A 144179-nucleotide genomic window follows, 5' to 3' on the forward strand; every position below is an offset into this window, starting at 1 on the left:
TTGCCAACAAATGCCAGCATCCTTCTGGTTGAAGGAGGTTGGAATGGGTTACTCTCTTCAAGACTCTGAAAGCTGAGAGACTTTTAAAGAGGAGTGTGTCCATGTGAATAAAAGTGGCCTGTTCTTGTACTTTTCTCACAGGCTGTCAGGATCAAATCCATACAAATGAGGATGATTATGGAGACAAAGGGGCCAGAAAGTCAAACTCTGCAAGAGCCTCAAGACTGGATTTAAGGACCCCACAGAACTGGTAAAAACATTGTGGTCACAGAATATAGTTTTTCCAATACCAAATTCTGGTTCAAAACCTACAAATGAGGCTCAGCATAAATGGAAACATGAGGAAGAGAGATGGATAGAATAATACATATGTTGCAAAATAGATATAATCTTTGAAAGAGTAGTAGTTGTTGAAAAGCAGTATAACAATATATGAGTGTGGATTGTTTTGTATTAGCAGGCAATGAAAACCAGTCAGTCCTGCATGGGTTGGTACTGGGAATTATACTGATTTTTATTCCATCAACTGAGATCTAGAATATATTCTCTAGTAATAGTGCCAGATTCTAGTTTTATTTGTTAAGGGTTTTCATGAATATGGACAGAACAGTCCTGCAGGTCCATCCCAACTAACTTTAGAGAAGCAGTACTGAGACAACTCGGTTTTAGTGATCTTGGGCAATTTAATGTTCAAAACACTTTGCCATGGAGCTTGCAGATCATGTCACTAGTGCTGATGTCTCCACAGAACTCGGATGGTTGGTAAGTCGCAGAGGCAAGTTAGGAGCCTTGGAAGGCCAAAATGGTTTTTGCCAGTCACACACCTCTAGGAGGCTCAGAACAGGCAAAGAGGGAAGGTAGGTTGGCAGATACTATGAAAGGAGTCATTCTTATCTCCTGGGTGCTGGAGGCTTGGCAGTGCCCTCTGAGACAGAGAAATAATGATTCAATTCACAGTTATTTTTATTTCAATGGATTGTAGTGGAATGATAAGTCATGCCCTTGAGACTGGGGCTGTAAAATGTCTGGGAGTGGTGTTTGTTTTCTGTTCATGGCCAGTAAGGAGAGCACTGGTGGAGGAAAAGTGTGCAGGCTGCCTTTTCAATCTTCTCACCATTCTGGACTCAGGCCGAGCTGGTCGCTTGTCCAAGGCCACGTGTTTCCTGTTGCAAACGTGCAGTGCTCAGGGGAAAGCCCTGCTCCTCTCCCAGTTGTTGGGAGCACAGCTTTCCTATTGGCTTCAGCAGGATAATAATAATGCAATCAGTGAAGCAGCTTCTGTATTATTTATTTTGCTATTAAATTCTCATTACTATGCCCTCTCTCTGTCAGTTTTCAATATGCTGTAGGCAAAGAACTTACTGTCAGCTTCCAAGATTAAATAATCATTAAGATGAATGAAGTAGTTTATGGCTCTCAAAGTTGCTACTCACAAGGAGGACTTGAGTAACCCATGTTGCATTACTACACTGGTTCGTGTGTACTTTTCCAGATTTCTCTTTGAAAGGAGGAGAGCTAAATCCAGCTTTTAAATAAATATATTTTTAAAGGCTATTGCTTTGAGCTAAGACAAAAATATTAGTTCAGAAAGAAGGTATACATTGAGCCTGACTAATATGTTGTCACACAGTGGGAGCTTCACAACAGGAAAACTCCCTGCCAAACCACTTCTGACTGCTTAATGCAACTGATTTTGGTCGCTAACACTGACTTAATTTGGAAGAGACTTGATTCATCTAAACACATAGCTACTTTTTGGCATGAGTATATGCCTTTCCTTTACAGGTAGTTTTCCAAGGGTATGAGTTAGGAGTATTTTGTGTGTTTGTTGCAAATGGTATTAACTGAGTCACCTGCAACTAGGTAGTGTGTCTCACCCTTCATTGTACGGATATCTTTACTGTGCAGCAACCTGCAAATGAGCAATTGAGTTTTTACTCCACAGACCTTTGACCTCAGCATGAACAAACAGCGAGTGAGGACTTCAGGACAAAATCAGCTCGGAATACTTTAGAAGGTGAATGGGCAGTATGGGGACATACTCAGGTTTCATTTGTAGACTTGTGCAGCCTCTGGCTCCATGGATTTACTTTCTTGACCTATACTTTTTATATACTGTTGCATAATTGTATATAAAACACAGAGAAAGCTGCTTCTAAGCAGACCTAAATCATCTGATGCGTCCTTGTGTTCCTCGTGTGATGTTAAACTGGTAGTTTGTCTGGGGCAAGGGGAAGGGGAGGAAGGAAAGACACACAGAAGAGTTCACCTAAGCGTATCTTGCAAGCTTGACACTGTACATATTCTTCCTTTCAAAAGCATCTTGTTCTATACAAGAAAGAAAGAAAGAAAGTAGAAAACAAAAACTTAATTTATACAAAGAGGTTTAAGTTTCATCTTAATGGAGCAGTCTTGCTTTTGTTCAGCTAACAGGAAAGTTCCTGTTCTTAGTAAGTGGAAAGCTTTTTCTTTGCATAGAAGAAGGAATTGAAAACATGATGAGGTGGAGAGGACCCGAGGTTACAAATTACAAAACGCAAGAACAGTTCTACACATTGAGAGGTATGTTAATCTCTTCATTAGCAGAAGGATAGCTTGCAGATTGAGAGGCCTTTTAGCAGTCTTTCTACAGGGGCCAGGTTTTGCATTTTCACTGGGAGAAAAGCAAATGGTATAGTGGATTTACAGTGTAAAGCCGAGAGCAAAATGCTGTGGTTGCTGATCTCTGTGTATTCAGGGTCTGTGTTCTGCCAGAAGTGTATGTGGTGGTTATATCAAAAAATCAGAAAATAAAACTCATAAAGTAAAATAATGAAATGTGTCTAGATGCAACATTTGTATGCACTATGTGAGGAGTCCTCTCCATTAAAAATGATCAGACTACAGCAAAGTCAGTGCTGCCACAAGACTGTGTCATGGCTTAGGAAGTTTAGCAAATTCATTGAGATATACATGAATTATCTTGTGCATGTAGAATATTTTATGGACACAATGCTTTATGCTTTGTTTTTATCACTGGAATCCAAGGCCTTGCCCATGGGGCAGCATGGACATTTCAGCCTGTAAAACACCACCCTCCACTAAGGTCTGTGTACCATTAAACCATGAGGAGATGGACTGACCTCCAGGACTCCTCTGGATATTCACTTTACTGCTGCAAAACATTTTTGCAATTTACCCATTGCAATTAGAAAAAAATCTACCCATTTATAGTAGACTGTGGGACTGTGCCCTCCTTCTCAGAGCCAGCCTGGGTTCTGGTGAATTTCATGTTAGCAGCTTCCCTCCTTGCTTAATGTAAGCATCCCTCTCCAGGTGTGAAAATGTCCAGGAGGGAAGGAGTCAGTAAAATAACATTTCTACTTTTCAAGTAGTTCTGAGCAAGTACCTGAGAGGATATCATGACCGAATGCTTCCTTAATACTTTAAGACAAACATGAGGCAAGACTCAGGCAGAAAAAAAGAGAAATCTTCTGACAGAAGAAACAGTTTAACTTGCACTAGCACAGGCCACTGCCTGCACCTAACGGGTGAGTTGGAACCATATAGTGTCATTATGTAATTACGCTGGTAGCAAAAATCCCCGGGGGGGAGAGACCATAAATATTCTTAGACCTTAAGAGCATTGAAAAAGAAATTACAGGCAATAAATTCTGGAAGAGAAAACTAAACTGCATCAGGCTTCAGGACTTTTGTCTTTTCAGCAGACGAGAACTATAGGTCTTGTCTGGATGGGGGTGATAGCAGGGCCCTTCCCAGCACTGGAAGAGAATGTCTATAGGATAATTGGATGCTAAGAGGCAGCCTCATTCACTGCAACAGCAGCAGTTGGGTGTAACTCTAATGAGAGTCATATAGGGGATGAATGTGCACTTTTCATCACTTTAATTGCTGTAACCTATCCAATCATGTCACCTATTATGATGTAATTATGAGATCAAGTTGAAGACTAATCATTTGCCCCACTGCCACATATTTTGCAGTTTCTCACAGCTGCTTGGTAGTCTTAGGTCATAATTTTTCATACTTTCAAGGAAAAAGAAATTAAGTTGCTAATCATGTGGATTTTGAAGACAATTCACCAAATATGCTATGCTGCTGTCAAGAAATATGGGGCAGAATGTTCCTTTTCATTTAAACATATTGTTTTATGGTTGCCTTGAAAAATATGATGATCTAGAGATTCATGACATTCTTTGTCAAAACAGAGCCTACTATTTTATAACTTACTAGTTGGCAGCATCCTTGGTTGTTGTCAGTGACAAAGCTCTGATTGTTTTTTACAGGTGTTTTAAAGAGTTTTTGTGTTTTTGTGTTTCTGCAAGGTATTAGTCCTCATACTTCTAAAAATGTCAAATTTTGCTCATTAATACATAGGTAGTATGAAATTTTTAATGGTAGCATGTTTGGGATTTTCAAAAGGAAGTTCACAGCTGAATTTGCACAGTCTGCTTTTTTTTTTTTTTTTTTTTTTTTTTTTTTTTTTTTTTTTTTTTTTTTTTTTTTTTTTCCTGTGGGAAACAAGTAGTCTTAATCATTTACTCATGTTTATGAGGTTGCATCCAAGTAGGAGCTAAGAAATTATTTGTGCAAAATATGAAGCAATCCAGTGGTCACTTCCAGGAATAACCAATTACGTTTGAATCACATGTCTTTTAAGTAAAGTTAGCAATTGATCTACTTATAATCTTTCCCAAAAGGTGTGGAGTAATGGGAGATGAATGCAAGTAAGCAGGGCTTGCTAATTTCTAATATAGAGAGCATGCCACTTATGTACATTGGAGAGGGCAGTTTATGTGCTGGTTTATGGATCATGATATCCCTGGCTGTATAACTTAGAGAGCTGAAAGCAAATATAAGTATGAGCTGAGTGACTGCTTGATTTAAAAGAAGTCATCCAGTTTACTCCAGATATAGCTCATCTTCCTAAATTCAAGTGTTCATGCCACGTTGCAGTTTTCTTTCAGGGTATGATATGAACTCAGGCTGAAAGTCTCAGGAGTTGAAAAGTAAGACCTTTCTCTTCAGTTCATTTGTTTCAAGAGAGAGAGATGGGAATCATGCTTATTAATTTAGCAATTATGATGTGTGGGACTGTGGTCCCTCCCCCCTCCCTGTGCTCTGTACAGGCCCTGTGGAAGTCTGCACAGAAGTAAGCCAGTTATACATAGAGGAAGCATAGCTCATAAATCTGCAATAATCATTATGTATGGAGAAAAAGCTTCTTGTGCAACTTTTCTGCATAGCATTGGGTCACTACGCCAATGAACCACAAGGTCAAATTCTTGTAATTCATACTGTCACAGCTGTGGATCACAACTGTATGTATAGTTTAAGGATTCACTGTGAATTCCTTTTCAAGCCAGGCTAGTTGTTAAATGTAAAAGCCTGATCAAATGTAATCTGTCTCTGTAAAAAACTTTTTTGCCTTTTTGCAAATAATTAGAAAAATGTGATTTTGAGTGAATATTTTCTCAACTTTTAGTTGCTTTAATTACATTAATTTTAATGTAATTTTATTGTGCTTATTTATGAAATACAAAAAATTAGACCCTGCTTTAGGTTCCTTGTCAAAGATAACTGCACAATAGAAAGTAAATGTAGCACGTTGGTGAACACACAAATCAGTTTTGAACATTCCTTCTTTGTAAGATAATAAAAGGCAATAATTGAAATTTTTTGCCACCTAAAGTTAGGTTTGTGTAGACAGTATAATTTCTCAGCTATTCTTTCCCAAAGCAAGAGCTTTTCTTCTGTCTTCTTCTTTTCATTAAAGATACTATCTTCTTAGTTATGTCAGGCATGCTGGTAGTTGTTTTTGGTCCTGGGGTTCGTAAATGGTTCCTAAAGGCCTTTTTCCAAATGTGATATATGTAGTTAAGCTCGAGTTAGATCTGCCTCCAAAACTTAAATTCAGCCTGTATTTTAATATTTTGCTCTACATCCAATATGGCATTTGTCCACCAAAATCAGTTGTTCTTACCCTCCTTCCCTTGAGCATGTCAAAGGTTTTGGTGCAGGGTGGTGGGGTTGGGCTGACTGTCCATATGGATTCAGTGCAGGCATTCACCTCCTGTGAGCTGCTGGCCTGCACAGGTGACAGATGTTAGAGCCAGGGCCAGGCATTCACTCTGTGTGCAGCTCTGCTCCCTAACCTTAGTTTCTAGCTCCTGCCTGGGGATGTGGAGTGCTCGCACTAAGCATTATCTATTTCATATGCATTCGTTCTCAATTGCTTAAAAACTTTGAGTGAACCTTTCATGGCTTCATTCTCCAGCGAATGAACAGCGCTGAGCATCTGGGAACAAGAAAACCTTCATCTGGCATGACCAGTGATGGCAGAGAACAGCCGTTTGTGGCCAAAGTCCCTATAAGACCCCCACACCATCCAGCCACAGCTCCTCACATGCAGAGAATCAGGCAGCTTCACAATGGAGATGCCTGGGGACAGTTGGGATCCTGCTCCTGAGGGATTTACAAGGACTCAGCACCTTTTCAGGAATTACCATAATCTTTTAGACTCAGACTTCTGCTATCTACATTTGAATACTGTACCATCTAGGCATTTAGAGGTGTTTGACTTACTGTTTCAATAAAGATGAGCATGGTATATTAATCAATCATTGGGATTCATGCTTGCATGTGGAACTGTTTCCTAGCTGACTTTGTAGCTTATACTTAGAAAAGAGAGCGATCAAATGGATTTCGATTCATTCTATGGCATTATCTGATTCCTCTCCCACACTACCACCAATATGCTCCTATTACTAGAGATCTAGAGAGGCAAATCCTATCCTTTAAATGAGCAGGAAGCCTGGCTGCTCTTCAGTCTCCTCTCAGTTACAAACCACTCATGTGTAGTAACTTCACATTGGCTTCAGCTGGTTGCAGCCTGGATTTGGTCGTCCATGAACCTTCACTTACTTCCTTGCATCTTATGTCCATTACTTTTTCTTGATGTTCTTTGTTCTATGTTACTGTCCCAGGAATTATTTTTGTTGTTGTTGTTGTTGTTTTGATCTGTAGAATTATATTAATGCAGTAAAATGGCAAACACTGAAGCAAGGGAAACAAAAACAGCATGACAGAGATACCATAGTCAAAAAATAATGATAACATTTGAAGACAGCCATTCTACCAAGTGAAGGCTAGCTTGTTGCTACTTAAAGGAAATATTTATAGCTGTTTGGTTTTACTAGTCTTATAAAGACACACTTGAAGACAATTTCTCATATGTATTATATGTATCTGAAAAACTTGTGTGAAAATGCAATAAACTATTTTTTGCTGGCATACAGACATTGAAGTACTTCTACCTGGGCACTCTGGAATCTCCACTAAATGAAACATTACTGCTTAGTAGTCTTGTTTGGGCAGAGTCTCTTTCTTCAGATTAGTTCTTGGACCTAATCTAAAGTACCTTGAAATTACTGGGAGACCCTCTGCTGTCAGCAGTGCCAAGTGCTCCTTTGGGTCCATGCTTTCTAGATTCTGATGCTGTGATATTTCAAGATGCTGCTGTATCCATAGCTCTTCACTGTGCTCAACTTCTGCAGCTTGCAGAGCAATGGAAGACAGCATGTGTCTGCAGCTCATTTAAATTGCTGTTAGGCTGAGTATCTGCCAGTACACTGGACTGAAAACACAAGTGCCCAGGGAGGTTAAAGAATATGATCTTTACTTAATCTGTGGATTACTGCAAAAGGGCACATCATTAACCTTTTTTCAGAGAATAGTCTTTCTCTGGTTTGTAATTTAGAAATCTAAAACATGGCTGGAAAATAAATTAAAATGAACAAACAACCAAACAAAAGCCCCCAACCAAGCCAGAAGAAACTTCTCAGAAGTATTTTTTTTAGTTATTGTTTTAAAATAATTCATTTTCTTACATCCATTTTGGTATAGAGATTTCCTCTTTTTAGTGCATCCCTTTCTTCTTTGAGCACCACTGAGTCCTTTCAGCCTTAGAAATGGCTTATCATTGTGTTTGTGCATGTAAGTAATACTGGAAAAACAATGTACTTTTCATAAACCAATTTAGATCTTTAATCTTGGGAGCATATAAACATATGAACCTGTATGACGTCCCTTGTTTAATATTTCTCCTGTCTTAGACTGCTTTACGTTGAGGTAGTGTTTGTCATTACAGCTTAAGTATGTCATTGTTCTGCAAATCTTTTAGGAGTCCAGATGCACTCAGAATTAAAGGTCACTTCTTACTATTTGTGTTATCATAATGCAGAGAGAGGTCACTGCTCTGTTGTGCAAGATCACATTCAAACATGTCATGAGCAGCAGACCCTGCTACCCAGGCTTCCCTCTATTAAGAGACAATGATGTATCAGACCTAAATTTAGTTAACAATAGCAGCTGTTAGAGTGAAGGCTCAAACCAGCTGGGTCAAAGGGTTCCTTTCTTTGCCTTACTTCCCCTCTTCCTGGAGCTCACCTGATGTTGTGTTGGGCTAATTCAATTTGCTGAGCTAGCAGAACGTTCTCTTGACAACAAGGTGAATGGCTTTCCGCTGTGCTGGGACCTGAATTAGCTCAGTGGCAAATCGAAACAGCACCAGAACTGGGGCAAAGGAGAAAGAGGGACCACACTGCTAGGGCAGGGCAGGAAAAAAACAGGTCTGGGACCATGACAGGGAATGTCAGGGCTGATGTCCTTCACAGGTGATAAACCCTCTCGGTATCGGGGTGCACCCGCCCTGGCAGTGTGCAGGTGTAACTGTGTGCCTGTCCCCTCCTTGCTCTGGCATCTGCCTGACTTCTCAGTAGAGAAAACTTCTCGAGGAAGGAAACTGCCCTCAGCTGGAAGGAAATTTCCTCAGCAAAAGAAAATAAAAAAGCTGGTTTAACACCCAAACCACCATCTTGCAGTGACTCTGACAGCGTGTCTGCATCAGCTCGAGGGTCAGCACATATGGCTGTGAGCAGATAATACTTAGGCTGTTTAAAAGCATTGCAATTAATTTAAAATCAATAAGTCTAAATTCAAGTGACTGCTGCTGCAGTCAGTGGAGTTGACAGACTGAGTTCAGTGGCCTTTTGAGATTCTTGGATGATCCCTCCTGCTCTCAGCTACTGGTCCAGGAGGGCAGGGCTTCCCTTGCTCTGGGGTGACCCTGCCAGCCAGGTCCTGGGGGCACACCTGGGATGGGCTGGCCCTGCCCAGTGCACTGGGCTCCCCCATCCACCCAGGGACCAGGGCCCCATGCCAGCCCCTGAAGCCACCAGCCTCTGCCCCAGTGGTGCAGCATCAGGGCCACTCTCCAGCCCTGGGCCCACATCCCAACCATGGGTTCTCCATGTCCAGGAAGGTGCCTGGCTGCCCTGCTCTTGCCTGGAGGTGGGATGGGTGCTGCCCTGGGAACCCTCTCCATGGTGTCTGAACACTGCTAGACCTAGGTGCACATCTGGGGCTCCCTGCAACAGGGAGGGTGCCCCTAGGGGCCTGCCTGTGTTTAGGGAATGGGACCCATGTTCCCCATAACAGGGGAGTGGGTGCACACTTGAGGAGCTCAGCAAGGGCTGGCCCTCATCATTCAGGCTGGTCTGAATTTGGGAGCTGTGTAGCTGTGTTCAGGCCTTCCCCTGCACCCAGAAGGGTAAGGAGAAGACTTGTCTTAAATCATGGCGGCAGTTGGTGTTCCAGGGGGATTTGAAACCCTTGGAGGTAACATCTGAAGTTGACTGGGTTGCCTGTGGTGTTGGTGCATATTAACGAGTTGATATAAAATCTTGTCTTCCCCACAGCATTTACCTTTTTTAGCTGTTACTGCAAGTGGAAGGGATGTGCTGGATTACCATCACCATGATTTCTCCTGATGGCAGATCCCAGCTAATTACTCTTCCTCAGAAAAGAAGCGATCAGATGCATCTCCAAGTCTTTGCAACAAGCATGTGTTTTAGACAGCATCCTGAATTTTTTTCCTCCTACCATGAGATTTGCTCTTGCTTGTGTGGAGAAAGGGATCTGCTTGTTCCTGTGGCAAAGTGTCGTGCCTGTACCCAGGGGTACTGCTCAGTCAAGGAGAGGAGGATGGGAATTTATGGGGAGAGAAGATACTTAATGGGGTTTATTGGGACTCTAGACACCCACCAAAAGGTTCGTGAGCAGTACATCCACACAACAGTCCAGCAACGCTTTCTCGGGCTGGTGATTGAAATGGTCAAATCCAGTCCCAGTTAATTCCTGTCTCCATAGTGGGTACTGTTGCTTCTCAATCTGTAAGGAACTCAAGGCAGATGGGTTCTCTCCTGGATTGCTGGATAAGCAATTTCTTTTTATGGAACTACTGGGAGATGAAATGTTCAGGTATTTGGGAGTGCCATGGAAACCAGGAGGTATTAGAGGTAGAGACTTTTGTGGGAGATGTTTATGCAAACTGAACATCTGACTGTTCTGAAGATCTTTACTAAGATTGTGTAATCTGCACTACTGCTTCTGCACCTTTTGTCTTTTTCTCCTAATCTTGATTTTATATCTTCTTACACACTGATCTACATGCACAGAGTGGTAAGTCACTCCCTCTGTGGTATGCAATCTTCTTTCCTACTGTTTTTCTCTAAAACTCTTTGCACATTTTTTCATGCAATCCTCTGCAGACATTCTGCATCAGGCCATTTTACACTTACACTGGTAAGTGTAAGTGCACTGCCTGCTACTTGTGTATGTTGAAATTTACTTTTCTTCAAATTTCAGATAGCACATTTGATTAGTAATTATCAGGAGATATCTAATAGATAACATAGTTGAACAAATCACTAAATAGCTTTGCAAATACCTTGTCAAATCATCCTCTTTAAAGCAATGCAAAAAGAAGTGCAAGCTTTGCCTACTTAACAGCAAAGTTTTTATTGTCACTTTGTGCTCACTGTCTCTCCTAATGTTGTGTGTGATGATTACACAAACATAGCTTAATAAGCCCCAATATATTACTTTTCTTTTAGATTTGAATTTTTTAGCAATATGTTTATAGATCCATGTTACCCTTTAGCATTCCTTATATTTTCTATCCTGGCCTAGCTTTTACATCTCTTCCTGTTAATCTGCGCAGCTCTAATTTGCCTAGTCTGAAATCCATCATTGTGCATCGTTTAATGAGACATTTCTCCAGTCATCATTACTGCAGATCAATAGAAGCAAATCCCTGTCTCCTGACTGGTTTAGCTAAGGATCTCATGCATGACTGTCTTTTCAATTTGATCCAGTTTAACAGTCTGTTTCTCCCCCCCTCCCCAACCCCACTTCTCTAATCTGCAGAGATAGATATAAATCTTGAGCCAGACTCCAGGGGGTTTCTCTTGTATGGCCTTCCCTCTGTTTGTGCACAGCACTCCCTGACCGACTGGCTGCTATTGCCAGACAAACAGCTGTCTTAGCAGTTGCACTAACAAATAAAAGGGGAAGGAGGGAGACCAGGGCAGTGGAGGGAAGCTTTTTGCCCTAAGGGTCCTTGTTCACTTACTTTACTAAGAAATTCAAAATCTAATGGGGGCCCATTGCTGGAGGGAAAATGAGAAAAATCTATGACCTTTGGAAAAGAGTGAAAATCCATCATCACTTAGTGAATCCTTCACATCAGCATATCTTTTCAAGATGACCTCCCCAAGACAAAGGAGGTAGAAACTGATAAGTAAAAGCTGAGATTTTCCTTTTCATTGCTCTGCCCTGTAGGCTGGTTGAGGGATTGATAGGCTCTCCTTTCTCACCTCTCCCAACTTTCCTTCCCATCAGGACTTGAACGGTGGTCTATCTTCAAGGAATTTTTAGTGCTGTGTGACTGGACACAAACAGCCCAGATTAGACACAAACATCTGTGGCTTTGGGTGTACCCCTGCCTGTGTCCTCAGCCATCTCATGTTCAGTTTTTTGTTGTCCTGCTGTGTGCTGCTGTTTTGTGAGACTGTGCACAGATTGTTTAAGTGGCAGCACATGGACAATTGTTTCATTTGATGAGATTTTCGGTGCCTGACTTGAATGTGGGAGGAGATTAAAATTAGGTTGCTGGAGTGGGTATTAGGTTGAGTTGTTTGGCCTACCTTTGTGATGGAGGTTGCTGTCACAAGGGCAGGAATGATGGCACAGCTCCAGGTCTGGATCAGCGGGGAGCTGACCATTTGAGAGCTTTTGTCGTGTACTATTAAAATAATCTGAAGTTGCCATCAGTTTATGTTAATTTGTTGGGCTGTAACATTTTGGCAGCCCAGAAGGTGTTTCCCAGCTGATCTTTCTGGCTGTATGTGCAACAGCCTGTGACTGTGCACTGGGGTGAATGGTACAGGGGGCTGCCAACCCACCTTGAGCCAATAATTTTAATCTTCTGCTGTAAGAGCAGCAAAGCACTAAAGCTCCGTGTCTTCAATCCTTAGTCTGCTTATATTAAACCATTCGTGTATACATATGCGCAGTTGTGTGCATGTTCATGTACAGGAAAGTTTTGTCTTTATGGTTCATGATAATTTCAGGTATAAAGAAGCTGTTAGTTACTTGCTTTACTGGCAGTAATAATGTACATGTTTGTCCTCAAGGTATGATAGCCCTTGTTCATTGCTGTCAGGGCTGACCATTTGTCTGTGCAAAGTTCTATTTCTCTTAAAAGAGACTCAAAAGAACTTGAAAAATGAATCCATAGTTTGTAAAGAGTTCTGATACGTAGTTCTGTCCAGATAGGGAATTGTGATCAAGTTTCCTTTTCTGTATTTTTCCCTTCATTCTCAGTCTTCTCCCTTGCAGATGTGCTGGTCTGCAAGTGCCTCTTCCTTTCACTGGTCTTTGGGATAAAGGAAATTATATTCTGTAAGGAGATCTATAATATAAAGGACAAGGTTTATTAAGGATATCTCACAAAATTGGGATCCCTAGTTCCATGTCAGGGTACAGTGTTATGGAAGGGATGTATTTAGAAATGACACTTAATTCTCTGTCATTTACAGATGTTGCAAACACTCTTTTTAAAGTTCAGCTTCTAAAACCCATAAGTACTCTCTTCTTGTAGAATTCCTGAAATTCAGGTTAAAAATCCAAAGGCTTAAGTGACTGTTACTCTTTATTTTCCCAATATGTTAAAAGGAAAGTAAACAAGAAAGGAGATATTTCAGTGCTTTTTTTCTTTGAAAGTCGTGGTTTATGGGATGTTAGAGTGACACCTGGTGGAAAACGGTGTTGGAAGATTAGGAAAAATTTCTTCACCGTTTGAGTAGTTTGTTTGAATAGTGTCTTTAATATTATATTTTATTAACTAACTGTAATGGTTAGAGCCCGTTTCTGTGAGGCATGTGTGGACTACCCCTATGTGAGTGTGAAAAGGCTCACTGACAAGAATTATCCACATCACTAATAGCCAAGCTTTCCAGTTACAAAGGGTTCGTTATGTGTATTTGATAATAACCAAATTTCCTTGTCTGAAAAGCCAATTACTGTTTTGTTATTGTTATGGTGCTGTGGACTTTTTCTTCAGAGTGTAAGATGCACCTTGACTACATTCCTCACCAGGTTCGTAACCTGGTGGAGTCACTGTCCCTGGAAGCATTTAAGAAACCCCTGGACATGGCATTTAGTGCTATGGTTTAGTTGGCATGGTGGTGTGCAGTCAAAGGTTGGACTCAGTGATCTTGGAAGTCTTCTCCAACTATAATGATTCTATGATTCTATATTTCTGATTTCCCAGTGCTTCTCCCTATACATCCTGAAAAAACGCCATAGACATCCTAACAACCAAGCTGCAAAACAAATTAAAAAAAAAATTACTATTTAAATACCATTAAAAGATTTTTTTAAAAAAAAGTTTGAATTTAGGCGTATTTTTTACCAGCACTACATCTAAGTTAGTAATTTAAATCCATGCCAGCCAGCATTCTTAATCCTGAGTGACCACATAGATTAATTGTTGAACTCTGTATGATTTTGGTCCACATCAGCACTAGCCCAAGTGCTAGTTCCAATATCCAGGAACAGTTTGGATTATAGTAAATCTAAGAGCCATTGCCCATAGGTATTTCAGCTGTGCCTTATCCTCTCTTAGATTATGAGAGATTTTTAAAGTGTGGATGTGGGTTATCCCATGCCACTTATTAGGGTGTTGATGTGGACACATTGAATTTACTAGCACAGACCTAAAAGTCCTAGAGACCAAATCTTGAAAGTCATAAATGTCCTAACTATCCAAAGCCAAAGTCCTTTGCCTCAGGAAGAAATTACAGCCTCCGTCTGCCTGTCACCTCCTCCTCTTCACTGTTGTTGGTCATGTGAGCTCTGATGAAACTTCCTCAGACAAGATGAGCTGGATTAGCAGAGACCTACTATTTAAGCAGTCAGACTAAACTGGCTTATTTTGGCTGGATCTAAGGAGCTCCTTCTTGAGCAGCTTTGTTCATGGGCTGGAGTGGGGGCAGCATCCTTCTGGAGTGGAGAAGGGACAAGCAAATTGGGCAGTAATTCCCCCACACCTGCAAAGCTGGAAGCACTGAGCTGAAAGCAAATCTCACCCTAGATGAGCCTTACTGTCACCTGAAAGCTCCCTTGAGTAGTGATGAAGAGACTGAGACAATGCATGAGGAAACCCCCCAGTGCTTCCCAGGGCAACTGGAAAAAAAAAAGAAGAAACCTGGCCCTAAAAGCCTTGCCTTCCTTGGACCACTTTGAGCCACATGCTTCCCAATATTCATTGTCTCCAGCCTGGCTTTCCCTTTCCTCCTGCCTTAGTGCATTTACTTCTTTTGCTGCATGGACAGAACAACATAGGGGATTGTACTAGAGCCTGAGCCAGAAAAAACCAGCATCAGGTTAATGCCAACCAATTCACCTCTGCAGTTGTTGGGTTAGTGTTAACCTGGCTCTCAGCCTGTCCTGTTATATGGCTGTAGAAATGTTTCATTGGCAAATAAATGGAGCTTGGAAAGGTATAATAGAAAAGCAGGTACTCTTTCTAAGCAGCAATAACAGGATGTGCCAGCCTCAACTGATCATCAAAATGCAATATTGTTTACAAAATAGCACATTTGATTTATAATGAGTAATGCATATGCACAAAATGACATAGCATTTGTATACATATACATATGTGTGTGTGTAAACTGGATTGATTTTCTACTGCAGAATTACTCTGTGGATATCTCTGCTGGTACAGCTCAGATGGGCCACAGACCAGGATCTGGATGTGTCTTAACCTTGACTTTCCATGGACCTCTTTAACTTGAGTCTTCAACTTTATGTAAGACTCTTCATCACTCTTTAAATCAGACACACAATGTATCTATTAGCTTCATTTTTCTTCCATGATATGGATGATATGGATGCAAACTTAATTTGTGCCTCCTCATCTAGAGAACCCCTAGCAAATTGACTCTGTTTAGTTTGTGTCTAGATTGTATCTGAGGGCAGACACAGGTCTGTTCTGTGTGGTATTTTGGTGTGGAAATGGAACATTTGTAAATAGTCATTAAAAAAAAAAATAATTAATTTTTTTGCCATACCTGATATGATCAATGTTGTTCTAACAAAGTTATTCATTATCACCAAAATTTTTTCTTAGTTGCATCCATGTACAAATATTTAGAAATAGCTTAATCTAGTCAAAAGTGACTTCAGGCCAATTTTTTTCCACCATTTTCCTGTTTCTGTGTGGCTTGGAGCACCTGATTAAAAGCATTGCACTTAGTTTCCTTTTTACGTTAATGATATTTGAGTAAGGAGATACACTGACTTTCATTGGCCAACTCTTTTGTTTCAGTGGCTTAATAAGAAACTATGAAATAGAGGTTGCGTAAGTTCAAGACAAGTGCTCCAGGAAGCTGAGAAGTTATTGAAGGAGCAGAGTGCAAACAAAGATTCAAAAAATATTGTAATGATCTGACATGCAGAAATGTCACAGTTGCATCTCTGTCACCTAGACTAAAAGGAGTTTGTATGGCCAAGTCAAGGGAAGTGTCAGATTAACAGATGAAATTGTTTAAGTTATGAAGAACACTTGCCTGTGGGATTTCCTGCTAAGAAGTCCTGTTACTTTTTACTGTCTATGGATTTCTGCAGTATACTGTGCTTTCTCAAGGAATTGTCAAAACTTATGTACAAGTAATCTGGTAAGTTTTCAAAACCCATACCTGATCTTGTTGTTAGCACTGTAAGAACTTCATATTGCATATCAGTGCTTTCAGAATTACTCTAAAGAATGTGTTTTACTAAGAGCAGGGTTTGAGAATTAATATTTACCTTTTGAATTTATAGAATCTGGTAAGGAACAAATCCCGCTACTCTGACTGCATGCAATTACTATAAATGCTAAAGACTCTGGAGGGTGAGGGAGATAAACTTTTATTCTTTTAGTTTATTCACTTATTCATTTCAGTCTAGTCCAGGGCTTTTCTTATATAATCAAGGAAAACTGTAAAGTCTCAAGAAATTTTCTTTCTGTGACGCACACAGCTATCCTGAACTTAGTTGCAGCTTAATTTTTAAGTTAGCTGGTTTAAACTGTGGGTAATCCTGTAAGTATTAAAATTAGTGATCAGATCCTTAGTTTTATATTTTCTTAATATTCCTTGGAATAGTGCACAAGACATTCTACGACTGCAAGACAAAGATAAGCAAAAATTCTGAAATCTTAGCAATTATTCTGCTTTCAAGAGTTGCCTCCTTGCTTCTATTTGCCAGAAATGTTTATGTGTTTTAAAGCACTGTGTAGCTTTGCTTTGTAAAAAGGACATTTTGTGCCTTGGTGCTAATTGTGGAAACCTGCTGCAGAGAAGTATCACCTGCTCTATTTTATTTCATACGCTTGTCTGGCAGTTCCTTTAAAGCTATTTGGAGCTCTTGCACCAGTGAAAGAGTTAATTGCCTTCTCTGATGGAAGCCTATCATGCAATGATAACTTTAATGGGGACCTTTTGATTTGAGTTTAAATTAATTCAGAATAAGAAATAAATTGCTCTTCCTTTCAGCTTTGAAAGACAGGAAAATCACAAATATGTTCAGTGAATGTGTTGATTCAGGTGTGAAAAATGTAATCTTGGAGTCTGAGAGTTGTAAACCTTATTTTTCTCCTCTGGTCTACTTGTTGTGTTCGATTATTTTTTGTGACAACTTTGATCCTCACTATTGTCACGGTGTACCCATTGTGCTAAAAATTTCTTCCTGGGAATTGTTTTATTAAGGCTGCTCTTACCTGGTTTCAGGTCACAAATTTAAGAGCTGCTATTCAGCTTCTCTAAGGTTGTTGCATACATCCTCAAATCATACCAGTGGCAGTGGTAGGTTTTGCACACTTTGAATGATGTGAGAAAACAGGCAAGTTGGCTGGAGAGCACTTTTGGAAGGAGAAGAAGGGCAGTGGCCATCACCGTGTAAAACTCCCTCAAAAGGTGCCCAGACAAAAGGCATTTAGCTTGAAGGAAGGTCTCTCCGCTCCCAAGAGGTCAAAGCCACTTGGCTTTGTCATTTAAGCCCAACATATTTGTGAAGCATTTGTTATTGGCTCAGTGAACCAGAATGGGGAGGTAAGAGCCAAATTCCTACCTCAGATAATTTGATAACCACCAACTGATTTTGCCAGGGTCTTTGTTTGATGGTATCTCTGAAACTAGCCTCACGTGAGAAGCTACTGGTGGGTCAACAATAAATTTCTCCACATGAGGAAACATCAGCCCAAGAAAATTTAGTTTACAATAAGCCAATGATTTAATGTGTTTTAATCAAAGAATTTTGGGGAAATATTTTGATTCTTTAAAAAAATTATATGTTTTCCTATAGGAAGGAGAGCTTGGAATTACTAACCTTTGCAATGTTAGTGACATCACTGGAGCGGTGAGTAATGCTTTACTTTGTTAATTACTGACATTTTATGTTCCTGCTATTTGAATACAATGGGTACAATGATCATATTTTCAAAGACTTCATGAAAATGTGCACAATCACCTGTCTAGCATAAGTCACTAAGCTGAGTGGATAGATTTGGTTCAAATTATTAGAGACATTGTTATATTTTTATTTAAAGAAAGTGTGTAAAGGGTTATGTTCACATAGATTTACAAAGTTCATAACCTCTCATTTTTGAGACAATGAGTCAAAACTACTGTTGCCTCCAACATGCAGATCAGTTACCTCTGTACAGTTAGTGTATTATTATTATTAATTATTATTAATAATAACATTAATAACATTTCTTCTTCTTCTTCTTTCATTTTCTCAGTGATACAATGTGAGAAAACTTATAATTGTTGAACATTTAGAGTTCTCTAGAACTTCAAATGGTTGTGTCTCTCATGGAGGCTTAATGTGAGCTTTCCATAGGAACATTCTTGGAGGACTTCAGCTGATTTCCTAGTTCAGATTGCAGATGCAATTCAAGCTGGTGGTGATAAATAACACAGAGAATATAAATTTTCAGCTCCCCTGGGGTTGATGAATAGAGCTTAAAGGCTAACTGGCAAAAAAAAAGATAAAAGGATGTAAAGGTATGCATGCTGGGTGATAAGTATGGCTGGAACAAGTGGAGAAACAGATAAAGAGGGCTACAGTGGGGTTTTTGCAAGTTATGTGACAAGAAGCAACAGTGCATGCCCAAATAAAAAGTTGAAGGCAAGGTCACCTTTAATATTGAAGCATTCAGTGAATATGGGCACCAAAGACCCCTCTTGATAAACCCTCAGGACATAACAGGACTTCCAGTAGGAGGCAGATACATGGAAATTAGTTCAAGGAAAGTGACGTTTATGTATTAGATAAGAAACACATTGTAATGAATATATATGATCATAGTGGATAAATACTTTGTTGTAAAGTCTCACAATACACACAGAAATAAAGAGATGTCCTTCTGTGTGTCCTGCACAGATAAAGAATGCCTGCTTTCTAATGGCTCAGAGTGTGTTAGAAAGTTTCTTCCTGCCAATTTCACTATCAGTGATCATACATATCCTTTGAAGAATGGTGGAGAATTCCGTCTTCAATATTTAACGCACAGACTAGTGGAAAGCACCCCTCAACACCTGGTATCTAGTGAGGCTGGGCCATTTATGATTCTGAGACTATAAAATCTGCATTGTCATGACAATACACAGTAAAGTTGACTCACCTGTTTAAGTTACTGAGTATATTGGCTCAGTGTTATCAAGTCTTCATTATATTTTTCATGAGGCTTTGCAGCCCTCAGTATCAGTCTTCTGCTTCTAGAGTTGTTCCAGCTTCTCTTTAAAAAGAAAAACCTTCCCAACCACTAAGAAGTAGATGGGACAGCATAAACAAGAAAGGTCCAGCATCAAAACTGAACAACATATTATTTATTACTTCTCTGAAAACTCATGGTTTTAAAACCAAAGCCTATTGGTGAGCACATGTGGGAGGGCTTGTGCTGAACAGCTTTTCTCTGTGCCGTGCTGTCCTGCACACCACATAACTGATGCTTCTGCACAGAGAACAAGTGGTAAAATAAAGCTAGGAGGGTGGGAGTGCTGGCCACATCATAGCTGGCTGAGCAAACTCATTCCCAGAACAAGACTGAATTATTTTTCTTTGTATTTGGTTTTACACTGAGAAGGGCACAATACAGCATAACTTTCTTACAGTAGGATCTGGGTACTTGTAATACCCATATGTACCTTTAATATATTGCTGATGGTGGACTATCCCTAGCCTTTAGAACTCTGCTTTCAAAGTCATTTTTAAAGCCACCCTCTGTCTTTGCAGTGTACACAGGGATGTCAGTTTTGGAATGCAACTGTGCAGACTGACTGTCCACTGAAATGTGTGAGTATTACCTGAGCTTTGGCTCTATAGCACTTGTCTCCAGCCTGTCAAGTATTTTATCCAATGGCAGATGTTCAAAATCCAATCAGAGCAGTGTTTCTATGAAAAAATGTCATGTCTACTTTTTTTTTTTCTCAGTTTCTTATAAATTCTATTTTGGAAAATTTATAATTCTTGTTATGAAAGTTTCCTTTAATATCAAAAGTTTTCATTGAGTTTGTTAGAATAGATGTATTTTGTAGTTCATTAAGCTCAACACAGATTTTTAGACAGTGAGAATGCACTAGTGCTTTTCAGGATTTTACTCTACTGGGGCTGTTTCAGAGTTGCATGCAGATGTAAATGAAGCACATGGCTGTCAGTAGATTGATTTCTTGTTTTTACTAAACCAGGTGGATGAGAACTAGCATTGGTCTGGGACAACTGCCATGATAGCTTTTAAACTTCTCATTTTTCTGCATCTCTTGAACACCTGAATCTCATTCAACCTTAGCATCACTCTAATGTTGACTTTGTTTTTTCAAGCGTGGGTTTTCCTTCTTTCATTATTTGCCAGTAATAAGATTTTGCAATGTACTTTCACTGTAAGAAATTCTAATTAAATGGTATTATCTGTTTGAAATACTCTGTGATTGTATTTATGCTAACCCCATATTTTATTAATTTGTTTATTGGCAGAATGAGACATACACTAGAGTGTGTGAGGTAAGTTAAATGCCATCAGGGCAATGCAAAAAAAAAATCACTATTTCAGTAATTGCTATGTCCACACAGTGCTAAGAAATACAATGTAGATACACAAACTTATCAATTCAGGTCTAATTGCTTTGTACTCCCTAAAGCTGAAGAATGAGTTACATACCTTTTCAGCATGGTGACCAAGGACAGGTTTGCATTAAAAACTGCTGTGTGACAAAGAACATTGCTGTAAAGAAAACAGACTAATCTCAGTATTATGAAACAGGACAGATCAATGTAAACAGTGTTCTACGCTCTCACAAGAGTGTTGTTCATGCAGTTTTTCATTAATTCCATCAAAGACTATCCAGAGAGAATGCTTGTTAAGGCTGGTATGATACCAGTTTGGTGAGAAGTGGAAACAAAGAGTGGGAGCTAGAAGACAAAACTCTTGACTGCATAGAGAGTCTAAATGAAATAAAATGCAATTCAGTAATGGGTAACATGTAGCCCTTTAGAAAGAGATCTCAACTAGGGAGTGCTGTGGATGGACTGGTGTTCACAGTGATGAATATGGGTCAACAAAGCACTGGTAAAGAGATGAGCCCTTTCAGCATGAACATAGAACTTAGGGTAGGATAGGATGGGGATGAGATGATTGAAAGATTGTGTTTGGCACTGCTGAGACCTCAGGATGAAGGTTGCTCCCAGATAGAAGCAACACATTTGAAGGAGGTGCTGGAGGAGTTGGAGAGAGTCACAAGTAGAATACAAACCCACTGGCAATTTGATTGAAAGGATTTTGGGGTTTTTTAATGTTTTGTAGTCTATCAAATTGTGATGATGACAAAGGTTTACTAATGCACTAAATGGTGGTTTAGTAGTGTAGGAACAGTCCAAGAAATAACCAAATTACTTTTGTGAAAACATGAAATGAGTCTGAGGGTTTTGTTGTTTTTGTGTTGGGATTTTATTTTTGCTTGTCTGGTCACACAATATGCCACTTAAATATGCTGACTCTGCAAGGCTTTTTTGGGATTACCTTCCCACTAGATCAGTTGACTGACTTGACTGTCAGGCACACACTGTGTCATTGCATCCAGAAGATCAGGTCATTGCAACCTGCAGAACAAAAGAGTGGGAGTGAGAGTGGGGCTTTTTTCTTTGGCATTAGCTCAGTTCCGTTGCCTGAATACCAGAGAAATCTGGTAGTATTTCTCACTCCACCTAGGAAAAGGGGATTGCCACAGAATTTCATGGGAATAGTCACAAGAAAAGACATCATACTGTGGCTTATGTAAGAACATTGCTGATGGATGAAGAAAATATGAGGATTTATTGTTTTCAAGTAAAGCAGCTGTCAAATTTCCCTCAAAATTAGGAGCTTTAACAATCCTTTTACCTCAAGGAAAAAAATGGATTTATGGTTCAGGTTCAGACAAAAATCAAAAGAAAGAATACCACAACACAAAATGAATGTTCAGAAATACCTGTGTTGAATGAGGCAGAAGGCACTATGAATCGGCATATAATCTGGGGACACTACCCCTTAAAACAAATAAATATTAATCATAAATTAAAGCTCCAGTGTACACTGGATAACTTATATCTGCTAATACCTGAATTTTCACCTGCTAACAGTGGTGATAATTTACCTAGAACCATTTTATTTCTCTGAATATGAAAATATTGGGAAAAACAAGTGCTTGCACTTGGCACTGAATGTCTAGATGTCAGAATGTGTATAGGAATATACAGCTGAGAAAGTTTTTCTGTCTCTGTTGCAACTGTGTTGTCTGAAATAACATGACGTACCAGTTTCCATAGGGTGCCAGAAGTGTGTTTCCTCAAATCATAGGAAGAGCAATTAAAGAACTTTCCTCCCTTGCCATAATGAATTGCTTCTGAATGATCTAAAGGTTGATTATCACTTGAAAGGTTGCTGTATGGAGCAAACATCAAGATTTTAAAGGCTGAATGAGCATGCAGAATAAAATGAACTCGAATAAACCTTCTGCCTAGAAGAGCTCAAATCACCACTTCTCAAAAGTTTTGGATTTCCAGGAGACCCAGTCTTGCATGTAATTTTAAAGCTACCGAGACCCACCTAAAACATGTTTCTACTTCTTAAGTTCTCTACATAAAAAGCAGGATGACACTATATTTATCTTCCCTACCTGAACTGAAAACTCATTTTCTGTTCTTAGGACATCAGTGTGGAGCTCACTGCCCTGGGGTATTTGTTATGTTTGCAGCTTGTAGGCATAACTGTTACAGAAGATGTAGCTGCTGAAAAGGAAGTGTGAATTAGGCATCACTGCTCTCAAAAATTGCCAATTTCAGCTATTTTGAAAATTCACTGGAAATACATTGCAAGAATGTGCCTCATTCATAGGGAATACATGCAGCAGGATTAGGGTCAAATGCAACATATGGACTATATTACTAACTAGTCAAAACCTTGTCTTCCTAACTTCATGGTCATCACTGAAGTCTATTTCCAGCTGTAATGTAGCCCCATGTTCATGCTTTCCACAAAGGGACAGTGTGTAAGGAGGAAACCTTTAATTCAGGGCCCAGTGAATTGATAAAAAGGCTCTCAAAGAAATCTTTAGAATGAGTTCATGGTAGTGCTACTTTTTAGACTTAATATAATTATTTCCACAGGGTTTGTGTATGTGCAAAATGTTCACAGAATTTGTATGTATTTAAAATGTGTCTGCATGATTTTGGAAGGAAGTTTGCTTTTACACAAAGCTAACCAGTGAGTTCTGTGTCCCACACAGACAGTTTCCTGTAAATTTGGCTGTAGCTGTGCAGAGGATGCATATGGAGTTGAAGCACTAAGTAAGTCTGAATAGAGTCCTGTGTCCAGTTGACAGTCTGATAAATTCATAGTCTTGTTCTGTGATCTGGATTTATTTAAAAAATAGGAATGTCTTGAGTATTTTCATTAATCAGAAAACTACCACTCCTCCTTTTCCTTTTGACAGATACACTGAAGTTTATCTTGGAATAAAACATTTTTCCTTCCCTTTCATGGACACGAGACTTTTTGAATCCAGTCTCAATGGTTTAAGAAGATACCTTGGGCCAATACAGTGCTATTGAAATGGTTCCCTTGAAAATCTTTTCAGAAGTCTCTCATGCCTTCTCTATGTTTCTAATCAGAAAACTTTAACTAAGTAGCTGTAACTAAAAATGCACTTACATAAGTATGGGGTTGTAGTCACAACTACTCACAATAAACTTGGTCCATATCTGTCTGACTTATCAAACTGTCTTTAAAATGCCATGCAAGGTACTCAGCAACATTTTCAATATATTCTTTTATGTGTTTTTATGGGCTTTGCGGCTTTTAGGTGTGTGAGGTAAAAGGTTTTTACCTTTGAGATGCAGGTATTGCCATGAAAGATTTTTTTCTTACTGTTATATTGTTTTTTTCCCTTCAGACTACTTGAACAAACCTAGTGCACCATTTGCATCTGTCATTGGAAACAACAGTGTCACATTAGGGTGGAAGGCAGCTAACATCTCTGGGGTGAGATACATCATCCAGTGGAAGTACAACAAGCTCCCTGGTGACTGGAGGTACACAGAGGTAAGGGAAGACACCTCCTTTTATATTGCAAGGAAATTGGCTCTTCTCTGCTCTTAAGTCTTTTGTTGTTGGTGGTTTTTTAGAAAAAAAAAAAGATAATATGTTAGGTACATGAAAGAGACTTTCAAAATCATGAGTGGCGAGGGGAAGCTGAGAACCAATGGATTATTACCCATTTCCTCCAACATAGGAACTAGAGACCTTGATGGAAACTATCAGGTAGCAGGTTCAAAATTAGCAAAATGTATTTTCTCACTGAATGGGTAGTTGAAATGTTCAGCTGCTTCCTGGCATGTGTGGATGTTAAATTTCTAAATTTAAACTCCTGAATATTAAAATTGCTAAAATTACTAAATCGAATTTGAAAAGTGACTGGAAAAATTAGCAGAAGAAAAAAAATCGAGTTCTACTAAATGCAGATATTCCCATTGTTTCCTGTTGAGCCATGCTTGTGAAATACCAATGAGAATATTCAGGAGAAGTATGGCTGTAGGCTTTCTTTCCCCGCCCCCCCCCCTTTTTTTTTTTTAAATACCTTTCCCTAGGGAATTTTTTTTTGTTCTTGTCAAAGCACAATACTTGGCTAGAAAGATCTTCGTTCTGACTCAGTAGAGTTATTCTCATAATTTGTTCTTCTGCGTCAGCTGTACACTTGTTATCTTGCCATCATCTCTATTGGATCAATTTACAGGGCATGACAAGTTGGTGCCACAAATCAAAGGTAAAGGTAATTTACTAAGCAGGAAGTTATTCTGAATGAATCATTGATGAAATAATAGAGAGCAATTACTTCAGGCAATAAATATCTCAGTGTAACTAGGATCCTTTGTATCTGAAACCTGTGGCATATGTTTAAAACACATTGCTTGTAATATGCTACTATTTTAGCTTTTTAAAATTATTTTTTTTTAATTTACTATTATATTGCATCAATCCTTTGATCCACCTGCTCATTGTTGAGATTTGGTGCCATGTCCTGAGGAAAGAGAAGAGAAAGTATTCTGATGAGATGGAAAATCAAAGTCTGTGCTGAAAACAACTTTCAGAATTTCCTCTTAATTAAACTTAGGATGCTGTCCTTTTTTATCCTGAAATATGTATGTTGTTATATGAGACCTCTTTTGCCCTCATAACATCCTACATAGTAGCTGCAGCTGGAGGAAGGAGAAGCCCAGTTGTGTCTATGCATTAATCTAGGTTGTATCTGAAACTTCATATACCGTCAAAGACCTTCAGGCCTTCACAGAATATGTGTTTCAAGTAGTTTGGATCATTACATCTCAGCTGCAGCTCCATTCTCCACCCAGCCCCAGCTACCGGACTCATGCTTTTGGAGGTAATGAATTGCACTATTAATTCCATCTCTCAGGACCTTAACAGAAACATTTGGGTTTCATTGTTGTTTCTTTGGCAGAAAACATTGGTGCCTAATTTTCAGAACCACGTGTATGCTGTCTCTTGGGTAGCTGCAGATGAGCAAACTAAAAAACTATAGGTTCTTTTTGTTAGACTTAGAAGATTTAGGGCTTCTCTCTGCTTTTGGTTTTAAAAGAAAGTACAGAAAAATACATGGTCAGAAATATGAGGGCATATGGGGTACTTTTGTACATAATTATGCATGTATTTGATTGAAACACAGTCCTGTTTTCCTGGATGTTAAAAAACCCCTGAAATGTTGCTGAAATGTTAACTGTCCCTAATAATATTTATTGGTGTATAAATGAATTAACAGGTGTGAAACCCAAAAATGTATTTAAAAATGAAAAACAGCTAATGTCTTAATCAAATAATGGAGTCAGATATTTCTGTCTTGCAGTTCCTGCAACAGCTCCTGTCATTAAAGAGATTCAGAGTTCAAGTCCAAACACTGTTGAAGTTAGTTGGTCTCCACCACTTTTTCCAAACGGATTGATTATTGGATATAACTTGCTCCTGACCAGTGAGAATCATGAATTGTTGAGAGCCTCAAGAGGGCACAGCTTTCAGTTCTACTCCACCTTCCCAAACACCACTTACAGGTACAAAAAAGAAAAGATAGCCAACATGGCCAGGGATCAGGCCATACTTCTTGCCCTGATAGTATTGAGTATGCCTTAATACCACTTCTGCACAGTTATGCTATTTACTTACATTCTTGCCAAAAAGCAAGGGCATCTTCCTTGAGGTAACAGAGTTATCCCAGGTAACTTGGCTGCTTTTGCAGAAGTCAGATGATGAGGAGGGAAAAGCAACTTGATATAGGGCTGGGAGGCTGCATTTTCTTAGCTACAATTTTAAATTTTTTTAGGCTTTTGTGGCATGTTGTCAGTATAGCAGGAAAAAGATAGAGTGGTCATCTCTAGTCTTCTAAGCATCTGGAAAAATTCCTCCATGTTTATTAAATATGAAAGCCTGCATTCTGCTTACACTGATAAATATAGATCTTCCTTTGAAATTAAGTTGAGTTGTTCTTCTGAGTCTGAAAACTTATTTTGAATTGAAATTTAGAAGATTCTGTTGCTCTGCCTTTGGGCAATTTAAACCTTGGCTGGTTTTGTCTGTATTCTAAATTTTCCCAGAGCATTATATTTAAACGGGCACTTTCTGAAAATCAAGCAGTTTTGCAGCAGCTTCCCTACTTGAAAAATTTTTCTCAGGCAATCTTTCAAAAGAAACCTGCCAACCAAAACCTGTCTCTTTGGTGTCCCATAGGTTCAGTATTGTGGCAGTTAATGAGGTTGGTGCTGGACCCCCTGCCGAAGCCAACATCACCACCCCGGCATCCAAAGGTATAAGAGTAGCACAGTCCTTTTCACTGCCTGTTCCTGGGGACAAACTCATCTTCCTTGGCCTGCTCCATGCCTGGTGGAAGACACAAATATTTAGACTGTGAACGTGTCAAGGAATTGTACACTGAGGAGTCAATAAGAAAGGCTCCTGTCCTTCCGCTGTGGACATGATTAGGCAGCACAGCTTGGGAATGGCCTGTGAAGCTGGTAGACCCAAGCAGATTTGAATTGAAATGAAGCAAAAATGAAAAACAAATGAAAAACACCACAGTGGTCTGAGGTGGAGACTGAAAAAAACATGATTCCATTTTCTGGATAAGATTTTAACAGCCATCAAACAAATATTTTTCTTCTAATATGAAATACTTAACGTGAAACTCTTGTCAAAAATTCTCAATTATTTCAAATATGTGAAATCATACCAGGTTTTTTATGCTCATTCATGGTGGTATTTATTTTACTGTATCAACTAATTGATATTGAAGGTAATGATGCAGTATAGCTATTATTCAAAGACTTGCAGAATTATTAATTAATTGGCAGAGAAAGATACACGTTGAGATACAACACAAATAAGAGTGAAATCAGTGTTATCAAAATGATTTTTAAGGAAAGAAAAAAAATACTTCCCTTCTTATTAAAAGATTCAGTTGTCTAACACCTGGAAATGCTTCAGCTTTATGAAAACACTTCAAGACTGTCTCTGAATTGCCAGTTTTCTGCTATTGGTTAGAGAAACTGAACTTGCTTCTCTAATGCTTTTTAAAATATTACTTGTGTGTGTGTGTGTGTGTGTGTGTGTGTTAGCTCAGACACACTGATATTTCCTTTCTTGACAACTCCACGGGGGTTTGCTCTAGGGTTGGCTGACCCTGAGTCATAAGTATTTGTGTCATTTTTGAAAAGTCTGGCCTGTGTTCACTACGTCAATCCAATTGCCAAGCAACCAATTTAAGGTAGAAAACAAACAAAATTACAAACAAACAAGCCCTATCACCCCCCAAACCCCCAATTTACGGGGGTTACTTACTAGTCACCACATAAAATTTCAGTTGTTTCCCCTTGAATTGCACAGGCATGTGCTTTCTCTCTGGGCTAACGTGAACAGGAACAGCCCTTCCCTCATATATCACGTCCAGAAATGGTGTTACTGCATCAGGCACTGAGCTGTGTAGATCAGTGACCCTGAGAAAAGTCTCAGAAAGACTCTGATTGCTGCTGTAGATTGCAAGAAACGTTACTTGAAAAGAGATAAAGAGGTAATATTGGCCTCTTGTACTCTGCTCTGAAGGCATCATCATTGAAATTACTCCAAGTGTGTGCATTGGGAGAAATACATGCAGCTCAATCTATGCAGATTATCTGGGAATAAATTAAGACAGCGTTTGATCACAGTTTTGTGATATCCATATGAGGAAATGATATCTGATTGCAGACAGCTGCTTAAACTGGAGAGGAGAAAAAAAAGGAAGGATTGTTTGCCAATGGAAATTAGCCAAAATCATACTCAAAATAATACACCATCTTTAAAAATGAAGGTAACAATCAATTTATCAGGGCGTGTGCTAGATTTCCCAGGATCTGAGATTCAGAACCAAGGCAAACTATCTTTCCCAGGGCTATGTATAGCCCAGACAGAAGGTACGGATTTACTGCAGAGGTTTTGATGTAAATTACTTGGGCCTTTATAAGCATGAAGTCAGTTTATGTGACCAAAACTATCCTTGTTGACTTTAAATTCTGTGACTTTATTAGGAAAAAAAAAATTTAGTAAGTTTATCACCTTTGAAAGAGATTATATTATCCCATTATCATCTTTATCTGTGATAGGTACTTGTTTTTTGAATAAATCACTAATCATTACAACAAAACACATGAAAAAACATACTTGCCTTGCTTTTCTCCAGGTCTGTGGGATAATATTCTAGTTTAACTGGAGTTTTCAAAGAATTCCAGAGAGGTTATATATCCTATTTCTGCTGGATCCTGAAGTCACATGGGTTTCTTAGTGCCTTCATTTCCTTGAGTCAGTAAGGCTTCATTTGCTCCAGCTTACTTTCCCTCACTAGGGAACTGACCATCGTTGCAGGAATGATGGTGTGAAATTCACATGGTGTGTTCTCACCCTGTGTGAGGACTCAGAATCAACTGTAATGGTGAATAACTCCATATGCTTTCAACACTCAAAGAGTCTAGGTTTTGGTCTGTCACTGCTAATGTAACAATATGTTTGTAGATACATACATACATAAGTTTGGGTACACATGTATATGCATATCTATTAATGATGTGTCTGTCTTAGCAACATGCCGCGGTCATCTAAATTCTGAATTTCTCTGTTTGCTAGTTAAGGAAAAAGCAGCATGGCTCTTCCTATCCCGAAAAGAGTCTTTAAGGAAGAGGTACACAGAAGCTTTCCTCGAAGCTGCTCAGTGCCTGCCAAATGGTATTATACACCACAACATCACAGGTAAAATCAGATTGGGCTCTCTCCTTTTCTGTCAAGTGCGACTAAGACCTCTTTTCACCAAGGACAGGATGCACCTCACATAGCTTGAGACAGTATCTAGTCTTCCCTTATAGTCAATCAAGAGAAGTAAGACATGATTTGATGTATTTGAAGTGACAGGCATTAGGAAGAGATAAATTGTTCTCCCTAGTGCAACTGTTTCTTCACTGTATCTAGGCAGCTGGCTCATTTTTTACAGTGTAGGTATCTAAATTGAGGTAAGATGAATCTGTGTTTCTCTGCAATTAATATCTACTTTTTCTCAACATGAATAATGGGGAAATGAAGTGGTTCAAACTTCTGAATAAAATAATATCAAGTGTTAAAAGATAGCGCTAGTGTGTTAGTATACTAATGAAGCATTTAGCAGCCAAAGTCACCAGATAACTGTGTTATCTCAAATTACTCACCCTCCAGCGTTTCTTATCTACACTGGTCCTTGGTCACAGTGTGGAAATCTGAGTTTATCTACTAAATTTCAGTGCCACAAAAGCTCCAGAGAAAGAATATTGCCCCTGAATAAATAGCCTTTGACAGTGCAGAGGTGGCACAGATTATCTCAAGCTTGAATTCTAGAGAGAATGGTGCTTTGTGAGGAGATGCCAGTTGTATCTGTTTAACCTGTGGAGGGGCAATCAGTGTCGGTTTGCATATTACATGTCCTCTCTTTGTCTGATTACCTTTCTGAAGGGCAATTCTCTATAATAATGTCACTTACATAGCAAATGGAAATGTTTCCTTATTACCTGAAAGAAGACTAGAAATGAGGAGAAAAAACAGTTAACTTTTTGATGATGATGATGATGGGTTGCAGACTGAAAAATACATATTTTTAAGGCAAGTAGAAAAATTAACTGAAAAATGGAAACCTTTCTTATATTATCTGTGTGCATATATCTTTCTATTTTTAGGAATTTCTTTGAATATTTATCAGCAAGTTGTTTATTTTTCTGAAGGGAATTCTATCTGGATGAAAGGAGTGGCAAATATGTCTGACACATCTGATCTAATGCTCTTTTATGCTGGCTGGGGGAATATTGTGTCCATCTCAGTAGACTGGCTTTACCAGAGGATATACTTTGTCATGAATGAAAAGGTAATGCCCTACTGTTTAATTAATTTCTTGCTTAATTTGAACTATTACATAATTAATTTTAGATGAGAAAATATGATTTATGTAAAGATATGTATGTACAAAATATAATTACAAAAATATATTTTAATATAACATTAATAGTCACATATTTTGTAATTTAAAAAAGAAGAAAGGCTTGAGTATCCAGTCATATTCAAAGTAAACATCCTACATGGAACTCTGGCTCCTTGCCTTATTTTTCTCCTTAGGACATAACTGGTTTTGGTTTTAATTTGTTTTTGAGACTGACTTTGCACCCTCCTAACACCCAGTACAGGCACACTGTTTCTCTTGGTTGCCCATCTACTCTGCTTATTTCCTACTCTGCCTCAGGAAAGTGGTCAGATAAATAAATAGTGATCTTACTATCTGTCATAATTGACAAAATATGTTAAGTGCTTCATACAATGGCAACAGCTCAGAGTACAGCTACTTCAGTTTGAAATAAAAATGGAGATGGCAACCCTGCACTGGATTTCCTGCTTATAAAACATCAGTTACACTAATGGTCAGACTTTGCATGTACCCATGTAATCCTCTAATGTACAAAGGACTAGAAATTTGCCCATAATGTCTAGTGGGGGATTTTTTTTTTAATCCTCTTGCCATGTCTGATTTTTCACTTACTGCACAGGGATCAGGGAGCAGGAAAAGCAGTAGTGATGAAAAGATACAAATGAGCTGTAGATGAACAGACCAATGGCAGAGATTTCTGAATTCTGAGGTATTGCTCCCAGAATCAGAAAAGCACTTCCCTTCCCTGCCAGATCATTTTCAAAGTACAGTTTGCCTATACCCTCCAGATTGAGTACAGGCAGTTGGATATACAGTTTCCCCTCCAGCTTAGAGGTATGACTGGCAGCTTCAGGGTAAGCTGTCATGGCTTTGTGTACAAGGGTTATACTTGGCTGACTGAACACTCAGGAGCCCAGAAGGACCCAGGACTGTGAGAGAGGTGTTTCATTCTCTTGATTCTCTGAAGGAATCTCGGGTCAGCTTGTCTGCTCATTAGCAAACACCCTATGAATGCATCACCTGCTTTTCTTCTCATTCCCCAGATACATGTCTGCCATTTAGAGAACTGCACAGTAGCTGAAGACATCACTCCTCTTTACATGACATCCCCTAGGAAGATTATAGCTGATCCCTATAATGGGTAAGTGAACTCCTTTGAGGACTTGGTGCCAAAGGTGCTATAAAGCTCCTCTCTAATTTTGTCCACTTCATTAATCATCTAGGTTCCTGTTTCAAGCACTTAAGTTAGCAAAACAAAAGTGCAATTGGCAACAAATAACAAACTACAAGACAATTGAAACAAGAGAGGTGCCACACAGTATTGTCTCCTCCATTTTCTTCTTTAGGGTGTTATCAGAAGAGATAAAGGTTTTTCAACACAGAAATTTGAATTTTCAAAATTACATGCTTTTATGAATATGAAGCTCTATGAATTTTAAATGTTCATGCTTAATATTTAAGGTATTATAGAAGATAATAATAATCTGCTATGCAATAATAATAATAATCTAAAATAATAATCCAATAATCTGCTATGCAAATTCCCAGAAGGTAAAAACTGATGTGTCTACTTCCCCAGCATACATATACTAATGGTGCCATAAACATCTTTCTATTGTGCATAAAGGCAGGCACATGTCTTAGCTGCTAAAATATTTGTGGCTCATCAACAGACTTCTTGCACTGTAGTTATTTGGGTTTATTTTGCTCTATGGCCAGTTATATTTTCTGTCTCCTGGAGGATGGCATATACAGAGCAAACCTTCCACTCTTTCCTGGCACCGCCTCTGCAGCTTTACCTGTGGTGAGATCCAGTGCTCTGAGAGCCTTCACGATCAACTTCCAATCTAAGAGACTGATTTTCTTCAACAAAACAGAACAGACCTTTGTGTCAGGTTTTCTTGATGGTTCAGAGTTTCACACGCTGCGATCACATGTGCCATTTAATGACATGGAGAGCTTTGTTTATGAAGATAACACATTTACGGTCACAGATGGCTCGGCAGTTTTCCACGAGGAGGTCTCTCCAGTGGGAAGTTCTAGCTTCAATGAGTACATTGTGGACTGCAACTTGGTGTACCCAGAGTACTTTGGCATTGGCAACTTGGTTTTCTATGGGCCATCAACTCAGCCTTTTCCTTTGCCAACTGCTCCTTGTCTTGTCACGGCTCTATTCGGATTGGACCAAGCCGTGATCAGCTGGAGACCACCTGAACACACCATTGGGACCAGTAAGTTCAGCTGATTCTCCCCAAAGGGAGAATCCATTTCTTTTCTTTCTAGAGAAGTAACTTTCTGGCTTCCCTTTTCTTGATTTGGGCTTTACTGACTTCAATAGCAGATCTTGATCAAAGTTATGGAATTACCTCTGTTTGAAAAATTTAGCCCATAATTTGCCAGTAAAATGGCTAAATTGTCTGTCTAAATTAAGAAGTTTGTGTTGGCCACTCGTATTCCTCCTGCAAAGATTTTAACAAAATTCATCTTAAGTATGTTCTGGAGTAGCAGTGATGTTGGATACTGATATCATACAGAAAATGCATGTAATGACTTTTGATCAGTGATGATGTTATGGTTTCTACCCTCTGTGCATGTGTCTTTGAATAGCAGAAAATTACCTGGCCAAGGGAAATTTTTTGTTCTAATTTCATTCTTCATGGGGGATTGAAGCATGGGGCCAAAGGAGAAGAGAATAAATTTTTCACAGAATCACAGAATCACTAGGTTGGAAGAGACCTTCAAGATCATAAAGTCCAACCCATGCCCTGACCTCTCAATTAAACCATGGCACCGAGTGCTACATCCAGTCCTTTTTTAAACACATCCAGGGATGGTGACTCCACTGTAGGAATGAACTCCCACATCTGAGCAGGTGTTTCTATTTAAGGAAAAAAGTTTCAGTTTACCTTAGAACATATGAGGAAATTAAACTAGAATTTTCCATCGTCTTCTTATTGTAATTGGCCCAGAGCCAGTACAGGAGCACTAGCTGGGCTCTGAAAATGTACCTCAAAGCCTGTAGCTACTTCTACTGGCAGCAAGCCAAATTATTCCTCCGTAATTGTTGTATACTTAAGAAGGTGCACAAAGGGGTTCAATGGCTTTTTTGGACTGCCATAGCCAGTGTAAGAGTGTTCTCTGCACTGCGTTCAACTTATATTTCTTTGTTCTATGACGTCTATTATTTTTGTCATTATTAAAACCTTTTGTTTTGCAAAGCATGTCCAGAGAAGTTGTCTCACTATTATTAAGCCATTCAGGGAAGTTGCAGGCCAACCCTCAGGCTTGAGAAATCTTCACATAGCTCTTTCCATTCTGGCCACGTGCAAGATTTTATCACTCTACCACCTCCCCGGGCAGACCATTCCACTACTTTATCACTCTCTCCATAAAAAACTTTTTTCCTTTTTTTTAATGTATCCCTTTCCTAATTCCACCCCTAATGACATTTTTGAACGGAGTCTCCAAGATATGTCCTTCTCAAAGGATGTGTATCACCAGTTACAACCATTTACTCTGTAATAACATGATTTTTTGCTTCACACAGGTTTATCTGCTTGGCAGAACTGGACCTATGATGTGAAAATGTCACCTCAGCACCCACTTGAGGAGGAATGGGTTGTCTCAAATATTAGTAACACAAGGCTTACAGTGAAGGGGCTGGCCAGCTTCACAGCTTATGAGGTGTCAGTCAGAGCTGTGTCTCCTGCTGGTGCAGGGCCATGGTCAGAGTCATTTAGAGGTACAACTTTAGAAGAAGGTGAGAATTGCTTTGTCACACAAGAAAAATGAAGAACGAAGTGTGTATAAATCTTTCCACCTAGTGAGGCACACACTTTGGGCAAAGACTGCAAAACAAGAGGCACAAAAATGTTTTTCTTAGAAATATTAAAAGGATACAGGATGAGTAAATTGGCTTTTAGTCAAAGTAGTAAGTTTCTCAAACTAGAATAATGATATTAAATATTATTTGTGCATTAATATTGGCATTTATCTACATTTTTCTAATGCAAATACTCTATCAAAACCATTATTTGATGTAGTAAAAGACGTGTTATCCCTTTCCATTCCTATGTATGATTAAATGGTTTGTGCAGTTCCCTGAGGGTTAATGACAATTCATGGAAAAGTGCAGCTCACCAAATGCTGAAAATCCTTGGTTTGAGCATAGATAATCAGGGGAGAGGGATGTATGCAAAACATCTGAGGTTTCCATGTCTTTGGAATGTTTTTGAAACTTAGTTCATGCAAATTAACCTATGTCTGAGGAGAAAATAGCTTCCAGTTTACCGTGCTAGACTGGCTTAGGGGTGACTTTTACCTGATTTTGGCAAGGACAGGTCCACACCCACACTGTTTTTTCATCATTTAATAGGATTCCAAATGTCCTTATTGTTCTAGACGTGAACCTGGGCTGAATCTCAAGGTTTCTCAAATTATGATATTTTCATGCATTTCTTCTTTGTCCTTTATTCCTTAGGACAGGAGCAGTTTTAAATGTGCTTTTGTAACTTTCCAGAAACAGGAACCTCTGTTAATGAAATACAAATATTATAGATAAATTGCTTGTTGGTGTTCACAACTGCAGTTTTCTTCCTTTGTAGCTGAAGAGGAGCCGTATATGTTGGCTGTGGGGCCTGAAGGTCTCTGGAAGCAGCAGTTGGATAGCTACAGGCCAGGAGAACTCCTCTATCCTCATATAAGAAATGTTTCAGGTACATACTAAACAAATTGCATGCTGCTGCTAAAGGCTTTTTGGCATTTATTAGCTCTCCATAAATTTCACCAGCAGCACTGAAAGACAAGAGTTCTCTAGACTTGGAAGTCGTGCACTGCAGTACAGCAGCTTCACTGAGCCAACTCTTTGGGTTCATCCCCTTTCCTCTATTTTATGAGTCAAATTAATCCTTAGTGAAACCCTTCTGACTTCACCACAGTTACAGCAGAGCTAAAATCAACCCTCTGAATTAAATAGTTCCGTCTCCAGCATCCCAATATATGTCATACATTTATAGTAATCAGGGCTATATATGTACCATACATGTATATTATTTCCTATAAAGAAGCATCTACCTTCACATTAGCTGAGCCTAACTGTGCATTTGTATTGATTTTTAAAAAGCTGAAGTGCCTGACTGCTTTTTATTCTTTAAAACTCTGGTTTTGTGTTTTTTATTTACATGTTTGTGAAATGCTTAACATCTTCCTTTTTTCTTCAAGACCTCGACTGGTATAATAACACTCTTTATTGGATTAATTCCATGGGGGAAGTTCAGGCCTGGACATTGAACAAAATAAAGGGTACCACTGAGAACACTTATGTATCTGACGTCAGAAATGCAAGAATGTTGGCCTTTGATTGGTTGGGGCAATGCTTGTATTGGGCTGGCAAAGCAAATACGGTAGGTATAGCTGCATTTCTTAAAAGAAAAGAACCCCTTAAGTCAACAATAAACACTGTAAGGCAGTATTTGGGAAAATAATCCCTACTTCTTGCAACCTGAGATACATTTGGCCTTTGCTATTATAGTGTAGAACAAGGAGGCCTTTCTTTCCTTAAGTGATTTTCCACAGTTATACAAATGTTTGGGGTAAAATATTCACTAACATTCACTAATGCAGGATATTGAATTCACCAGGTGCAAAACAGGCAAATCAAACATACTATCAACAGTTTTGTTGGATTCAACATTGTAAAAATAAATGAAGATAGTGAAAATGGAGGCTGCCCTGTTGATCTCAGCCAAGAAGTAGATGGACTTTATTTTAATCAGATTTGGCACTATTTGTTTACACAGAGATTTTCAAGATTGACCTGTGCTCTGTGATATTTTGCAGATCACTGCAGTTAAAAAATAATTACAATTGCACTTTGTACACTCTCATATCAGGAACACTGACATGTGAATTATTTAAAAGGTATCTGACTTCAAAATTGTAGTGCTAATTTATGCAGTGCTGTCAAATTATGCCTTTCATTTCTTGTAAGTGCAAAGTCAGAAGCTGTTTTAAAAACTGGAGCTAGGAGGCCAGATTTCACACTGCCTTGCACCCTCATTTACACTTGTGAGTAGTGAATATGAAGTGGGTGAGAAATTCTGTCAGACAGAAGGCTGCCAAAACTGGGAAAGCGAAGGGAAAAGCTATTTCAGCTTTTTTCTTTTGTTACTTTCTGGCAAAAATGAACTAATAATTTTGCATTATTCTTCATCATTTTACTTTGAATGCAAAAGGTTTAGGCTTTGAAAGCTGAAGGCTTGCACAGTCTTTTGATAAGCAGCTGGGGAAAAGTCACTAATGTACACTCAGCTGATCATAGCTGATGTTTTAAATGTGATGCTAAAGTCAATTCTTTTGATCCTAGATCTACAGAAAATCACTGTGGGGAGGCCGTATAGATGTTGTAGCTCATGTTGTGTTCCCAGTAAAGGATCTAGTTGTGGATTCAGTAAATGGCTACTTGTATTGGGCCACAATGTATTCGGTGGAGAGCGCAAGATTGAATGGAGAGGAGTATCTCATGTTACAAGAGCAGCTACAGTTTTCTGGTAAACAGGTGACTGATTTTTACTTTTCTTTCTTTTTGTGAGAGATGGGGTGGAGGGGTGGTGTGTGTTTTAATATTTAGATCTCTCGAATATAGTCAGTGTTCATAGTCACTGTCAAAACTGTGGTTGTAATGCTGCTCCCTCCCACATGTGAAAGGTCTTTTTTTTCCAAACTATTTAAGTCTAATGGTCACTTCTGACTTTCATTTCACATTCAAAATATGGAACCCAAGATTCATAGCAATCTGCCTCTTTTGTGATGTTCCCCAACTTGCAGGACTGAACAAGGCCAGTTTTGCCAGGGATACCAGGGTTGCATTTCAGGTTGCAGAGGTGCTGTTACAGAAACAGGCTTTACCTGTGGTGATGAGAGAGGGGGGATGGCACCTGTCCCTGCTGCAGCCTGGCACAGACTGTTGCTGCTGCTGCTGCCACAGTGCCAGTGAGGGTGCCACATCTGCCACTGACAGTCTCCATCTTGCCTGTTCCTGTCCCTCATGTGGTGGCAGGAACAGCAAGTTCATCCTCCTGAGGGTTGTCAAGGCTCTCCTTGCCCAACCCACCCCTTCCCTTCCCCATCCTCTCTTTATCCCTTGCCCAAGTCATACACAGGCCAGGTCCCAGCCTGGCCCCTCTTGCTTTGCCCCAGGCTCACAGAAGGCTGTGAAGAGGCTGGTGCTGAGCAGAGCAGCTCCTCAGAGAGAAGGGGGCTTCATGCAAGAGTAAAAATATTGGGAAGATTAGGGGCAGGGGGAAGGGAAGGGGGATTGTTGTTATAGCCATATAAGGGCAGAGAATGGGTCCCATGCAGAAGTAGAAAGGAGGGGGAAAATAGAGATGCTATTTCCACCAATAGCTCACCAAAGATCCTGCAATATGTGGAAGATCATTAGCTCCCTTTTCCTACCTAAAGACATTTTGTTATGCTCTGAGGCCTTCACAGATAACCTCCATACCTCTGCTGACCTCTCCCCTGCCTTTCTTCTACGTTCACCCCTCTCTGATGTCCTATCAAGTCTCTCAAAAACTTGTTTCACTGCTGGCTCCTCATAGATCATTGTGGTCTTCTCCAAATCCCATCCTGCCTCTGCCACCATTTGAGATTCGACCTCATTCTTGGTAGGTGGAATTTGATGTTGCCTACACAATGGGAAAACTCTGAGACTGAGTATTCTCCTCATGAAATATCAGTCAGGGTCTTAGCATATGCCTGTATATGCCTTCCTTCCTGCCTTCCTCCCTCCCTCCCTCCCTCTGAACTTTTTCCAGGCTGTATGCTGAGCAGGTCAGGCTGAGGGACCATGCCATCCACTGGACTGCTTTTAGTCTATGGTGTCTCTCTCTAAGAAGAGCTGAATGCTCCACAGCTCAAGGCACAGCTCGTGTGGGGTTGTACTGTCTGCCCCATGTGCTGGAGTGAGGAGACATAGTTTGACTGTGACAGGACAGGTCAGCAAAGGTAAATTACTGCCTACTTTAACAGCTTACTTTAAAACACAGCCCTTGCTAAAGAAGCCTTTGCTTTTATTCCCTCTGTCATACAAATTGTACTCCCATTTTACCTGAAGCCAGGCTGTTTATTAAAGATCCTTTCCAGTTTTAGAGATCTATCTCTTTGCTAGATGAGCTCAATGAGTTTTGTCTCATTCCCCAGAATATTTCATTTTCCTTTCCTGAAAGAAAATAATTTGCTGACTCTCTGATTATATATAAAAACCAAAACAACAGGCCTAGTTTAGTCCATGAAAGGGAATTAATATTCCAAAAGTCCAGCTAATCTCACAGGTCTTTTACTTTCATTAGGGCTTGGGAAGAAGGAAGGCAGGTTCTGGTGTGCACCCTTCTATACTTGTAATCCTGCATACAGAAGAACTGTAAAACTTTTGTACATGAGAGAAAAGGCTGTGCTGAAAAAGACTGCTCTATTTTCCAGTACTAGCCTCCCTACCTCTCTGTGGAAGCTGGCTGGTGTGCACTGTCTCCATGGAAGGTTTATGTTGTCCAAGCTCAGTGGCACACTTGGACTTAGCACAAATCTGGATGATCTGTAGCAAAGGACTGACAAGTTCCAGTTTATTCTAAGTGGCAAACCTCAACTTCCTTGGCCCTTCTCTTTTGATTCACAACTTGCTTCTCTTGATCGCCTCATGCTTAACCTCAAATTTCTTGTTCTTGCTTTCAAGAACTTTGGCAGCAGTAAGACTGCTTGTCTGGTCCTGTCATTTTTTTTTTTTCTGCACCTTTCTCTATGTCAGTGTTACCAGCCTTCAACCATTCACTTATTCACACCTCCTACAAACATCTCCTCTCCTGCTTCTCTGCTGCCCTAATCTATGCACTGACTTCCTGAACTCAGCCTCCTGCTGTGATGCACACAGGCAAAAAGCCAAGTACAAATGTCTAGATTGAGAAGTGACCAGTTATATCTGACAGGTGTTTCTTTATTAAAATAAAACTCAGACTAAAACTCTCAGAAAAAAAGGACAGTGCAACATTCTTTAATGGTAGAATTGTTGAGCTGGTTGTTATTGTCTCAATACCAAGAGGTAAATATATGTTTGCACAATACTAATATGTATTTTCCTTGTACAATGAAGTCCTTTACCTGAAAAGAGCATGTCTTACCTCAGTATTAAACCACAGATGTAATAGTTAATTGCTGTTATCCAACATTTAAAGTATGTTCTTCATGTAAGTGCTTCTTACTGGTATTCACCATCTGTTTTTCTAATAAAGAATTGCTGTTCAGCTGGATCTTCAGCAGTTTGTAGCTGTACCTCCTTTTAGCTTGAAATCTGAATGCTAGGAATGGGAACAGAAGAGCCTACTGTGAAAATGGCAGATTTCTTAAACAAATACAAAGGCAGAGCTTTGAAAGTCTAATTTCTTTGGCAGGAACTAGATCCTTTTATGGCAATTATTTTATTTTCTGATTAGTTGTTTAGCTCAGTTGGTGCATATTGGCAGAGCTTGATTGATTTTAGCAGAGCTACTCTGATTTATTCCAACTTAGAATCTGGCATAGAATTTCCAAAGCACTTACTAAGTTGTTTACACTGTACAATATGACTAGAGCAAAAGTAATTTGTAGGGGAGCAGCACTGTATGAAGAGGGCCAGGATCCTTTAGGTGTGGTTGCAATAATTCAAGTCAAAGAGTATTTCAAATAGCTAAGTTTATCTTGCATCTCATGGTGTTCAGTTACATTGCACCATCACAAATACATGTCATGCCCAGAGATTGATAACTCTCATGAACTGGGAGATGTTTGCCTGTTTTTGAAGAATAATGGAAGGGAGGTGTTAAACTACTGCCTAACTCCTGGAAGTGAATAGTACAAATATTTATTTGCCTTTTAATAATGGGTATATGGGGATCAGGATAAAAAAGATGGGCACATCCTTAGGAAAATGTAATATCTGCAGAAAAAAAATGGGGCCAGCAAAAAAGATCCAAATGTTCAAAAAAGCAACATAAATTCAGGAAGATGTCTTTTGGTGTTGAGCATGGGAGGGAGAATAGGTAAATGGGATAAAATATAGCACAGCTAACTAAATATACACATGGGCACATACACGCTGTGAGATATTTTTAACAGGACAACCTACAGGAGCAATCATTCAAACCTTGATTTTCTGACATACAATGTCAACAGAAATATGTCAAGAATGTGATTACATAAGGAGCAACAGACAACTAAGTGATATAGCATTTGCTTTCCTGTCATCATCTTCTCCAGTTTATTAATGAAGAGTTAGGAAAAAAAAGGCTGTTCCACTTACATACATAATGGAAATTTAAGCTTATAAAAGAATAGTTACAACTAGTGTTTGCATGAGAAGTTTGAGAGCTGCTGGAAAACATGTTCAGAGGGGCTCCAAACAACTTGTAAGCTGTGCTAATGATATAAAATAGATTAAACTTGATAACATTTAGCAGACTAACTTATGGAAGCAAGTTATTTTTTATTCACGGAACAGATTATTAAATGTCTGATTTTTATTACTGTTGCATATGGTATTGAATCTGTTGTTTACTACAGAAGCAAGAAAACTCTACTTTAAATATTAGATCCTATTAGAAAGAAGCAACAAATCTTTCACCTCCCTTAAAGGAAGATGAAACATTGAAGTAATGAACAAGAAGATTGTTCAGGATTTCCTTCCCCCCTTTATTTAATTAAAAAAAAAATTGCAAAAATTTAAATATTTAAATTTCCCGCTTAATCAAATAAATTAATTAAAATTTTGCATCTATTTTCTGTAATAATGCTACACTTTAAACTGTTCATGTATAAAATCAAAGCTGGAAAACAAAGACAAAAGACCTGAAATACTTTTTTTCAAAAGGTGAGTCTGACTTTCAGACTGGATACCATCCACCTGTTTCAGAATGTCAAGAATGTTAAAATACCAGAAGTATTCTGGAGATTTTGATAGGTAATTCCACTAATCACTTGATATGCTATTGCCATCATATCTGAGGAACTTAGATACTCCAGGGATAGAGTACAATGTGACAGGTGTTAAAAAACTGCTATCTAGAAAATTGCCAACTGCTATAAATAGGTGTCCACCAAGGACCTGATTATTTTCTAGTGCTATCTCTTTTTGTGTTAGACTAAACCTTCATGGTAGTAATGTTATTTTTGCCAATAGAGCTACTTATGGTGTTGTCTGGACAACTGTTATGCCTAAGGGCTCTTACCTCAGAAGTGAAGATGTGTTCAAATTGGTATTTGGACTGTTTTTTTCTTAGGTGGTTGGTGTAACTTTGGATCTCACCTATGGTTTTCTTTACTGGCTTGTGCAAGATAGTCTATGTCTAAACCTATACAGAGCTTCTCTCCGCAAAGAAGGGTAAGTAAATGTATAGCAGAGGTAAGAAAGTCTGTATTTTCTAGTTTTTGTCATACTCTTCAAGAAAAATAATGTCATCCAGTGTGCTGGGCACACTATTTACTAATTTAACATTAAACAAAAAGAAGAGCTAATGATCATGGCTAGCTGATGGCAAACTACATGTTGTGATGGTTGCTAACAGTTTTACAGTGAGAGAAACATGGTATGGAACCTCAACTGAACTGAGGTCATGCTCATCAATTTTTAGACTTAGCTTTAGGAAATAATTGCTGCTTATTGTCTATTTTATCTTGGCATTTACAGCACTTGACAGTTTCCAAGTGCCTGGAGCTCTGTAACTTGCTCATCTTTCATGAATCTCAGGACTTGAACTGACACCACTTTCTCACCTGAGCAAACAGTACCCAGCAGGCTTCCCTCTTGATCATCCCAAAGCTGATATGGCTGGATCGCTCCAGAAAGGCAAAGTTTGATAAGACAAAACATAACAAACAGTGTTTATGGGTTAGCTTGATTATATACTAAAACCTTGAGAAAAATGGTGGTTTATTCTCTAAGTGTGAAGTGTATAATGCATAGTAGTTTGTGAAACTATGTTTTTGCTCTCTTCTCCCTTTGTGGAGAATGTGATTATTTTAAATTTTTTTCAAGCATCGGATTAAACTGCCCAAACTTATTTGAGCAGCATCTGTATTTACATGTACCCATAATATTGCTGTCTGGCTTTGTGTGGAATCAGATGAATTTTCTGACTGATTTTAGACTTGCTGTGATTAATAGTAAACACTGAAAGAATCAAAATATGTTTAGTTTTAGCTGGAACATGCAGCTCCATTATGAACCAATTGGCAGCCATAAATCATTGTCCCTGGCATGCCAGAATACAGAGATTAGAAGTGATCCATCCTAATGGACCTGATGGTGTGTCAGAGCTTTTCCATATTTGTTTTGGATGGCATGGGTCTAAGTTGAAAGACATTTCTGAGATGGCAAAATGATGCCTCTTACAACATATTTAATCTCTTACCAAGATAAATTGGGACCTAAAAAGGCTTGAGTAAGTTGTAAGGCCTTGTAAGTTTTGACATACAATATACGAGGCAGATTAAATCACCAGTGGTCCCAGTGAAGAAAAATGTTAATAGATCTTAATAAATGGAAGGAAACTAACAGGGTCAAATAAATTTGGGTTCCTGATGTAGTGAAGTAGAATGGATCTCATGCTCTGAAGTAGACTTCACTGTTTCAGTAAAATTGCTGAGAGAAGGTGGGCCGATATCTCAAAATATTAATTTTTCTGCATCTATGCAGAAGAATCTTAAACCATTTTATAATTGTTTTTCAATGAAATAAAGAGAATGAAGGCCTTTTTCTTCTTTCTGCAATGTTTCATATTCTGAAAAGTGTTCTGCTTTAAAGAGCTTAAAGAAAATTTTTTATTTGATTTCTTGCCTCCTACATTTTAGAATTTGAATTATAAGTATTAAGAACTTGAATTATAAGAAACTTAACAATATGTCAAACATTGCATAAATCTGTTCCCTCTACATGTGTGCTATCACTTTGCTAATTTCATACATGTTCCCACAGTTGTAGTAATGCCATCATCACAGAATTTGCAGGATGGAGTACTTCTGAAATATCTCAGGGTACACTGGAATACTACAGTGGTCGTCTGTTCTGGATTAACAGGCTTCAGTTCATTACAGTCCAGGAAATCAATCAGAGCCTTAGCATTCCCTTCTCACAACCAGCAGAGTTTACAGCCTTTACCATTGTTCAGGCATCGCTTAAACCTTTGCCAGGTACATTATTTTCTTTATCTAAACTCCTCAATAAAGGTATTCACTGTCAGTCTGCAATTCTTCATTCTTGAAATTCTTTACTCACTCGACAAAAAATAAGACAAAAAGCAACTTATTAATAAATATATCAGGATACACCTGAGATATGTATATACTACCATATATATCAGGATAATGTGCAATTATAAAAGCTGATGGTATATGTTTGGATAAAAAAGAATATGTGCTGTTGTTATTTATTGTTCCTATTTAATGTTGGCTTATAGGATTTGCTTTCATGTTTTAAGTCATGTTTGAATAGTCTATGTACTCCTCACATTCTTTAGATTATTATTATTTCTTCTGTTTATGGACAGGAATTTTTTCTTCTACGCCAAAAGTGATTCCAGATTCAGTGCCAGAGTCTTCTTTCAGAATTGAAGGAAACTCCTCAAGTTTCCACATCACTTGGAGTCCCTCCACAAAGGTGGAATGGGGAACTGTCTTTTACTGCGTGGGATCAAAAGCTCTACAGGTGAGGATATTGATGTAATCCCTCCCTATTATCTACATTTATTGCTGCACCTACTTGCTGATACATCTATTTTTAAAAAGAAATAGAATTTGCTCCTTCTCCAGCACTTACAAATTGGTCAAGAATTAAACTAAATTGCAAACAGAGTGCAAGTTGTCCAGTTTCTCCACCACTGCAGGCAGCAGTGGCTCTGGGCTAGTGACTGGGATGTGAAGAGCCAGACAAGGAGATCACAGTAATCAAAACGTTGAGAGAAAGCCTCTCACAGTAACTCAGAGAAGTGTTCTCTGAGATGACAGTGGGACAGCCTTTTCCTGAATGTGAAATCTAGCCTTCATCCCCCCTTTTTGGGGTGGCATTTGGCAAGCTTTACTTTAAATTCAAAGGGCAGATTGCTGGCACATCGTTACGCATCACCACAGTGCCACAGGAGCTGCTGAAACAATGACTGCTCACAGGAAGAGAATCTCTGTTTCCATTTAGTTGACCAGTTTGGTGAGGGAGTTTTGGAAAACTGAAGGCCTGTTGAGTAGGAAAGAAGTCTTGCTTTATTTTGTTCTGTTTCATTTTATTTGCAGTCTCTGGAGAGTGAAGGATGCCTTCATCCCCATAATCTGACAGTGCCATCCTACCGAGTGGATTGGCTGGAACCATTTGCCCTCTTTGATTTTACTGTCACTCCATACACATACTGGGGCAAGGCACCTACGACATCTGTATCCCTTCAAGCCCCTGAAGGAGGTACTAAATTTTTACATCCTGTTTCCCGTGTAATGGGTACTGGGAGCAGCTCAATGTCAGCAAGTGAAACCCTGGTGAAGGGTGAGCAGCTTTCAGAGCCAGTCAGCTGCAGGCAGAGCTGCAAGGACATGTTTCTGTGTATCTTTGGCAATCATCTATTGCAGACATAGATGCAGACAATTGAAGTAATTGAATTCAGAACAGAAAATGCAGGACAATATATCCAGCATGTGCCTGTGACTACAAGTAAAGAAAGAGAAACTGAATTCATTACAATGAATACCAAAGGCTGCTTGCAATATCTTAATCACTTTGTTGATTTTTAATAAATGTTATGCACACTTTAGTCTCACTTCGGTGTTTAGTTTTGCTCTTATGCACATCAAAATTAAGTTACCTAAAATATAGTGATGAGTGACTGAAGCACTGAGAAAGCTCATGAGATGCAGTAGATTTTGAAGTGAATAGGAGAGGGGATAGAATATGCTCTGTGTTGTGAAAATTTTTACAGCCCCATAGTTACCTACAGGACCTAGCTAAATAGATATGTCCCAATCTCAGTGCAGGAGTGCATTTTTTCCTGTTTTTACAGCTCTTTCTTTTGATCAGGCAAGGTAAAATCAGATAGGCTCACATCAATTAAAACAGAAAAGAATTACCATTAAATTTTAGATAATCTTCTGTAGAGTTAATTATGAAGTAGGGTTTGTGTTTTAACAGAAGTATTTTGTTCTATTTTATCTTTATTTTTTATACAGTTCCTTCAGCCCCTAGGAATCCTAGAATATATGTGATTCAAAACAACCTGCATGAAAGTGATGGGAAAGTCCTTGTGGAGTTCAGGTGGGACAGACCTGAAAGAGACAATGGAATATTAATACAGTTCAGGGTTTACTATCAGCTACTGAATCAGAGCAGCACTGCTGGCACTTTCATGGAGTGGATTGAAAGCAATGTTAAACCCACACAGGTGCAGTTTTCTCTCAAGGATGTTCTTCCCAGCCTCACAGTAAGGTTTCAGGTATGAAAAATAACTCAGCTTGTCTCGTGACAAATGGTAGATGTTATCTGTGCAGTCTCATGTGTTTGCCTGGGAGATGTTTTTTTTTCTGCATGGGAGATGGGGCTTGGGCCAAGAACTTGTGGTTTCTGCATGTAGAGCTGCTGATTTGCTGACTCACCCATGGATACCTGGCTTAACCTCTCTATGTATCATGTTGTTCACTAAATGGTGAAGCCCAAAATATTTTTTTCTAGAGGTTTCCCCAAGCCACTGCTAAAAAATGCAAGTTGAACACAGATTCAACTGATCTGGTGGAGAGTGACAGAGCTAGAGTATGAGAAATGCAAGGACTCATGCGGCTTCTATGGAGAAAGACTTCCAGTTCAAAACTTGTCAATAAGTCATATTTTTATTGTGATAAAGGTTTTGGAACAGACAGAACGTGTTCTTGAAAGACAAGTTAAAAGTGTGAGAGCACATAATAGACCAGATACTAATAGGGGAGAACACCATGCTGGTTGCAAAGTCAATGCATAGTAGGAATTGTTCCAGACTGGGAAAGGAAACAAAAAGACTGTCTGGAGTCCTCTGAGCTTCAGCTGTTAGATGCAACATGGATTGTCAATCTCTGGGCCACTGCTAAAAATTATCTTCATAGCCACAGTCCCAAGCTGAATGTAACATTTGAACTGACCAGCACAGGCTTATGTCAAACACACTCATGTTCCCAGATGAGCAGACAGGGGTTTTGTCTCTGTTGACTCTACAGACTCTCAAATGCAGTCATTTATGCTGTTACTTAACATAAGTATCAATCTCCTGTCTCACAGGTGCAGGCCTTCACCTCTGTAGGTCCAGGGCCTTTGTCTGATATGGCAGAGAGGAATTCATCAGGTATGGATGATTTAGTTGCCATCTCATGGTTTGTGTGCAGTTGCTGGTGAAAACGACAGTACGAGAATTTGGCAATCTGATAAATAGCCTCCAACATTTTATGCAACATACAGCAGACACAACAAAGGAAATTATTAAATCCTCTGATATGAAATATTAATGCATTCTTTATTATTAGACTTAATTTTGGGAATTTCAGGCCTTTCCACAAAACTATGCTAAATTAGCTTTTTTGTGCAACTCCAGGCTAGCATGGAACAGTAGGTTTTCACCTGTAATCTCTATCCTGCTAGAGATCATAATATATTTCTAGTTAGGCTGTCAAAGTTAACTACGAGAGTTAGAGACCCACTAGAGTTCATAAGCTATTTTTAACTTGGCTGTTAAAGATAATTAAATCAGCAAACCTGTTTTACTATGCTTAAATTTGTTAGGTAAGCATTCACAATGCCACTGAAAATATCTTAGTAGTTCGATTGTGATGACAAGAGGGCATCTCATTACTCTATTTATTTACTGTGGCATACAACCAAATAAAGTAAGTTCAGACCCATCATTTATTTGTATCTCATACTTGCTTTCCTAATGAACAATGTGATTATCTAGGATGGGTTTTTTTTATAAATTCTGCTGTGCTCTTTTCCTTCCAGATCTTTTCCCTGTCCCAACTCTAATAACTCTTTCTGCCAACAAGTTGGTTCTTACCGACATAGACAATGGTCATACCATATGGGAAATTACAGCAAAGACTAATGTAAAGGACATCTGTTACACTGCTAATGATGACATAGCATACCATGTCACTGAAGATTCTCTTTTTATTCTGAATATGCAGAATGCTTCAATGGTTCAGGTATTCCTTTATTCATTCCTTTACTTGAGAGAATCTAGGAAAGTATGTGGCCAATATTGTCATCATTTTATGGCCAATTATGCTTTTGAAAGACCAGAGTATGCCATTGTTAAAGTTGTCCTATTAATTATAAATGGTTTTACTGATCTTTGTTGATATTTTATCAGATGTTTGATTTAAAATTCAGACTAGTAAATAAAAGAAATTTATATTTTGTATCACATTTTATTTAATTTATTTCATTCTAATGTCAAGGATATGGAAGCAACAACTGATATTTATGAAACAGTAGTTCTGATTTTTCTAAAAATAATGTAAATCTATGACATGTTGTGGTATTTTTACTTCTACTTCCTGAGTAGACACTTTTCTTTCAGAAAAAATTTGAATTTCATAATATCCTAACATCAAGTTGGAAAATTCCATCCTTCTTTATTTTTTTCTTAAGCTTTTGCAAGATGCATATCTTTACAATGTCACAGCTATCACAGCTGACTGGATTGCAAGACATCTCTTTGTTGCCCTGAAAACACCACAGAACGAAACTCAAATATTTGTTATTGATCTTGAGCTCAAGAAAAAATCCCTGAAAGCCTTGAACATGCAGCTGGGCAAAAGTAATTCAACTGTATCATGTCTGTTATCATATCCTTTCTTAAGGTAAGGCACATACTACTACTAACTTTTTTAAAGCAAATTTTAGACATGATTTTCATTAAAACTTGAACTGTATGTTCATGATTGCATATCGTGCTACTTTAGTACTGCTAGTTGAGCTTGGACATATTTAATTTCAAAAAGATGTGTCTGTGTTTAAGTAAAGACTTCAATTTATGCTTAAATACTGTTAGGTTCTTCTATATAAATAATGCAAATGAAAGTCAGCACCAGGCAATTTTTTTTTCCATTTTATCCAGAATACCCTGTTATTGTGGCCTTCTATACAAAAATAATAATTTTGCACCTGAAATAACTTTGCTGCTGTAATTAGCTGGTTTTAAATGCTTGGGAGATTTGTGACTAGTTGCTCAGTTACTCAGACTAGGATTGTATTTAGATTGGTAACGCTGAAGTTTTTCTACTGAAAGCAATGTATTTTCTTTGATAGTCGCTTGTACTGGATGGAAGAGCTTGATAATGGCAGCCACATGTTTTATTATGATGCTCTGAACAACACTGTGCGCCACATCTTGGGACACAGATTGGTAGAAAAAGAGATGAGGAGCTACTGCACCTGTAATGTCACAGAAGTGGAGCTAGGAAGACCTATGAGTATAGATTTGTCTGACTCCAAAAATCCCCAGCTGCTTTTTATCAGGGGAAGAGATGAAATCTGGGCCTCAGATGTGGATGGTTGCCACTGCTGGAGAATTATCAAAATACCAAGTATTCAAGGTCTGAGAGCTCTTTTATTTTTCTAGGCAGTTTGTGATTCTTGCTGTCTCTTACTTCAAACAACATTCACTTCCAAAAACAGCATTCATGAAGCACTTTGTTAATGAAACTAATTTATTTATAGTCAAAATGGACAAAATGTTTGTATTCTGTGTTTCCAGTTGTGTACCCTGTTGATATAAACTAGGAGAAAGGGCAGTGTGAGGATATTTACTAATTCAAGTACGTACTCCAGTAAGATGTAAATCAAAACAAATGCTACGGCCTCAAGTGCTACTGGTCAATAGATTTCACTTAGAATATTAACACATTATTTTGGTAGGGTTTTGTATTAGCTACACCTATTGCAATTTATCTCAATGAAAAGATACAATGAGCACTTGTGCCTGAAAATGGCATTGCAGACTTCAATGCATGGGGGAGGTACTTCAAGCAGGTAGGGTCTTGTATGACAAATTATCCATGTTTCACTTGTGATAATAGCACTTACTCTTGGTTGCTTGGTTTTCAGCTCAGTTCTGGAGGCATGCTGGTAAAGCTGCTCTGTTACCAGAGGTGCTGTCTTAATCGTTCCTGAGCGATGGCAGATGGTGGTGGTTTTCATCTTGGAGAATAGAGCAAAGTTTCTTTAGACAGCTCTGGCTTTTGTGTTTTATTTCTTGTGTTTGTTAGTTGAATAGCAGTTCTCATAATTATGGATAATAAGACACCTTCAAACCCACACTTCTAAACTGGAATAACAGTGTCTCAGCTTCATGAGACCCACTGAAAAATATGAGAACTCTCTTCTCAAGGGGAGATATTTGAGGATTCAGTATAGCCAAGATACATATATTAACTCATTGTGAATACAAGCACCCATCTGCACTTGTAAAATCAGCTGCTCAGAGTTGATTATAAAACTTAACTATGCAACGTTTTCCTGTAGGTAATAAAATTGGCAGCTTGACTGCAGATAAGAAATTTATATACTGGACTGCTGAAACAAAGGAATACACTGAAATTTGGCTAGCAAATAAAGAAAGCAGAAGACACTTTCTTCACAAGAGAGCAAACCACGCACTGAAAATCTTAGCTTACAACGCAGCAGCACAATCATATCCAGGTAGAGGGGATCTGGCTTGTTTTGTAAATGTAACCAGTTTATTACAGAGCATGTATTTAAGTTGTAGATTGTGCTATGTGTATTTATGTAAAGTATGCTTCATGGATTTGGCTACCTTCTACAGAGAAACAATTTGCACATTTTTAAAAGGGTGAATATAAGGACTTGTGTTGGATACAATGGAAGGTCTTGATGTTGAATATTGCCTCTGTTTGTTAAGACCCAACTATGCAAATTTTAAAAATTGTGTCAGACCTGGAGATTTATAAAAGGTAGTGCATGTTACAGCACAGAAAAACAGCAAATATGTTCCGCAGTGGTGTAGCAACAGTTTGATAGTGATCCCTGCTATGACACAGATTTCTGAGTTTGTTCACATGTATGTAAAACGAAAAAAAGTCTGTCCTTCCAAAGACAAACACGTAAGAACTCTGCTCATTAAAGTGATTTATAATAAAGTACCCAAGAGACAATTACAGGTTACATTATAGTAGACCCAGGCTTCACTTAGAACTCCTAATATTTTAAACAAACCATTGTAGAAGGATAATGAAAGAAATAAAACATTAGTTTTAATAGAAAATTAAGATTCATTGTACCTATAGGGATTATCTTTGTAAATGCAGAGGTTTAGAACAGCTCCTAGCATGATGAATATATTCAAAATAACTCTTGAACTTCAGTTTTGCATAAAAACCTGGTAAATATACAAATGAGTATTTTACAAGATACACTTTGGAGTAGAAACATTTCACATTCTTTTGGATAGCTGGTACAGCTGCCTGCCTGTGGCTGCTCTGACCAATGCTCAGGCTATTCTTGCCAACATTTGGGCATGTTTGTTCTCATGAGATCTGTGTGGGCTTGGCATTGGTGCAGGAGCCTGGTTTGGCCCTGGTACAGAATGTGCCAATCCCTATCCCCAGGGACAGGGTTTGCTGCAAGAGCCCCAGGTTTAGCTGGTGTGGAAAGAGAAGAACCAAATTCAATTCAAGTGGATTATTTCTACCCAGAGATCCCCATGGAAATTTTCTAATTTACATTGAGTGCTGCAAATACATTTGGAGGAATATGCATGAACCTGACTTCGGTAGGAAAGGCAGGGTTGCTCACTTTGAGAGAAAATATCTTGCCTATGAGGTCAGTTGTTGTGGCCTAAGGGCAAGCATTGGCTGTTGTACCTTCTTCCCTGTGCACATGCCTATATTTCTTCTTTCTTAGCAGGAAGTCCATCTAATATATTTTTATTTTGTTTTTGAAAGTACATCAAATAATGAGGAATTTTCATTTTTTTTTTTCAGTAACTGTCAGTGTAGTTTTCTATTGTTTTCTCCCTCTAGACTCCTTTTCTACCTCCCATTTTGTCTCTCATTATCTGTTGTTAAGTTACACATGGAAAGCTGTTTGGAAGAAAAAGCAGATAACATTTAATTGCTAGAGAAAAGCAATGTCTATTCAACATATCTGTTTTTCCAGTAATAGGCAAGTTTGGGCTCATCAATAGGTACTGCCCTGACAACACAGCAGCTACAGTCTGCATTTCCATCTTCTACTTCAAGAAGAACCTAAATTCTTTATTAAAGTTGTATCTCATCAAAGATAAATGAGAGTTTCTTTGAGGACCACTATTTTTGTGTCCATGAAAGTAATCAAATAAAGTACTTTCAGGTGTTTCTCTTTGTGAGAACAGAAAGAATACTTTGTAGTTATGCTTTCTCATATGAATGCTGGTAGAATCCCATGTAAATTTGGATTGATCCAGCCATAATTTTAATTTTTAATCTTTTGATGTCTTTCCTAGATAAAAGATGCCTGATTCTCTTGCCAGACACTGAGAAACCTACTATCCTTGCTACGACTAACACCAGTTTTACATTAAGCTTGCCATCTGTCACAGCACAGCAGCTATGCCCTGGCATATCCCAGCCTACACCAACGTACCTGGTGTTTTCCAGACAAATGACAAACATCTGCAGGAACTCAAGACACTGTTTGTCTGCTCCACAGCAAAAAACATTGGTATGGCTACTTCACACAGAAATGCGTGTGATATTATCTGTAAACAGGAAATGTGATCACTTCTAGTGATTTTATGCACCATTCTGTAGCTTTCTGTCAGTGAGTTTTTCCATTTCTGTATTTTCCAACCGTAACTGTCCTTTTTCTATGGTATTTGGAAGGTGGTAGATTCCCTAGTTCTCCTTTGTACAAGTACTCCTCTACTTTTTGGCTTGCTTTTTTGGTATGTGCTTTTTTTTTTCTGTAGGGACCTATTATCGAAACTGTGATTCTAACATTCTTTTTTTAAACACTGAAGTATATTACAATACACAAACACTACTGTATTACTTTTTTAACACACACGTTTCATTGACAGATGATTGGATTGACGTATGACTCTCTTTTCTAAGAATGCATGCTCATTATCTCATTTTGACTTACAGGAATACCAGGATCCTATTGCTGTCTTAGAGAACCTACAGCCATTTTCGAGTTATGCCATACAAGTTGCAGTGAAAAACTACTATTCAGATGAGGAAGCACTGTCTGTGGGAGAAGGCATAGCTGGTACAACTCTATATGGAGGTTTGTTTCTGATTTTGAACAGAGTTCTCATCTCAGTTAGAGAAAGGTGTATGCAAGTTTGGGTTGTAAATCAGAAAGCAGAAAATAGTCTGCTTAAAATATAACAAATGTCGATCTTTGCAAGGTCTTCGCAAGGAGATTTGATGAATTTGTAAGGTTCATTCAATATATTTGTATATATTCTTTAATGCTTTGGCTTATTGTCTTCCTGGGGAAAGAAAAATTATGGTTAAAAGTGACTAAATAGTTGTCATTTCTGCCTTGGACCACATCTTTAAATAAGTTATTTTTGAATGTGTGTGTGGTTATGTATGTTTAAATATCTGTGTTATGTATTCATTCAGCATTAAGAATTTTTCCATTGGCTTGATGTCATTCTCATAATTGCTGTTCCTAAGAGTAATGCAGATTTATTTTGCTGTGAACCAGGCTGGAAAGACAACACTTCATTTTTTACTTTTGGCCTGAATGAAAACGCTCATTTTCAGTTGATTTCAAGAATTTTGATGTGCCCTTTCAGTCCCTGTTCTTTGAGAATACTACAGTCTGAGCTAGATGCCTCCCGGGCTTCTAAATACCTCAGATAGGGCAGGAAGATGCTTATACTCATTTCCTGCTGCACTCCACCTGTTTGCTGTGGGGCAGCAACTGTGCCAGTTTCCTTGAAGCTCTTGATGTCTTCCAGAAAGAGAAGGATCATGCAAAGGTGCATGTTATATTTTTGCACCCAACACAATAGAACTACCTTGCTCAGCACTTTTTCTTGTTTTGCATGTGTAATTTTGTACATGCACATTTGTCTTTATGAGGAGCTGCCTTTGTGCTCCTCTTCAGATAACTTTCTCAGTGTTTCTGCTGAACTCCCTTGCTGAAAACATGGAAAGCCATTATGGGAGGTGGCTATTCCCCATAGTTTACATAGTGCTTGTCTTCTGTTGTGCCAGTTTTCCTCTGTTCTGCCTGGTGTCAGCTTGATCTACATAAATTTTTCACTTGCGAAGCCATCAGGCACCTCAGTTAATTTTTACATCAGAGAGTCAGAATTATAGCCAAGTCTACATGACAGCATATCTGTGTTTTGCTGAGACTGGGGAAGAGGTACCTAGGGACACTTGCTGTTGAACTCACTGAGGTGTGGGAATGCTGTGGCCCCCATCTTCATTAGTTTTCTTGCCTGAGTCTTGTCCTGCAGAGTTGGAACAGTTCTTTTTTGAGAGAGGGTAAGGGAGTCAAACTGAGAAAACAGCAGCCCAGCAGGCTCCCTCAGCCTGGCTGTGTCAGGGCTGGCTGTGGCTGACACAGAGCTCTACAGACTGCACAGTGAAGCAGCAGGACTTCTAAGGTTTTCCCTTACCTCTTTTTGCCTCTCCTTGGATTTTGGCTGCTTCAAAAGTTGATGAAATAACTGGAACTGAAGTACCAACAGTCACCACTGTGTTTTTCTTATTTTCCTCAATGTCTCTTTCCTCCAGTAATCAACTCTGTCCAAGAAAACATTTTATCTGGAATACCTGACAACAAGTACCAGGAGTCTTGATTTCCTTTCTTCTTTCCTTAGGGATGCACTCTATGGTTTCTTTAAAGATTCATTATAGAATAATCAGCCTCTCTTTTTGCCACCATTGTCCAGAGGAGAGCATCACCTCTGTGCCACCAGTGGCTTCTCATGCACAGATCATTTCCTGTTTTTTGTCCTGGGAGCAGGCATATTTTTCCCCTTAAAAACCCTCTATTTAAGGTGAACTTCTTTTCATCCTTTAAATGAAAGTGAAACAAGAGATGTAGGCATATTGCCACCCTTCTTATGGAATCCAAATATGCTATACTTTGAAAGTTTTCTAGTTCAACTGTGCTGGGTTTTTTTCTCTCGACAGTCAGATCCCTTAGCATCTGTACTATCAAGCAAATTGATCCTATGTGGATCTCTGAAAATTGTGAGCTAGTCTCTTCTACTGTGCCTGCAGTGAGAGGACTGGAGGCAATGGCCTTTATCTGAGATGGGAGATTCAGATTAGATATCAGAAAAAATGTTTACACTGTTTGGGTGTCAGGTACTGGAATAGGTTTCCCAGGGAGGTGGTGGAGCCACCATCCCTAGAGGTGTTTAAGAGGCACCTGGTGTTGGGTGATGTGGTTTAGGGGTTACAGTGGTAGTGCTGGGTGACAGCTGGACTTAATGATCTGAAAGGCGTCTTCCAACCTTGATGATTCTACCTTCCTATGGAGTCTATGGAGAAAAACAAATATACAAAACTCCCCAAAACAGCCAACAATTCTAGCCTTCTATCAATAGACTTCAATTCTTTGCATGGGATTCCACATCTGTAATATAAAACTTGTGTGACACATTGATTGAATAACATCAAATACTATTTGGATGTGGAAAGAATTGACACAGTTACTTTTTTGTTTGGTAAACTGTGCCATCCTGCAGCAGTGTACACCATTGTACAATGTACTATGAAACATAAAGGTAGCATAGGAAACGGGAGACTGGATTGCTCCACTCAAACGGAATTTTTTAGTCTCATGTTATAATGAAACATGAAACTCATAACAGGCTTCTCTAGTTGGGACAAAATGAAAAATCTGGATGAAAATCAAATCTTAGACAGAAAGCAAACCAAACCAACAAAAACCCCTCGCCCCACCCCAGCCTACAAAGCCTGAGTATTTTGAATAGGTATTTGTATCAGCACTCAAAGCTTTACACAATTTGTTGAAAAACTTCCAGCCAGCTGTAAATAGAAGCTATATGTGTCCTGACACTTATGCTCTCAATTTCATGAATGTAACTGCCAGTTTAAATGGTAATCAGATGCTGCTAGAGCCTCTTGAAGTGTGTACACTATTTAACACCTCTGAAGCTGTGTGAATTCCCTCTGCCTTTTTTTTTTCAATTCTCTAATGAAGTGAAAGAAGCCTGGAATAATTTGTGCTTTCCATCAAATAGTAAGATAGAGGGAATGCAAAAAAACCAGGAAGACAATTAATGCATTGCTCTTGCCACAGAGTGTCACTCTTACTCCACATATGTTTTAGCTAGACAAATGAGGAATTTGTCTTCTTTCGTAGTCTAGTTTCTGCATCTGTAATCTGTGGTCTTGCTACTAGGATATGAATTAAAACATATGGACTCATAATTTTGATATTTTGGGAACATAAATAGTGTAATAACTTGTTAACTTTTTACCTATCTAGACAGCTCAATAGGAAATAAAGGATTTTTTTATGCAGAGTAGGGACATGCCATATACCATTACAAAGTCTGTGATCTTAGAGCTCCAAAGGAAGGGTTGATTTTTCCAGAACAATTAGTGGGTAACCAGCTGGTATGGGCATCTGACAACCCAGTTTTTTTCCTTACACAGCTCATCCAGACTCTGTATTTCTGAGAAAAAAATGTAAATGATGGGAAATAATGCTTAGTTTTGGATTTTCTGCCCTCATAAATTTCTGTTCAAGAAAAGACTTTCCAATTGGAATAAAACACAGTTATTTTTTTCTCTGTGCATATTCAAATAAGCATAATATTAAACTCACATCTGAGACCCTGATTAGGAAACTGAGAGGGAGCAGGAATTCAGTGATATGACTATAATTGTAAAGGTATAGGACAGCAGCTGTTTTCCTATTGTTGCTTGGGTTTTTGGGGTTTGGAGTTTTTTTTTTTGTTGGTATTTTGTTGTTGTTGTTGTTGTTGTTGTTGTTGTGTTTTTTTGTTGTTGTGTTTTTTTTTTTTTTTGTCTGTTTGCATATTAGGATAGCCAAGAAGTTACTGAATGTCTCTCAAACTATTTTGAACTTGTCTGCAACTGACTGACTATACTAGAATAGGAGTTTTACATGTGTAGAATTTCAGTCCTGTGAATGAATCATATTAATACACTTATATCCTTCTTTTCTTTCCTTGGTGACATTTCTTGACTTCTCAAAAAGGGAGATTATTTTTTCTTTCTTTTTCAGTACCAGAGGCAGTTGACACTATTAAAACATCAGTTTTGTCTGACACTACCATCAATATATCTTGGAGTGAGCCTCTGAAGCCAAATGGACCTCTAGAATCCATCCGCTATCAAATCTCTGTCAATTTATTGCCTCCTGTCCCAGCCACACCTTTGCGAAAAATTGAATTTTCAAATGGGATGCTTGCCTGGTCTGTCAGGGGGCTCCAACCTGGAACAAATAATTCATTCAAGGTATAATTTGAAGTAGTTTTGCTGGTTTGTTCAACCTGCAAATGTTTAGATTGCTCTTCTGTAAAGTAGACAAATAAAAGTGTGCAACGTCGATTCGTAAGGACAAAACGTACAGATGAAGGCTTAAAAGCAATAGTATATGATATCTCTGGACAGCAGGTCTATGATCAGAATGACATTTTCAAAAGTAACCGAGCAAATATGTTGTATGCACAATGTGCACTGGGTATCACAAATAGAGTGATTTACACAGTTGAGATATCATCCAGATGATGGCAGGAGGGGATCCATAGGTCCTAATTTGATTCTGGGCTTTTGTTAATTATTTGGATAATATAATGGGGAATATATATGCACACACCCCTAAATACCTGTATGTGTGTATGCAAGTATGCATACCTAACAGGTCATATATGCCTGTGGCTTAGTGAAGAGCAGTGTGCTAAGGCACTTCTTTACTTTGTGTTTCTGTGGTTCTAAAACACTGCCTAATATGCGATGTGACATCTGCATGTCTATGTAAATGCATGTGGCACTTAAGAAAGATCTGGAAAGAGAAGGGATCTGGTAGAAATCTGAGATGAGAAACTAAGAAGGGTCTCTGAGGAAGGGTACTCCTGGACATGAAATTTCAGCCTGAAGGTATATGACCTTGCAGCTCTGAGGGGCAAAATCTTTCAACACTTATATCTCTATTGCCTGAATACCATCTTGTTTGAAAGGTTAGTCTTCCAAACTCTTGGTGTTGCTAAATCAAAGCTGCCTTTCCAAATGCTGTGGTATTGTGCTGTTCATCTATTGCCTTACTAGGTTCTTGCTTTTCATCCTGATGAGAACTGGTTTTCTGAAAGTGTCCCTGTCATTGCAAAAACTTTTGAGACTCCAACTGCACCTATCAACATAGTCCCCAGAAATACCAGTTTCCAGCTAGAATGGAGAGCTCCTCTGCACATCAATGAAACAAGCTTCTGGTTTGAATTGTGTAAGGTAAAACTGCCTCTAAGTTTTATGATGGGTTTTTTTCAGGTCAGAGAAAATTTAACCTACTCTGTCATGGTAAGTAGGACAGGGTGGGTGGCAGGATGTACATGAAGAGTCTCAGTGGATAATTTGGGCATGGTGATGTCAGTCTTAGCTGCTCAGCAGGGGCAGGATGGAGTCAGCATTTGCCAGGAACAAGGAGGAGTGCAGCTGTAGCATTCAGTACTCCATAGTGCCAAAGGACATCCTGGATGACCTCACCAGAATTCCTTCTGAGTCTCCTGTTTCAGCAGTCCTATCCCTGTTTCCTCACTGCCCTGCCCCAACTGGGTTTGCAGTTGCAAATCCTATGTCTGCCCTGCACCAGAAAAAGAGGAAAAGTGTTTTCAGCAATAAATATTAGCTACAATCTACTATCTGGATTTTATTTTCCTGTGATAGAGGTTAGGAGAAAATGACACAGAGGAGATCAGATCCAAGGAGTAAGTGCTGCAGTGAGAGCAGCATGCATGGAAACTCCTAACTTCAACACCTGAACCACTGGATGCAGAAAAACGGGATCATGCAGATTCTTTACTATAGAGAATCAGATTCAATAGACCTACACCAAGCATTTCCCTACCCTAAAATAAATGTCACATCACAATTCCACTAACCCACCTCCTTTCAGTTGTATCATGGCAAGCTGAACTCATGGGCATGTCACGATGATCCAGAAATATGAGGGGAAGGCTCCTTTTGGCTGTGTAAAGCAGGCACTTAATCTGTTGTTCTTTGTTACTGCCAAGACTTTTAGATCTCCTGAAAACAAAGAAGAAAATTAGGGTTTGTGTCCTTGGTCTCTGAGAGGACAAAGTCCCATGGTCAAAAGAGCACCTGCGTCATATTTCCACTATGATATTAAGAGGTGGCAAAGTAGTTAATCTACCCAGGAATAGAACTGTGACACACTTCCAGCAGAGCAAGAAAGTTGACCATAATGATATTTTATTTCTCTAGTGGCCTACAAAAAGTGACTGGTTTTCTCCTGCAAACACTACATGCACAGGAAGTCTTGTTTATGTGTGCAACCTCACAGGAACCCTTCCTTGGACCAACTACTTTGTAAGAGTAACAGTAGTTTATGTTACAGGAGTGAAAAGCACTTCCTCTTCAACAAGCTTTAAAACTACAGGTAAGTGCTTAACACAGGATAACAAGATTTTAAGATTCTTTGCAGGATATGAATATTAAACATAATATTTTCAAAAATTTAGCAGGCAATTTTCTTATACTAAGACTCAATAGTTCTGTGTGATTGAAAAATTAATAACACAATACCATAACTTCAGAAGTACTAGGGGGAAAGAAATGAGGTTCATTTCCAAGTGGAGCAGAGGAAATACTGAGGGGAACTGAAATGAAATGCCTATAATGCAAGTGAACTCATTAGTGATGAAAGGCTGCATGTGAGTAAAAATTTTGGAATTTATCCATCACGAAGAGAAGGCCAAGGATTCATTCTCTGTGAAGATTATTAGTGTAGATCTTCCTTCCTTTTGTATGTCTAAACACCCGTGTGTGCATCAGATTTTCTCTGTGCCTTTAGCCCTTTTGTCATGCTACAAACACATCTTAAGGGTTGTGTTTCTTCCCCTCTTTGCCTTAAGCTGGTGTTCCCAGTAAGCCAGGAGTTCCTAAAAGAGCAGAAGACTCCAAAAACTCTCTACAGTGGGAAAAGGCTGATGACAATGGAAGCAAGCTGACCTACTACCTCTTAGAAAGCAGGTAAGCAACACATGAGGCACTCTTCCCACAGGTAGCAGCCCAGAACAAATCTGGGCATCCAGGACTCTTCAGGTTGCCTCCAGTGGGAAGAATGAAATATATATGATGCAAAAGGCTCTTTTTCACTGGGATCTCTTTCTTAGATAAACCAAGTACCCATAATTTCCAGAAATTCTGGAAAAACAGAAGGAAAATAGAGAGTAATAACATTTTCAGAGCAATCTGGAGATACAATTATGTATTTGGATCTATGTCAGTAAATTAGAAGATTTAGAGATAATTTCAAATCACAAATCTCAACTTACATGCAGTATGTATTTTTGGCTAAAATATATGTGTAAATATATTAGTGTTTAGAGGTCTCAAAGAAGATGTTGTAATATTGTACAGAAATAAAGTATTCCCACTCACATGGGATGACTACGCAATTTTTAAAGTGCTCTGTCATCAAATACTGATTGCCTGGGCTACTGATGTCACACTACAGTGCCAGCTCACTCTTACTCCTGCGCTGGCATTGGAAGGGGAGATTAGAGTATATTACTGTGGGCAGTGACTTTGAACTTCTAATTTTTTGACCATGACTCTGGAGAGATTTCTTTAAAGCAGTCAGTTCAAAGTTTAATTAATACATTATTTTAAAATCTGGAGAGTCCATCTTATGAAATATTCCAGTGATTGCTTGAAGTCATTACTGATGGAGAGAAGCAGTTTTCTAAACTCAGCCAATATTTCTTTCTCTGTGTTTATGAAAGCTAAGGACCAACAACACTCTGGAGCTGGAAATGCTTTACCTATATAAGTTTTCACCCAGACATATTTTCCTGGTTCCTACAGTCCTACAGTTCTGTGAGCATGCAGGACCTGAGGGACCTGCATGCTTACATGACCTGCATGCTCTGAGGAAACAATAATTTTGATATGCCAGGAGACAATCTGTATCTGACTTGCTGCAGATGGGTAAGGAAAGGTCAATCCCTTGGTCTGCGCCAGGGCTGTGCATTAGCTGTGTTCTCCAGACTTCAGCTTCTTATTCATCTCTGGAATCATGCATCTTCGAGGTGGTCTTTTAATGAAATAAGCTTTTCTCTTGCAGTTTGAATGTACACATGCTGATGTTTTTGACTGAATTTCACATCAGGTAGAAAAATGTTAGATCAGTTGTGCAGCATTCTAGAAAATGTTTGCCTAACCCTTTTATGCAACCTCTGTTTTTCATAGAGCTCTGGTGGCAACATGTACACACCAAGGGCATGAACATATAGTTTTCTCATGTTTTTCTGGTTTAGAAGCATTTGGCCTTTTTTCTTTATTAAAGTACTTTGGGAGAATGAGTGACTTGCTCATGAAGGTCATTTCACATGATGTATTACGGTGTTGTGTGACATGAAATGATATTTCAGATATGGCCTTTCAAGTTTAAGTACATGGTCTTCTTTTGGTTGGTGAATAATCAGCTCTGAATTTATTGTGAGCAATCAATCTCAGTCCAATGGGGAAAGGAAGAAATACACCCACCAGTCAGCAGACACTATGGGAAAGTGGCTAGCTGGTATCTTCACTGCCAATGACTTGCTTCCTATTTAGCTTGTGAAACCTGATGCACAACAGATACTAAATTACTCTGTGTGGTCTGGAAGAGCAAAAAGCACTAGCACAGTAGAAAAAAACCCACCGTTTTTCCCCCCAGGAAACTAAATGAGAACTTTTTGAAATCTTGGATGTGCGATTTACACTGAAACAGGTGAAATCAGGCATATACTGAACAGTTTTTTGTGTCTTAAGTGTTTTAGTATTTCATTTGCTATGCCAAGATAAAGATGGTTGGTTCCTAGCACTGCTGAAATGGCATGGCACAATTTTCTTCTCTGTAGCCAAAGTCTCACAATCAGATTGAGCTTTTATGCAGGCAGAAAAATGCTGTGAAAACCATGAAATTGAAGCAAAGAATGGGGTGGGGGTGAAGCAGTAAACTGCCCTTGTGGCATTAATGACATTCCCATGTCATGCTGTGCATGTTGCAGGAAACAGTCTGGCAACAGCAGTGATATGAAGTCCACGTGGGAGGTGGTTTACAATGGCTCCTGTGGCAGTATTTGCACATGGAAGGCCAAGAACTTAGAAGGAACTTTCCAGTTCAGAGCAGCAGCTGCAAATGTGCTGGGACTTGGTGAATACAGTGATATTAGCATGGATATAATTTTGAGTGAAGGTATGTCTTGTACTTCTGTATTCTGCCAATCTTTTTTTGTTAAATAGTCATGCCAGTTTTGGAACAGAGATAGGCTATTTTAATAACAATATTCCTGCAAAGGTAAAGTAATATCCCTAACAGGTAATAAATGGTGATGTTTATATGGTGATCCCTGCTGTTAGTACTCATCCAGGCTCTTTTGCTCAGACCAGCAGGCCTGAAAAGTGCTTCTGCTCATGTACACCACTTTGTCTCTGTGGCTCTGCCACTCTGCTTTATGAGGCAATTCTCGAAAAAAGGCAAGCTCACACACTGAGTAAAGATATCAGAATTACTTCTTCCTTCAGCCAGAATGTTAGACTTACTCTTTGTGAGTGCTTTTGGAAATCCCATATTGAGTGGTCAAAAAGTTCAGCATTTTCTATTTCTGCATATAAATTAGGTCACAGGAATGGTCTGAGTCTAGGGGCCATTCCTGGAGAAGGGGGGAGAAGGATTAGTCTGACCAAATGCGCATCCACATGCAGCCCACAAGAGAGCTTTGTGCAGTGGAAGACTTTACATAGCAGGCAGCTGAAGGGTTCTTTCAGGCATGCTCTGCTCCATGGGATTGACATTGTATGCATGCACAGTAATTGAGCAAATTTCCCTTTCTCTTTAACAGATAATATGATCTCTGTGGGCACCATAATTGCCATTACTTCTGTGATTGGAGTTGTGCTGTGTTTGGCTGTGATCATGCTATTCAGTTTTGGTATGTGATTGAATTTTTTGTTTACTCTTGGTTTGCCAGGCCTCAGTGAAAGGCAGTTCAGAGGGTGGGACATGATTGGCCTCAGATTTAGGGAAGTGCCCCCTCTCTAGGAGGGAAGCTAGCAGGAATTTGTATGTTTTCATTCTTTGAGGCCCTAGAAATGGCTAATTATATTTTTGGTATCAAGGACAGGATAGAAATTATCTCCATCCTCAGGCATTTCTTCCTCTTGTTTACCTGCAGGGAGAGCACGGGAGTGCTTAAGGAACTCTAATACTTATAAAAACTTGCACCTTATATTTCTCAAGTTTATTTAACAAAGAGTCCCATTTTCTTTCTCTTAAGCTTTATCCCTGAAGAAAGGATGAAATTATTACCCTGGGATGCAAATGTTCACATGTGATGGTCCTGTCCTCTCAATCCTCATCCTTTCCCCTGGGGTCTTGTCACACACAGAAGTGGATACCTGACTGAGTTGTCAGCTCAATGAGCACTTGTCTGTGCTTTGTGGGAAAAAAATGACCAGATGGAAATGACTTGCTTACATGAGCTGTTGGGGGATGATGTTGAACAATATAACATAAAACCAGTAGCCTTTCAGCATGCTCACACACTGAGATGTTCTCAGAGTTAAACACCTAATGGTCTCCTTTTCTATTCCAGAGTGGAAGCAAAGATTGAAATCCAGAAAGCGGGCCTTGCCTGGACAGATAGTGTTCATCAAGGAAGATAAAGAACTAGATCAACTCAGGGGAATGGCTGAGACAGTGGGACTAGCCAATGCCTGTTATGCTGTACGGTATGTCCTCAGAACAAATGTATTTTCAGGACAAAAACATCTAAGAAGTCTTCCCTGGACCAGTTTTCATCAGGGCACTCATCCCTGAAACCTCAAGGTAGAATTAAGAGCTGCATGTTTGCTGCAGGGCAGGTCTGCTCCAAAGGATGCCCTGGCATGTTGCCCCTCTGGCACGCAGCCTACCCTGGATTGCCCCCAGCCCATCTTTCATGTCACCCTGGCAAGAAACACAAGTGCACAGGGAAAGAACACCTGGTGTTTTCCAGTAACTTCCAAAATATCCAGGCCTCACCTGAGCTCCCCTTAAATATACCTGATGAGACAAATAGTACCAGCTTCATTTGATTTTTTATAGAATTTCAGACATCCTTAGGTATGAACAAGTGACTAGTATTGCTGTTTTGTAGCACTCTTCCTTCTCAAGCAGAGATTGAATCACTGCCAGCTTTCCCTCGGGACAAACTCAACTTACACAAATTGTTAGGAAGTGGAGCATTTGGAGAAGTATATGAAGGGACTGCAGTAGATATCCTGGCAGATGGAAGTGGAGAATCCAAAGTAGCAGTCAAGGTAATCACAGCTGTGTATTTCTCTGGCAACAGAATGAGTAGAGAGATCTGTCTCAGAGATTTTACCTGAGAAATGGGTGTTGGGCTGATATGGGTATTTGGTTCCACAGTTTCTTGCAAATCTCTTAAAACTCAGCTTTGAAATGATTTCAGGAAAATAATGTGTATTTAAGGCCACATCTATGTCTGATTGCTTTACTTGAGTGCCATGTGATAACGGTGATGATGACCAAATGTTGCTACACTTCTGCTTTCTGTTGAGCAGACTTTGAAGAAGGGTGCGACAGACCACGAGAAGAGTGAATTCTTGAAGGAGGCACACTTAATGAGGTAGGGACAGCTTTGTCCCTGGGTGCCCTTCAAAGCTGGTATCCTCTCAGGGTGGTGGCTTTCCAGAAGAATGAAAGCAGTGGTTTCCTCTAAACACATTATGGTGGCATTTTTGGGGTGTTCTTGTGTTCCTGCCAAACAAGTAACTCACTACTGATGAATATCATGGAACTAAAGCTATAAATCTGATAAGCAAAATTTAAGAGTCAATATGCTGAATAATGGATAATGGATTTATTTGGGATTGTACTGGTGCATTTCAGTATCTTTGCTCCCCTAAACCAAGTTAATTACTAAAGGCAATTGGTCAGAATTTGACTAATCCCATTTTACTGAAAGAAACAAATCAGAACAAAACTGATGCCTTAAAGTTGTAAATTACACTGGAAAATATTTTTTAAAAATGTGCCACTAGGGGCTGCCACATAACCCTTCTATTGAAGTGAGTGTTAAATTATGCACCTGTCACCACTGCAAGAATTCCGCATAACCAGGTTTGTGTTTCGGCTTAAAATCTTGTTTTCTAGAGTGTCCCCAGAAACAAGAAGCTCAGCTGAAGTTTTCTACTGGTAGTGTAAGACTGACAGTGTAGTTTAGTTTTCAGATGCACTTTTGCACTTCTTTTACTTTTATTTCATGTGTGCAGTAGTAGAAGCAATTTTTTTAAAAATGAAGGATTTCTTTCTGCCCAAAAAATGTGGTGTTATTAAACTGGAAATTAGTTTTCACAACATTAATTTTTTAATTTTGCTTATATACTCAAAAAATATATCTCTATATATATCTAATATATTTTTTGCCTTTTATGACACTCTGTAACTGAATGAGATAAAAGGCTTGTTAGAACCAAAATTCAAGCATGTCATTAAAGTGCAAATTAATGATAAAGAGTAAGAGCTGTGAGTAAATTCCTTATAATCCATCTTTAGTCTACCTAGCAGTCATAAACACAGTGAAGGTCTTTTTTTCTGTGTAGTATGGAAATTATATGAACCCATAGTTGAAGTTTCTGAGGCTCTCCCAATTCTTTTTGCAGCTAATAAACCAAACCCAGAAATCCTGGAAAAGTATATAATTGAAAAACTTTTGCATTTAAACGTAAACATTGACATGGGCCCACATTTACATAAATACATTGAATCAGAAATTAAGAGAGAAGAAAGGTTTAAGTATTATATAATCCTCATAGCTGTTAAAAGCACCCCCAGTAACAGTAACCTGTAAGAACAATGACAACAATTATATTAATGTATATTTTATGTTATTTGAATTTTTTTTAATACAAAAATTATTTAATGCCATCATGGAGGGTTTAATGATTTTACTTGACTTTTATCTGTAAGATCTCATAAATGAAGCTAAGGGTAGAAAGGAAAAATAAGTGCATCTGAGTACTTATAAACAGATAAGGTATATAACATACAAGTTGCAAGATTTTTTTTTATTATTTTGCTTGCCTTTATAGATATTCATTAAATTTTGGCTGGTAATGTTATGCATGCTGGCTCAGTTAAGCCGGAATTATTTGCTCCTTTTTATTCCTATGCAGCAAAGGGAAAATTGAGTTGTCTCTATTTCAAAAAGTCAATTGGTGTTGGTTATTGGTGGGTCATTTGTGTGCAAATGCACATAAGAAATTTTCGTGTCTGTCCTATCCCTCGGGAAGTAAGGAATGATAGTTCAGTGGAGAAAGGTCTGCACTGTGTGCAAAGGAAAGTGTCAGGTGTTCCTTCCCCTCTTTTTGTTCCTGAAAGTGCCAAAGTTTGTCTGATTGAGAGGTATGTGCTAGGGGCCGGGGGGAACTGTCAAATTCTAAATTGCACTTTTTGCAAGAGTCTTTGCCCACACCTGAGATTAGGTGAATTGAAAGAGATTAGAAGGAAAATGTCCCTCTCTTATTTGTTTGTTTACACTGTCGCATTTGACAGATTTTTGGACACCATCAGTTCTCCCAATAGAGTCAAGTTTCTCTGGCTGCTTGTGCAAGTGCTTTCATGCAGCAGTGAGAGGAGAAAAGCATTTTCTAACACAAGTAAAGTGATTGAACAAACAGAGGCACTGACAGAGGCAATAAATATTCTTCATTCTTTGAAGAATACTTGCAGTACTGAGAGTACTGATTGCTCTGTGGTAATCCCTGTCTTCGACACCCAGAAATTGCTGGTATACTTAGAAGTATTCCTCATATGTATTTTGTTCCTCTTGCAAATGTACTGTGAAAAACTGTCCCCTTCTGAACTGTGAAAATAATATATTGTACTTTGTGATTTTACTTTTGTGTATTTTTCTGAATCAGCAGTTCTACTGTGAATATAGTAGTAAAAATGCTCTATTAAAATAATGTAGACACCTTTACATACAGATGATGAATTATCTTATTCCTAGAAGAAATTGCCATTTGGCTTTTTTGCTTTGCACTTTTCTTTGCTTCCTGTAAATATAACGAAGTGTGCTTTTTAATATGTGTGCATGCATTAGAGTGCCTGTCAAAGATAGTGCAAGCCTGTGTTTTGGAAGGATGTCCCTGAACTCTCCCCATGACTGAGCAAATTCGAGCACTGAGAGCTACTGAATCATGTTGTTCACAGAAGCAGGATTGTAAAAGCCAAACTGCTCATTCATTGTTTGCAACTATAAACACTCTGTTAGCTATCAACCAGCTGGATTTCTTGTATGTAATCTTACAGTTGTTTCCTTCTGCTTAGCAAATTTGATCATCCCCACATTCTGAAGTTACTTGGTGTGTGTCTGTTAAATGAACCTCAGTATCTTATACTGGAGCTGATGGAAGGAGGGGATCTACTTAGCTATTTACGAGGAGCCAGAAAGAAAAAGGTAAAGACCATGAGACTCTTATTTTTAACCTGTAACTGCCCACAGTTTCTCAGTTTTTCTGTTTCTAAAAGGCCATGCTGATGTTCAGCTGTTTCTGTCCTGGCAAGGTCTGACCTGGCTTTTTCTTAACACCCTGGGACCTCAGTGTTCAGTGCTGACCTTGCAATGAGTGATGCTGTGAAGAAGATTGAATGTCATTAGATCACTGACCAAAATTGTGCTTTCAGTCATGAGATGTCTGCTGGATTTCTCTCTGTGAAAATCATAAACTGTCCCTTTGAGGGTGGTAATAGATATTGGTGGTCATGTATGTGGTCTACTAGGGATTATAGAGGGGTTTTTTGTCTGTGAATAACAACAGTATCCTTAATGTGAGAGGCATTGTCCAAGCATATAAGAATATACTGTTCCTGTGCCTGTGTGCTCAAATTCTTTAGAAAGTAAGGAAAGAATAAAGAATAAACATTTTCCAGTAAGTTTTTCTCCAGTTAGTATGCAGATTAGGAATATGGATGGTATGACTGGATGTCAAAATGAAATTTTATAGCATTATAGTAATTGTATAGTTCATTTACATAATCAGATCAAATCCACAGTCAGTGTCAAATTCTACCGAAATGCATATACACGTGTTCTACTAGAAAAATATATTACACCGATTAATACTGCAACAAACAAACCTGATCTGATAGCTGGAGAAAATTTTCAGGGTCCTATTTCTTCTACAGCTCTGAATGTCCTAGGATATTCTGAGCTGTAAATGAAACAGAATGTGTTCACCTTCCTTACAGTGCAGTGATTTGACAATTTACTGTTGTTCAAATTAGCATTCACGTGATTGACATACAGAGATTTTGCACCTGTGCTTTGACTCTTTTGGAAAAATCCTATACATTTCCAATGGGGAAATACATTTCAGTGAGGAAATCTTGCATGGGGAGTTTGTCATTCTGAGTTGGTAAAGGGGGAAGAAGTAGCTAACTTCTGTCTTTGTTTCTTGTAGCTCCAGAGCCCTTTACTGAGAGTCACTGACCTCTTGGATATATGCTTGGATGTTTGCAAAGGCTGTGCCTATTTGGAGAAAATGCATTTTATACACAGGTAGAGGACTTCCTTAGTCTTCCCAGGTTTACCCGCAGTATTAGGACTCATTATCTTACCCAGGAAAAAATGTCTAGAAAGATGTCACAATGTAACAAGACAGGAGAGAGCACCAGAGTAAAATCTAAAGCTATGCTTTTCTGCTAAATATCACTCACAGTTCTCTCCCAAGATGGTGGGCTGCTCTAAGATCTGAACCAAGGACTTACTGCACTGTAGGCAAGAATCATATCTGGTGTAACAGAGTGAAGGACAAGTGGAAGATCCATGTACTTTGTCGGCCTAATGGGTGCCTTTAGAGGACACAGAGCCAGACTTTTCTCAGAGAGGTATAGGGAAAAGATGAGAAACAACAGGCACAACTTACAGCAAAGGAAATTAGATAATATTGTTCACAACATTCAGATCAATCACTGAAACAGGTTGTCCAGAAGGGCTGTGTCATCTCCAGTCTTGAAGATATGCCAAACTTAACTGAGTGAGACCCTAAATCACTTGATCCAACCTTGGGGCTGGCACTGCTCTGAAGAGAATGCTGAGCCAGATGGCTTACAGACCTGAGTGTTTCTGCAATGCTAACTCCATCCTCTTTCCTCTGCCTTACAAATCAGGGACTTGGCTGCTCGCAACTGCCTTGTGTCTGAGAAGGAATATGAGCGTTCCTCCCGGATAGTAAAGATCGGGGATTTTGGACTTGCCAGAGATGTCTATAAAAATGATTATTACAGGAAAAGTGGAGAAGGTCTACTCCCTGTCAGATGGATGGCTCCTGAAAGCCTTATTGATGGTGTCTTTACAAGTCGCTCTGATGTCTGGTGAGTTATAGCAGCCACACAGCTGTGGGGATAACCATACTAAATTCTGCAGCAAGAAAATATTGGTTTAGAGGAGGAATTACAGGATTATGTATTGTCATCTCTAATAATTTTTAGGCTAGGGCAGATTTCATCCTAAGTGAAATGTTAAGGACCTAATGAAATATTTGACACTATGACAGTATATTTCATGGATATATTTCTTTATGCTTTGAGCTCTTTGGATTTTGTCTGGAAGGAACTAGTGTCCCTCAAACAATTTTACAGTTGTACCAGGCCCATAATGTGATTTCTGCTTGATTGGGAAGTGAATTAACCACCTGCATGCTGTTCCATTTTGTTTTCCATTAGATTTATTGACATTTCCTTCCAATAGCCAAATATTTTGCCCTTACAGTTTCACCCTCTTCTAGTGACTTCTTAATTTTGAGGACCAGACTTTGCAGCATCATCCAGGAAAGGTCACAGTACTTTTTTGTGAAGGTTTGCTAAAAGTGTGTATTTGAGTTGCTTTGAGTTTACTGTGAAGAAGCAGAGATCCACCGTCAGGAGACATGGGGAAAAAAACCCCATACCAAACAAGATCCATGAAATTTGATATTCACACAAGTTTAGATTTCTGTGGCCATACATGCTCAGCCCACTGGTCTTGTCCAACTCCCCAGTGCCTGCGCCCATCTATTTGACTGCTACTCTTGCTCTTATCTAAGAAAAGTAGTTTAGTACTCAGTGCCAAACCAAATGAGGTGCTGATTGCTTCACAAGTGGTGCTTAGAAGAACTTGTCCTTCTCCATGTTAAAACACACCTCTAGAGATTTCAAAACACTTGTTTAGATGAGGACATGTTCAGCCTGAGTGTTGCCTGGGGAAGATGTGGACACTCAGTGTATTCTGAGTCACATCTCAGTGAGTCTGGGAAAGCACCTCAGTTCTACAATTTTTTTTAGCTATTCCAGAGGCTGGGTCAGGGACAAAACCAAATTAAGTCTTCTTACTCTTAATTTTTCTTATTCTTAGGTTAGACACAATCTAACTGTTAATAGGGAGATTTCATTATGACTATGGTTATTAAATTTTATCTTTTTTTTCATGGTGTTTCTCAGGGCTTTTGGAGTACTAATGTGGGAAACATTGACTTTGGGTCAACAACCATATCCAGGTTTCTCCAATACAGAAGTTTTACACCATGTACGATCAGGAGGAAGGCTGGAATCTCCCAGCAATTGTCCTGACAACCTGTAAGTTAATTTTGCTTAAATGTTGTTGATAATATATATAAGAAACGAGAGGCTTTTTGCCAGTTGGTCATCATTATGAAGATTAGTCATGCCCACAGAGAGTCCAACATCCTCCACTTTTGTTTCCAATGAAACTGGCCAACCTGCTGTTAATTCATCCAGTAGTCCAGCCTCTGAATAAGAATTTAAGGCATGGATCTGGTAGTACTGTGAGAACAGGCCACGAGTATTGGTTAGAAAGTATTGGTTAGGAGTTAAGATAGCTCTAAGAAAGATTTTACTGGGCTCTGTACATCAGATCCTGTGGATAAAACTCTCTTATTAGAACATACATGAAAAATAAACTCTGCCCTTTGTAGAGAGAACTCAAATAAGCCAGTAAGAAAAGCTGAAGCAATACAGGAAAAGGGAAGTCTGCACTTCTGGTTAATCCTTAGCTGGACTGGATAAGTAAATCCTTCAATTTCTGTTTGTGTTCTGATCACAAAAGTCAGGTTTAATTGCAAAATTCTTGCAATTAAGAGAATAAAATAAATACATCAAGTGGATCAAACTCATACTGACCAGAAGTGTATAAAGCAGGAAGCAGAACATAAACTTAACAATCACTCAGTATTGTCTAATTTCGTGTCTCAATTTCTTTATCGCCTACTCAGCAAAAGCAGTCACAGCAATGCACAACAGCTGGTCCTACAAATAGGAGAGGCTACTGAAAGTGAACAATTCTTACTCCCAGGGCTGAAGAAAAGATCTGAGAATAATTCTGTGATTGGCAAGCCAATATCTTTCTAATAGATCTTACACCAATTACCATGTTCAGAGTTTAAGAGAAGCTGATAATTTATCATTATGTAAATATAGCTGAAAAACCATGTTAGCAATAAAAACCACATTAAAAAAACCCAAACCAAGTTTTAGCAGTTGGAGAAACAGAAGAAATTAAGAGATTAGGATTTTATTTTAATAACAGAGGGAGAACTGGAAGTCACAGAACAAATGAAAGCCCAAAGAAGTTTTAATTGCAATATTTTCTGCTGAGAAAGGTTTCCTCAAAAAAATTCTGACAGCTGTCTTGTGAATAAAAAAGTACAGGAGGCAGCTATATCCATGTACTAGTGTGACATTCAAACTTGAGCAAAGGCTCATAACTTGCATTAAAACGAGCAACTAGATCTTCAGAAAAATCAAGAAAACTTTGCCTGAAATAATTTTTAAGATCCCAGGTCTTGAATTTAGCATAGCAGGTAGGTTTTAAGTACTGGACTGCCTGTTGTAACTTGTAGGATCAGTGCCTAATAGTAGTTTTTGAAAGCCAAAGAGCTGATGAGCTTAGACTCTTGTACCATCTTTTATCTCTTTTTGTGGACACTCAGCACCTGCACGCAGCTTCTGCCAGTAGCATAAACAGCTTTTTGCTGCTTTGCTAGGTCATTAATGGCATGCCGGAATTCTCGACATTCCTGCTTCCTTCCTTGTGGTTTTGAACCTGTATCAGGACATCAGCAGCCAGTAATTGTCTCCTCGGCACTTTGGCTTGCTCATTGTCATTTGACAAAACAAACCATCAGTGATAGGAAGAGAGTTCAAAGGCCAAAGTACTTCAGCTGAGAAGTGTTTAGGAATCTGTGGTAGGCTTATACTGCAAGTGCAAGTCGGGCTGGCACAGAAACCTTGGGGCTTAAACGTATGAAGGAAGTGGGTAGTTTGGTTGATTTTTTTATTTGGAAGGGGGAGAAATTCTTCTCCTTTCCTCCACAAGTTTTTTACTCCAGGGACTAATCACTTACTTTTCCCCAGAGAACTGTGGGTAGGTAAAGCTTGGTAATGAATTGAAAAAGGGGCTTGGGGATGCATAAATGAGACACATATATTGAAGCATGAATTAGATCTATGAATGTAACTGCATTTGCAGTCAGAGATCCACGTCTGGCACAGCCACCTGGGTATGAGGCTTGCGTGCAAGAGGATGCCAAGGTTTGGACTGAACTGAGCTAATTTAATAGAGATCCTCATAGGCTGTGGATCACAGTCTAGAGAATTTATACATGAGCCAGGACATTTGCTGACTTGAAGCTGCAGTTTCATTGAATGCTCAGTCCTGTGCAAACTTACACAACTGACTTTGACAAGAAATTTCAGTTTGGTAACTAAAGCTTTTTGTTATTTGTTTCTGGGAGTGATCCCCTAGAGGGGATTAAGAGAGTGAGGGAGAAGAAGGCCTTGCACAGAATGCATCAGTTGAAATCAGGGGCTCCTCATCATGACAATTTTTCTCCTTTTCTAAGAAAATCACACATCAGTTGTATTTCCCATTTCATGTGAGAAAAAGATTGGTAATGTCTGTAGCTTCTGTGCACTATAGTGCATTTCGGGAACATTCACAATCTGCCTCCCATATCAGATACTGAATATTGGTTCTTTGCTTTTCCAGGCTCTTGAATTCTAACTAGACCCACATAAGCAACTCTGTTGGACATTTGGTTGTCACGTCCAGATAAAACACAGGTGTGGAGTATAGGTGTGTAGGTGTACATCTAGTGTAAAGATTAGTTCTTAAACCTAACATAAACCTTTAGATAATGTTGTGTTTGGAACTGTCATGTTACATTTTTTCCTAACAGGCTTTTTCCATGAAGTAGGGGAGTCCTCTGGGTTTCTTTCTCATGCTGAAGTGATGCACTATTTGTTAGCTTATATTTGGCTCCCCCCAAATATAGGAATATGTTCAATCTGTCACTTATATGTATCTTGGCATGTCCTTCACCCTCTTTACTGGTCTCATGCATTTCTGAGTTAATGGAAGTTTGTGCCATATGACTTAAAACTTTGGATGTCACGGAGTGCCTCAAAAGCTAAATGTCATGCCACAAATAGCTGCACATGTAAAATTTGCAGATATATTCTGAGACAATATGAAAGTTTTTGTCATTAGAAACCTAAAGCCTATCCAAATTAAACACTTAGTGAAAAATACCAGCACTGATATTTTAAGCCAATCACCAAGTAATTTGATTTAGGAAATAAAAATATGGAATATAATTAAACGGAGAAAATTACAGTACTGAATTATGATTTTGGCAGAAGTTAATATTCTTACTCCATAGCAAAATGGAATGGCTTTATAAAACAGACTGTCCAATAAAAAAATAGTTATTTAGAAAGACAGATTGGTCATAGGAAACAAAACAGAAATATTCATAATCCACACTCGTGATGTTCTTTTATTATAAATAAAAAAGGGTAAATTCAGATTGTATATAAGAAAGCATTATTTTACAATATGAGTGGTGAAGCATTGAAAAAGATTGCCCAGGGGAACTGTGGATACTCCATCCCTGGAACTGTTCAAGGCCAGGTTGGATGTGGGGCTTTGAGTAACCTGATGCAGTGGAAGCTGTCCCTCCACATGGGTGGTGATCTTTGAAGGTCCCTTCCTTCCCAAAACATTCTAGGAGTCTGTGACTTATACCTCATTTCCTATTTCTTTCTTGGTCAGTGGCTGGCTCTTTCTTCCACAAGGCTCTGATCATGAGAGCCCAAGTGCCAACCTGATGAAGCACAGCACCTGAACTCACATTTTTTGCCTGTATATCTTACCAGCCAGCATGACCAGAAAGAAGATTGTTTGGCTTCTAGCATCCAAGGCTGGATCAACATGACAGACGCTTTGATGGCAGCAGAAGGAAAACCAGTTATTTAACCTTATTTTGAGTCCTATTCAGTCCTTTTCCTTCTATATTTCCAGTGTCATCAATACCCAGTACATCTGAAAGTAAGCAGATAAAGTGATTCAGAGTGTTAGGAAGCCACTACCACTTTTTAGATTCTTAAAATGGAATTTCAAAGTTTCGCTGAATCCTTTTGAATAAAACAGAATTACTCTGTCCAACTTGAACACTACAAGAATACAGGTTGATGAAAAGTGGTTTTGAAACCATTTTTCTACTCACATTCTCACTTGACACTAATGTTTTAATGAAAAATATAATTGAAGAATCAGAAGTCAAGCAATTCCTCCCAGCTGTCACTAAGGGCTTCTTAAGATGCCCAGTTGTGGTGAAGGGCAGCAGTCATTTTTTTAAGATGGATAAGCGAGGATCTGAGCAAGGCAATTCATTCCACATAACAGATTAACGCCTGGTATCACGTAGCTGCAGGTCTGTAAGATGTTTGTCAGGGGAGGTTTTGAACTTAAGGCTTAGAGGTAAATGCTCCACATTCCAGATGCAGCTTCCTGAACCAGCCTTTCACTGGCTGTTCTCTGGTTTTGAGACTCTTAAGACCTCTTTCCACTCTCAACACTTAGCCTGTCCAGGTGTTGGCTGTGTTTTGGTTTTCAGCCTGTCTCTCCCTGGCTTTTGTAGGATTTGGTTTTGTGTAGCATAAACTCACCTTGAGCAAAGAATAAAAACCAACCCTATCATTTAGACAAACAAGAGGCAAACTTTCCACTAAATGGTAGTGATAGTGTTGTACAAGGTGGGCTGGAATCCCTGCACTCAGAGGAAATTCATGCCATTTTTGCCTTTGGAAAACTTATTCCTATTTGTTTTGATCTGGAGGTAGAAGTTGAAATTAACTCATCCTGTGCTGGAGGATTTGCCTTGAACTTTTTCTGAATGTGAGGTCGCTTGAGTTGAAGGAGGATTAAATAAGTTGAAAACTTCAGGTTCGTTTCCGATGTTACTTTTTTTATTTTTTTATTTTTTTTCTGTGAGAGAATTTCCTTCTTGTCTGCTTTCTTAGAAAATATTCCTGATTCCTTCAGTGAGAGCAGATGTTCATGACCTATGTGTCTTTTTAAAAAATGTTATATCTGCTTCTAATCTCAAAAATACCCATCTTCGAAGAATTAAAATGTTTCACAGTAATTATTCCTGACTTTAATTTGATCTTTAATTTGTTTTTCATTCCCTCAGCAGCTGATGACAATCTTTGTACCACACGGAAAATTTTCAGGCCAAGCTTGCTTCTCAGATGTTTAATGGGAAGTGTTGAGATGAATGATTCTATTACCATTTTTGTTTGCATTTAAATTTTTTTTCCAGATGTGATTTAATGACAAGATGCTGGTCCCAAGAACCTCACAACAGACCTACTTTCTCTTATATTCATGACAAACTGCAAGAGATAAGACACTCTCCACTGTCCTTCATACACTGCCTTAAAGAAAAAGAGGCATCAACTGGAGTCATCAATGAAGCTTTTGAAGGTGAGTCTGGGCGAGCACTCACTACTCTTGTGGCCTCTGCCCTGTAAGCAAAGAGCTTTTCATTGCATTTGACACTGCCTCAAACTCTCTGGCTGTTAAATGGAGATGGCAAAGATTTACCTCTATCATGCTGAACTTGTAAAGATTCATTGTGTGCCTGCTAGGTACAAGAAATTAGGTAAAGGATGTGTAAGATTACCAAACAACAACAACAACAAAAGGCCCAAATGAGGTTGTAATTAAGCCTGACTCACAGAGACATCCAATTTGCATCTAAATTCTTGGTAGTTCACAACCCTGTCCCGTATCGATGCCTATGTTCTTTGCAGAGCCAGGAGAGCCTTAGTAGGCTTCTGTGTGGAAATCTGCCCCAATTTCAAAGACATCTGCCCCCTCTCCATCAGCTAAACATGGCCATTAGGCACTTCCTCTAGGAGTATTAAAAGTGAGTCATAATTTAGGCACCCTAGTGAGGTAGTATTTATCCAAGCCCAAATCATGATCGATTCTGGTCTTGCCTATGCTCTGCACACTGTGAATGAATAAACTAAGTGATGTTAGGGAAGACATACTTAAGATATAGGACACATCAAATCTCAATTATACAAGAACATAATTAATATTGCGAAGGCAGGAATTAAGAAAAAACGTAATGCTAAATTTGAAGTTGTCTGTGCAACTGGGATGTAAATCATCTAAATATGGAATTGAGCATCCTGTCTGGGCCAGAACAGCAATCTATTCACATTCTGCAGTAACTCCTGACCAACTAAATACTGAAAAAAAGTGAACAATATTCGTAAACAATGTCATCTGAATTCTACAAAAAGAACATTTTTATCAGTTGAAATATTTCATTTTTGTTTCACAGATTAATTTTTTCATTTAGTCTGTTTGCATGCTATGGTTTTATAATGAAAAATATTGAATGGTAAAAGAACTATTTTTGGTTCTAGAAAAACCAAACCTGATTGTTTCTAAAATATCTAAAGGCTTAGTTTTGGTGGTGATTTTTTTGTGGGTTTTTTCCCTCCCTTCACAGATTTTTACTGAACTAGAGACTCACCCTGATTTGCAAATAGTTTTGATACTTCAGTGCTTCATGTTTTCCTAAAAGCTTCCTGATCTATCCTAGGAATTACACAGTACTCAATCCCACAACTGCATAGACATTTTTCTTCAGGATACTGTCTATAGTCAATTCACTGGCATTGCCTAATTGTCACTTAATTCGATATTTTGCTAATCTTTATCAATTGGTGAAGCTTTACAAACGTCACATTATTTCCATTGTGGTTTCTCTTTATGTCAAATCTAGTCTGTCCATGGCATGTTTACATTACAAGACTAAAAACTTTATAAAGACATGAAGGGACCAGCACAGATAATATATCATTTCATGCTTTTTTAACAGTTGATTTTGCACCCTTATACTATAATAAAAAACAATTTGCATATAGTGTAATTCTTTAGTTTCTTTAAGGGTATTTTTGCTCTCAATAACTATATTCAGGAAAGAGATATTTAATCTGGCACAAATGTAAGCCTGGCATTTGCTCAGGGAAGGACTACAGCCAATTAATTAGCACTATGCCCAAGCTAATAGGCCTTTCATTTTGGATGGACTTTATCTCACCTAAATGCAGCTGTCTACAGGCTAGGAGTCTCATCTAGGATACTCTTCTAGGTAGCTCTGTACTCAGAAGAAAGTGACATCTGCTGGTTTTTGGGCACAGGTCGTAGCAGGAAAGGGGCCACCTTCTGCCTTCTCTTCACTGATGATGCCTGGCATCCAGGTGACTTGCCATATTTAATTTGGTTCACATAGAATCACAGGGTTGGTGAGATTGGAAAGGACCACTGGAAGTCACCCAGTCCAATATCCCTGCTCAAGCAGGGTCCCCACAAACACATTACTCAGGATAGTGTCCAAAATACATCATCTCAGCTATAGTATCTCAGACTAGATGTTTAATTTTCAGATGGCTACAGGAGCACAACATCCACTGGACATAGGGCTGTAGTGATTCAATTGCTTGCATCCACTCCTGAGCTAGTTTGGTTTCCTGGCTTACACATCTCTTCTCTGTGTTCCCTAACTCCACAAGCAACAGACACATGAAAACTAGTGGAGTTAAGAAGTTCTTGTGGCATTACATCAATATCAGTAAATCCAAAATTTCTAGAGAAGCCTATCTTTCTGCCGCTTGGAGCTGGGCAAAGGGGCTGGAATATTGGTTACTGTGTTGGTGGTGGAGCAGGCCTGGCACAGATGTAACCTGAAAGAGTTTTAGTTTCAGTGCAAGTCTCTGTCTTGCATGTGCCAGATAAGCCTGATCTTTCTCCAGCTGTTAACTTGCTCAATCTAAGCAAATAATTTCTTTCACTAGGATGACAAAAATTTGTTCTTAATGTAAGAAACATTGTTTTGCCAAAATTTCAGGTTTTGACACACACCAGAGGTCACAGGGAAAAAGCCATTGTTTCGTTTATTTGCCAGGAACAAAAGTTGTATTATTGGAAATTACCAAGTTGCAAATGAAAACATAGATTGAGGCTTCCATGAAAAATGTCAGCTTGAAGAACAAAAAATTGAAAAAAATCCATTTAGTGAATAAAATATGGTAGTATGATGGACTTTAAGGGTGGTCTTAATAATAGCAGTATTCCATAATGTATGTTTTAGACAGATAATTTGTTGACAGCAGTCATTTTAAAACCATTAAACCTGTTTATAATAACTTGGTTGGTAAAATCTGACCCACTGTGATAAGCAGGGCAATTCAGCTTAGGCAGAGTTTTGGCTCTCAGAACTTCTACTTGGCACACTCTCTTTCTGAGCCTCGGACCTTTCCTCACCAGCTTCTATGTTCCCTCTTCTGGCTTCCCCCTGTTCTTCCCTTTCCATAGGTTCTGCCCAGCTGATGTTACCCCAGACCCATTGCTGGATCTGCATTGGGAGAAGAAGTCAAAGCAACTGTTTTCATGCTTCCTTTCAATGTTTTCATGCTTCAGGTCTCAAAAGTCCTTCTTAACTTCTCCTCAGGTTCATCTGGTGATTCTCTTATAGGAAATACCCATCAGGAAAGAAGATAGCTTGAATTTTATTCATCTACATATCATCCTTCCATTTAAATGTATTTTAAAAGACTAAAGACTTGACTAGCTCTTTACATGTCTATACAATGCACATACATATTTTCCTGTGTAGTCATAGTTCACCTGTAGGTTATCTCCCTCTTTCCCCACGCACAATTTAGTAAACCCATTAAAATATTACACTGTTTATTTGACTGAAGCCCTAGAGTCCTCATGATGTCTTAATGTTGCTGGATTATCTGATCAGGGACACATGCATGTTAGTTTTCTGTAGCTCTTCTGCTTTGAATTAATTTGACTGTTTTCCTGCCTGCAATGTAAATCTCACGCAGTAGAATTCAGTGAGATGTGGGCTCCAGAAGTGAGATTGATTTAAGCAAGAAAAGGACATTCAGTTTCTAGTTGAGTTTTCAGACTGAAATGTATGCTCCACTATGACCTGTCAAAAACAGTTTGGGGCATGGAATGTGTCTCAGACTGTAAATTGCAACACATTGTATAATAAGTTAGTGATTTTTAAAATTTGTATTCATTTCTAGCTGGGACTAAGTCAAGTATTTCTTGTGTTCGTAGTAGTAGTAGTAGTAGAAAGATGACAGCCAAAACAAATAATCCAAAAGTCTGTTCCATGATGGATTGTCCTTGACAACATTTTCCAAAAATGCTACACCGTCATTGGCCTTTGTGTGTAATGAAACTCCAGTCATGAGCTTCCAGCCAAGAAATGCTTGCTCTCACCAGGTGACCTAGTTCCAAAAGAAAGAGACAAATGTCAAGCAAAGTGAAATTACATGCCTCAAAATAGCTAAGATAGTTAGCTTACAGGGAATCATACATCTTCCAAATTCTATTGAGTCTTACCTACCCACGGCTAGCGACACTTCTAGCAGGTCCATACATGCTGTTGGTGATTTCATAGGTGGGAGAGCTGAAGAACATTAGATTTTCTCAATAACCTCAATGCCAATGCAGTACAACACAGAGATGGCAAGTGTGGGTAAACCAATACAGACAATTTGTAGTAGAGAGAATGCTAACAGAATAGCATGGGGATGGCAAAAGGGGCACAGGCTGTGTTATTGCAAGAGTTACCCTTCTAAAGCAGGTATCAAGTGTCAATAAACATGCCTGAGCAATACCAGCAGCTCTGGGCACTACTGCACTGGAAGGGAGGGAAGAAAACTCAGGACCAGGGTCTACCAGTTTAGAGTTTTTCCATCTTGTTCTGACAGGCTTTCCCAAGACATTGATTGTGGGCTTAAAGTAGCAGTAACAATATTTATCTGAGTGAGGGCAGTACTATCCAGCTGGAGGACTGAGACATCGGTGGGTTTTGAATTCAATGGGAATTTACTGAGCATAGGCCCTGTCACCAGAGTTCCCATTCACTGCTGAAAGATAGTCTGTTCTTCCCCCAGTTCCAAGAAGCACAGCATGCTAGAAGGACAGCCCTGCATTGCTGCATCTATTTTCAGGCATCAGTTTTTACATTTGCACATATAAGACAGCACTATAGCTTTTCAGGTCCTGTGAGTGCCCCTTTGCAGATGGAAACACCTGTTTGATTTGGCAAACACTTTTCCTGACATCGGACAACTGGGCATTAAGCAGCTGGAGTGACTTCTTGCCTTTATGACCTAGAAGGACTATTCTTATCAGTGCTGCTCCTCACAGTGCCTTTTGGACCTATATGGAAAAGATGTCTAATTGCTCAGAAAAAGAGGCTCCTCTGGCAAGAGGAAATGCCAGGCAGTTGGAGAAAATCCAGGATAAAAGACTAAAGACTGAAAGGAATCATATTTGGCCTCAAACCCATGATTTTTAAATTCCTAAACTGGAGATATTGCTTGAAAAATATGGGAAGATACAAGAGTTAGAATTTAGGAAGGTTTCTTTTTTTTTTTATTTTTTCTTTCCAAAACCAGTGTATTTATTTGTTCAGAAGTTCAGGTACTTGCTAAAACTGTCATTTGTATTTTTTTAAATCTCTGTACAAGATGTTACACAGAGAGGACTTGACATTAAAGCTAGAATCAGTAATTTCATCATCAATTATATGTTTGTACTCTGTCCTGGCTGAGTTACCTGTTTCCTCTTCCCTATGGAAGAGTCATCTGTTTATTTTCCTAAACCCAACTGCCTTTTAAAAACTGCTCCACACACCTCTCTGAATGTAAAGTAATCACTTGGGCAAACGGAAGCTTCTCTAAAACAGATGTGTTGATAAGAGACATTTTTAGAACCTTGTATCTAGTCTCCTTTGTATTTTTCTGAAATTTAGTAATCCTCTTCCTCACTTAGCTTAGTGAGTGGCTGACCCAAAGCCTGCAGAGGTCAGAGAAAAGGCTGCTTCCAAAAAAGAGTGTGTGGTTACAACACTGCAAGAAAAGGGGAGCTGGTGGTGTAATCATTTCTTATTTGTACTCCAGACAAATGGTGTTTAATTCCAGAGAGTGCACACGAGCCATAGGATGCTGCAAGTGAAGTCACACCAATACTTTGCCATAGAATGAGGGAAAAAATTAGATGGTATAAGACTGTCAGAGCTGACATTTGTGTAGACAGATATGGATAGATAAGGCAACTAAAACATAAAAACTACATTTACACTGGATGTCTAGGCTTTTTGACAGTCACCAGAGACTTGTAGACATATTTGGGGGATGTTAATGTGTAAAGGCAAGGATGTGAATTAAACATCTCCACAAAGCAATTTTCTCCTCCTTTCTCTGTTAACTGTAAAGACAGTCTACGCAAGGAGCTTAAATTGGACATTTGAGACATGGGTGGTTAAAACTCGATAAAATGAATCCTTTTTTGTAACCTGGAGAAAGGGAGTGCTTTCCTATTTGTATAGCCTTACTGTGTTGCAGCAAATGTGGAACTGGGTGATTTTTTTTGTGCATTTATATTATAGATTTTAATAAACTAGGTAAGAAGCAGGTTTATATCTGTAATTGCTATGACAGTAACTCTTGCACACAGAGATTTCAGTACACAGTTTCTAAAAAATATATTAAAATAAAAAGAAACACACTACTTCAAGCAGATTAGTGCAAGGGAAATGTAGGGTGAACAAAATTCTCACTTTTAGCACTTTTAGTGTCTGACAGAATAGCAAAGCTCTGTGAGTCATCCTCAAACCATGCAAGATCATATGCTTCATTAGGCAGGAAACACTGATACATAATACAGAGTGGAGTATTAAAACGGATATATATTTGTTCTATTTATATTCTTACTGGCTATGTGCAGAAATTGAAACACAGCCCCTCCAGCTCCAGGTGGCCATCAGGTATCAGGAAAATACTCTCTACATAGGAGCCATCTCCTTGAGCTAACAATGTAGCTGAGGCAAAGAAGTGAAGTTTGATAGCCAACATTTTCACCTTTAACAAAGACATGTCATCAAGTGTTTCTCTTGACTGTGTTTGCTGTGGGGGTATATCTTTCATCCATGCCAGTAAGTCTTGTTTATTGCCACATACATTGTGCAGCTGTGACAAAGGAAGGAGTATGTATGAGAAAAAAAGGAGGATATCACTGAGAAACAGTAAATGTGGCTGGACTTCCAAATACCTTGCCATACTGAGGGTGCTAAGCATCATATGGGATTATGTCACCCGGAATTAGTAACGTCTCAGGCTGGCTACTTAGCTGGTGTAAATTGGTTGCACCCCATTGGTTTCAATGGAACTTCATTAATTTATGCTAGCTGAGGGTCTGGCCCTGAAATAGCTGTAATATAAGATCAGCATCTCTAGATCAGTTTATTCAGTCTCAACCAATCAGCTTTTCTACTGACATTCTTTCTCTTCTTAAATGTTGTCACCTTCTTGAATTAAAACACCAAAACCCCCTCATCTGCTTATCAAGACATCACAAAAATTTGCACCCTTCCAGGCAGGATTTCCAGACATGTTGTGAGCCCCCAGAGTTTACCAAGCAGGCAAGGAAAGGCACCCTATGATTGTCAGGCAGGATCCACAGCCTGGCTCGGCACTGTGGCTGCAGGAAGCAGCCGACTGAGATGCTGGGATCGGGAAGGGGAAAGCACAGATTTTATCAGGTCAGGGCTGGTCTTCTCAGAGGAGGCTAAGCAAGCAAATTCCTCATTAGTATGAGTCAGACCATTATTGCTCCTTGTGTCAATTAATGTGGGGCTCTCTAGAGTAAGCTTTTGCCTCTCCCTGGAGAGAGGTGTAATTAATTTAGCTGCAGCTTGGCTCAGATGTGCTTTGTGCACAAGTTCTAAGCACAAGCTTCAGAGCTTTAAGCACAGCTCTACTAGGAAAAGTGTCCAGCAAGGTCAAAGCCACATGCATTTAGGACCTGAGACATGTGTCTGTGCAAGTACAGTGCTGAGACTGAACTTGCCATTTTAGCTATCAGAAGCAGTCTGCCTGGGACAGCAGAGAGGTCAGTGGGACCCTGCTTCTCAGTGGGGTACTCCTCAGCCTGTACAGAGCTCTGGACTGACAGAGCAAGCCTGCCTCGTGCTCTGAGATAGGTTGTTTAAAGCAAACGTGGGTAACTCTACACTATGCAGCAGTTCACAGTGTAGACAACCCCTCAGAATTTAAGCCTGTAGCCATGCTGACTCTCCAGCATGACTTCAGATTTCATGAAGGTGCTCCTTGGACGTCTCCTCTTGGGGTGTTTTGTTGACTCAGCCCAGCTTTGCTTGTGAAATCTGAGGGGACTGCATCACATGGTTTATCCTGCATTTACTCACGTATAACCCAGCATGACTGTACATCAATCAACTAATTTTAGCGATGTTAAAACTGAAAAGAAAATAATGATATCTCATAAATATACCAACCTGCCTCTCCACTCCAGTTTCTCTCTGTCTTCCTTCAATTTCTTAACATTTTTGGGAGGGCCTTCTAAAGATTATTCAGAATTCTCTGGATTAACTTATGGCTTCCAAGGGTACTGGTGCTGCTTCTAGTCCTCACATTTCTGGGGGAATTTCACAACATATCATGATTTTTTTTTCTTCACTCGCTCATTTTTAGTATCGTCTGTCTCCATCCATTCTTCTCCTCCAATTAAATGAGCAAAAATAATTTGGTTGCTTTGCTGACTTACAGTCATCATTGTACTATATAACTCGAGATCTTTGTGTAGCTTCGCCTTGTACAGCGGAATGGTGCTAAACTCTCATCAGCACTGAACACTGCACTAAGAGGTGACTCAACAGTGAAGGAAAGGGCACTTACAGTCAAAAATGTCACTGTGAAAGTGGCAATGTATCTTACACATGTCATGTCACAGGAGAAAGGTCATCAATATTATATTCTTCCTCCATCATTGGATATGATAAGAATATTCTGCAAAAATAGTATTTCTTCCGTATTGCATTCCCACAGCTCAAAAAGTAAACCCAAGGCAAGGTGTTTGATTTTTTAGCTCTTTTTTTTCTGTAATGAGAAACACAGTGGTGCATAAGTTGAAAAAGGATTATAAAATTTTATATATTCTGTAGTTCTTCAGACCTGTTGGGGAAAGAATTAGTAATGTATCTATATATCTGGTAAAAATATCTCAGTGACCTCATACTCACATTTGTGTAAACATCACCTCATCAGTTCCAGATACTTATACAGGAAACAAATCTGAATGCTCCTCTAGTGTTCTATACTTAGGCAGGTCAGCCGGCATATGTCTGGTCTGTAAATACCCAGTTTTACTTGGGCCCTTATTTTAAGGTTTCCTTCTTAAGAGTTTGCTGCAAACATCCCCTCAGCATTCGCCTGTGTCCCTTTTCCAAAACAACTTGTTCCTGAAGGTTGCCATTAAATTCAACAAAAAAACAACGGCAAAGAAGAGCTGAATTGGTTGGTAAAGGCTCAGTTGGAGCTGAATTACTAAATATGGCTGCAATAGCCCTGAACTGACAAAGTGAGTATCAAATGATTTTGCATTGCTGACAGTCACTGTGGTGTGCAACCACAGTTTGCTCTGTGTCCCCAACCCCATCTTGCTAACAGGTTTCTAAAATCAAAATTCTCTTTCAGACTTTTTCTGATAATATTTCCTATGCTAATGGACTCTAGCATGTGGAACAAATTTCTGACTTTATAGCCTGGGGAGATGTGTGATTATAGTGACATAATAAATTGTGTGTTCCCTGCTGGAGTAGCACAATGCTTGTGATTCCTTTGAACAGATAAACCTGAACGTCACATGCTTTATTTTTCAGTTATGAAGCAAAATAAGGAGGGAGTGTTATAAAAGAAGGAACATGTTACAAAAATAAATGCAAAAAATAGTAGCAGTTATAAATTGGGCATTTAATAAAATAGTTTTTATATTTTCAAAAAATTATATCCCCTCCAATAGATTTCAAACAACTATGCATATATGAACTGCATCAAATTAGGGAAAAATGGAAAGTTTTTTAAAAAGTGTAAAACACATTGTATCGCCAAGTTTAATCTTCTAGAAGGGCAGAATACTCAAGAGACAGAAGTCTAGACTAGTCCTCCAGAGAGACAGTATATAATGATTTTGTAGATAGAAAACTGCCAATGTAACAGGACTCTTAGCAGTATTATTAGCAGGATTACTACAAAGGTTCAGATTAAAATCACTTTAGCTTTATGCTTCTTTACAAGGAAAAGAAGCAAGTCATGTATTCATGACAGTATTGCTGCCTCTGAAGGTACAAACACTGATAAACAACCTTTCCCGAGTGATTTGCTTAAAGTCATGGTCCACACAGAAAATAGCAGAAAATAAATTTGAATCATCATTCTTATGAGGTCCAACTTTCTCCAACAACTGTCTGATTTTGTTTGCTTTCTAATACTATATGTATACTACTGGACTGTTGTATTTCCCTTTTTTCTTTTATTTTTAAAAATATTTTTCCCTCTTGTTTTCTTTTCTCTTCTCTTTCTTTTTTTTTTTTTTTTCCTTTCCTTTTAATGCAGATAATGATATCCCATGTGCAGACTCAGACAGCGTTCCTTCAGCCACGCTAATGGAAACAAGGAATCAAGAGGGCTTAAATTATTTGGTACTAGTCAAAGAAGGAAACCCAGATGAAGAATGCATCAATTCTGCTGAAATTAGTTAAGTCTGGTTACCTCTGTTTAAGAGAGTGAAAGAAGATAAAAAACTCTTTGAAGAAGACATAAGCCAAGGAAAATCTTCTGCATGTCATCATACTTACAGAAGTGTCTGTAAAGAAAAAAAGCAACTCTTTAATAAAATTACCAGAAAACACAATAAGGTCCAGAATGGTGTGTATCAGGATAAGACAGCGATTAAATAGCCTTTGATTTTCTACGTTTTGTGGTTTAGGTGATTCACCCGATAGTTTAAAGCAAAAAAAACATGTATCAGACAGTAAGAGATTTTCTTGTTGTATTGATTAAGTTTATGAAATCACATATGCCTCAGGCACAAGGCAGCCCTTCCAAAAAGGTAGTACTGGTTTGCTGCTTCAAAGAACAGAACAGCTCATTCATGAATAAAACCAAACAGTTGAAGTCTAGATTCACTGTACACAAACAGGATTTTGCAAACTGAAAAAATGACATAAATACCAAACTCCAGATCAGAAAGCAGTTGAAGAAGGGTGATCAGGTTGTCCACTGCTACAGGTGGTCTGTTTCCCTACTTAATTTAAGCAAATGTTTGCAATCATCTTGCATATTGAGTTACACAGCTGTTGATCTGTGAGTCTGGACAGTCCTATTCTCTTACACTTCTTCTCCTTTCCTTTTTGAATGTTCATCATCCTCGTTTATTTTTTATCAGACTGGGTGAAGGGAGGTACTCTTCCTTGGTTTGGTTTGTTTGGAGACCAACTCAAAATATATAATAAAATTTATTTAAAGAATTATTAAATAAAAGATAGCAATAAGCTTTTTCTAACCTTTCATCATGAGCAGTGGTTTGCAAATTATACAGAGATATTCACTGACATATTTCAGGAAGCTACAAACATGCTACAATTTTATGCAAATATTTGATAATAGGGCACACTGGAGAGTACTAAATGTTCTTTCTGATGTCAGAATGTATACATTTGCAAGAAGCAACTCCACTGCAATCAAGCTTTAAATGTTTCTTAAATGGAGATTCAACACAAATGAAAAAAAGATTTGGAATCTGAACATTTTACTAAAATGAAGTAGAAATCGAGATATTTTGAATTAGGATTTTTCAGAGTCCCTGAAAAAGCCCTTTCAAGCATTATATAATATTTTTCTTCATCTACAAATAAGTGTAATAGGTAGATTTGCTAATAAATATAATTGGGCACTTCACTGTGCTCACCAGACTGTGAGCAATGGATAAACAAATAAATACCGTGTTATGTTTCCTTCCTCTTCGAGTGCTGCTTGATTGGTTGTACAGCAATTCCTTCCATTTCAGTAATTTAAAAATTACTAATGTTTGCTAACCTATGGCACGTGCTGGGCAGAAACCAGGAGGATCTCTATTCTGTAGCCACCACACTTGACTGTGTTCTGCATGCAGTTTCACTTAAGTCAAGAAGACTGCTCTGTCAGCAAGCCACAGACAAAGGTTTTGAACAGCAGGACTCCGTATCATAGTTTTTCCTTTAGCAGGAGAAACCTCCAATCCTACTAAAATTTTGTCAAGACAATACCTTTCACAGGTGTCACGAGCACCTGTGATGTGATATCCCAAGTCAATTCAGTTTTGTGTAGGTCTGCATTAGAAAAGAATCATGGAAGAGCTTCACCAACGTGTAAACTGGGTTAGTGGACAAGATGAGCATCAGTGATGGAGAGCAGTCAGGAGCAATGCCCTCTACATCTTGAAGCAGTCACAAATTTACAAAGCCACACAGAAAGAAAAAGGGGAAGGTAATTCTTGTTGTGTTCACATTTTGTAAGTGTTGCAAGACAAGCCTAATTTTAATGAAAAATTTAGCACAGCATGATGAGAAAGAAGTGTCAAGTTTAATAAATGAATAAATAATGACTGCCAATAAATGAAACCTTAGGATGTTGACTAGTGATGTATGCCTTTTATACCTGATAGTATGGAAAATGTATTGGACAGGATAAAAAATTAACTTATTGATCCAAATTTGAGGATCCTGATCTATAACTTGTTGAATTCAGTGGAAGACACAATACCTACCCTTCCCAGTAACTGCAGTCATCTGAGTCATGCTCAATGATACAGAGTGAGCTCTGAGCATGGCCCTACTCATATACTGGCCAAAACTGCATTGTTCCTCCCTCATTTTCCTGACTTAGAGAAGTAAGTATGCAAATGAACTATTCCACTGAGTTATGGTAAATCTGAATTTGATGCAGGCAAACTTAGCCTCACTTGCATTCACTCATGATTCTACTTGAAGAGAGTTTCTTAATCCCTCGTATTTCTGTATCACCCTTCTCCTTACACATCTTCATGATTTCACCTTCCCTGTCTTAGTGAAGTGTTGGTTCCTCTTTTCATTCAAACTCTTATTGATGATTCATGTTTTTCCCAGCAACACTTTTTCACTGTCAGGAGGTCACCACTTGCCTTCCAGCAGACAGGCCTGGTGACAGTTTTCATGCTACTTTTCGACAGAGTAGGGAAGACACACATATGAGAGGTGATGAGAATGAAAGACCTCTTAAGCACATTCTCTCTTGGGCAGGGAAATGAGTACTACCTGGCATGTGTTTGCCTCTGTTTTTACCTCCTCCTATCACAGATCAAGGGAAAGAGTCAAGAAAACCTTGAGTTCAAATGTCTCGACTTCCACAGCTACAGATTTTGAGTTAGTATAGATGGATTTAAAGGTAATAATGTCATTTAAAGGAAATAGATACTTATCAGAAAGATTATATGTGAGATAAGGGCAGTATAAGGCATTTGGACCCAACTTTCAGCTGCTGTTAATCAGGTTAGATATGTTAAGATAAGCTGCTATACAGCAATATAAAAACTGTCTTCAAACGTTTATCTTAAATTTGTCCTGATACAGGTAGACCTATGCCCAGCCAGTTCCTGAAAAAAAGAGGACTAATCTCTTTAAGTCTTTTCTTCTCTGTTTTGTTGCTGGGCATGGCATGACACGGCATGGAATATCTCTTTGGGCAATATGAGTCATCAGCCTGTTTGTGTCCCCTCCCAATGCCTTGTGCACCCTCAGTCTATTCACTGGGGAGGGGGCACAGACTGAGAAGCAGAGAAGGCTTTGATTCTGCGCTGGCATTTTCAGCAATATCTAAAATATTACTGTGTTATCAGTATTGTTTTGGTTGCAAATCTAAAATACAACACAAGATGAGCTGCTGTGAATAAATTCCAACCCAGTATAGTCTCTAGGCTGCTGGGGAGAAGGGATGTGTTCTTCCAGGCCCTGATCAGGAGATGCCCCAGATGAGTCTCTGTGCCACAGCCAGTTCCTGTCTCAGGCTCTTTGTGTTCCTTGCACAGCACAAACACTGAGCAACAGTGGTGAGCACGGTGCACACATGATGCCACACACACACTCCACGAGTGCTGGGCTCCCAAACAGCTGTGGCTGAACTCTGGGCTGTTCTTGGATAGACATGGATATATCATCTGTCTGTAGATGGTTTGTCTAGTCCTTCAAATACAGACTTGACATGCATATGAATGGGTGAAAAATATTCTACTTCTGCCTATGATGAGAATTTCCTACAACCCAACACAGATGCTGTGGTGATTAATTAATGTTTTAAAACCATTTTGTAAATGTGAAGGGCCATGGTGGATGTTACTGATTTACTAAGGCAACGTTTTCAGTGGCATCAGATTTAAGTCTTCCATCTTCAGGTCTACAGCAGGTGGTAGCACCCAGCCATCAGTGCATTTCTGTTTTTCTGGGTTGCTTGCAAGAGCTTTTGAGCTGGCACATACTGATGACTGGAGCTTTCCAAACCATGTGTACCTCATGCTTTCTATTTGGGATCTATGATCAGGATACTATGAAAGAAAAACCAATGTTTTATTACAAGAATATTGAGTTCTTGTTAGATCAAAGATAAAATTATGGAAATGTGCTTGTAGCTGAAAATATGCCAGGCTCTAGCAGGATCATTCTCTGATCCCCATGTGCCATAGAGGGAGTGTCCAGTGACATAAGCTGTGGAAATGTGGCTGTCAAAAGCTCTGAAAGAAAAATTTATACAGCTTGAAAGAATGATTTGTGGAGATATGAAAGGCAAAAGACATCTTTGGTTTTATCACATTGAACAGAAAACTTCCGGTGTCAACACAATTTCTTTGCCTCTTCTATATTTAACATTCAGGTTTCATCTTCTCTGGGAGACTTTACAGTCATTAATTCCACGGCATAATCACATAGTTTGGGAAACTTAAAAATGACCTTTCTTTTGCAGAAAAGCAAAAGGTTGTACGATTACACTGCTAACAATTTTTTTTTGTTAGTCTTTGTTACCTGCAGAAACTGATAAGTGGTGAGGACAAGAAAGGCAAACACTAAGTTCATCTCAGCCTAACTTACCTGAGAACCTCAAGCCAGGATCCAGCACTGAAACTAAAGTTGTTCCTCAGCTTTCCTAGTACCCTAGATAACAGAGCCTAGTAACACAATGATCACAATGTCCCTCAAAATTTGCTTCTCTCACCACTTGTGTAGAAGGCACAAAGATCATCACACCCTTGCTTTCCATGATGGTTTTCAGCAAAGAAGGTTGTACCACCTATTTGAATTGACTAATGTCTCCAGGTTATTTCCTCTTTTTAAAAAAATTTCTTTGACATCTGTGGCATGCTGTCTGTGATGATTTAAGTCCTCAGGTGTGGCTTTACTGAGCATAGCCAGGTGAAATTGATCCTCTGTAATTTGGGTTTAGGACTGCATTTTCATGGTAACTGTGAAGTCAAGCTTTATTCTAGATTCAAATTTACCTATTTCTATACAAAGCTGATATTAATTCAGCTAGACCTGTAAAAGGATGTTGTAGAAAATAATGTCTGTAAAGTAGCCTTGTCAGGTCTGTTAATGGTTAAAAAATTCTAACTCACTTTCATTTAATTAATTCTTGAAAATTTTTGTTACACACACACTTCTAGTTGCAGAAGCTTGCATACCAGCTGGATTTTTCAAACAATCATGCCTCTATTTATAATGACACTTAGCAACTCTGATATTATGTTTTAACTCTAAAAAATAGCCATAAACCCAAGGTACCAAAGCCAAGTGAAGATGCCAAAATATTTTTGTTATTGCTACTGACATAACTGATACTGCTGTATAAATAACCTTTTTTATGATGTGTTAACTTCTTTGTGTGACATCTTCCATTTGGAGGGTGTTCATTGCTGCCTTCTGTCTTTTACTGTAAGAACAGAGTTGTAAAATAACTACTCCCCGTTTAGATATTAATTCCTTTTGTAATTCTGTTGGTACAGCTGGATTTTCTTTCTGGATAGGATAGAATACAATCATTTAATTTGGAAAAGACTTCTAAGATGATTGAGTTCAGCCGTCAACCCAGCACTTCCAAGTGCACAAGTAAATCATGTCCCTAAGCATCACATCTACTTGTCTTTTAAACACTTCCAGGGTTGGCAACTCTTATCACTTCCCTGGGCAGCCTGTTCCAATGCTTGACAGCCTTTTTTGAGAAAAAATGTCCCATAAAACCCAACTTAAACCTCCCCTGGTGCAACTTGAAGCTGTTTCCTCTCAGTCTGTCACTTGCTACTTAGGAGAAGAAACAGACCTCCACTTTCTTACAACCTCCTTTCAGGTACTCATAGAGGGTGATAAGGTTACCCTTGAGCCTCCTTTTCTCCAGGCTAAACAACTCCAGTTCCCTCAGCTGCTCCACATAAGATTTGTGCTCAAGACCCTTCATCAGCTCTGATGCCCTTCGCAAATTAACAGAATCAAGGTTGGAAAAGATTTCCAAAATCATGGAGTTCAACTTTTGACCACTTTGTCAACTGAACCATACCACAGAGTACCATGTCTGGTCATTTCTCAGACACTTCCAGGGACAGTGACTCAGCCACCTCAGCAATCCATTCCAGTATTTGACAACTCTTTCCATGAAGAAATTCTTCCTAGTATCCAACCTGAACCTCCCCTAGCACAGCTTGAAGATATGTCCCCTTGTCCTGCCACTTGTTGCCTGACACCTCACTACAGCTTCCTTTCAGGCAGTTATAGAGAGTGATAAACTCTCCTCTGAGTCTCCTTTTCTCCAGTCTAAGCAACCCCAGCTCCCTCAGCTGCCCTCACAAGACTTGTGCTCCAGACCCTTCACCAGCTCTGTTGCCCATCCCTGGTCATGCTCCAGCACTTCAATGTCCTTCTTGTCATGAGGGGCCTAGACCTGGATGCAGGATTCCAGGCATGGCTTCACCAGTGCTGAGTACAGAGGGACAATCTCCTCCCTGATGCTGCTAGCCACAGAATTTCTGACACAAGCCAGGATGCCACTGGCCTTCTTGTCCACCTGGGCACAGCTGGATCATGTTCTGCTGGATGCCAACCAGCACCCCCAGGTCCTTTTCTTCTGGGCAGTATTCCAGCCACTCTTCCCCCAACCGGCAGTACTGCCTGGGGTTGTTGTGACCCAAGGGCAGGACCTGTCACTTGGCCTTGTTGAACCTCATCCCACTGGCCTTGGCCCATGGATCTGGCCTGTCCAGATCCCTCCACAGGGCCTTCCTGCCCTCTAGCACATCAACATTCCCACTCAGCTTGGTGTTCTCTGCAAAGTGACTGAGGCAACACTTAATTGCCTCACCCATATCACTGATACAGATATTAAACAGGCCTGGCCCCAGTACTGAGCCTTAGAGGACACCACTTGTGACTGCTGCCCACTGGATGTAACCCCAGTGACCACTGCTCTCTGGGTCCAGCCATCCAGCCAGCTTTTTACCCAGTGATCTGGGTAAAACCCCAGCCAAGCCATGAGCAGCCAGATTGTCCAGAGTAATGCTTTGGGAAATGGTGTCAAAGGCTTTACTAAAGTCTAAATAGACAACATCCACAGCCTTTTCCTCATCCACTGAGACATCTTTCCATAGAAGGAAATCAGGTTAGTCAAGCAAGACCGGCTTTTTGTAAGCCCATGCTGGCAAAGCCTCATCCCCTGATTGTCCTGCATGTGCTGTGTGATGCCCCTCAAGGTGATCTGATCCACTCAGTTCTTTTCTTCAGGGAATGCTTTCTGGAATGCCTACCTATCTCCAAACAGAAATAAATTTCCGGGGAAAAGTGTTACTAAAAATCTCTTTAGAATTCTTTGATTCAATTTTATATTATGAATAAAATACTTAACCTTGATGGAAGCAATATAAGAAAAACTATTGACAAAGTGAATATAGCTACAAATGCCCTATAGTTACCATGTTTGCACAGTTGTGTTTTGGCTCAGACCACAGAGCCCTGCAGGTCCTAAATGGAGTATGTTTCTGGGGCATGAGAAGCAATAAAAGATATAGGATGACTTTTAAAAAAACAAGCCTATGTGCAAGGTTAGACTACGAATAAAGTTTTATGACTGTTACTCTAAGGAAGATGCAAATATAAAAAATTGCAAATTCTTATCTGATCTACACTTCTTTTTAAAATGACAGAAGTGTCAAGTTAAGTGGCAAAGGAAAACAATAATATTCTCTTGGAAATACACTCCCAAAGAGTCTAAACAAAATCAGATAAAAGTGCTGTCTTAAATACAGGATTTGCATTTTCTTAGCAGAATATACTCTCTGCCTTGACTCTCTGTGCACTCACTGAAGTGGAGGTCATGGCTAGTGACAACTGGGAGCTGTTCCTGGAGGCTTTCTTGCCTTTTTAGGTTATGAGGGTCTCTGTGTGTTTAGGATAATATGATTGACGGCTCCACTCCGGCCCCAATTAGCACCCTATAATTTATTAGCTTCTGCTTTCAGATTATGCGCTAACTTCACAAATATTTCAACCACGGAAACAGCAGCTATCAAGTGTCTCTTTCCTGATCCAGCTCACTTGGACTGCAGTTAAATACAAGGAGGGAACTGTGTAGGTCTGTCAAGAGAGAATAATCATTTGTGTCTGTGTGCAACTGGGGCTGTCACAGTTCTTTAGGACCCAGGTTCTGGAAAAAAGTTTTTCCACTGGATCAGAATCAGGGGTTAGGGCTTGGTTTCTGCCAGAGAGGTTCAGTGCAGGGTTGAGACCAATGCACTGGTTCTTCCTGAAAAGGCCAGTGTTTATCTGTTTATCACGTAAATACAGACTCCATGCAAACAACATCGGCAGGAAAGCTTGTGTCCCTCCTAATACCGTTTCTTTGCTCCTTGCTGCTGTGGTGTGGGGCCAGAATACTAAGGGCAGGAGGGAAGAGCCTGGGTGAGGCAAGAGAACAGAGAGGGGATGAGATGCAGGGTCTGGGCTTAGGAGAGAAGTCAAGGAGAGGAGAAGTGGAGAAGTTGGAGGGAGGAAGGGCACCTTGCAGCTGTACCCGGGCCAGGTAGGACAGAAGGAAATGTGTCATGCCACAGGGACATGAAATACTCTCAGCAATATCCAATGTGATACTACATCTCCTAAAGGGACAGCACTCCTGCCAGGTGTTTATCCTTCCTTTACCATGAATGAATAAGCAACTGGCACATATCTAAAGAAATGTTCCTGCCATTGGCCAGCCTGTGTTTTTGTGGGCTGCAGCCCAGCATGGCATGAGACCCGGGGCCCAGGAGAGTGCAAACCTGCACCCTGCAGCTCAATACCCCTGTATCCCTGCACCTCTGCACCCCTGCACTCTTATACCTCTGCATTTGTGCTCTCTGCATCCCTGCATTCCTAGTCCTGAACTCCTGAATGGGCCCTTCCAACACCTTCCCTATCCCTTGCGGGATCTGATGCAAGGAGAGGAGGGGCAGGAGGATGGGAACATAGCACCCCAGGGCCTCTGCTGCAATTTGCACTTACAGCCCTGATGCACTATATTCCCTAGTTATACCTGGCTAAGGAGGCAGTAGAAGGTGCATTGCAAAAGTAGCTTCTCCTCTATGATTAGAAATGGACATGGAATTAGAATGGACTTGAAGACAAGCCTGAGTTGCTTGTCACTACATTCAGATCAGATAATAATGTTATCATGCCGGGAACTAAATTAACCATATGGTTCCCTAGGCTGTAGTCCCAAAGCTTGAGATCTGACTGAAGAAAAGCTTTTTTCTCTTTTTTTTTTTTCTTTTTCTTTTCCTTTTTCTTTTTCTTTTTCCCTTTTTTAATGCTCTCCTGCTTGCATTTCCTTATGCAAAATTTTCTAGCCTACAAAATCAATGTTTCACTCCTGCAAATAACCATAGGACTCTCTCCTTTCCGTGCTACAACTGCTCCTCTGGGTGGCAGACCCGGGAAAACAGCCAGGACACTACAATCCTCCACAGGAGCTGGCTCATCCTTCTGTAATCAAAAGGGCACGTTAATTACAACACTTGCCTAGAAAAAAGATGTGCAGCAACTGCCAGTTAGAGAACTCTGCTGCATCCAAAGCCACCAGCAGCATTTTCTTCCCTTCCAAGAAGGGCCCAACATTTAAGCCCTAGCTAGAGCTTGTCTTGTGAACCTAAATATGACATCAAAGGGAAGGCGAGAAGGGTCGGCAGCTCCTGACCCAAGGAGGAGACAGGGCAGATACATTTCCCCAGAGGCGGCAGCACACAGTCTGGGGGACGCAAAAGGGATTATTCACCCTCTGCTCCTCCTTCCTTCCTCCTCTGCTGGGGCAAACACACTGGAAAAGGAGATAAGAAGTAAGCAATGCTGCCCTAAAGGTCTCCAACATTAGACTGTAAGTGTAGGGGCACATATATGCATTTAAGGGTTTTATGCTTCATTCTTGCAACTGCAGCCATACTGAAGCAAAAACCTCATTAAAATAAAGTGGAGACTGCACCCACAAATACTATGCCCTATCCTTACCTCCATCCTTCCCTTGACAGATCACTTTTAACCTCAGAGATCATTAAAATATTAATCCTTCATGCTTTGCTAATTTTGAGCTATGTTCAAAAAGGGAAATAAATATCTGCGGTGAATACATCCAGAGCTCATTTTGGAAACTCCTTGTGGAGAGGACACTCTTGCTGTTGGGCAGCAGCAGATACCCTTGCTATGACCAGCACTGTCATGCTCTGCAGCATATGCTGTTCCTCTGCCTCCTTCACTGGACTCTTCACGAATGGGTTTGAAGCTGTTTGTGTCTGTTTGTCCATCCCAGCTGGGATAGTCTGTTTGTCAGGTGGGCAGCTAGAGAGCAAAGAGTGGTGCATGACATTCAGAAAGGGACAGCAAGAGGATTTGCTCTTCAGGCTGCAGAGATGGGGACTCGCATCCCTTTCAGTGCATGACAAGCATGTGACAGGTAATATATACGTAACATCTAAGAAGGGTTTCTTTTGTAATTCCAGATTTTCCACAAGTATTCATGACTAAGGGAGTAATAACCTATGATGCAAAGAGGAAAAAAACAGGCTTGAGAAATGGCACGGAGGTCATGTGCACTGTTACTGCATTAGGAGTGGTGGCACCAGTCCTGCAAAGACAAATGCCCAAGCCTTAAAAAGGTTGGTGCTGGGAGTGGTGCTTCAGGAGTCAGAATAACACAGAGTGAGCAAAACTGCAAGGATTAGCCAAAACAGGGCATGTGTGTTTTCAGGCTGCTGTCCACCCAGAGTAGGAGCATTTTTAAGAAGTCATTTGTACTTTTAGCACCTTGAGCCACTGTCTTGGCTTTTGTGTTTAGATACATTCATGATAAAACAGCAAAAAATGTACCCACAGAACAAATGCCAAAACAATATTCATGGATTCATTGGATAAATCTCATGCTGGAATACATTCACGGTCAAAATGAATTGTAAATGCCAATGTAGTAAATAACTTGTTTATGCCTACATGAATATTTCCAAATGTATTTGGGCTGCGTCACTCAGCCCTCCTCATTAAGAATTGCAGAGAAGAGGGGAGAAAAAAAAGACAGAAAAAAGAAATAGTTGTGGTGAAGCAAAACAAATCATAGACCCAAATTTATCTTTAAAAAAACCAAACAAACACCTTTAAAAACAGCCTGAAAAAGCCCTCAGAAAAATGCTCACAAAATTACCTAGTTAACTATAAGCTTTTGCAGTTAAACACTGGTTTTGGTTACTTTTTTCCTGCAAAAAGCTGGTGCCTTTTTCCCTGAGAAACACCTTGGAATGTTTTTGGTTTAACAAATAGTGTAAATTCTGGGGTCAAGCCCTTTGCAGCTTGTCTGGGCTCTGGCTCTTTGGAGGCTGAGGGAAAAATGCCCGTCAGTTTTTCTGGCTGAAGGAATCATGGCAAGTCCACCCCTGTCGTTTGCTAAGCTCTGGCCAGGGGTGCTCCTGGTCGGCTTCTCACAGTATGTTCTCACACTGCTTTGTCAAAATCTTTCTGTTAGGATCCCTATTCTTTCCCAGAAACTGAGTTATCACCAAACCTAGGAGAAGCAAGTTTGGGTTTTATTCATAACTCGACTTCTGACACACAGTGAACATCATGCCAAATTATGTGAGAGTTTGGGAAGTAAAAACTCTCATTGCAGCACAAAAGTTCATTTTCTACTGCTTCTCCTAGTGTCAGGGGGTAATGTTAGGAATTTCCTACTATAAGCTTTAAAATTTGTCAGCTTCAAAGACATTACAAAAAAAAAAAAAAAAAGAGAGAGAGAAAAACCCAAAACAAAGTAGTATTAGGATCAGATGTTTTGTCTATTAAAAAAGTCAGCTTTTAAGTATAGGATAAGTGCCATTTCTGCCCTGTTTCATTAATTATTCATCAGCTGGTAGTAACATTTTAATTTACCACTGCAATAGCAATTCTATATGCTAGAGTCCCCTCTTCTAGCATAAGAAATACAGAGGAGTTCCTTTACTTCAACCAATTTTACAGACACACTGTATTCTAAAATGTAGCACTGCAATGGTCTCATATTTTCTTACCTTTTGTATTTATCTTTGTGTATTTTACTCACCAAGAAAGTATTATCAGCTGCTAGGATTTCTATTTATCTTTCATGCAAAATAATAAAATAACTCACTTCATCCACGTGAGAGATGTGATTTCTGCTTTATCCTGAAGTTTCCAGTTTGCTTCATTTCTCTTATTTAGCTTTAATTCTTCATTAAAGTACACAGGGTGAAAGAAGGAGATGCCTTTAATACAGCTTTGCTATTGTTAAATATCTAATTCCCCCTTTCAAAAAACCCCAAACAAAACAACTACTAAAGTGGCAAAATGACAGCAACAAGTAGACAAAGGGAAGTGTTAGAGAAAACTCAGAACTAATGTCCATCATGTGCTTTTCGCTCTGGTTTTCCCTTTAAAGGCTGTTGGGTTGGAGGTGAGCCATTCTTCGTCAGATTCCTTTCTCCCCCTGCTTTAAGCGGGTTTAACTTTCACCAGAAAATATTTATTGTAAAAAAAAAAAAAACAAACAAAAAAACCCAAAAAAACCCAAAAAAAACCAAAAAAAAAACAAAAAAACAAAAAAAAAACAAAAAAAAAAAACAAAAAAAAAACCCCACAAACCCCAAACCCAACCAAAACCAAACAAACAACCCCACCCCCAACCAAACAACTGTTACACAGCCAATGCAAATGTGCCAAACTCTGAGAAGTGCCACCTTGGTTTTTGTCTTTCTGGGATTTAAGCAGTTGTGAGGGGAACAGCTGCATATCTGTAAGTCCAGGGCAGGTGGCCCCAGTCAGACGCTTGCCACTCACAACCACAAAGCTGAAAAATCTGTCCAGTTCCTTGATAATCCAAAAATGTTCGTATGTTCCAATTTCTTCTCCTTTTACTTTTCTATAATGCGAAATAAAAATCCAGTTCAAAACTGCTTAGTAGCTTTCCCATGGTTGCATTCAAGAAATCACTTTCACTGCCATAAAAAAATATTCACACCACAAAAAAACCCCCACAATTTCCTCTGTATGAAGGCCAGTGGTTTTGCATCACCATCCAAGATGTCATTTTACTCTTTCAGAGTAGTCTGGCTGCAGGTCTGGCTGTGGGGTCTGCTTAAATAGAAGTTCAACGTCTTTGGCTCTCCTCTTGCAATAGAACGACTTTCCTTCCCAAAACACGTCTAAAGTATCGCCCTTGCAATGCCAGGTCCTTTTAAATCCCGTTGTCTTTCCCTGAGCAGCAGGGCCACGGTGTGCTGGAAAAGGGCAAGGGGGGATCTGAGAGTCTTTGAGTCAGCACATCAGCTCAGAAGGGATCCACCACAGAAGGAGTAACGGCGAGCTGCAAACCAAGATCAGAAGCTGTTACAAACTGACCCGATTTCAGCTCTGAATGCCACCATGTCTAACGGGTAGAGAGCTACAGGGGAGAGCCAGGGGAAGAAGAGTGAAGGACAGCTCTAAAACCAGTACAGATCCTTGCTTTTATCCTGAGGTTGCAAACCTGAGAATGGAGAGAAGAAAAAAAAAAAAAAAAAAAAAAAAAGGGAAGAAGAAAAATAGGTGCAGGCATTTAAGAACAGAGGAAAACAAATTGCATTCCTTGCCAGCTGAGATCAGTCTAAAGCATGGGATCTCCAGAGCCCCAGAAGGCTATGAAACAAGGAGAAGAGCCCAAGCCAGACTGGAGAAAGGCACACATCCCTCCTGCTTAAAGTGAGGACACCATAAGGAGCCATTAGCGGCTGCAATAAGGAAACCAGCATGAAGCAGACTTTCCTTCCCTTCACAGCCACCCAGGATCTGCTGTTGCTGGCTGTGCCTGTGTACCCATTTTTGTCAGCACCACAGCCACAGCCTTGATTCCAGACACCTCAACTGGCACTAACAGGGTAAGACCACTGCCTTTTTTGCTCAGCAAATGCAATTGTACTTTCTTCTCAAAAACTGGAAGGAAAAGGTAAATAGGGAGAGGAGCTAATGCATTAACATGCAGGGTGTCTAGAAATGACCCCTCAGGGCAGCACATGGATGTGGCCAAGCACTGATCTTTGGGCTGCTCCATTCTGCTCCCAGATCTTGCTGCTCAATGTAGGGAGCAAGACCAGGGCATGGACAAAAGTACCTCAAAGCAACCTGTAGCCTCAGGGCATGTTTGAGGGCATCAGAAATTTGAATAACATTGTGGAGATGTGATGTGTTGGCCTCTCCTATCCCTCCTCTCCCTTACTCACTTGTCTGGCCTGAAAGCCCCAAGAAGAGCACCCAGGTCAGAGCTCAGATGTCATGCATGGGGCTTCCACCCTCACTTCATTCCCCCACAGCATAACCTCAGCCCCCATGAGTTCTTCCCTACTGCTATGGAGGATGTGGAATCAGGGAGCAGGGATGCAGCTGAGCCAGGGGACCTGGAGGGACCGAGGGCAGCTCATTACCTGTGTCCACATTGAGGCCAATGCTCTGTGCCATGTCTCCTGTGGCGTTGGGGAAGGGGCCCGGCGTTGTCCAGGCTGCAGCAGCACCTGCTTCGCTCTTGCCCAGTTCACATGGGGGGCTGACAGGCGAGGACACGGCGGCGGGCGTGAGGCGGTGGGGGCGGACGGAGGCGGTGGGCACCAGCAGGGAGCCGTACCGGGGGTCGAAGTGGGGCCCGTAGACCTCGTGCATGGCGGTGGGGCGGGGGTAGGCCGTGCTCTGTGTCCCGATGTAGGGGTGGTGGTGGTGATGGTGGTGGTGGTGGTGGGCGTGGTGCCAGGGCTCGGGGCCACCCTGGTGCAGGTGGCCGTGCAGGGACGGGGGCGCGTAGGGGTCGGTGGCAGCGGCGAAGGGCAGCTCGCTGTGCGCGGCGGCTGCCAGGGGGCTGCCCAGGCTGGCGGGGACCGAGGAGGGCTGGTACGTGCTGTTCCAGAAGGATGGTGGGAAGATGCGCTGGCTCATTGGGAAGGAACCATCTGGGTGAAGGAAGTGGGAAAGAAAGTCAGCAATGAGCACACCCTGCGAACCTTGATATGCTTCCCCTAGGGCTCTGTCCCTCCCTGATCCACCCAAATCAGTCCTTTCATTCCCTTTATTCCACAAAAAAATGGCAAACATAAGAACTTGCTCCAAACAAGTACAGATTCCTCTCCAACTAAACATCTAACACACCTAGCCTACAGCTTATCCATGAAACTGTAACTATATCCTCCAGCTTTCTCTTAATATGTAGATTGGCAAAAGGTTGTTACCTAAGGGGGGAAAAACATCTCTTCAGTAGTAGAAACTGAGTGAGAGCTACTATATACCACTTAAATTTTCAGGACTGGGTTTTTCTTGTTTGTTTTTGTAATAATCTCCTTGTCTAAGCATTTGTGCCCAATGCTTCCTGGAAAGCAGCTGCTGCCTCAGTGCAGTTGCAAAGTGGGCAGGAACAGTGAGAGATGTGACTAAAGGCAAGTTTGGGTTACTCAAATATCTGAGAGCAATTCTCCATATATTACAGTGGTCTGTTTCTTAGGTATACTGTCAACATGTTTGGGAAGCCCTGAGCAGAACTTTGGAGATTGGCAGGGCAAAGGAAAAGGACCTTACATTTTCTCAGCCCAGCTAACAACATGCAAGATAGACTGGTGATTATTAATAGCAAAAGTAGATGTTATGCATGATTAACAGGGAATGCACACTGTTCCTGAAAGAAATAAAACCATGTCCTAGTACTTCTTTGCCAGGGAAGTATGTCAGCTCTGGGCCTTGACATTGCTTGGGAGAAGGGGGAGCTGTTCATGATGAGAAAAAAACCTCCTCTATGCCATCAATTCCAGCACTGAATATCTCTCACCCATGAAATATTCTTAGACACTACAGACAACAATGTGTGCAGGGTCTGGGAAACCAGCCCTGGCTGAGCAGGTGGCCCTGTAAGGGAGGGTTACTAAGACTGCCCACAAGGAAGTGCCAGTGCTAACTCTGTGGCAGATGAAGTGTGGGGAAGGTTATTTCCCTCTACCCTGACTACCCTTGTGGGCCTGTCCTGTGTGAATCAGGCATGGATAAAGAGGTGTGCATAAGTCACAGCCTTGGCCTTTCCAGCACATGGCCATGGGCAGGTCTGGAAGCCCTTGTTTTCAGAAACTTAAGAGTTCTTGTCAGTGCTCCAGCAGCAATCAAGGTGGTGATACGTGCAGGGCAAGGTAGAGGGACACACACAATCATTTTTTTTTTAGAGATGGGAAGCTGATGAGATGGTTACCACATTTGCTTTTTGCTTTGCTTCCATCCCTATGATCACTCTAAACTGAGAGCTGGGGTCAGTGGGGAATACACTGGTCACAGTCACATTTTGGGAGTCACTCTGACTCCTCCAGGTAAAGCACCTGCAGTGAAAAGACAATTTTTCCCCCCCCACCACTTCTCAGGCTGCTTTCCCCCCAGGCCATGCCCCACCCATGGATAATCTGAAGGGCTTTGTTCTTTCCTTTTTTACCCTACAAGGGCCAAGCAGCTCCTAGCCTGGGCTCCCAGGGGCTGCCCGCCGGGCAGCAGCCGCTGGTGGGAGGGAGGATAGAGCCGGGATGCGCAGGCGAGGCGGGGACGAGGTGCCGGCCCAGGGGAGCCCTTGTCGCCCCCACCGCCCCCGCGGCCCCCGCTCACCCCGCCAGGAGCCCGCGCCCCGCGCCGCCTTCGCGCTGCCCAGGGAGAAGCTGCTGGGCTGGCTCAGCGCCCGGCTGAAGTGCTCGTCCACCACGGCGCTGATGTCCCCCTGGAAGTAGGTGAAGAGGACGCAGCGGGAGCTGATGTACTCGGCCTCGGGGGGTCGCTCCTTCTCGGGGCTGCAGTCCTCCTCCTTGATGCTGGCCGCGGGGTGGCTGGAGAAGGAGCTGCCGGCGCTGCTGCCGCTCTCCGGGGCTTCCTGCATTTTGGAGTAAAAGGCGAGTTTCTGCAGGGAAGGAAAGAAAACGGGGCCGGTCAGGCAGCAGGCCGAGGTGCGCCGGCCCGCCCTGTGCTCTCCTGTGCCCGCTCCCGCCGTCTGTCTGAGGGTGCCACAGCCTCGTCCTCGGCTGCCCGCCCTTCCCTCAGCGTGCACCACAATCCCCACACCCCCATCTCGCCCTCTGTAGTCCGGGGACAGAGAAGGGACTGCAAATTGGGCTGGGGGACCGAAACCCACAGGCGTCAAACGGGATGGAGCAGGAGAGCCGCGGGGTGGGGTCACACCGCTGGGTCCCTGCACCAAACACCAAGCCCCGCTAAGAAAAGGCTCTTTGCAGCTGCCTCCGGGGTAGACCGGGCCGCCGAGGGGCTGCAAGGCAGGGGCACGGCCGAGCACCCAGGGGGCAGCCCCGGCAGCTGAGAGAAGGCCGGAGCCGCTCGGCCCCTGGCTCCGAAACCCCTGTCTGGTGCAAAGAGTGTCCCGTAACCCGCAGCACGAGGTAGAGGGAAAGAGGGGGGAAATGACAGTCTCAAACACACTTCAGGGCAGAACTCAGCATTTCCCTGGACACCGAGAGGCTCCAGCTATTTACTACAGGATTAATCTCCTTTTGCTGGGCTCCGTCGAGTGGGAAAAGAGCGGGCGCTGTGAAGTTTGCGGGATGTGTCCCGTCTTTAGGCGCGTTAGTGTGTCTGAGCTGCTGAGGGTTCCTTAGCAATAAGCGCTGGGACGCGGAGCCCGGCCTTGGCCGCTGCGGGCACAGCCTTGGGCCGGCCGGCGGGAAAAGAACCGAGCAGACGGGGCAGAGGCTTGGGCCGAGACGCGATATATTCGATAATGTCACTCGTCGCGACGGCCGCCTTTCCGCTTGGCTGCCGGTTCGGCCATTGAGGTAATGATCATTCCCCCAATAATGTCATGAGCCGGGGGCTGAGGGGGCGGTGGGAGGGAAGGCAAGGTGGAGGGAGACATCATCTGCTATTTGTGACGGGTCCCGGGCCCCGCCGCCGGGCGCTGGGGCGGCACAGGGACCGCCACGCTCTTCTCTATATCCATCGTCTTTTCGTTATGCCCCGGGAGGAAGGAATTAATTCTGGTAGAGGTAAGGCTAAGAGGAAAACCGGGAGCGCAGAAAAGGCTAAAAGGAAAGCGGTGTGCAGCAGGTGCAGCCCGGGGAGCCGGGGCTGACCCACGCGGGGCCGGGCGCGCCCCAAACATCCCGGCGGCCGGAGCCATCCTTGCCCTGACACCCCAAACATCCCGGCGGCCGGAGCCATCCTTGCCCTGACACCCCAAACATCCCGGCGGCCGGAGCCATCCTTGCCCTGACACCCCAAACATCCCGGCGGCCGGAGCCATCCTTGCCGGGACACCTCGGGATCAGCCGGGAGCCGCCACCGCCCGGGCGGAGGGAGTTACACGCGGGGAGGCGGCGGGACGCGGCTCCAGCTCAGGAAGCACCCGCAGCTCTGGGGCACCCGAGGGGCTGGGGCACGTCCTGGGGTCCCGCCGAGAGCGCCCCGGGAGAGGGGAGCATCCTGCAGCCCCTGCTCCCCTTGGCGGGCGCGGTTTGCTCCGCCACCGCCAAACCGGGGAAACCCCGCAATCCCCCGTCTGTCTCGCCTCCCGCACTCCCAGAGCGTAACTCCGGAGCACCCCTCCGAGGCGGCTGTAAAAGCTCTGTCCCAAGCGGCTCCCGTGGATGCCGGAGCGCAGGGAGAGCGATGCCCCGGGAAGCCCCCGACGGTCCCCGCACAGCCTGGACATCGCACCCCGACCCGCCGCGCTCGGAAGTAGCCCGTCCCGGTAAAGGAAACAAACAAGCGAATATTTTAAAATAAACAATTAGGCAAACAACCCCCCTAAAATTCCTGCAGAGGGTTAAAATCGCGCCCTCTGGCCCGAGGCATCCCGCCGGGGTACGTACCCTGCCGAGCCCCGCGCCAAGGTGGGATGCGGTTCTGCTCCGCTCACCATCGCAGGCTCCCAGATCTCCCCCCTCCCGCCCCCCCTTTCCCCTCCCCTTCTCCTTTTCCCATTTTCCCTTTGGTGAGGCCCCAGACGGCCATCCTCCAGACGATACCCCTCCCACCTTCTGCCTCCTCACCGCTGTCCCCCACACGTACCTGGGGGTAGGGGCCGTAGGCTGCTGCGAAGTAGGGCTGGGGAGGACCGTAAACTTGGTACATAACATCCAGACAGCTCATGGCTGGCCGCGGCCGAGAAGGATTTTTTTCCTCATCAACTCGTGTTCTGCAAAGTGGAGCAATGCTTCGGGGGAGGGAGGCTCCCGGGGGTTAAGAGGCACCACGCACTGGTGGGAGGAGTGAGGGGGGATGAGGCTGCGCTGGGCTGTGCTGACACCCCCTCTCTGCCTCCTTTCCCTGCCTGCTGCCCTTCCTATAGCGGGACTCCCGGGACTGGCGGGGCTCCCCGGCCGCCGAGGGAATCTCAGCCCCGGGCCTGGCGGGTGGCAGAGGCCAGGGCAGCAGGGAGACCCCCCGTTCCGCAGGCGGGTCTGCCCGGGAGCAGCGGGCCGGGAGGCGCAGGGGGAGCTCCTGGCAGAGGCCAGGGCAGCAGGGAGACCCCCCGTTCCGCAGGCGGGACTGCCCGGGAGCAGCGGGCCGGGAGGCGCGGGGGGAGCTCCGGCCACGCAGGAGAATGGCGGGGTGCGGGGGGACACCGGGGCTCGGCGGGAGATGGGGGCTTACCCTGCGAGTCAACGCGTCTCCTCCTGCTTTTTATTTTATTTCATTCACTTCATTACATTCCTCGTGCCTCCTGTGCCGGGTGCTGCCCAGGGGAGGATGCCCCCGCTCCAGGAAAGGCAGGGGTCTGGGTGACCCCATCCAAATCCTACCGAGCCCGGCGTCCGCCAGAAAATGCCACCACCAAAGCCACAGGAGTTGAGAAGTCTGATAAACCGAAGGAGGAAAAACCAGTTGCTCCCGAGGAGGAATCTCCCCAGAAACTTTTGAATCATTACAAATCCCGGGAACAGCGATGCTTTTGCGTTTAATAGAAACTAAAACTACGCCGAGGGCAAAGTCGTGTCAAAACAACAAATTATCATGAAGGTAAACTGGATTTACTCCCTGGCTTTCTGCTGAGTATGACACGCAGAGTTGTAAATAGGTGAATGTGTCTTCACTGATCATTTTAAAGGAGTTGCATAGGCGGCAAGTTTATTTTTTAACAGAGATGTAAGTTTTCATTTCAATATCAACTCTTTGAAACGTTCAGCTTCATGGTACAGGTAACAACCACTGCGAGAAGAGACCCATTTTGTTTTGTTTTAAGCACTTGTAATAAAGCAGAAAAAATATAGAAAATACAAGAGAAAGAATATTACTCAGTTTTCAAATGCTGATTGGTTACAAAAGTATCAGGGAAAATCTGAAAACAATGAACATACTGAATTCTGAAGACGCAGAAATATTTAAACTGATTTTAGCAGAAAAAACATCATATTTAAAACTGCACACTGACTCTGTTTTGTTTTCTTCAAAATGCAATTTTTATATTCCAAGTGCTAGAAATTGTTTTGAGTGCCTGTTGTTCACCAAAATCATATTTCAGTGCCTAATGAGCATGTTTCAATGTTTTCTGCACCAGATGCAAGTGTTAACATTCATATTTAAACAAATCTCTTTTTCCCTATTCTAGTTTGGGAAATTAGTTTTTCATACAGCAGTGCAACCTGAAACACTGTAGCTGTGGGCTCTGCTTCAGTGTAGCTCCTTCCCCCATGAGAACCAATTTTGTGTTGGTGGTCAAGAAAATGAGGGGATGACCTCTGGGTATTACGGTTTAAAATAAGAGAAGTAACCTATACTCTGTAATTTTATTTCTCCTGAACAGTAAGCAAATAGCCACAGTAGAGAGAAGGACTCACTCTGTGGCTGGTGTCCAAATTAAAGCAGTCAGCTAAAGAACAGCCTTTGCTTCCTCACCGTGAGAGACTGAGAGATCTCACTTGGGACAACAGGATCTCACTTCTCCTCTATGTCCCTGCTTGTGAGAGGTCGGGAGCTTTCCTAGCACACACAGACCTGTGTGCCTGTTTCAAAGGTAATAGTGTGCTGGTACCAGGACAAGGTACCAAAAAAAGCCCATTTCTCAGAGGGCAGGTCCAATGAACACCTGCTCCAAGGACACAGCATGGCTTCCTGCTCTTCAGACCAGCCCTTCACCAGGACTCTGTGCCATAGCAAAGGTATGACCTGACATTGGCCAAGGCTGAGCATTCCCTTGTGTGGAGAAGCCCAAGGTGTAACAGCAACATGTGTGACTGTGATGTGGCAGGTGGTCTAGCTTGTGTACCCTGGAGAATCTCCCCTCGAGGGCTGAGTTCAGGGGTTTTATCTCATGTCCAAGTATATGCTAGGGAAATCAGGTCTGATGTGGCTTGGTATGAATCAAGTCTCTTTTATAGGTAGTTATTCGACTGTAAAACTGTGCAGTGTAAGACACAAGTAAACTGCAGTGTCTTAATGCAGAGCAATACAAACATTAATGCAAAAATGTTGGCAGTATTTTGCCTCTTTGGTGCATCTGTGAAATTAGTCCTGGTATAGGAAATTATCCTGGAAACCAAGGGTCAGAAACTATATTCACTAATGATCTCACAGTGTATTTACAGTTATAAAAAACCAGTCCTCCTTGCTCTTAACTAAAGAATTTTAGGTGGATTGAGTCACACAAGGAATTACAAAAACTTGGAAAGAAACAGCTGAGTTACCTCAGAGAGAAAATTATGACAGCAGTAAAGGAAAGCACAATTTTAGAAAGGACATGGGTTAAGAACTGGCTGTGTACCATCACAGCATGGTCCTACTCTTAAGCCATACACTGGTTCATACAATGTTCCACAGCAATAGTATGAAAAGAAAAATCTTCTTAGGAATAAGGATAGGTTCTGATAAACAGTGAGATGCAGAAAGCTACAACTTGCCTCAGAAAACATTCCCATAAAGCAAGTCAGTGTTATCTTCCAACTAAGCTGGAACTTTTTACAAAACAAGAATTGGGTACTACTGCAGATGGTTCACCAGAAAAGTAAACAGATCATGAAACTAAACATCAACATTCAGAGAGACTGGGACAAAAACATGTTAGCACTGACCACATTTGTTGCTCACCTTCCCACATCCAGTGCCAGCCTGCCAGCCTCTGGTGTGTGAAGGTTTGAGCACTGAGTATTGTGTTCAATAAAAGGATTAAGTATTTATCATCCAGAAGGGACATTTCTGATTTTCCAATCATACTACTTATACCATTCTTGCTGTTCATAATATACTTCTTTAGAAGCTCAGGGAGACTTTCACTGTTTCCAGTAAGGCATACTTTTCCGAATAGGAGATACCATGCGGTGGGTGGAGAATCCAGCCCTCGCTGCAGCCGTTTGCCACGCTGCTTAGCAGACTTTAGTGTTTTTCTCTTCCAGCTTGGGCTGGCTTGGCTTTAGCCTCCAGCTGTTGGTTCATGTAATGCCTTAGTTCATTTATCTAAACAGTCCTTTTGTATGTAATATTTTCTCTTATGAAATTGATTTTATTCCATATAATATTTTTTCCTGCCAAAATAGATGGAGCTCCTTAACTTTCCACTGCAATTCCTCTAATAGTTTTTGTACAATTTATTTGCAACCTACACAATTTTTCAACATTGTTTTAAAAGTATTGAGGCAAGAATTAGTTGTTTTTCTAACGTTTCTCTTGCTGAAGGTATACACAAAGTAAAATACCTTCTTTGCAACTGATACTTATAACTATTGGGGTTTTGCCATAACACAATTTTAAAGACATCATAGTGATGTGCTCTCCCACTGGATGACCACTCTATTTTCAGTTTTGATACTACAAGTACATAAAGTCATGGACTGCTTGGTGGTGAGGAGCTGATGGCATTGTGAACCTTTAGAATTTCTTCTAAACTCTTACATATCTAACTGACGTTGCAAGTAACTAGGCTGAAAACTGATGATCCCATGTGAGCCTATGACATCTGCTCATGATGCTTTTCACAGTCATCCTTTCTAAGACATTTTCCATCACTTGTCTTCCTTGGTGACAGATATGCAACTCTTCAAACAACTCCATTTATATGCTATTTGTTCTTGAGAATGCCAAGAGACTCAGCAACAGACTCAGGTATTGCCGAACATCCCAATACTCACTTTACTCACCAGTCTTCTTGTTACTATGTTACCTGCTAAATTTATTGGTTTTATTGGTTTGATTTCATATCAACTTTCAAGTTACTGATTATCATCTTGCACAGTCCACAAATGAGCTAATACAAATATTCCTACACAATGTTCATATACTATACTCCTATGTGACAGTAGTCATATTTCTAAAATAGTGTAGATTGTGTGTTGACTTGTTTCTTGGGGTCTTTTTGTTGTGGTGGTGTTTTTTGTTGTTGGTCTTTTCTTTTCTTTTCTTTTCTTTTTCTTTTTTTTTTTTTTTTTTTTTTTTTTTTTTGTTGTTGTTGTTGTTGTTGTTTTGTTGTTGTTTTGTTGTTGTTTTATTTTTTGTCTATTTGCTGTGTGTATCACTTAAATTGTCCCATGCCTCTTCCATGAGATGATAAATTCAGTTTCACTAGTCTTCTTGCTCTTGCTCTCTACTTTACTGTCTGATGCCTCAATCTGCCTGTAGGACTCAGTACATACTTAACTTACAGCTGAATGCACTGCTTGTGAGTTTCCATGGGTCAGATTTGGCTGAAATGAATGAAGATAGATAATGCTGTTCCTCTTTCTTATCTTGTCAGCCATTGTGCTGCACATCCCTAAAAGCTTTTTTGTTTTTTTTAGGGCTTGGCAACTGTTACCATGGTGTTCTCAGGGGTGTTTTTGAGGTCCAGCCTATGGGTCTGTATTAATACAGAAGACTTTAGATTCAAGAGCTTCTGGCTTGGTAGATTTTGTGGATACTGAATTAGCTGACATTAAAGATAAAAATCAGTATTATAAATAGAGTAAAACGCAAAGTAAAAATAAGGGGATAATTGTCTCCTTCACTGTCCTGAAAACCTGTGTTTCAATCTCAGAGAGCTTGTATAGTTAATTTTGATCTACCTTTGAAGGTATGATTTTTTTTTTCCCCTTTTCCTTTTTTCCCCCTTACACCTCCAAGAACTAACTGTTAGCTGCTAATTAACCACACGTATGGACACTGTTTGGTGTGCATTTGTACATGTGACAGCGTGTCTGCTCCAGTGACATGCTGTGCAGCAGCTGGAACGTATGTGGTGATTTTTGCTCCCTGATGTGTTTCCAGGGGAGGTGCAGCCTAGCCCAGGGTGCAGCATCTGGTGTGTGTCACTCAGCTGTCCTGCCCAGCCCTGACGGGCCAGAGGCATCACCTGTCTCCCCTCTACTGATGGCGGCAGATGAGGAGGTCGTTATGCAGGGCTGGGAGGGAAATCCAGAGCTGTCATGAGGGAATACATCCACACGCGTGAGAACACACTGAATGCATTGCATTTAGGACTTGATTTCGCAATAGGAAAGTTCATAGAAGATTTCCCCCAAGTCAGCATAGGAACAGACTCAGTTTTGCCTTCAGAGGCAGAGACAGCAGCTTCTCTGATGCAGGTGTTTTGTCACATTCAGATCTGAGATGAGTCAGTGTGTACCTCCTTCTCCCTCTCAGCACTGAGCCACCAGAAGATGAATCTGGCTTGTTGTGAGATTCATTCACTAAGATACATAGCTTTTGTATTTGTATACAATACCTACAATGCATAATTTTTCTGTGCTGAGAGCAGGAAGATAATTTCAATTAAAATTTTCCTTAGCAATCACTTCCATGCACAAAATAGGTGGGATTTATGCTTTCTTTTATTTTTCTTTTTTTTTTTTTTTTTTTTCTAATTGCTTTCATGTGAAAGCAGAAAAAGGTTGTGTCTGCACTCTTTTGAGGTTTCTTAAGCACCAGACCTATCAATACAGTCACTAAGCTCCTGATGTAATTGCAATATATAGATTCTCTGCAATGTCCAGTCTCAGTGATTTTGATTGCACAATCGTACCTTTGCATATTTTGTTTTGAAAAAGAAAGTGGTTTTATACAAAGGTTTTAATTCCTGTAGATGCTTTCATTATAGAAGCATCTTTCTTTCCACTCTTTTAGATAATATTTCAGACAGAGGGAGGTAGGTGGCAGAGGAAGACTGCAGCTTGAGAGAGTAAGTGGCTCGATGCAAGGAAACAACAAGAAAATCAGGTTTTCAGCAGAGCACAAACAGGTAAGGTCTTTTAACATCTGTACAGACTTTAATATACTGCAAACAATACAAAGCTGGGATGAGGAAAAGAAAGGCTCTCATTTAACTTCCTTGATTAAGTCTTCCTCAAGTGAAAGCTTTAATTGCTCAGAGTGGTCAATATTATATCATACAGAAGGGGCTCACTGCTTCGCTTTTGTTTTACTTAGCATGTATTTGGCTAAGCTTTGACAGAATGCGACTAGAAAATGGTAACAGAGTATATTTTAAGCAACAAAATTGCAAAATAAGATAAAAAGAAAATTCATAGCAAAATACTGGAGGTGGAGCCATGCTACAGGGAATTGTGTTCTCATTGCCTAGAATTGCCCCAAATAATGTAGCTCCTGGGTTAAGTGCAAATAGGGGTGATTTCAGGACCTGGAAAATATCCTGACTTTATGAAACTGAACAGACCCTACATTTAATTATTTTTTTTAATGGTCATATTTAATAGCTGCAAAATCCAACTCCATCTTCAGAAATGAGGCTGGAAAAACAAACAAGAAGGAGAGAGGAAGACAATAAGAAAAGAGTGAACAAACATATTGACACTACAGGTAGGCATTGTGTGAGGGAGAAAGAAACAAAATAATATATCACTTGATTTTCATAATATCTACATATTGCAGTCCAGTCCACTGAGAAACAGTGTGTGGATGGTCATATTGTAGCCCAGATAGGAATTCTGACTTAGTTTTGTATTGGTATCTGTGTAAATTTACCCTTTTAATATGGAAAGATATTAGTATGCAGATGACTTATTTGTAATAAATAACAATTTATTACAGACTCTATTGAGGACATGTCGTTTGTGCCCCATGCCCTTTCTTGTATACAAGATTATTAGAATAAGGGTGAATGAAATGAAATCCCACGCAAAAAGCACAGACTCAAAGGCAAATTGTAATGCTCATATCAGGGCTCATGCTGGGATCTTCATGCAGGATGGTTGCACTTTTTAAAGAATAAGCTCTTCTCATACTGACAGTAGAGTTTTACATGTACCTGTGAATCAGTCAGTGAGCTAGCACAGGAGGTAATAGCTATGGGCTTAGGAAAAGTAAGGCATTCTCACACCTCTGCTGAAGAAGACCTGTGTGCATTAAAGAACTTGTCTACTGAGTTAAACTGATGGAGATACTATTCTAACAAATCAAGTTTTTGAAATGCAGATCCAGTTTTCATAGCAAGGTAACAGAACACAACTTTCATTTCAGAAAGATAACCCAATTGAGGGAAACATTAAAAAATTAAATATCCATTCTTGTTGAAGTTTTATATATAGTTGGTAAGAGCCAACATACTTGGAGTTGCTGCTTCACAAGAAATTAATAAGCAGGACTCGTTTAGCCTCAGAATTTGCCATAATTTTTGAATGACGTTTTTCAGAAATTGATACAGACAGTTCTCTGGTGAGACGAGAGCATGGTTTATTGTAAAGGAGACTATGAAGCTGAAGAACTGGCCAAATGCAGAAGGCAACAGGAAGGTAGCTCAAAGCTATTTTTGTGTCCCTGTCTGTTGAAATACTACAACTGCTGCATTAAGTAAACTGGCTTGCCCACCACTCAGGCATCAATTTTTGTTACACTGTCTATTGCTGATCACAGGAACAATTTTGTCAGTCTGTGTGTCTCTTGTCCTGATTTGGTCTTTTACTTCCAGCCTGGGAATAGGCTGGGACCTGGCTTTATTGGTTTTGCTGTGCAGGGGTGCTGCTGCCTTCAGGAGCCCTTTGTGCACCTTCCTGGGGCAGGCAGGCAGTAGCTTGCCAGGCAGCTGAAGCAGGGGCTGAGGGTGATTTCCAGGGAAATCAGAAACACTAAAAAAAAAGCTGTTGGGGAAAGCCTGCCATCAGCTCCATGCTCCAGAGGAAGATCAGGATACTCAGAAACCCCTCAGAGCTCTTTCCTCTCCCAGATGGTGTGTGCTTTGTCCCACCCATGCACTTCCAAGGACAGAAGTTTGTCTTTCAGCCTGTCTCTCCAGCCAGCACGTGCCAAACCGTATTTCAGTCTCTCGCCTTCCAGCACCAAGCAACTCCACAGTCCTCACATTCCTGCCGCATGGGACACCCTGCTCCTGCCTCTTCCCACGTGGAGCACAGCTTGCTGCCATGCTCCAGGGGAAACCACACACCAATTATTGGGGGTTGTGCTCTCTCCCAGGTGTGTTGTCATGGTGGAGGACAAATTTTATCATTCAGCAAAACACACCAGGTGCCACTCTCCAATGATCTGCAAATGCAATTATAGAGCTTGAAGCCAGTGTCAGAAAAGATGTCATATAACCTATTTGCTGCTAGGTTCTCTCTTGCCCTGCATTCTGCATGTGCAGAATTATAGTTACACTGCTCCTTTTCTACTTGCAGCCAGGTTGGAGTGTGTGTCCTGCTCTTCATTGGAGCTTCAGAAGTTGGTTGCAAGTTCTTTCTCATGTTACTTTTGTGCATTGTCCTGGCTCAGTGTCAAAAGTCAGTTTCCCCAGAGAAATAGGGTCCATCATTTCAGTGTTCTCCCATTTGCCTTGCTCAGGGATCCTTCCACCAGGATTCTAAAAGCAACTGCCTTATGACACCTTCCTCTATGCTCCTCTTATTTGAGATAAGCAAGATGACTCCTACTCCATGAATTGTATGTGCTAATCTCCTAAATCAGTAATGCTGCCTCACAGCTTTTGCACAGATGAGAGAAAGCTGGCACAAGGGTAAAATGAATTTTTCAAAGGGTATTCAGGGCATCCTGACATTGCATGTTTGAGCCAACTAGTTACATGTGCTTTAGCCAGAACTATGTTTTCTTTTGCATCTCAGAGAGCACATGCTGAAGTAGTGATTTTGTACATACATGAAACACTAAACAAAAGAAATTACCATCCTCACTGACTTAGTAAAAAGGCAATTATCTTTTGCCAACACACTTGTTTCTTCAGCTGTGTTCTTCTGTACTCACAATTTGTCCTAATACGCAGATTGGTTATGATTTCTTTATCAACAAAAAAGAGTCAATACTTTTGCTTTTAAGAAAGAATAAAAAATATTTAAAGTATGGGTGGAAATATGCCCAAAATATATACGTTTTTCACACTGAAGATCTCCAAATGTTTTGAAAGGTGTAGTTTACGTGTCTGCTAGACTGTCCCTACCAAGTTTATTTATCTATTTAATATCTACCTACCTACGTACTAGCCTATTATACTAATTTCTCAAAATTATCAAATACCTAAGTAGAGACAACTTGAGAGGGATATCATGGAAAGAGAAGACTGAGCAACTAATATCTATAAGCCAAACCTTCAGATCTAAGGGTTAGGATGTGGGAACTTCTAAACCAAGGACTGGAAAGAGCACTTTGTCTTTTGGGGGCATTGGGTAGACTGAAAGCTAATATGCAGCAGTTTCATGGACAAAATTCCATGGACAAAACCTTCAGTCTCCTTGAGGGATTCATAATGTTTCCAGGTTGCTGTTGTCTTTTGTATAAACACTTGATCAAAACCTAAATCACTGATTTCCCACAGCCCTACTGAGTTAATATTTTTCACTCATTTTTAAAGAATTCATTTTCAAGAAGCACTGGAAATCTACCTGCACTTGGAACTTCTGGAACACCTTTAAAAATCCCTATCACATGTTAATTACTATAAGCACTATAACTGATCACCATTTAGTTCTGTTGTATTTTATAGTTTTGACAGACCTTTTCCTGATGCAGTTGTTTTCTGGTGATGATCCTTCTGTCACAGAGGAGAACTTTCAGCTTATGCCTCCCTTCTCTGCCAGAGTCCTCATTTCCACCTTTTTTTCCTGGAGCCAGCTGGCAATCTCTGTGTGGTTCCTTCAGTTTCTCTGGTGAGTCTTCACACTGTGTGTGCCTTCAGTAGGTGTCCCTCACTTCTGCAGGCCCAGTTTGGATTTGGACATTTTCCTAGGAAGCTTCATCCTCATCTCAGCCCTGCATAAGCAGCATTCCTGGTGGGGACAGCCAGCTGGCTGTTGCAACCTTTTTTTCACACCATGCTATGTAAAACTACACAGGGCAGGTCTTGTTGATGTGTGAAAAATGCTTCTAACAGCCTGCTCCCATGGACACTGAGGTTTCCAGCTTCACAGACTCCCTTACCCACAGTGAGCAAAAGGGCTGGAAACAAGGAAATGCTTTGCTATAGGCAGGGAAGGGAGAAGAAAATGAGTGCAGGAATAGGCTTGGTTTTCAGAAGAACAGAAGTTTCCTGAAGCATGCTGACTGGGGGTTGGCAATGTGGGCAAACAGCAAGCACAGTAAGAATGAGCCTAAAGAAACACTTGTTGTATGCACTTTTAAAAGACTGTTTTACTGATTAGTTTACATGTATTGACTACTTTCCACTGATCAGCTGGCATACAGTATGTGTACATTTGGCTTTTCTGGGTAAATGGGGCTTGTGACTGCTCAGAATGGCACACCACTAGTGTATCAGTCATCAGTGGATGTAACACCAGACAAACATATTCTGCCATGCTGAATATGAAGAAGGCAGTAAAAGTGGTTTAAAAGTGCATGCTTTTTAGGAAATAATGTTCATGCATGTTCAGGCCAGCAGTTGACATTTCTCTGAAGCCAGAAGATGCCAGAAGCAGGCCTTTATTTCTCTCCTAGAGGTCATGGAAAGTAGCTGTTCCCAGAAAGCCCCTGCAGGAGAACACTTCCAATGCCCTCAGACTGCAGCTGCTCCTACACCACATACATCTGGGTGGTTGGAGACTTTGGCCAAATCCTGTGTGGAAAAACTCAAAAGCACTGCTCATGTTCCTGTGGCAACACTTGGTGGAAGTGTAACAGTGGCACATACTTTGGAGGAAATCTACTCTCTCTCTGTTTTCTACAAATCAAATCAGATGTCTATGCCATGAAAAATCAATTCTCAAAATCCAGTATTTTGTTATTACAAAATCCAAGGCAATTGGAGCTAGAAATATTTGCATCAGTTCATGAATATTCTGGACTTTAAAATGTCATTAATCTGATGTGATAAATTTTTTGTTTCTTTTTCTTTAGTTTTTGTTTACTTCTAGAGCAGGTTGGAATGCTTCATTTTCTTTTTCCTGGGACAAATTTTTGAACAAATAGGAAAATACTGAGCAAATATGGAAATATTGTGGAAAAAATATTCCACTCTCATTTCACCTCTGGAAAACTCTTTCACTGATCAATCTCACCTGTGCTAGAAGATTACATCTGTTAATGTGTGAGGTTTTTGGAAATAAACTCTCAGTGCACATGGTACAACATTAATCTAAAAATGAACTGTTAATCCATGAACTGAGATAGGCACAGGGCTGGGTTAGGAAAGAAATGGGATTTGTTGGGAAAGGGATAATTTATAATTAATGCAGTAGAAGATCATCCAGCTCTAAAAATAGTTTTTAGGCACTTCTCCTTTCTACACTTTTCTCAACCTGTCTGTTTGCCTCTGGTGTGGTGTGAGTGTGGTATGAACAGATCTCTGGATAAAAAATAAAGTGGCTGAGCAATTGGTCATGGCATGGACAGTCCTCAGGGAACTGTTCCTCTGGCTAAGCTTTTTGGGGAGAACGTGTTTGGATTACAACCTCTCGTGGTTTATGGTAGCACTCTTGATTTGATCTCAACTGCTTCTCAAGGTGGGAAAACCACCAGATCCAAAGAAAAAACTATGTTTTTGCAAACCTCCCAGGTCCAAAATAGGCTTCAGGAAGCTAAAGGGATCTATTCCAGTCATCTAGTATGGCATCTCCAAATACTGGCATGCCAGCTGGAAGATGTGGAACATGATCCTCTTAGATTTGGATATGCAGGGGAGACAGACCTATCAAGAACAGATAGGGAGAACACTGTATGGGCCATAATTGTGCTTTGCTACAGGCTTTTAAAAAATTATGATGAGGTGATTTCTGTTTCATTACTAGTTTGGAGGTGTTGAGAATAAAAATGTTTTGACTCTTTGCTCTGCTTTTGCCATTGGGCCAAAATCAGGAACAAAGAAAAAAAAAATTAATCTAGATTTACTTTAATTCTAGATACCATCCTGTGTTTTATGAAGTCCTAGAATCCTGGATGCAGATGTGACTTGGAAAGCAATCCTATAGTCCTGGAATTACCCCCCAATGAGCAGAGTTTCTGAATCCACTGACTCTCCAAAGGCTATTTTAGAAAGAAATGCTTGAAGCAAGATGTAGAGATGAGGATCTCTGTAAAATGTGCTCTTAAAGACAGTCTTGTATACATTGGTTTCATGTTATATAATGGCATGTCAGACACGGTCTGTCCCAGTCTGAGGACTGAGCCCTTTTCACTCAGCACACACAGTCTCAGGCTGGTAACAACTCCATGCTTTGCATGGATGACATATTTTTGAAGAGAGTGAGAGGCTGGACTCAGGACTAAAATAGAGAAAATAAGAAAGACATAATGTGTAAAAGAATATTTCACGCACATCCAAACTATGCCTGTAAAAAATATTCTTGTGAGAAAAATAGCACAGTGCAGGGAGAAAGGAGAGTGCAGAGTGGTGGGGTGGACAAAGAGCCAGCTCAGGCAAGTCTGGCTGAACAGCAGTTACTATGCTGTAAAGAATGGACATGGCAAATGTACTGCATTTGCTAAAGGCTCCATGAAACTCCAGGGAAAACAGAGTGTTCACAGAGTGGCTCTGTCGACAGCAAGAAAGTTTCATTATTATTAGTCATATGCTGAGGATGTAAAGGAATTTTAAGGCCGCACTCTTTGCATTTTTAGAGGTTATTAATGAAATAGCATAGCAAGGTGAATTACATTAAAATATTTTTCTAACCATTCCAGAAATCTTGGTCCAAGTTGGCATAGGGGGCTGGCAAGTGGTGAACTTTTGACCTAAGCTCAGATTGCTGGGAGACACATCCTCCTTGTTAGTTTCGGGTGACAGTTCACTGTACTAGAGGGATCCACTTGTGTGTAAAGAGGCGAGTGGGGGAGGAAGATTTAGCACTGCATTTTCACAGTGGCAAGAAATTCCATCCAGCTCAAATGTGTTTTGGCCCACTGCCCGGCTCCTTGTCAGACATATGACCATCACTCGGCTTCCTATTTCTGGCCCAGGATAAGCAAGCCCCACTAGTGGTTAAAATTAGGCAACTGACCTGTGACAACATATGTTGACTCTCCAACAGAGGGTAGACATATTTAAAAACTAGAAAAGAGCTAGACACACCAAGATTTAATGTCAGTGCCATGTGTAATTCATCATTTTTGGCTACTATAATTCAGACAGCAGCTGACCTACTTCATGGAGAAGATTTAGCAAGATTTTCTGGCTTCTTTCTGACCAAAGACTTCCTATAATGATCACTAAAGAGAAGATTATGCCATTATTTTTTTCATGGTAGAAATCCATGGCTCTTGCTCCTTACCTTGTCATGATGTAGTTGTATGATGGAAAATTTCTGAGACTAACAAACCAGGACATCTGGTTTACACAGAAGTATACTTTTGTTGGGAAAGTTTATTTCCAATTGAAACAGCAACAGACTAGGTGGTTAACAGGGAGGCATTTTCCATTTGTCAAAAACAAATCAGTCAAAATGTTTGTGCACATTTGGCTGACTTTCTTGAATGCAGTACTCTTATAGTCATTATACTTCTTTCTGCTGTTATCACACCTACCTTCATCTGCTTGGCCAATGACACTGGTCATGGCAGCCTGTCTGTCAAGATCTCATACAGACCTCTGGGCTTTATTGTATTTCCCTAGAGCCTGAGATACCTTCCTTGAATCCATTAATGAAGATCATTGGCTGTGCTTGAAATCCCTTCCTAAACATTTTCCACATGTTGAGGTATACCCAAGAAATCAGCCAGGGAATATTAGGCTGGGTGAGCAGGTTATGGTAGTGGTTGATGTCTTAATAATTGTGGAGAGCTTAAGAAATGAACAAGCATTTTCATATAGGCACTGTAGCCTTCCTTCATCACCCTTGACATCTGTGCTGCTCAATAACAATGTTGAACCAAGGAGTCTGATGGTGATGTCCTGCAAACTGATCCCTTGTTGTGTAATGAGTCCTTGCATTGCACAACTAACCAATCAAGTCAGCCTTTTAAACCTTTTAACTCCTCTCCTCTCCTCTCCTCTCCTCTCCTCTCCTCTCCTCTCCTCTCCTCTCCTCTCCTCTCCTCTCCTCTCCTCTCCTCTCCTCTCCTCTCCTCTCCTCTCCTCTCCTCTCCTCTCCTCTCCTCTCCTCTCCTCTCCTCTCCTCTCCTCTCCTCTCCTCTCCTCTCCTCTCCTCTCCTCTCCTCTCCTCTCCTCTCCTCTCCTCTCCTCTCCTCTCCTCTCCTCTCCTCTCCTCTCCTCTCCTCTCCTCTCCTCTCCTCTCCTCTCCTCTCCTCTCCTCTCCTCTCCTCTCCTCTCCTCTCCTCTCCTCTCCTCTCCTCTCCTCTCTGATACATTGCTCAAGCAGAAATTTCCAAGGGATCTTCAGTTATAGCACAAAGCAGGATACTTGAAATTAATAAGAAATACACTTACTAACCAACAGAGGAGTAACAAAGTGTGCTTTTGCAAATATTTGTTGCTATTAACAATCTGATATTTTAAATTGTTCCAGTCTAACAAAGGCTTTGAAGCCACAGGAAGTGCATCTGTTACTCATGGGCTGCTTACTCTTTGTGAGTGTAAGGGATGTTGCAGGAGCAGAGAGACTCCAGGTGCCAGCTCAGGTGTGACAATGTGTGCTACCCTTTGGATGGGAGGATGCTGAGGCAGCTCTATGTCAGACACTTCAGCACAGTGTTCCCAGCCCTATCTTGGGCTCAGGGCACAGCGAGGTGCAGCTGACTCCGGGTCTGCAGCCAGTGCAGTTCTCATGCTTACTAAGACCAGACAGAGCCAGATGGAAGGATCTGAGGACTAAAGCACTAGCCACAACCTCATGAAAATAATTTAGTCTTTTTGATTATCTGCAATATTTCTGCTTTCTACTTGGCACCATGGAGAAGTGGCTGTGACTGTTAGCGCCTGAATTTATGCATTGCTGAGTGTAAGCACATGTGTGGGTGCTTTAACACCTTGCCACTGCAGTCATGTTCATCAATATGCCCCAGGCAGAAAATGGCTCATGGTTTGGTTACTATTTGAACAGAAAATAAAACATTAAACCTTCAGGTCTGGTGGAAAACCCTCCCCCCTTTTCTTTCTCTTTACAGTGCTCTTCACTCTCAGTTAGCAGCGTCTTACCTGTCTTTTCTGCTCTTCTTGATCATCTTCTCTGTCTGACCCACAATATGCCAGCAAATTCCCATGCTTGCAGGGTGCCAAGAGCTGTCACTCAGGAGGGAAGATCAAGAAAATTCCAGGCAAGGCAGAAGCAACCTGTCCAGTTGGCAAAAGGACTGTGACCAAGTGGAGGAGGGTTAGAGGACTGACAGAGTTGGACATGGTTTGTGATTACAATTACATCCTCATTAGTGAAATGTTAAATCTTAAGATTTAAATACTTTTCTCGGTGTGTTTCAGTCAAGTCATATAAAATGTTCTAGTTGAATAGAATATAGAGTTTCAAAAAGTGTGTACAAATGGGTATGGTTGGAAGGGACTACAGCAATCATCTGGTCCAACCTCCCTGCTCAAACAGAGTCATCCTAGACCACATGGAACAGGATTGTGTCCAGGTGATGCTTGAATATGTGCAATGGGAAAGACTCCGTAACCTCTTTGGGCAACTTGTTCCGATGCACAGCCACTTGCACAGTAAAGAAGTTCTTCCTCACATTCACATGGAACTTCCTGTGCATCAGTTTCTGCCTATTGCTTCTTGTCCTGCTGCTTGGCAGCACCCAGCAGAGCCTGGCTCCATCCTCTTGGCTCCCCCCTTCAGATATTATAGACATTGATGATGTCCCTTCTCAGTCAACCTCATCTCAAGGCTCAACAAGCCTAACTCTCTCAGCCTTTCCTCATGAGATATTCTAGTCCCTTTTGTAGCTTTCTGCTGGACCAGCCCCAGGAACTCCATATCTCTCTCATACTAAGGAACCCAGAACCAGGCACAGCACTCTAGATGTGGTGTCACCAAGGCTGAGTAGAGGGGCAGGTTCATCTCCCTTGACCTGCTAGAAATGCTCTTCATAATGCAGCCCACAATGTCATTGGCCTTCCTGGCCACAAGGACACACTGCTGGCTCATGAACTTCCTGTTGTCCACCAGGATCCCCAGGTCCTTCTCCTCAGAGCTGCTTTCCAGCAGGTCAGGCCCCAGCCTGTACTGGAGCATGGGGTTGTTTTTCCCAAGGTGCATTTGTCTTTGTTGAGTTTCTCATTGAGTTTTTGTGAGTCCCTCTCTGCCCATCTCTCCAGCCTGTTGAGGTCCTGCTGAAGGGCTGCACAGCACCCTGGAATATCGCCTGTTCCAGGTTTGTGTCTTCAGAGAACTTGCTGGGGAGGCATCTCCCCTTATCCAAGTAATTGATGGATAAGTTAAACAATACTGGGCCCAGTACAGACCCTTGGGGGCACCACCAGTGACAGGCTTCCAACCAGACCCTGTGCCACTGATTACGACCCTCTGGAATCTGCTGTTCAGCCAGTTCTCAATTCACCTCACTGTCCATTCATCCAGGGATACTTCCTGAGTTTGCCCATGAGAATGTTGTATCAGAAGCCTTGCTAAAGTCAAGGTACACAATATCCACTGCTCTCCCCTCCTCCATCCAGGTAGCTGCCACATCACAGAAGGCAACTGGGTTGGTCAAACAGGATTTACCTTTAGTGAACCAATGCTGACTACTCTTGATCAACTTCTTGTCATCCATATGGATAGAGATGGCCTCTAGAATGAGGTTCTCCATCACCTTTCTAGGGATTGAGGTGAGGCTGATTGGTCAGTAGTTCCCTAGGTCATCCTCCTAGCTCTTTTTGAAGACTGGGAGTACATCTTCTTCCTTTCAGTCCTCAAGCACCTCTCGTGAACTCCAGCTCTTCACAGATGACTGTGAACAGCCTGGCTATGGTCTGCCAGCTCTCCCAGCACTGATGGATGAATCCCATCAGGTCCCATGGACTTGTGGATATAAATTTTGCCTAGATGTTCTCCAAACCAATCCTTCTTGACCAAGGGAAAGTCTTGCTTCCAACATGCCTTTATTCTGGTTTCCTGGGTCAGAGATGCCTGAGGGCTGGTCTTGCCAGTGAAGATTGATACATAGAAGGTGTCAGTAACTGCTACTCAGCATCCTCGTAACTAGGGTCTCCCCTCCATTTAGCAATGGGCCCACACTATCCTTTGTTTCCCAACTAAGATTAATTCTTCTTTAAATACTATAGATTCTACATTAAGTATTTGATTTGAGGTGCTAAATAATTTCAAATATAGATTATTTAATTGAGTAGGAGGGCTTTGTACATTTTTATTTTCATCCATTCTTGTTGCTTTTGGGTCTCACTTTCTATTACCAGTTGACATGAGAAGTGTTGGCCAGATGCTATGTTCTGATGCCTCTGAGTTGTTTCCTGCTTTCTTTTGTCTTTCTTATGGCAAGAGTTTAATGTAGACTGAGTCTGCTCAGTGAATTAAGCAGCACCACTGATTGTGGCTTCCTGAAATGTTAAAAAATGTCTACCAGTGTAGATGGCCAAACTTGTCACTAAGGTGCTCTTATGCAGACATGAAAATCCTGCTCGCACACAGCTATTCATCTCAGTCTCCACAGTAGTAACAAATGTCATCTATATACAGAAGCTACTCACATATCTCTTTTGGCTGACATTATTGATGCTTGTCTTTCTGGATACATATATTGACTAATTGCAACTGCCAGTGTTTTAAGAGTCAGATCAAATAATAAAAGTTGATGGTGGCCAACTGATACTCTGGACTCCCAGGGCCACTTTGAAATATAGGAAGACTATTTTCATTGGTTTAATAGAACAGTATATTATACTTATCATGGAGGTATTGTTTTAAAGAAGTGCTCATTCTCTACATTTGTTCCTGCAAACATACCATCAAGAGAACCCTTTCCTGAAAGAAGCCCTTCCCTGCATAATTCCTGACAAAAGGAGGTGGTGAAATGGAGGAAAGAAAACCAATTTTAATACACCACCTGCAGTCCGCTGTGAATTATTTTCATAGTTCCATTCTTGCTTAAATCTTGTGCAGAGTGGAGATCCTTAATCAATTCTACACTTTGCCCGCTTCTCAAGGAACTGTTCCCAAGAGGTGACAAGTTTAGGCTGACCAAAGGAACTACTTCTTCATGTTCAGAAATGCTGGCAAACCTTTCTGGGACTTTCACTACTCTGTAGCCCTGCAATGTAAATGTGATTTTTCTGGTTCTTAAGCTCTTCCAAAAACAAATTCATGGATAGCATTTTCAAATGTATTAATAAAATCTTAGAATCATAGAATCCTAAAGGTTGGAAAAGATCTCTAAGATCATTGAGTCAAATCAAATTGGGATTAGCTGCCTTCCCTTTTATAATATTTCTTTTGGAAAACTACAGCCAATTATATGGTGAGAGGTGTTGGTTATGCATGAGCTCACTATGGCAATGCAGGCTTTTTGAAGGAATATTAGAACACTGCACCTTTGGCGTTAGAGAACAGGTAAAGATGAATGAAGAAACAACACAATTCTAGTGAGCAGGAAGGCAAGCCTAGAGGTAATCATGCCCTTGGGTTGCATTTTGCCTTAGGGGATAAATGGTGTTTCATCACCCATTTTTCCTTAGACTGCACTCACACACTACATTTTACATCAGTTTTGCCTTTTGATAAGTTCTCTTCTATTAGAGAAGTCAGTCAAGTCAATAGTCTGACTACATTGATTTGCTATTCTGCAATTTCAGTAACAGATTCCATGGTTTTAGAATCATAGAATTTAATGGTTTGAGTTGTAAAGGATCTTGTAGATCAACAAGTTCCAGCATTCCCAACCCCCCACCATGGACAGAGGCATGTTGGGAAGTTTTCCCTGTTTATTGTTCATAGGGCCTAAATGTGCAACAGAAAGGCATTGTAAACATCACACCATGCAAACCATGTCTCTTGCTCTAAATTTGGAGGCAATAGAGTCATCATGTTCAACCTCATGTAGCTGCTTTTTAAGAGCAACCGAATGTTCTTACCTCTTTTGCTGACATAGGCAGAAATAATTACCACTCACCTCACCTGCTGTAGAAGACAATTCCATTCACTTGACATTTAATAACTTGTTATCTAACACCTTGCTTCTGTCCTCCTAGGTATCCTGTCTATTCTAAGCTTCCTCTGTTCCAAATGTCATATGCATGTCCTGTTCTTATAGCCCTCATGTCTAACACTTTCTCTGCCAGGCCCATGCAGCAGCCCCTTTCCTCTCCCCCTCCACTCTAATATTTGCTTATCCTGAACATGACTTCTGAGTCACTGTGCATGACCTTATTTTCAGCTCTTGCTGCAACACAGTGTACCTGATGAGATGTCTGGGAAGGCACTAGGTTGGGCAGCCCCTGTCTTTCCAGATTCCCCAGACTACAATGAGTACAAGGCAGTTGTTTTTCAGGTAGGCACAGGAGTGGGTCCACTGGCACTGTGACATGACTGTCCTTTCCTCCACATCACTTCTGATCCACAGGATGGCATTCTGTGAAAGACAGGGTCTTGGTCTCTGCTTATCAATACAGGCTTTTTGTTAGCAGAAAAGAGAGATACTGTGATCTCATTCTGTCTCCAATTAATCTGCAGCAGTAGCTCAATAGTGCTACTTTTAAATTTTGCAGTAGTAAACATGGAGAGACTTTATCTGTTTTTTAATCTTCACTTTCTTTTCTCTGACCACAACAGTGGCAGTATTTGCATTGCTCTTCCAGAATGTTGAATGGAGTAGGAAATAGGAGAAAACAGGAGACATGGCTGAGGGGAAGAGGCACTGTGTCTACTCTCATCTGTTTCTGGAGCTCTTCTTGGTCCACTTTGGCTATGTCTCCAAGCAGCACTCTCCTTTCTATCCTGCAGTCCAGGGAGCACATACTTTATTCTCAGCTGAACCTGTTTAAGTAGGGGGTCTCTGTCTCCCTCTTCACAATGGATCTGTCTTTTTCTAAAGCAGACAGTCTTGATCCTGAGTTTATCATCCACACATTCCCACTGAGGAATGACCACCAAAATTCAAATCCCACCTCAGATTTGAGAGTCTTTCTGGAAGAATGTTCTTTCCTCATCTGTCAGGTAAATGAAATTATTAAAATAACAAGTACTTTTTATTTGCCCTGTTTTTTCATTAGACCTTATGTAGGCTCTCCACAGCATCAAGGCTTGCTGCCAAGCAGTGGAACTGCTGTCCAGTTTTGTGCAAATAATTCTGGGCTTACTCTAAGAACACCTTTGTTTTTCAAAAGTGCTCTCTAAGTTGGCAGATGCTATTTGGTTACCCTCCATCAAGCACCTGACTCAGGCTTGCAGCCTGGAAAATGTAACCTCATGTTAGGATTTGTGGATTGCCTAAGAACCTGATATTCCTAAACTCCTTCTGCAGCTATCTCATGAGATCTCACAGCGGTGACATATAATTATTGGATATAAAAAGAGAACACAAAATAAGAATTAAAAACTGCCAAGGAGGCTGTATCTCTGAGATGTGAAAGAGAAGCTAAGGAATGGCACAATGTCTGTCCTCCCATGAAGATTACAGAGGACTCTTCCCTCCCATTCATCATGACATAACTTTCCTGTGGGGATTATAGCATTTGTTGACAAGTAAATGTATTAGTAGGAAATTATCTGATGCATTTTGATATGTCTAAGTGACATCTAGCAGGTGGAAACATGAACAAAGCCTCCACATACAAAAACAGAAGTCCCATGCTTGTCTTCTGTTCACAACACTTTATTATTTATATTCTGCAAGGACAACAGGTAGAAATGTCAGATCTAGGCCAGAGTTGAGAAAGCCAAGTTATAGAACTGGACAAAGGAAGGACAGAATACTTAAGCAGTCAAAGAGGGGGAGTAGGGGTAATGTGTTGGGAAAAGTTTGAAGAAAAATGAGAAGGAAAAGAGATCATGAGACATGGCATCAGGAAAGGAAGGTAGATATATTGTTCCATCCTGAAAAAGACAAATATGATGATCTTCAGTGAATTTAGGGAGTGTGGAAGCTACCTGTTTCATCAATATAAGATGTGAAATTAGACCTACACTCTCAGTTCAAAGGCTCATGAAGGACTGTGGCAGGGCACCTCCCATACTCAGCATATCCACTACCAAGAGTGAATATTGGACAGCAGTTAGGTTTTTATGCCCTTTTCAGCAATCTTTTTTTGGTTTCAGACTCTGACTAAAGTTAGGACAGGACGCAGAACACACAAACAGGTGTTTCCTGGCCTGGAAGTGGATGACTATGAGACCCTGTTTTGGTTACAACAGATTCAATAGTGACGTCTACAGCATGCTTTGCATCTGAGCAGCGTGTTTATTGTTCATGGCATTGAGCACTGACATATCAGTGAAGCCCAGATGAGATAAGACTACCTTTTGTTAAACAGACATGTTGACATACAATGACTTGCAACTTTCCCTGTTTAACCTTATAAGTGGCATGTACATGTAAGTTGTCACTGTACAGCTTCTTGCCTTGTAAAGTGCAAATGACAAAATTTACTCTCATTCGAATCTATCTCAATATAAAGCAGATGTGAGGTCTGCTGAAAACAGCGCAACTAAGCTACATCTTCTTCTTGCTCAAAAACCAGGAGGAATAGTGAATGATTCAGGTGAATCTAGAAAAGTAATCAATGACATCTATATGATGAGAAGAGTGCTTCATCCTTAAAAGTCCTGAAATCCTGCTGCTATGTACCATGCTCAGCTTCTATTTTCATAAAAACAGGGTTTACCCCTATTGCAGATTATCACAAAGTGGTCTTTGATATGTACATTAAAGCCATAAAGCTTGGTGCTGGCAGCTTCTGTACTACAACATAGCAAGATCAGTTATTTCATGTCCTTTTTCAAGGCAGATCATGTAGATTCTTTTAATACTTCATATTTAGGCATACTTGTAATCTACAACTATGAGTAGGTTACTCATTTGCTGCAGAATGAGTAATTTTTTTGCTCAGATTGGAGCTTCATTTTGTATTAAAACTTCAATATTGTAACCTTTCACTGAATCTTGAAATCATCTTCATCTTGAAATCATCATCACAGTCTTGAAGATGAGTTTGATTAGGCAAACAAAATTTGAGCATGTTAAATAGCAGGCTTCTCCATAAGGAATGACATCACTGACTATGCATGATAGAGTGGTATGATGGCAGTCCCCCACCCTCCAGATTCACAGTAATAGAGAAAGCTCTTTCCACTGCAGTAGGTGGGTGTCAGCTGACTTCCTGACAGCAATCTGTCACCAGGTTTCCAGCAAAGAACTTTCCAGTGCCCAGAAGTGTTGGTGTGCAACACAAAACCACCATGGGAAAAGCTGGCATCAAGCAGGGGCTATACCCAGTATTAGGGAAACTGCCTGCACCTTCAGAGGTACAGGAATGACAATAATCCCTTGTGAGAGAAGGTCTGTTTGCTTCTGCCTCAGAATTACCATCAATGTTCCTGCAACATTCAAAATCTCAGGTATTCCTTCACATCCAGTGGCCACAGTGAAATACTGTCTGTAAATTTGGGACTGTCAAACATTTTCACATTTAGACAAATGGTTCCACCCTGAATTGCACCATGGCACTTGCTCTTCTGGTGATCAGGCTAACTCTCCCTTTTTTAAAATTTTGACCAAACCTGTAAATGTTTTCCTCAAATTAACAAAATTGTACAAACATCTCAGGCTTTGCAAACATGAATTTTTCTTGTCTAACAGCAATCCCTGTTGGGATGTATCCAATGTAGAGCTTCTCCTATAAATACAATCCTATAGGTTGGAAACATAACTAGAGATTATAACCCCAGTTCTTCAGAGGGATTAGCTTTCTCTCTGCAGACTCTGACTGCATGTCCTGGCATCACATCACAGTTTATTCACCCTATTCATCATGTTTTAAACACATAAAATCCTAAGCATATCTTTTCTCAAGTATGTGCATAAACCAAACCACGATTTGTCTGGCACCGCTCACATAAGGAGAGGCATCTCTTTGTGCTCCCAATGTGCACCTAATATACTATGGGTGTGTGTTTCACTGTGAAAGTGAAACTAGACAGAATGCCATTTAAAGAATAAAGAGAGGTGACATCACTCCATTTGCTTGCTTGAATTAGAAGATTACTCACTGCATCTTCGAGTCTCAGCTGACTCGATTTGGATTTTAACCAACAAGTAAACAAGCCCTATTAACAACACTATTCAACACTACTTCTAGCAAGATGCCAATAGGTTTATAGTTAAACAGTATTTCAGACCATCAGCACCCGGTCACTAATTTAAAAACTGACCTTTTGAATTCACCACGTGGATGAGCCTGGGAAGTCAAAGGACAAGGAAAAATCTTATAAAAATGAAGAAAGACAGCTGCCAAGGGTGCAATTGGATCAACTTCAGAGTAAGTCTGTAGAACAGAGTGGCATTTGCAAAGGCACTGAAGAGCTCTCATGGCATCAGGCTGGTGGTGGTGACAGAGCCATCTGTCCTGTCTTTTTTGCCCTTTCCTGTCTGCCATTAATTTTCCACAAAGGCTCCAAGCGACAGTCCCCTCATAGTGACCATACTTGGAAACAAGGTGTATGACAGGCAGGGGGAGAATGGCAATAATCTCCAAGAGCCCCCGTGTTACGGCTTGGGAAAAAATAGCTGAGAGTTTGCAAAGTAGCAAAGAAGAAGTGAAAGCCGAGAAGATCTGCTGACAGGAGGATTGGGCAGGCACGCACCCCCTCGTTACACGCGGCGCAGGAGCGGAGGCGTGCGCTCTTTGTGCGCGCGCTGCCGGCGGTAAACAAGGGAGTATTTCTGGAGCAGCTGCCTGTGTAAGAGGAGATGTGCCTGTTGCTGTCCTGCAAAGTTACACTTTAATAGGAGTGTGTATCTCACGCTTCTGAAACTCTCTCATTTCTGGCACTAATGGTGCCAGGCTTTCAATCAACAAACTGTGTCTTGTGGTTGAAGCCCATGTTTAAAGATAAGACATGATAAAAGGTAACACAAGATAAAGATATGAGCTGGATCTATAAAACATAAGATTACATGTCATACTTTGGCTTTTAAATTAATAACTATCAATCTTGTCTCTACTACGATATCTGAAGAAATTAATATTATTTGTTTTATGTTGATATTGGTGCTGTTTTTATCACCAGGCAAGTCTAGACATGTTTTACAGAGTTTAATTACACAAATTCCCGTTTAGAAGTTTTATGCTAAAAGTCATTCCTACTCCCAATATATTCAGCTACTGAGTATCTTACAGTGTTGCTATGTGCAATGCAGTCAACTCTTAGCCTACATCTATTCTTCCATCTTTTCCTCCAGAAGGATATGTGCATTTGAGGGGTTTTGTTTAGATATCGTAAAAGCAATATGCATGCACACACACACACACACACACACACACACTACACATAACTGACTGTGTATGAAGTTAGCTGTGTGCTTAGGGCAGAGACTCTTCCATTTAGTGTTGGTGAGCAGTTACTGAGGGAAGTTGCACCGTCTGCCTTCTGTGGAAGATCTCACTCCTGTTAATGCTTAGACTCTTCTCATAATCCAAAAACTGACTACTGCAGTTTCTGCCATTAGGTCTCCTCCAAACTGGTTTTAAGACAGATATACCTTACTGACTCTTGAAGATTTTGACCTCATGACTGATTGTGTGTGGCCCATGAATTGAGGGGTTGAGAACCAGGTGTTTAGTAAGACCAAGACTGTACCCAATGATGGGTACTTCCCCAGCCCTTACTCCTATTCCAAGGTACCATTCTCAGGATCCAGTAGGATAAGTGAACTCACATGATGAGCTCACTTTTTTATTTTACTTTATTTCTGTTACTTGCAATTTGGCAGAACACAATGACCTGCCTCCAGGTGATTTGTGTAGATATTACTGACAACAGATAAGGTCTAGTGCTTCTTGGAATCAGTGACTTGTCTTGTTTCCTTCCTTTCTATCAAGAAAATGAGGGAGAATTTTAAGCTTTATTACCCTGTCAATGGCTGTTTTTCTTACAGAACAGGAATCTTTGTTTCCTCTTTCAACTTCTCAGATAGCCTCTGTTTAATAAAATAGAACATTATCTCCTTCTTATACACATGGTTAAACCAAGTGGTCAAAACAGCTTATTTGTTCATTAGCTTATTAAATGCATTTCTTGATGCCTTGGGTAATTTATTCTGGCTTCTAGTTACAGTTGGAGGTGCAAAGCTTCTGTAAGTTTTGAAGCCTCAGGAAGTAACATTCCTCCACAAGGTTTTTCAGGTTTTCTTGCCGTTAATTATTTTCTAATAACTGAAGGTTGAAATATCAATGTGGGCTACTTACTTGTTATCAAAAGAAATTTTTCTTAATTTTAGAATGTGAATTATACTGTTTAGTTAGAAGAACAAGTCTATGTTTCTACTGGAAGTAGTAGAAATACGAGTACCTAATCCTGGCTGGTTTAAGAATATAAGAGATTAAAATTTTGCAAGAATAGTAATCTCTTTTGTGTGCTTGTCTAACTTCATCGCCCCTTCCTAAGGGGCCATGTGTTCTTTGGGTTTAAATAATGAAAATTGATCTAAAAGCTAATACTCAGCTTTACTTCATGAACATGTATGTGGAGATGCTTTTGTATTGCATTATACAATACTAAGCCATTTGACCTAAGGAATAGAGGAATTTTAACAACTCAAAGCTGCAAGTTTTTCAGTGGAGTAACATGGAAGTCACATGGAAGGCTTAATCTATAGATAGATTATTGATTGCTTGATGTTCAGCAGCTACATCCTTTAAGAAAAAGACACTAGAGGTTCTCTTACTGTTTCTTCCAAGAGAAATTACCTTTTCTATGTGGAAAATGTTTCCTTTAATTTTTTTTTTCAAAGCTTACCAATTTCTTTTTGCAGACATTCACAGAAAAAAGTAAAGGTGAAAAAACCCAGCATTTTTTCCTGTAGTTTCTCTCCAGGTTTTCTTCCAGACCCTCAGACCTTTAAGCAGCCTACAGGGGCCCAGCAGTTGTGCCATACCTCTGTGAAGTTATTGACAGAGAGGATGACACTGGATGGAATGTGTGGCAGCTGTAAGAAAGAGAAAAAAACAATGGTGTGGCCTTTCCTCTTCCCCTTCACTCATCTGAAAGCTGATGTGGAAATACTCCTCTACCCTAAATAAATTGTGACTGTGCTTGGCTAATGTTCAGGATTCACTCAGGTGAGAGGGTTTTTTTGCATGATCTTTATGTTTGTGAGCTTGCTCAAAGTTTAGATCTGAATTCAAGCTTTGGGAGTGTTGAGATGTGATGTTTCTTCACAGCTCATATCTGGGAATGCGAGGGACTAGATAGCTTTGTAAGTAGCCTCCAATGGAACTGATTAAATTGCAGGTGGCTGTTGTGCCTGTGCTAAGGTAGACTCTACTTTTCTTCTAACTTTTTTACAGACATGTGAGAAAGTTCAGGGAAGAATCATCTCCAAGTAATGTGCTTGCTGCTGATTCCAGGCCAGAGTTGTTGGTGCTACAGGAAAACGATGTCTGGATGCACAAAACTGGCTGGAAAGGTGCAGGCAGGTTTTGGTTTTATGGTTATATGGACAAGCACGGATATGTTGCTCCTCATGTTCTGGACTATGCGTTGGCCATTGGCTGTAAATCATCTTGGTTTCTGAAAGGATTCTTGATGCTCTAGAGAGTCCAAATTGTTTTGAGTGACTCTCACCAAAGATGGAATGCGACTGTTCAAAGGAGATCTCTAAAGGATGATCTCTGGATAGCATAATATTTGGATTTAGTCTTCACCAAAACAGCCCACTGAAATCAAAGACATAGGGAGTTCACAAAGTTCCTGTGGCAGAATTCCTCACATGACTTTTGCCAAACTGAGAATTTGGGATAGGTTTGATTCAAAGAGCATTTTTAAAATTAATTCCTTAAACATTTTCATTTAGATAGATATGTGTAAGGGAACCCTGTTTCTTGGTTGTAATCTCTAGGGCTCAATTTCTTTTGGTAGAATTAGAGCAGCAGATTAGACTGAGGATGGTGGAAGTGCACAGTGAGAGGGTGAAGTTGCATTTGCATAAAATTAATGGTCAAGGCTGTCCATGTTCATACCATGTTCCCTTCCTGAGCTGGCCATTCAGCTGGAGGTAGCTTGAAGCACCTACATGGTTTGAGACACCAAGAAATGGTGTTGTGTGGTGTGTATAACACATGCAGGACCACAATCCTGTAACTCTCATGTACAAGTGAACTGAAAAGAGATTTAGACATCCCGGGTGGATACAGTGGTGGACAAATAGAAGCTCATGAACACATCGCTTCATGGTTATGTAACAGAATTGGTAGCCATCTATAATTGTCCAGCTGGACTACTTAAATGAACTTAATAACTAATTGAACCTATCTCCTCTTATAAACTTTTTTCATCTGGACTTTTTTTTTTTTTTTTTTTTTTTTTTTTTTTTTTTTTTTTTTTTTTTCATTACATCCCTGTAATGTCATTGTGGCCAATTTTAGCTGCTGTTTTCTCCTTGAAGATATTTACCAACATGGTGCCCTCAGCCTCTTGTAGTACAGGAAATTGAGGCTGAAGGATATCTCTTCAGGCTGAATGCTTTCCTGTCAATGATATCAAATTATAAATAGTTGCACTAATATGTTTATCATCAGAAATAGTCAAAGAAAATGCATAAATGTAAACATAAAAGGGAACTCTCATAATTTACATACTTGTCATAGTTCATCATAAATCAATGTGTATACCAGAGGGCTTGCTCTTTTTGATACGACCAGAAGGGTAGTTTTGCCTGTTGACATCTTATCTTCTCACAAGATACTGTATATTAGTGAAGTTAATTGACTAATCATTTTCATCACTGGAAATGTAAGTAAATAATTCCATCTATTTCTACCTAGGCTTCTGTTTACGGTCCGAGGGTGCCAAGCATTCAGACTAAATGAAAAGATACCCTCTCGTAACCATGCATGGCATCCCCCATAACAAGCTGCAGAAACTCTCTGAAGCATTGCTGTTATGTTGTGGGGAATCCTGAGAATCTTAGGCTTAACTCACCACGCCAGCCAGCCTCCTGCAGGGACAGCCAGGCAGAGGCTGGGACGGCAGGGATATGAGTCTGGGCAGACCTGTGCTAGACCACTGTCATCTGTCATTTTTAGGGAAAGGAGGCAGGTCTGAAAGTAATTAGTTATTGATGGCTGGGAATGTGCATGAGATGATGTGGGAACATGTGGTTCAGCTAGAGGAGAGGAGCTGGAGGGCTATCTAATAGCTGGTGGTTTACATTTTTTTGACTGTCCCTGCATAATCAGCCATAACCATTTTGTTCCTTTCTGATAAAAGGAACCAGTTTCCCTTCTCCCTCTGTGGTGGGGAAAGGAAATTTCCTGCTGCTTCTTCCTTCCATATCTTTGCCATCTGGTGAATTAAAGAATAATTGACTGTGTTAGCCTTTGCAGTACTTACGCATTTGATGACAAGACTTCAGTAGGGGTTAAAGTTAGTAGTCCTGAACTTTGCTTTAATTTGTGATGGAGATTTTCTAGGTGATGTAGGGACAAGTTATTAAGTCACTAGCTCCCCATTTGTCCCACAGGAACGTAGGACCAGTTTTTTTCTTTTGTAACTGTACCTCAGAATTAGTTAGAGACTGTTTAATATTTCCAGAGTGCCCATATAATGTGTTGTGTTCTGTTTCTCTCCTTGTGCAAAATTTAACTCTGTCTAGAGACGTGTCTCAGGTTTTCTTTGGAAATTGTGCATCTAAAAAATACAGCCTGTCACTGATTCCTACCATGCTGATTTGTTTGTATGACTTGCTACAGAAACTTTCTCTTCACTCCTCTCCCTTCTGTTTAGAGGAGAGTGGAGTCCTGTGCTGGCCTATGTGTTTTCCTGCTTACTTTTGTCCTTGCTCCTTCTGACGTGACTTCTGCTGTCAAGGATTTTGCTTATGCTGGGGATTTTTGCCATGCACACCCACCTGGGCTGAGACCACTGACTCATTTTCCCTGCTGGCCTGCAGTCTAGAGAGGCAATGACTGCTTACTGCTGCCAAGGCTGACCTCACTTACACCAGGGATTTACAGGTGAAAGGCTTCCAGGGAAATGCTGAGACCAGGATCGTTTATTCCTTACCAGGATGTGCCAACCTTGCTGCCCTTAGCAGCTTTGGCCTGAACCGAACTGAACTTTATCTTTTCATTAGGTGACAAGAAGTGATGACAGCTAATTACTTCTGCACAAAATAAGCAGGTATTGAGAAAAGGACCTAATCATACACTTAAGTATCGATATATACATCTGCATTTAAGGAAGGGCTCTTGAACAGGTAGGAACCTGAACACTTGGTTAAATGATTCTACTAGTGAAGATTGTAGTGCACCAAACCAGGGAATGTGCAACTCTGTGCCCTTGTTTAAATGGCGCAAAACATTTTAAATGTTTAAAATGTATTTCACCAACTAAAAAAGCCACTTACACTTTAATTTAAAGAAATAATAAGTACTTCCATATATGTTATTTCACATCTATAACTGTTCCTATTTTGAAAAAGCTGCCATATTAATTCCCCAAATGAAGTTTTATTAACATCTTTGTGTGTTTATCTTAAGGATGGTACTATTTTGTGAGACCTTCACCACTGGTCTTTTCATTGTAACATGTAAAAATCCTTTTATGTGGCTATGTCAAAACACAATCTTGTATGCAAGTCATATTTATTTCAGATTAAGTTGTCCTCTGAGGAGCAGTGTGGCATAAAAGGTACAGGGGGGGAGTTAAATGGAACACTTAATAGGGAGTTAAATGGAACACTTAATAGGAACTAATCTAGCAACTGGAACTGATGGGAACAGACTGGGCTGTGAAACGTGAGCCTACAAGATGTCCACTGAGAGGTATCCATTCCACTTCGTCCTCCCAAGCCTTACTTCCCAGAGATGGATGCTGCTTTTTTTTTTTTTTCTGATCAATTCATGCGCTTATGAGAAAGGGCAGTACCACAGTCATTTCTTTTTAAAGGTATTTCTTGAAATCCCAGAAGCCTTTCCAAACAGAGTGTCTAACAGAACTTTAGGCTGCTGACTTTCTGAGGCAGCATGTTGTTTCTTTTTGTTACCCAGTGCAGTGAATGAATCTCTAACCTTGATTTGATTCCCACAGAAAACAAAACAACTTTTGCTTATATTTCCTCAATGAAAAGAACTTTAATAATAGAAGTTTGTTGCATTAGGATTCATAACAGTTTACACAATCCTAAGGGATGTAAGAGGTGTTAAAGAGCAACAGCACCTTGGGCAAACATTTCTGTAAAAGAACAAAACAGATTACTGCACTTAATGAAAGAGAGGATATTTTAATGAAGGAAAATATCTGCAGATGAGCATGCACTGCAGGTTTTGAATTCTGAACATCTGAACAAATTCTGTATTGGATACTGAACACTGGATATGAACACTTTGAACATCTGAACACTGTATGTATTGGGGCTATCAGGTAGAAACACTTCTGTATGTTCTTCCTGGTCAAAATTCAAATTTCAAGATTGGTGTTATCATCCACCTCTAAAAATTGGAAATACTACTTTGTTAGTACCAGTGTAACTTTTTGCCAAGCTCAGTATGAACACGCACAGCAACACTGGCAGCCTAATTCAGGTTACTGAGCACCCTGTGACTCCAGACACAGAGCACCCTGGATGTATTGAAAGGGAAAAAGTAGCCCCACAAAGCAGACAGGACAAAGGAATTCCTCAGGCTGGCAAAAAGGAAAATATTTTTACTTCAGAGTACTGGAGAAAAAGGAGAAGTAATAGGAAAAAAAAAAAAAAAAAAAAGACAGTCCATTGATGCAGCCATGAAAAACTGCAAACTTTTCTGAGTGACAACTATGGAGAAAAGCAGTTTCCTGGGATGCCATGAGGATTTTGTGAATTCCACACTCACCTGTGAGTAATGAGGCATTCCAGGCTATCTGCTTTGCATGGATCAGATTTATGATTTTCTTGGTCACCCAACTGGCTGGAAGAGGTCTGTCATGGTAGTGAGAAATCTTCTGGACCTAGTTTGGTAAACAGCCCCTTTGATATTTATATTGTATCCTTCTCCTCATAATAATCTGAGCTGAAAATATCCCTGATTGCAATGACAAGGGGAAAAAAAAGATAGAGTGTGGAAAAAAATATGATAGGCCAGCAAAGGAATTTTCACTATGAAAAGCAGTTCCATAAAATTCTTCTTTAGTGGTTAAGTTGCATCAGTGACTGCAGGAGCAACCAGGGAACTGGATATACTGGGAAGTCTTAAATGCAAACTGGGAGCACTACTAGGGAAGCTGGAGCTGTTGTTCCAAGCAGAATACTTGCAACCTGTACTGGGTTCAAACCCAGAATTACTGTTTCATTGACTACATTCATAGCAAGGAAAGTTGTTTAAGAACAAGCAGGGAAATTTCTTTTAAATCAGTAGTACTGTTCTCGTCTCTCCACTGATGTTGCCAGTCAATTAGATATGGAAGGGAAAAATAAATGTGGACTACTGCATGCTTTCACTTTTGTACAACAGATTTTAATCAACATACCCACAGTATATAAAAATTATTCCAGCATATAGTTAGAAAATGGCAGACGTGTAAAATAATTCAGATGCTCTTCTGCCTGACACAGTCTTGGAAGTATATTAGTGTTTCCTCCAAACAACATTTACTTCTATGATCATCTTTGCCTGGAAATACCATGCCCTTTCCAAAATTAAATCTCTTGCTCTTTGAGTAGCAAAGGTATATTATCAATAAAAATAGAAAGAAATGGTATCCTTCCTTTCATGCAAATTTTGGTATGATCTTAACAAGTGTGTCAGGATCATAACAACAGCTTTTCTGTGACTGCAACTATACACATGCTGTGTAGAATTAATTATCAAGAAGTGAACTGTGTGGATGATTTCAGCCTGGAAATAGCTAATCAAGATGTCTGCTGGTAGGTTGCCTTCCAACATGTAACCTACTTAACCTGTAACATAATGAGAATAACTATGAAGCATTGAGAGGCTACCCAGCAACTCTGGCTATTGTTTGGAGTTTATTTATGTTTAGGTAGTCTGGTACAAAGCTCCAACATGCAATGCTTCCACCTGCCTGGATGGTTTATTGTTGACTCACAACTGTCATCAAGTTTAGCAAAAATAAGCTATATTTTTTTTTAGTGAATTTGCCCAGAAATCATTTTTTGCCATTTAGGAAAGCAGTCCAAACCAAATTTCACACCCCTGCCATTCTTCTCCTTGGACATAGGGTAAAGGAGAGCTCACTGAGTATTGGAAGCACTGAATTCAGTCCTTCTCTACTTGAGGACTTAACAGGTAAATTATGGAGTTGTACCTGGAGAGACTCTGTGTCCCCACTGTCCCAGGATTGCTTTCCTGGCTAAGGATTGGTATTGTGAGAACTACTTAATTGACCCTGCCCTTGTGTATTTTCAGTTAAATGATTTTGAAAAATTTTCTCCACTCCCAAAATTCTAAATAGTTAATTTCACCTTTTGCTAAGCAATTTAGCAGCACAAGTCTAGAGAGGTTCAGGGATAGTTGTCCTACCTTAACTAAGAATACAGAACATGTTAGGTGTACATATGTGGGAAAACTACACGAATGTAAGCCAAATACTGGAATTTAAGAAATATTAATATTGTTTTTGTCCAATATTTGGAAGGTTAATACCAGACTAAGTAGTATAATTAACAGTTAGATGGATATTATCTAGAGAAGTCATTTATGCTTGCTAAAAGATTTTCATGGAGCCTTGGACTAATGGTTATTAAGTACAAGATTTAATCTCCCTGTCCCTAGACTGTCATCACCAGCAAATGTGTCAGTAACTTGAAGAGTCAAGACTTTAATATACTCTGTATGTCTTGTTTAATTATTTGTCGCTGCAGGGTCAAAAACACTTACCAGGGGTTATTTCAGCTGAGCTATCAAAGCCCAGCTTAGTTTCCTTTCTCTGAACACAACATGTGCAAACCAAGCATCTAAAATATCACTTGAAAAATATATCTTTCTGGGACAGATACTATGAGAAGTATCTACTGATAGGGCTAAATTGGCAAATTACAGCTATCTCAGAGTTTGCATTTTCTCCACTTTGTAGACTCTGGTGTTGCTCTGTGGCAGCCTATAACAGTTCTTTGACATGCCTAGGAATGCCTTTTTTATAGGGTCATTTTTTCCCCAATTACTTATCCGGAAATTATAATCATTTGGCTGGTCAACATAATTCTCAGTTGTGCTGCATCAGGGAAAAAAAAAAAAGGGTTGCCCCAACTTAGAGCTACAGAAGCATTGCTTTGGCTTTGCCAGATCTCGTCTGCTGTACGCTGATTAAGAAAGGATCTGTTATATTGGAAAGGTGTTTACAGTCAAAATGAATGAAACAGGATATGGATAATTGGGAGGGACATATTACTGGAAAAGAAAAATGGAACAAGCTCCTAATTCCATTTGAAACTAATTATGTGGCCTGTCACTTTAATAAGATGTTTGCGCTCACAGAATCTGCTTTGTTGAGGGTATTTCTTCTTTAATTGGCCTGTCAATTACAATTTGTCATGAAATGCTGCAAACTCCTTAGGGCCTGTTTTCAGTCTGTCTTATAAAATGGGTATCTTAGAAAAGATTTTTTTTTAAAAAAAAAGGCGTTAAAATACATACTGGTTGTTATTCCCCTGGTTAATTTTAAATATTTTTGCTATTCACTTCAATGCCTTCAGGTCTGAGCTACAGAAGTCTTCCACAACTGAAAAGATAGGAGTTATGCTCGTGATGCAAGTTGCAATGGAAAAAAAAGATATAAATTGAACATGGTACGGGGGACACAGTGTTGCCCTTTACTGGGGTGAAGAGAATGAATTCACCTTTACCATTTCTGAGAATGCTAAAGCTGAATGAGAGAAGCAGCAGAATAGGTGCCTTAATGGAACAAGATATTTTTGATATCTTTAAGGCTTAGTTGAGAAATTGAAAATGAACAAGTACTTTTTAGAAGGAGAAAATAAATAATCAACTGTGAAATAGCAAACTATTGACCTCTGGTAACACGATGTCTTGATTTAGAAAACTGCCTTACAAGCTTGACAAACAACCTAATGCCAACGACACTGGACTTTTTATGGTAGTTCGCTAGTTACCCAGATGAGGAATGGTCACCATGTGACAAACCTTTAACAGCTGACTCAAAGGCATGCTTGGTCAAAGCAAAAGCAAGCGTTTTCCATGTTGTAATTATTTGTTTCTCTTTTCCTGGCTGAGAAAAACAGTTTGGCTGGATACAAGGGTGCTGTAAGCTCTTGCTGGGGAGCAATTTTCCTTTAGGAAGCAAAGACTGAGAAGAGTTTGCTGTCAACTTATACTTTTGAAAAAAGCAATGGTGTTAACCAGTACACAACTCTAATTTTTGTGTTCCTGAGCATGTGGTGTCTGTATTCTCCAGAGCTGCAGCAGGAATTATCTAGTCTCTGTTCTTGTCCTCTCTCTTTGCATTGTTCAGGTGGTATGAAAGAGTTATTGTAAAAGTGTTTTCTACAAGAAAATCACACACGCTCTCCAAAGAGAGACTGAATAGGACAGGAGCAGAGTAAGTGCTCCTCAACTGTGTGTGCAATTAAATGGGTGCCAAAAATCCAGGAATAGGTGACTGTGGAAGCAGATGTCAAAACCTAAGTCACTATTGGCCTTGTAACTCATAATTACTGGAACTATTTGAGGTTTCTGTCTAAGCCAAATCTTGTTTCTCTCCTCTTAGGAATTGCAGTGAAATGCCTTGATCGTAGGAGGTGTGAAGTGTGTTTTGCAAACCAGCATTTGTCTGAAAGCACTCAGCTCCACCTCAAATCTGAATGGAGAACAGCCTGCTTTAAGATTTTTTCCAAAGCTTGGATTAGGTAAAGAAATAGTAATTTCCTCTCTGGATTTCCTCTCCCTTTTTCCTAAGGCCACGTTCTATTAACACATATTCACTGACTTTCCTCTGCAACAAAATGTTTATTTGTTTGTGACCTTTGCCTCATTTTCAGACTGGAATAGTTCAGCTGGAAGAGGCCTATGAGGATTATTTAGTCCAAGAACCATTTCAGATTTTTGCTTTGACTTGGATCTAAAGTGAGGTGGCTGCAGCCACCAGGCAGAGCAGTCACCATTCTACAACCCAGTGTCTGGTGCTATCGCCATGCATGGACCTTGAGAGCTTGCCTTATTCTGATGCTATCTAGTGGTGACTTAGCACTTGATTTGGGTAGGAGAATTAAAATGACTCAAAATGCTACACATTTTTTCAAACCTTTGAATAGCTGTTTACACTCCTACTTTTACTATAAATTGGTATCTCATGGCTCCTTTCTATAAGACAGTGAGCTAGTCTAGCAGGATGACCTAGTTATTTTTAAAGCCCGCTTATGTCAATACTCTCTGTCCTGTGACCATGTTGGCCACCATTATTTCGGGGTGAGGTCAGTCTTTTTCTTTGCTCGGGCCCCCTGCCAGTTTCTCAACACCTGCCTTGAAAGTGACAGCTCTATGGGTGTCCTCATAAATTAAAAATCATGTGCCTCTGCCCTGATGCCTTGGGACAGGCACAAAGTTAGAAACTGTCCTGTAACCCAAGCCCTGGGGCTGCTGCACGGGACAGCTGAGCAGCAGGCAGCAAGCCCCAGCAGCGGGGGGCCGGCTACACTGCAGACCTTGGGTAGCGCCCAGCCTGGTGCCAGGGGCATGGGGCTGTGCTGGTGAGAGCCAGGGATGGCCCCAGGCAGTGACTTTCCCCCACTGGAAACATGGAGAAACCAATGGGCTAACAAGGGACTGCTCTGGGTTCCATGCAGCACCTTTGCTTTTGCGTGCCTGGGATGAACTGAGCTGGCAGAGAAAAGATGGGGAGTGAGGAGTGGGGAGCAGGCTCTCCACAATGAATGGGGAATCCTGTGCACAGTTGTCACTGTCCTTTGCCACCTTCAGCTCCACCATTACAGCTCTGGCACATAATTGACCACAGCGCTAATTCAGTCACTCTTTCCAGTGTACACTGTAGACACTCAGACAGCAAATGTGTTCTCCATAGCCTGACAGTCCTAAAACTTTAATGCAGCAAAGCATTAGGTGTTCTTTTCCCCAAACCTGGCTTCTCAGTCTACACCTCTCATCACCCCTGCCATGAATGTTACATCTACCTGCAGGGAAACTCATAGACAAATCAGAGAAGCTGCAACACCTAACTCTAATCATTCTGGTCCTGCCCCAGGTGTCTGTTGTGACCCGTTTCAGGATCCAGGCCTGGTAGTGCCCAAGGTCCGGGGAGCTGCACCTGCAACATCACAGCACCGCAGCCACCTCTCAGCTCCATAACTGCAGGTGCCAGACACGAGTGCCAATGGGACCCCTGGTATGGAGCGAGGTACAGGCATGATAGCTCCCAGCATAAAAAGCAAGAAAAGCAGTGAATGGAACAGAAGCTGATCAGGAATCCTTTTCAAGCCGCCTGGATGCTGCCTTCAGAGGCACAAGCAAAATCTGTTACCCTGTTGGCATAGGATCCTTAGGTGGATGACTAAATTACAGCAAAGTAGAACACTTCTTTTTTTTTTTTTTTTTTTTTTTTTTAATGATCCATGACTTGTGTTTTAACAGAGACTGCTTTTTGTCTTCTAGTGGGCATCTTTTAAGTTCCTTCTAACAACTGGGTATTATATGGTTGATGCTCTTGCCCATTCATTAGTAAAAGGCTGCAGATGGGTGCTGCTCACTGTTTCTACAATACAAACTGAACACTCTAATTATAAGATCCCAGTCCCATTTAATGCTTCCCATATTTTATTTCACAATAAATACATAATCATCCACTGGAGTGCTAGTGGTAATGATGCATCCTGTATTTTGGCAAGTCTCTTGGTATGTGTGTTCCTTGCATTCCTTTCAGGTATTCTTCGAGTTCTTTTCCTCTCCCAGCCCTGTTGGCAACTGACAGTACTGAGGACTCAATGTCCCTTTCTTGAGCTGGCAGCAGCAACAGCAGCAGGAAGACTATGGGCATACAAACTTTGAGACCTTCTAATTTAAAAGCATCTATCATCCCACCCCTGCATCTGGTGACATTTTATAGGGAGATAGAACAATCCAGATGAGATTGTCTCCAGGGAAAGCTGCTCTGCTGCTGGCAGAGTGAAGGGCCAACTCCTGCCTCTGTGACATCTCCTTCCCAGTTGCCCCACCTGGTGAAGAGTTGGGCAGTGCGCCGAGCAGGGAATGTACTTCCTTTCCTATGGGTCTGGTGGTGACAGCAGCTCCTGGCCCCTGGCCAGGGTGGCTGGGGCCTGGGAGAAGGCTTTCAGAGGTCTGAGAGGCATCTGCTGGCCCAACAGCTGCTCCCAGCAGGCAGGCAGGGGACTGGCACAGAGCAGCCTGCTGGGCATTGGAGCATGGCCTCATGGTGGAAGGGGAAATTGTAGGGCTGCAGGAGAGATCAGTGGGGGCTGAGACATAATGATACTAGGGAAAAAGAAATGGGAAAGAGCCCATTAGTAATGAGAATAAGTAAAGATAACTCTTTAGCACAGGACATAAGTTGATCTTGCCATGTAACAGTTTTGATTTCTTGTTATCTTTTCCTAATGGAAGCCAGTGCCATCAATAAACTTTGGAAAAGTATCACCTTGCATCTTTTCAAATCTTGAGGCAATGAAGCCATTGCCAAGGTGATCATCTGTTTATCACCAGTGAGTGACACTAACAAATATTTTAAACTGAAGCAAGGTGTCACCCCAGTGACAGAAGAGCGAAAAGAATTCCCCATGCCTTTGTTGGGCTAAAGTGATGGGTATGTCAGCAAAGGTAGGTCTCAGATTGCCTTGGGGAAAGTAAGGCAGTCCTAGTTACATTAGATTAGATCTATTAGCACCTACAGCTTCCTTTGTCAGATTAGCAGTAATATGGAAATAAGGAACCATCTACTGGAGTAAATTTTTCAGGGAAAAAAAGTTATGATAGTTGTCAAAGAATGTAGAGATTACGGTATTTCTGCAGGTGAAATTGCACAATTGAGATAAAGTATGGGGCTCAAAGAGTTAATACTTGAGCTTTTTGCCTTTTGCAGAACTTTTTGACTGAGTTATCGCCCAGATTTTTCAGCCTTCTGATTTGTTTTCATATTTCTACTGGAGTTTCTCATGCTTGTGACATAAACAAAGACTTATGTTTTGTAAACATGCATTCTTTTCCAGGGGGAAGGACAAAGTGATGGACTTCTGAGTTGACCACTGGGGTCAGAGAGGTGGTTGTCTCATTTCCCAATCCTTGATCAAATTCCTAATCCCATTTAAACCCCAAATCATAATTAACTCTCTCATTCTCTGCTCACTTCACAACCTGACTGCTAAGTGTTGTTCCTTTCGTGTTGTGATTGCGACACTGAGTCAGCATTGTTCTGAAATCAATGGGAAATGGATCCTTGTAAACTATCAAAATCATGATGCACTTGTCTCCTAAAGTCAGTATTGCTTTGTCAAATTACAGCATGACATCAGGTGACAGCTAACTTTATTTTTGCTCTGTGACATGCCTATGCTTCCAGACACCTGCATATCCCTAAAGAAGTCATTTAAACTTCCAGAGTCTTTGTTTCCCTTCTCTGTCTCAGTTCTTCCCTTCTCTGGAGCCTCTGTCTCAGTTTGAGCTTCTCAGTCCTCCAGTGTTATGGGGACATAAAAGCAGTGCTGTGTGAAAACCCAGAACAGTTCAGTATTGAGCAACTTGTGATGCTGAATTAATTATACAGAAGAAAAATGTCAGTTGTGGGAATCATGATGAGCTGACTGCACAAAACAATTTGTCTGCTGAAACCTTTCCTACCTGGGAAAACTCTGGGCACAGAGTTTTGAATTTCTGCACACATCTTTGAATTTCTGCTGCTGGTAACGCAGCTAGGGCTGAACACAAAACGATAGGAAGCCTGCCTTTCTCCTAAAGGATTGATAATCCAAGGTCCTGAGACTGGCAACACACATGAGCAGGTTTTATTTCATGAATATAAGTGATAGAGACTTACTTGTGTGTATGTATCTACTTTTCAACTACAGCTACTTTGTCAAGTAAGGTCTTGACAAAAAGTTTCCACCTATTGTGATTTTTTTAATTATTTTTTAATTGTTTTCCTATCCACCAGTATTAGGTTACTTGATTTGATTTTTGTGGGACGGTTCTGTGGGACAACAAAGCAGCTTGAGAACCCAAGAAAGCCTTGGTAGGATCTG

The 144179-nt window shown here is 40.5% G+C and overlaps 2 protein-coding genes across 2 annotated transcripts; one reads left to right on the forward strand and one right to left on the reverse strand.

Annotated features, from left to right (window-relative positions):
• The first annotated feature begins 15811 nt into the window (after window positions 1-15811).
• Window positions 15812-85857, forward strand: ROS1 (ROS proto-oncogene 1, receptor tyrosine kinase). The gene is made up of 44 exons (XM_083858097.1): window positions 15812-16085; window positions 17752-17805; window positions 19687-19746; window positions 20425-20451; window positions 23211-23271; window positions 23877-24025; window positions 25223-25361; window positions 25842-26043; window positions 26717-26793; window positions 29141-29263; window positions 30214-30398; window positions 31496-31593; window positions 32172-32683; window positions 34000-34212; window positions 35057-35167; window positions 35673-35854; window positions 36817-37008; window positions 41759-41859; window positions 43453-43667; window positions 44024-44181; window positions 44760-44922; window positions 45681-45943; window positions 46756-46819; window positions 47470-47672; window positions 48121-48332; window positions 48781-49067; window positions 49996-50172; window positions 51974-52191; window positions 52617-52758; window positions 56725-56957; window positions 57768-57944; window positions 58938-59112; window positions 59588-59705; window positions 61730-61917; window positions 62564-62653; window positions 63317-63452; window positions 63860-64022; window positions 64287-64351; window positions 67057-67186; window positions 68190-68287; window positions 68899-69102; window positions 70207-70341; window positions 75390-75553; window positions 85594-85857. Exons 1-44 carry the CDS (start codon window positions 15963-15965, stop codon window positions 85737-85739), a joined length of 6933 nt encoding a protein of 2310 aa, XP_083714223.1. The 5' UTR covers window positions 15812-15962; the 3' UTR covers window positions 85740-85857.
• Window positions 85858-97227: 11370 nt separating this feature from the next.
• Window positions 97228-104728, reverse strand: VGLL2 (vestigial like family member 2). The gene is made up of 4 exons (XM_083857363.1): window positions 104610-104728; window positions 102204-102489; window positions 100010-100525; window positions 97228-99078 (listed from the first exon to the last, which is right to left on the reverse strand). The coding sequence occupies exons 1-4, from the start codon at window positions 104688-104690 to the stop codon at window positions 99035-99037; spliced, it is 927 nt and encodes a 308-aa protein (XP_083713489.1). The 5' UTR covers window positions 104691-104728; the 3' UTR covers window positions 97228-99034.
• Between the last annotated feature and the right edge of the window lie 39451 nt (window positions 104729-144179).

This window comes from Zosterops lateralis, assembly GCF_965231275.1.
Source record: "Zosterops lateralis genome assembly, chromosome: 3".
Taxonomy (NCBI): domain Eukaryota; kingdom Metazoa; phylum Chordata; class Aves; order Passeriformes; family Zosteropidae; genus Zosterops; species Zosterops lateralis.

Excerpts from the sequence above, each read along its gene's own strand:
- ROS1 (XM_083858097.1), top strand. The coding sequence starts at position 15,963 with ATGAAGAACACTTGCCTGTGGGATTTCCTGCTAAGAAGTCCTGTTACT. Across the intron at positions 56,958-57,767 it reads GAACAAATAATTCATTCAAG|GTTCTTGCTTTTCATCCTGA; the intron begins GTATAATTTGAA and ends TTGCCTTACTAG. Across the intron at positions 64,352-67,056 it reads AAGGAGGCACACTTAATGAG|CAAATTTGATCATCCCCACA; the intron begins GTAGGGACAGCT and ends CCTTCTGCTTAG.
- VGLL2 (XM_083857363.1), bottom strand. The coding sequence starts at position 104,690 with ATGAGCTGTCTGGATGTTATGTACCAAGTTTACGGTCCTCCCCAGCCC. Across the intron at positions 102,490-104,609 it reads CCTACGGCCCCTACCCCCAG|AAACTCGCCTTTTACTCCAA; the intron begins GTACGTGTGGGG and ends CCTTCCCTGCAG. Across the intron at positions 99,079-100,009 it reads TGGCCTCAATGTGGACACAG|GTTTGCAACCTCAGGATAAA; the intron begins GTAATGAGCTGC and ends CTCCATTCTCAG.